This window comes from Mesocricetus auratus, unplaced genomic scaffold (genome assembly GCF_017639785.1).
Source record: "Mesocricetus auratus isolate SY011 unplaced genomic scaffold, BCM_Maur_2.0 Super-Scaffold_100004, whole genome shotgun sequence".
Taxonomy (NCBI): Eukaryota; Metazoa; Chordata; class Mammalia; order Rodentia; family Cricetidae; genus Mesocricetus; species Mesocricetus auratus.
In genome coordinates this window covers 9,750,543-9,894,721 of record NW_024429189.1, presented here as the reverse complement: position 1 = coordinate 9,894,721, position 144,179 = coordinate 9,750,543, and positions in this window count along the sequence as shown.

Here is a 144,179-nt window from a genome sequence, read left to right as displayed (position 1 = left end):
GCAAACTAAATAATCCAACTAAAAATGAGGCACAGGTATAAACCCAGTATTCTCAACACAGGAATTTCAAATTCCTGAGAAGCACTTCAAGAAATGTTCAACATCCTTAGTCATCAGGGAAAAGCAAATCAAAACTACTCTGAGATTCCATCTTACACCTGTCAGAATGGCTAACATCAAAACAAAAGTGACAGCTCATGTTGTAGAGGATGTGGATCAAAGAAAACACTGATCAATTGCGGTGGGAGTGCAAACTTGTATATTCACTTTGGAAATCAATATTACACTTTCTCAGAAAATTTGGAATTGTTCTATCTCAATACCCAGCTATAACACTCCTGGGCATATACCTAAAGGACTCTCAATCCTTCCACAAGGACACTTGCTCAACTATGTTTATAGCAACTTCATTTATAATAGCCAGAAGTAAGAAACAATCTAGTTGTCCATTAAACGAAGAATTGTTAAAGAAAAAGCACTTTACACAATGGAGCATTATTCAGCTTTTAAAATAAACAACATCATGAAATTTTCAAGCAAATGGATGGAAAAAATCATCCCAAGTAAGGTAACCCAGATCCAGAATGACAAACATAGTATGCATTCATTCATCCCTGAAAATTAGAAGCAAAGTAAAAGATGATCATGCTACAATCCTTATATCTGGAGGTGCTTCGTAGGCATGAGGCTCAAGGCAGGGGATGGGGTGGATTGGGGTGTTGGGGGTTGTATGCATGCATCTCACTGGGAAGAGGAACTATAATAGATATAACAGGTGAACTTTTCGTGCATGGGGACAGAAATAGGAGGTGTCAGGTAAAGGAGAGATGAAGGGAGAGAATACTAGAATGGAAAACAGTTGGGGGGCATCTCATGGGTGAGGGAGAAACCAAATACAATGGAAAATCCCAGGAATCTATGAGGGTTTCTAAGACACTTTGTAAGGGGGATATGGAACCTGAGCTGGTTATCTCCTGTAGCCAGGCAAGGCTTCAAGTGAATGTATTGAGATACCAACCCAGGTTCAAAGCCTCCAACCTACAATACTGCGTGCAAGGTGTGCTGTGGTAAAGGTGGTGCAGAAATTGAAAGAGTGGTCCACCAAATACCAGTGCAACTTGAGATCCATTTCCTGAACAGGAGCCCACCCCTGATACTGCCTGGAATACTAGGAACCAGAGGCTGATTGCCCAGATACTTAGGATAGAACCAAATATAGCCAGCAATGATAACAACAAAAAGTCAATAAAATGAGTCTTAAAGATATTATTTTATATTCATAGACAGGATCCTAGCTTAAAGTTGATATATGCTTTTTCCAGCAACTTATGGAAACATATTTATAAACTACAAGTATATTAGCTAAGGAATCCTGTTGAAGAGTGAGAGGAAGGAGTATAGGAGCCAGAGAAGATAAGAACCCCACAAGGAAACACACAGAATCAATGACCCTTGCCCCACGTGGACTCACAGAGACTGTACTAAACCTTCAACGGGCTCTACTTGTCCAGCCTTAATGTAAGGAGATGTGCCTAGTCTTATTGCATCGTGATATGCCATATTTGATTAGTATCCATCAGAGGCCTGCTCTTTCATGAAGAGAAATGGAGAAAGAGTGAATGGGGAGAGGGGGTTGTGGGAAGGACAGAAAGGAGGATACATTGCTGTTGAGATGTATTATACAAATAAACTAAAAATCATTTCATTAAATTACTGATTAATAATAAAATGTTTATAATTATGTAATATGAGATGTGCCATGTTATATGGTAGTAGTTTCTATGCCCTATGTATTTATCCTCCAGGTGCTGTCTCCATATAACTGGCAGATTTAACACCTAACTAGTTTAAAATGCAGGTATTTAAGGTAACTCTGTAGCATATTAATCATAATATCCATATAGTACTATTGTGTCAGCCAGCCCTCCAGGTGATGCAATGATTGTCAAATATTGCAAATATACCCTTAAAAGAATGTGTGACAACAAAGCAGATTGATATTACACAAATGAAAAGAAAAATACAAGCACAAGCAGGAGGAGTATAGAATGGTGCAGCTTACTTACATGATATATGCACCAGAGCAGAGTTTGAGATGTGAAAGCACTTTCTTCAAATTATACATTAAATTGAGAACAGGTTTACCAGACAGATTTGGGTACCCACTCAAAATTTATGAAACATTTCATAAGAGCTTTATACTATAGGCATTTTACAGTTTCAAGGAAGTTACAGATTGTCACATAAGTTTTATACAGCTTAATGACATAATTACATATATATTCATGCAGAACATACATGCATAAAGAAAAGCCAGACATGGGGAAAGAATAAAATGATTCACAGGTTATTTGAACTTTTCAAGTTAATTGGTAATTTTTCTCCTTTATGTGATAGGCAAACAGCACATGTGATTATTATACATAGAATGCATCATCTTTTTCACCTTTTTTATATTGGCTTTTGTCACAATTCCAAAGTCTTTGCTTAAGATCAAGCCATAACAATGTTTTGCAAAATAAACCATGACCTGGAAGTACCCAAGTACAACGCAAAGGCCTTTGAAGACAGCTTGGGAAACTCCTTCCATTGAGAAATCCCAGAATCACTGCTGTCACGATAGCCAAGCGATCTAAGAAGTCCCAGAAACATTGAGTACAACAGCCAGTGACTCTAAAATGTTTTGGAACATAGATAAGAATTCCTCATAAATTGTGACTGATGTTTGCAGTGTACATGTGCATTTTAAAGGATATTAGGCATACTTGAAAGTTGGTAAGCATGCACAGTAAGGAAATTTATTTCATGTATGATTTCTTTCATGCTTAACAGTCATAAAATGGCATACAACACAATTTTAAGTTTTATTCATATTTCAAAAATAACAACATTATGATTGATAATTAGGTAATGAGGTTGATCAATAAATATTTCTTAGTTACTGGGTTATTTATATTATTTCATGTCTCTAGTATAGTGAAGTCTATGCAAATATCCATATACTTTGTAACACTATCTCAAGGAAGATATGTAATATAAATGTAATTGAGACATTGATATTAAAATGAAATGTTTTGACTTCTGGTTTGCATAGTAGCAGTGATCTAATACAGAAAATGGAATAAAATCATTTAAAAAGAATTTCTGGAATTTTAAAAGTAGAAAGAAAAGGATTTCAAGGTCCTCTCATTTGAGCATCAAAGGGTTTACCCCTAAGATTTGCAGAACAGAATGCCAGCAAATGCCCACATTCTTTTTATCTTCAGAGACCACAGTTGCTTTCAGAACCGTTTTGAAGGTTGCTAGGTTTGCTCAGGTGCAACAGACCTTCATCCAGAAGCAAAGGTTTGCATCAAGGAGAAAACAACTTTTTAACTTTTCATAACAAATCAAAAGCTTTCATCACTAAGATAGAATATATAGACACAAAACAGATATTACTAATTATGGTGAGAATAAACACCTGCTTCCTCCTTAGTGGATATAAACTATGGCATTGGGGCTTTGCAAAATGAAACCAAAGCAAACAGGCAAACAAACAACTTTACTGTATAACCATAAAAAGGGACTAAAGCTACATGAAAACTTTCTGGGAAGGACCTGGGGAGAACTATCCTGCTAATTGCACAGTTAGGGGTTTACTTTAGATTTCTTTCATAGGAGCAGAAAGGGCCATGAAGCCTCTGTACAAGTAGCTTGTTTCTTTTTGAGGGAGACTTTTGATGTTGTCACAGGGGATTTGAACTTCTGACTTCAAAAAGTCATTTCCTGTATGAGAGCATTCTGCACACATTCAATGTTGAAAAGGTGGTTTCGATCCATCTTAGTAGTTTGAAGGCTATTCCTGAAGTAATACTTTGAGAACTCTGTCATGTAGGACATTTGTATCTATATCATAGTAGGTCTCTGCAAAGATATCATGAAGAAAAATCTGAGAAAGCATGTGTGAAATTGTTATTTTTTTCAATATTTTTATTTTAAATAGCTTGTTTTACATGTCAATCCCAGTTCCCTCTCCCTCCCCTCCTCCCCCATCCCCCTTTCCCCCCACCCTCCCACCCTATTGCCAAATCCTTCCACATAGGGGATATCAGAGTCTGTCATTTTACTCTGGGTAGGGTCCAGGCACTCCCCTAAGAGTCCAGGCTGAGAGAGCATCCCTCTTTGTGCTACAGGCACACGGAGACTGTTTGTATATCAGGGATAGACACTGATCCACAGCTCAGGGCCCCATAGGTTGCCCAGGCCTTCTCACTGACACTCACATTTGGGGGGTCCAGATCAGTCCCATACTGGCCTCCTCACTGTCAGTCTGGGATCCAAGAGCTCTCCCCTGTTCAGATCAGCTATCTCTGCTGGTTTTGCCAGCCCATTCTTTGCCAATTTGCTCATCACTCCTCTCTCTCTGTCACTGGGTTCCTTGGGTTCAGTTCAGTGATTAATTGTGTGTTTGCCTCTGCTTCCATCAGTCACAGGATGAAGGCTCCCGGATGGTTATAGACATCAAGTTCATTATCAGGAATGGGCATTTGAGGTGGTCTCTCCACTATTGCTTAGCTTGCCAATTGGTGTTATCCCTTTAGATCACTCCAGGTCGCTCTGGTGCCTGATCTGTATTGGATCCTATGATTCCCTCTTCCCCCTATTCTACCCCCACCCCCTCAACTTCCTTTTCGCCATGACCAACTCTCTTCCTTTTCACCCCTCTCTTCTTCCCAGGTCCCACTCCCCCCACTCCTCGCCGTGTTCCCCATCCATTCAGAGGATCTTGTCTCCATCCTCTTCTCTTGGGTACTATGCATATATGCATATCTTTTAGGTTCTTTCCTGTTTCCCAGACTCTCTATCAGTGGAAGTGCAAACTGGCACTATCCTGATCCATGTCTAAAATCCATATATGAGTGAGTACATACCATGTTTGTCTTTTTGCGACTGGGTTACCTCACTCAGGATGGTTTCTTCCAGTGCTATCCATTTCCCTGCGAATTTCAAGATTCCATTATTTTTTTCTGCTGAATAATACTCCATTGTGTAAATGTACCACATTTTCTCTATCCACTCTTCAGTTGAGGGGCATCTAGGTTGCTTCCAGGTTCTGGCTATTGCAAATAATGCTGCTATGAACATAGTGGAGCAGATGCCCTTGTTGTATGAACTTGCCTCATTTGGATATATGCCTAAGAGTGGAATTGGTGGGTCTTGTGGTAGATTAATTCCCATTTTCCTGAGGAATCTCCATACTGATTTCCAAAGAGGCTGTATGAGTCGGCACTCCCACCAGCAGTGGAGGAGTGTCCCTCTCTCTCCACATCTTCTCCAGCATAAATTGTCTTCGTTGTTTTTGATTCTAGCCATTCTGACAGGAGTAAGATGGTATCTCAGAGTTGTTTTGATTTGCATTTCCCTGATGGCTAAGGACGTTGAGCACTTTCTTAAGTGTCTCTTGGCCATTTTAGCCTCCTCTACTGAAAATTCTCTATTTAGATCTGTACCCCACCTTTTAATTGGATCCTTTGGTGTTTGGAGACTTGTTTCTTGAGTTCTTTGTAAATTTTGGAGATTAGCCCTCTGTCAGATGTAGGGTTAGTGAATATCTTTTCCCATTCTGTGGCCTGCCTTTTTGTTTTTTTTTGACTGTGTCCTTTGCCTTACAGAAGCTTTTTAGTTTCAGAACGTCCCATTTGTTAATTGTCGATCTCAGTGCCTGTGCCACTGGTGTTATGTTTAGGAAGTGGTCTCCTGTACCAACTCCTTGAGGAGTATCTCCCACTTTCTCTTCTAAAAGTTTCAGTGTGGCTGGATTTAGGTTGAGATCTTTGATCCATTTGGGCTTAAGTTTTGTACAAGGCGATAAACATGGATCTATCTGCAGTCTTCTGCATACCAGTACCCAGTTATGCCAGCACCATTTGTTGAAGATGCTTTCTTTTTTCCACTGTACAGTTTTAGCTTCTTGGTCAAAAATCAGGGTTTCATAGGTGTGTGGGTTAAAATTAGGGCTTTCGATTCGGTTCCATTGGTCTACCTGCCTATTTTTGTGCCTATACCAAGCTGTTTTCAGGACTATAGCTCTATAATAGAGCTTGAAGTCAGGTATGGTGATGCCTCCTGAAGTTCCTTTACTGTATAGGGATGTTTTAGCTATCCTGGGCCTTTTGTTTTCCCATATAAAGTTGATTAATGTTCTTTCCAGTTCCTTGAAGAATTGTGATGGAATTTTGATAGGGATTGCATTGAATCTGTAGACTGCTTTTGGCAAGATTGCCATTTTTATTATGTTGATCCTACCAATCCAAGAGCATGGGAGATCTTTCCATTTTCTGTTATCTTCTTTGATTTCTTTCTTTAAAGACACAAATTTCTTGATTTCCTTGGTTAACATTATCCCCAGATATTTGATGCTGTTTTTGGCTATTGTAAAGGGTGATGTTTCTCTGATTTCTTTCTCAGTCACTTCATCATCTGTATATAATAGAGCCACTGATGTTTTTGAGTTTACCTTGTATCCTGCCACATTGCTGAAGGTGTTTATCAGCTGCAAGAGTTCCCTGGTAGAGTTTTTTGGGTCAGTTATGTAAACTATCATATCATCTGCAAATAGTGAAAGTTTGACTTCTTCTTTTCCAATTTGTATTCCCTTTATCTCCTTTTGTTGTCTTATTGCTGTAGCTAGAACTTCAAGTACAATATTGAAGAGATATGGAGAGAGTGGACAGCCTTGTCTTGTTCCTGATTTTAGAGGAATTGCTTTGAGTTTCTCTCCATTTAGTTTGATGTTAGCTGTTGGTTTACTGTATATTGCTTTTATTATATTCAGGTACATTCCTGTTATCCCTGATCTCTCTAGGACCTTTATCATGAAGGGGTGCTGGATTTTGTCAAAGGATTTTTCAGCATCTAGTGAGATGATCATGTGGTTTTTCTTTCGCAGATTGTTAATATGGTGGATTACATTGATAGATTTTCTAATGTTGAACCATCCCTGCATTCCTGGGATGAAGCCGACTTGATCATGGTGGATGATTTTTCTGATGTGTTCTTGAATCCGGTTTGCGAGTATTTTATTGAGTATTTTTGCATCAATGTTCATGAGGGAAATTGGTCTATAGTTCTCTTTCTTAGTTGTGTCTTTGTGTGGCTTGGGTATCAAGGTAATTGTAGCCTCGTAGAAAGAGTTTGGCAGTGAGCCTCCTGCTTCTATTGTGTGGAATACTTTGAGGAGTATTGGAATTAGCTCTTCTTTGAATTTCTGGTAGAATTCTGCACTGAAGCCATCTGGGCCTGGGCTTTTTTTATTTGGGAGACTTTTGATGACTGCTTCTATTTCATTAGGGGTTATAGGTCTGTTTAGATTGTTTATCTGTTCTTGATTTAGTTTTGGCAAGTGATATCTATCCAGGAAATTGTCCATTTCCTTTAAATTTTCAAATTTTGTGGAGTACAGATTTTCAAAGTATGCCCTGATGATTGTCTGGATTTCCTCTGAGTCTGTTGTTATGTCCCCTTTTTCATCCCTGATTTTGTTAATTAGCATGCTCTCCCTCTGTCTTTTGGTTAGTTTGGACAGAGGTTTATCTATTTTGTTGATTTTCTCAAAGAACCAACTCTTTGTTTCATTGATTCTTCTCAGTGTTTGTCTGGTTTCTACTTGATTGATTTCAGCCCTCAATTTGATTATTTCCTGGCATCTGCTCCTCCTGGGGAGTTTGCTTCTTTTTGTTCTAGAACATTCAGCTGTGCTATTAATTCTCTAGTATGACTGTTCTCCAGTTTTTTCATGTGGGCACTTAGTGCTATAAACTTTCCTCTCAGCACTGCTTTCAAAGTGTCCCATAAGTTTGTGTATGTTGTGTCTTCATTCTCATTGAAGTCGAGGAAGTCTTTAATTTCTTTTTTTATTTGTTCCTTTACCCAGGGATGGTGCAATTGTGCATTGTTCAATCTCCATGAGTTTGTAGGGTTTCTGCGATTTGTGTTACTGTTGAATTCTAATGTTAATGCATGGTGGTCTGATAAGATACAGGGGGTTATTCCAATTTTTTTGTATCTGTGGAGATTTGCTATGTTTCCTATTATGTGGTCAATTTTAGAGAAGGTTCCATGTGGTGCCGAGAAGAAGGTATATCCCTTTGTATTTGGGTGGAATGTTCTATAGATGTCTGTTAAACCCAGTTGGGTCATAACTTCTATTAGTTCTTTTGTTTCTTTTTTAAGTTTCTGTCTGGAGGTCCTGTCTAGCGGTGAGAGCGTAGTGTTGAAGTCTCCTACTATTAGTGTGTGAGATTTTATGTGCATTTTGAGGTTTAGTAATGTTTCTTTCACGAATGTAGGTGCCTTTGTATTTGGGGCAAAGATGTTTAAAATTGAGACTTCGTCTTGATGTATTTTTCCTTCGATGAATATCAAGTGTCCTTCTTCATCTCTTTCGATTAATTTTAATTTGAAGTCTAATTTGTTAGATATTAGTATTGCTACACCCGCTTGTTTCTTGGGACCGTTTGATTGGAAGATCTTTTCCCAACCCTTTACTCTGAGATAACGTCTGTCTTTGATGTTGAGATGTGGTTTCTTGTATGCAGCAGAAGGAAGGGTTCTGTCTTCGTATCCATTCTGCTAGTCTGTGTCTTTTTATAGGCAAGTTAAGGCCGTTGATATTGAGGGATATTAATGACCATTGATTGGTGATCCTTGCTTGTACTTGATTTATTGTTAGTGAAGTTATTTTGTGTAGTTTCTCCTCCCTTTTTCTTTTGGTGTTTTGTACAGTGTCATTATATATTGCCTGTGTCTTTGTGAATGTAGTTATCTTCCTTGGATCTAGGTTTTCCTTCTAGCATTTTCTGTAGAGCTTGATTCATGGATACGTATTGTTTAAATCTGGCTTTGTCATGGAATATTTTGTTTTCTCCATATATGGTAATTGAGAGCTTTGCTGGATATAGTAGTCTGGCCTGGCATCCTTGTTCCCTTAGCGTTTGTAGGACATCTGTCCAGGATCATCTGGCTTTCATCGTTTCCATTGAGAAGTCAGGTGTAATTCGGATAGGTCTGCCTTTGTATGTTACTTGGCCTTTTTCTTTAGCTGCTCTTAATATTTTCTCTTTACTCTGTAGGTTTGATGTTTTGATTATTATATGGCGAGGTGACTTCTTTTTCTGGTCGAGCCTATTTGGTGTTCTGTAAGATTCTTGTACTTTCATAGGCATATCTTTCTTTAGGTTAGGGAAGTTTTCTTCTATGATTTTGTTGAATATGTTTTCTGTACCTTTAAGTTGAATTTCTTCACCTTCTTATATACCTATTATTCTCAGGTTTGGCTTCTTCACGGTGTCCCATATTTCCTGGATATTTTGTGTTAAGGATTTGTTGGTTTTGAGATTTTCTTTGGTTGACGACTCTATATCCTCTAATGAGTCTTCAACACCTGAGATTCTCTCTTCTATCTCTTGTATTCTGTTGGTGATACTTGCATCTGTAGTTCCTGATCATTTACCCAGCTTTTCTATTTCCAGCATCCCTTCATTCTGTGTTTTCTTTATCGTTTCTATTTCAGCTTTCAATCCTTCAACTGTTTGAGTTGTTTCCTTCATTTTTTTGGTTGTTCTTTCTTGGTGCTCTTTAGATTCTTTGAGAGATTTGTTTATTTCTTGAATTTTTCCCCCATTTCATTGATTTTTTGTTTGTTTTTTCTTCTATTTCTTTAAGGGATTTCCTCGTTTCTTCTTTGAGGGTCTCCATCATCTTCATGAAATAATTTTTAAGGTCTGTCTCCTCTTCTTCGTCTATGTAGTGCTTTTCGGATCTTGCTGGTGTTAGATCCCTGGATTCTGGTGGGGTCATGTTGGTGTTTCTATTGCTGAGTGATCTCTTATTCTGTCTTCTTCCCATCTCTTCTTTCAGTGGGTGCTGGTGGAGTCTTTCCTTCTCCACTGGTCTCCTTCCTTCCTGCAGCTGAAGCTGGGGATGCTGACACGGAGTTTGGGTCCTGGTAGGGCTGATGACTTTCCTGAAGCTGGTCTCACTGGGGTTGGGGTCTTGGAATTGTTGACTTCTTTGTGGGGTTGGGGTCTTGGAAGGGCTGATGTCTTTCCTGAAGCTGGACTCGCTGGGGTTGGGGTCTTGGAGGGGTTGATGTCTTTCCTGAAGCTGGACTCGCTGGGGTTGGGGTCCTGGAGCGGTTGATGTCTTTCCTGAAGCTGGACTCGCTGGGGTTGGGGTCTTGGAGGGGCTGATGTCTTTCCTGAAGCTGGACTCGCTGGGATTGGGGTCTTGGAGGGGTTGATGTCTTTCCTGAACCTGGACTCCCTGGGGTTGGGGTCTTGGAGGGGCTGATATCTTTCCTGAAGCTGGACTCACTGGGGTTGGGGTCTTGGAGGGGCTGATGTCTTTCCTGTGTGGGCGGGTCTTCTGGATGCAGGGTGGCCCCGAAGATCAAGGGGGATGGGGGAAGGGTGGGCAGTCCCCGCTGGAGACCCAATCTCACCTGAAGCTGGACTCGCTGGGTGAAATTGTTTTCATATTCTAGACTCCCCAAGAATAGGATTTATTAAAGAGTAATTTATACTACCTTCTACATAATTTACAAAGAAACATTGAATAAATTATTCCATTTCTTCAACAGCTCCTTAATCCATGGGAAGCATGTGGATAGAATATACACACAAGTTATTGAGGGGAAAACTGCATATAACTCATTCAGTATATACTGCGAGAAAAAGATAATCACACACACGTACACACACACACACACACACACAAACACACACACACACACACACCGAAGCTCACTTTTCATCTCAACAATAATAAAATGTAGTTTATTGTAGAACCAAGTATGAGTAAACATAGCCATGATATGCAAAGTTAGGTTACCCCAAATACCATGTTTCAGTGTGACAAAAATTTGATGGAGTTTTTACAAAATATAGGATAAAAACATTTAAAATGCAAAGTTTTCTCTGGTATTCAATGCAAATTCTTTAAAAAAATCTCTAAAAACTAAAAGTAAATCAAATACTTCCAACATGCAATTGCAGAAAATATGCACAACCATCTTAAGAGTGAGAACTGGGGATCTTACCGAGGAAAGCAAGACAAAAATCTGGCAGAGCAAAACTCCAAAAATCTGTTGTGTGTCTTTAGTTGAGTCAGTGTTCTAGTATGTGTGTATATACATATGCATGTGTATATATAATATATACATATGCATGTATATATGTAATGTATACATATGTATGAATGATAAATGTGGATGTCATACAATCGCTAATAATGTACAAGGTAATTCACATATTTGTTTTTCAACAGTATTTGTCAATACTATGTTTATATCCAGAGGTCATGCAGAATATGTCCACAATTGAACCACACTCTTGCTTCTCCTATATCTCATAATTTACTAGAAAATATGAATAAAGAAGAATTAAGAAAGTAATAATATGTAATAACAAAACCAACTAAAAGCAATTATTGCATAAAATAAAGAAAGACCTTAGAATAGCAATGTCTGACAAGAGATTAGATAGCCCATTCCAATTAGAGGGATTTTCTCTCAGACTGGACACATGGGGAAGAGCCTAAGTCCTGCCATGGATGAAATGACAGACTTGGGAGATGCCCCCAAGGAGAGCTTCACACTTCCTGGGAAATAATGTGGGGATGGGGTGGGGGTAGGTGGGGCTGGTGGGAGGTAGGATGGGAGAGGGAGCTGGGATTGACATGTGAAGAATTTATGTTTCTAATTTAAATAAAAACATATATTGGAAAAAAGTGAAAAAAACGACAAGAGATTAGAAAAGAAAAAAAAAAAAGAAAAGAAAGAAGAAACTATATTATGAATAATGTCTCATGAGGGCAAGTGAGATGCAATTTTTTGTTTATTTTTTAAAAGTTTTTATTTTTATTTTTAAATTTATATTAGAAATAAGGTTGCTTCACATGTGAATCCCAGCTCTCTCTCCTTACCCTCTTCCCTCACTCTCCCACCAAGGCTAGTCTCGCAACTAAAATTATAAGAGAAGAAATTTTTTTCACGAATTTAAATTGAAAGTTGTACATGGCACTCCAAGAACAATCACAGATTTAATGACGTTAGGGTACCAACTTGGAAAGTTTCCAAGACAGAGTCTGAGCATTGATTCTTGACAATAAACATCAGGTTATTTGTATTATAATATCTCTTTACATTTATTACATTTTTGTTGTGTGTCTTCGGGTTTCTATTGCTGTGAAGAGACACTATAACCACTTGCTAATAGTTTCATTCCTTTTTGGAGCCATTTTCTTACAAAACAACCACCACCTTTCATTCCCTGTTACTCAAAAGCTTGTAGCCACATCATGATGCATAAAAGGGAATTCAGCCCAACTTTGAGTGTTCAAACTCCTTTGTGAGATTCATGCAATCACTTAGCTTCAGTCCCCTGTAAAATTGAAATAAAAATACCCTCAAAATATGAATGGCAAAAGACATAAATTACTATTCTAAAATAGAGGTAATGGGGCATAGTAAGGAAATACTGGACCAAAGCAAGATGAAAAATCAAACTTTGCATCTCCATGTCTGATGGCCACTCTTTAGACCTCAAACTTTTTAGCTTAGTTGAGTGCATCATACATCTTTCTTTTGGGCTGCTTCCAGTCCCTGTTAGCAGCTATCCATGACAAGTATCCCATGTCTCTGGCATCTCCAACATCTTGAGGTTTCTAGGGCAGTCCAGGCTTCATCTTGAGAGCTTCACACAATGGACCCCTAGACTCAATTCAGGGAAACATCTGACACATATATGGCTTCAACAGTTTTCTTTAAGCTAAATCATGTTACTATAGCTGCCAAGTTCTCCTGCTTGTTGGTAATAGTACATGGACCCCTTGTTCAAATACATCTCCAGCAGCTTTCCATTTTCTATGGTTTACTTCACTACATAAGGTTGGCTATTCTGAAGCTTGCTCTGTATTCAAGGTTGGCCTCAAACTCTGAGATCCACCTATCACTGCCTATAAATTACTAGGATTAAAGGCATATACCACCACATATAACTAAGGTTTATATTTAATTATTTTCCACAAGTTGGAAATTTGACTGTGTGAGATTTTGCACTTAGGACACCACTTCTTTTATTCCATATTTTAATCGGTTTAGCTCTTTAAACATGGGAGTTAGCTCTATTCCATTTGCTAGTACTTCTTTTCTCTTCAAATTGTATATTTTATCATGTTTAGTTCACTCTTTTTCATTATAAATCCTTATTAGAGTTATCATTAATAACCACATATCAGAGTCAATACTAGGCTCTTTTTGAGATTTCCTCTGTTGAAGGAATTAATAAAGACGTTAACCTCAGTCAGACTTTTTGAAAAAGGGAAAAAGGAGCTATGGTCTTCCAAATATCACACAAATAATCTCTGAGCCACATATTAATATTCTTCTTTTATGAATCCTCTTGAGTCAGATCCCCACATTTAATCAAATCGCACTCAGCAAAAGTGTCTGCCATGCACCTACTAGTATGACTCATTAAGCAGCAATAAGAGGATTCAACTGCTTTTCTAGTATAAAATACCAAGGTCCACATTCTTTCAAAGCATGTTCAAGCCTATTAGAACAATACCCCATTTGTGGTACCAACTTCTGTCTTATTTAGGATTTCTATTGCTGTGAAGAGACATCATAGCTATAACAACTCTTATAAGCAAAAATATTTAATTTGGGTAGCTTACAGTTCAAAGGTTTAGTCTTTTATCATCATAACAGAGCATGGAAACATGCAGGCAGAGATGGTGCTTAAGAAGGAGCTGAGAATCCTGCATTTTGACACACAAGAACATGAAGTGTGATACTGGGTGTAGTTTGAGCATAAAAGAACTCAAAGCCCACCAACACAGTAGCAAACTTTCTCTAGTAACACAACATCTGCTCCAACAAGGCCATTTCCCCTAATAATGTCACTCCTTTTGCTTTCCATTGTCTTTTATACCACCATAGTGTTCATGTGTAAATAGGTAAATGTCAGGTTGTGAATAATGGAAAGTTCCAGGAAGCCAATGGGCAACTTATGGCAGTTGTTTTTCATTCTGACACATGGGTCCTGTGGATCAAACTAAGATCATCTCTTTTTTTCTTAGCATGCTAAGATCTTTGCAAGACAAGCCATCTTGTGCCATGTTATGTTTTATTTTTCATTGAAAATGTATGTCTAGCTTTGTGAATTAATACAAGCAATTATTTCAAGGTAGAAATTCCTGGCATCCTGGCCTTGAGTTGATCTCACTCTGTACTACAGGGAATACAGATATTTGCTGTCATCTTTCTCTGGAGCTGCTGTAAGTGATATCTCAGAACTAACTTGTAGTGCTTTAAAAATCACATTTAATATTTGCTTTCTGTTTTTCTTAGAGTATTTCTTATCTCAGGAATTTTAAGATGTTTTATTGTTCTGGACATATTTTGGTCAGCTGATAGCATATTTCTTACCACTTGATCTTCTGCTTTCAGAGAATACAATATTAGAGTTACAACGGACTCAGGCTTAAACAAAAGGGCCTCTTTTTGCTTAACAAGTAGTGCTTGCACTAGTCAATGTTCTCTAGAGGAAGAAAAATGATAGAATGACATATTAAAAGTACTCTTATTTGAACAACTTACGTGGTATTTTTGCATAATCCAACAATGGTATAGGAGAGACTCAGAACCTTGCAACTCCTTAGTCAATTAGTTACAATGAATCACCAGTTCTCAACTCTTTCTGAAGATCTGAGGGTTTCAAGGATAGCCATTCATATTCAGTCTATATTTCAAGTCCAAAATTACTTTGTTTGATTATCAATGAATGGGCATAGCAGCATAAGTGGTTGAAGATGCAATAGGCAGGTTAACTGCTAAACATGGAAGATAAACTTGATAACTTTGCGGATAAACCAGACAGTGAGACGTGAAGGTAACTGTGAAAAACAAAGTTTTGTGGGATGGGATTCCTTTTTAGAGAAAGACTGGCTGCCAAAGACACCACAAGGCAATAGGTTTGGGTCTCTTGTTTCACAAAGAAGATTTATTGTAGAAGAGAACATAAAAGTAAAGAAGCATTCAGAGTTCCCATTCAGCAGTGGGAGGCCAAGGATTGCTTACTACTGAAGGTTTTGGTCTAGAGTTAATAATAATTTGCTGTTCATAATAATGGGAGGTAGACTAATCAGTTCAGCTGGGTCAACTATTGATCCATCCAAATTGTAAATTCTATTCTCCATCCTAATTCCTGGACTGGAGTTCACAGCATGACTCTAAGGGCTGGTAAAGAAACTGACCATGCATAGCTCTAAGGCAGCAATGCTAATTAAGTTGCTATGTAAAACTAAAATACTAATAATGAAAAGCAAAAAATATGAACACATGCAATTAAACTTTTCTGACTTGTATGTTTCCCGCCTCGGGTTGAAGGGTTGATAGATCAAAGGATATTTTTGCTTCTATACAAGAGAGACCAAAACTAAAGTCCAAATGGATCAAAGACCACAACATAAAACCAGTTACACTGACCTTGATAGAAGAGAAAAAGGATTTGCCTTGAACTCACTGGTACAGAAGAAAACTTTCTGAAGAGAACAATGAAGCTCAGGCACTAGAGGACTAATGTCCAAAATATGCAAAGAATTCAAGAAACTAGACATTAAATACTAAATAATACAAATAAAAATGGGGTGCAGATCTAAACAGAGAATTTCAAACTGGAACAAAGGATTTTCAAACTGCTGGTAATCATTTAAACAAATACTCAACACCCATAGCAATTAAGGAAATGTAAATCAAATTATATCTTATACCTGTCAGAAATAAGAACACAAGTGACAGATCTAGTAAGATAATTGAATGAGGGAATCACTGATCCATTGCTGGTGGGAGTCTAAAGCTATATAGCCATTATAGAAACTAATAAAATAGTTCCTTAGAAAGTTAGGAAATGATCTACCTAAAGATCCAGCTGTACCACACTTGGACATATCCCAAAGGACACTCCATCCTACCATCAGGACACTTGATCAACCATGTTCATTGATGTTCTATTCAGAATACCTGGCTTTTATGTATCAAAGAATAAATACAGATTTCATTGATGATTTTTGGCAACCAAAAACTCCAAATGAAACGTATATATTGACCCTTTTGGAATTGGCTATCATGATGCAGATATTAAATTATGCTATTCTGAAGATTATCCATATGCATCTATGTCATGAGAAACCAATTTTGAATATTACTTAGTTGTCTAGACAGCGAAGATGTACCAGTGTTCAAAGCATATTTTTAATAATAAGTGATAAAATCTGTCTGTCTTATGAAGAGATCAATTGTGGTATCTCCCATTTTGACGTTGAGAAGTCTAGGTTAGTAAAAAAAAAAGAGAGAGAGTTATCACATTGCTCAGGGATCAGAAAAATAATTTTGGGTTACTATGGTAATTTTTGAACAAATCTGCTGATCATGGCAAGTCCTATGAAACCTCATCCTCTTTCTGTTCTATAAATAGTCAGAAAGGCTAAATGGAATATCTGGTAGAAAAGTAGGTCAGAACAATTTTGCACTGAAATAGAAATCTTAACCTTTTAATAATTATGGATCTCATTCATAATCTACTGAAAGAATTATATAACATCCTTGAAATAGTTATTCAGGCAAATTTACCAAATCTACCACATTATGCAATTTCAGAAGTAATTATTACTCATAATTTTTTCTCACAATGCTTCAAATATTATTAAAGGAAGAGGAAGCATCCATAAAGATGGCCCTGTGCACTAAAAATAAGAATGAACTTGTCCATGCAATGGGTGATTTCAATTATTTGTTATAGTAATACTTAGTGTTTATATTTTATAAATCTATAAATTCTTAAAATGCAATTCTTCACATTTATTTTATTACTTTCATGCTGTATTGAAGGTTAACATTATTATCTAAATCTTGTTTGTCAGGAAAATTTGTAAAGGACATTCAAATAAAAACAAAACAAACAAGAAAGTACCAACACCAACAAAAAATGGTTACTGCTATTTAGTCCAGAGTCTCATTCCAGGCTATTTTAGACTTTCATAGTGTTCAAAAAATGTGCACACTAAATTATGCCAAACTGAAAGCAATGTAAATTATTTTGGTAGCAAAGTAGTCACATCAATGTTTGTGTATTCAGATTTTTCTAATAAAATGCAGTTGGTCAACTGTATATATTGGCAAAATTTGCAATATTTAAAGTCATTCACTATTTATAATCTGTGCTTCTGTGTCTTCTTTTGAACAGTTTAATATACCACATCTACTAAGGTAAAACTCGGCTTATGATCCAGAAATGTATATCATGATGAAGCAGTGGTTTACTCATTTGTAATTGCTGTGAAAGTGTTCACTGACAGATGAAACATAAAAGAAGGTTTATTTTGCTCACAGATCTGGGACACAATCCATCACTGCAGAGAAATCACAGTGGCAGGAATTCAAAGAATCTTGCAATATTACATATTCAGCTGAGAAGATAGCAGTGACTTTATTAATGCTTGCTAGTGATCAAGCTTACTCTTTTATTTGGTTCAAGTCCAGTCCTGGAGTGTTGCTGCCCACATCCAAGTAGAGGCTTCCAACCTCAGCATAACAATGTGATCCTCCACAGACTTTCTCACAGGAAAATCTAGAGATCCCTTTTCTTTATGATTCCAGGTTACATCAAAGTAAAGATAAAAACTAACTATTACCATCAGTAAAAGTCAAAGTTGGAATTTTTAGCCAGCTTGCTGCCAAATAAAACCAGATATGTATCACTAAATATGAAAGATCTGTCTTAGCTTAGGTTTGTTCCATAAGCCCTAGTAACTTAAATTAACCTACATTTTTATTAATCTAAGTTCCACCATGTGTTTTTTTGTGTCTGACTCATTCCACTTCTAAATGGCACCTCTCTCACACTTAAATTCATTTCCTACTTCTTTGCTCTGCCAGGAAGTGGCCCCTATACCTCCTACCTAGATACTGGTTATTCATCTTTTTATTACACCAATCACAGCAAATATATCTTCACACAGTATAAAAATAAAATATCCCACCTTTCCCCATCTTGTCTAAACAAAAGAAAAGTTTTAACTCCAACATAGTAAAACTATATAAAATAAGAACAATTATCAAATAAGAAATACTTTCACAATCTCCATTACATTATTATTTGTCAAGTTCAAAGAAAATACTTCATTATCTGCCAAATGATAGAGTCAAAATTTATGTAACTAATTTACATTCTGTGAAAACTTTGGAAAAATGTAACTATACCTATTTTGTCTTCAACCCCATTGAAGACCAAAGAAAGATATATTGAGTAAACAGGAAATGCTAGCCTAACAACTTCCAAAGCTGTAGAAATGATAGAGAGAGCTGGAGGCCTAGACAAACATGCAAGGTTCCTCTGCAATTACAGTGCATCTGCCTATAACCTACAAAGCTTGAATAGTATTTTGAAGGAATGTCCTTACTACCTTATCTTGGCAAATTTTGGTGGCCTTATTCTCTTATATCATCCTTGTTGAATCTGGACAGCATATTGTCAGCAGTTGAAGCTAGGGCAGTTGTTTTTTTTTAACCCAGTGTATTATTTTTCCATGAAGAAAGCAAGCTTTATATTGTGGTTTGTCAATGGCCATTATCCTGTTTTGAAGTAAAGTGGTACAGAAGAAGTGTCTCACTGTCAGGGTGAGAATTATGTTATTAAAACATCTTTAATGATACGTTATATATGTATGCCTCTCAAGTGTTTTAAGACTACCTATTTATCTTGTTTAACCTTGAAAACTAATCTAATATGACTACAAGGTCATTGCTATCGATTATTAACTACTAACCTGTATTTCTTAATTATATCTTAAATTTTTAAATGAGCTGAAGAGGTATAATACCTTAAACAAGATCTGAAACATACATACAGTATAAAAAACAATTTAAGGTCTTCATCTTAGACCCAGTTTCCTCCTGCTCACCCTTTCTCAAATCCCCTGGTTTGGGGGCTGGAGCCAGGTCAATTCCGACCCCCCTTCAGATGGACGACCAAGAGACCAGGAGCCTGAGTGAGAGCTAGTCCACTTCTGTTTACATTCAGGGCAGAGGGCAGAGGACAGACATCAGAGGACAGAGAATATTGGATTTGCTTACACCCACTGAAAGGGAACCCTGGTCTCCTAAACACCAGGAAAGGAAAAGAGTCTTTCAACACCCCCCTGGAAGAAGTGATGGGGAAGAGGCAATATAAGAACACTCAGCAACAGAAAAGCAAATATGACACCCCCATTGCCTAGAGATTCTACACCAGTAAGACCTGAACACCCCAATGTAAAAACACATTCATGAAAGTGACAGAAGCCTTCAAAAAATCCCTTAAATAAATAGAGGAAAAAACTAACCAAAAATGCAAGAAATAGAAGAAAAAAACAAACCAAAAATTCCAACAAATGCAAGAAACGGAGGAAAACAAGAAACAAAAATTGCAAGAAACAATTCAAACAGTGCAAGGGTTGAGAGCTGACATCAAGACAATAAAAAAAATCTGAAGGAATGCTGGAAATAGAAAAACTGGGGAAATGGTCAAGTACTACAGATGCAAGCATAACCAACAGAATACAAGAGATGGAAGAGAGAATCTCAGGTGTTGAAGACACACTAGGAGAAATAGATTCATGATCAAAGAAAAATGAAGTCCAACAAATCCCTAACACAAAATATACACGAAATATGGGACACTGTGAAAAGACCAAACCTAAGAATTGTAGGTATAGAAGAAGGTGAAGAACCCAACTGAAAGGGACAGAAAATATATTCAACAACATCATAGAAGAAAAGTTTCCCAACCTAAAGAAAGACATGCTAATGAAGGTACAAAAAGCCTACAGAACACCAAATAGAGTGGATCACAAAAAAAGTCCCCTCGCCACATAATAATCAAGAAACCAAGCAAACAGAATAAAGAAATAATGCTTAGAGCAGCTAAGGAAAAAGGTCAAATAACATATAAAGGCAAACCTATCAGAATCACATGTGGCTTCTCCATGGAAACCCTGAAAGCCATAAGGTCTTTAATAGATAGATGTTTACCAACACTAAGAGACCATGGATGTCATCCCAGACTATTATACCCGGCAAAGTTCTCAATCAATATAGATGGATATATCAAGATATTCCATGAAAAAGAAACAGATTTAAGCAATACATATCCACTAACCCAGCCCTACAGAAAGTTCTGGAAGGAAAACTCCTGTCCAAGGAAGTTAACTACAACAAGAAAAACATAGGAAATAGATAATCTCACTTTACCAACACCCAAAAGAGGAAAGGTGTGGTAATCCACATACAATTCCACCAAGAACAACCATTCCAAAACAAACGAGAACGAGAAATCAAAGGTCAATAATATCCCCCAACGTTAATGGTCTTAACTCGCCCATAAAAAGGCACAGGCTGACAGAATGGATTCGAAGACAGAACCCATCCTTCTACTGCATACAAGAAACACACCTCAGCCTCAAAGACATACATTACCTCAGAGTTAAGGATTGGGAAAACCATCAAATGGTTCCAAGAAACAAGCAGGGGTTGCAATTCTAATATCTAAAAAATTGGACTTTAAACTGAAATCAATCAAAAGAAATGAAAGAGGTCATTTCATCTTCATCACAGGAAAAATCCCCTAAGATGAAGTCTCGATTCTTAACATCTATGCCCCAAATACAAAGGCATCCATGTTCATAAAAGAAACATTACTAAAACTCAAACCTGACATAAAACCTCATACACTTACAGTGGGAGACTTCGACACCCCACTGTCTCCACTAGACAGGACTACAAGACAGAAACAAAGGAAATATTAGCAGTTATGACGCAATTGGGTGTGACAGACATCTATAGAACATTCCATCCAAACACAAAAGAATATACCTTCTTATCAGTGCCACATGTATCTTTCTCAATAATTGACCTCATACTTGGAAACACAGAAAACCTCAAAAGGTACAAAAAAATGGAATAACACCATGTATCTTATCAGACCACCATGCTTCAAAGTTAGAGTTCAACAATAACATAAACTGCAGGAACCCTACAAACACATGTAAACTGAATAATGTGTTATTGCACCACTCCTGGGTCAAAGAAGAAATAAAAAGGAAATTAAAGACTTCCTAGAATACAAGAAGAATGAAGTCACAACATATCCAAACTTATGGGACACTTTGAAAGCAGTACTAAGTGGAAATTTCATAGCACTAAGTGCCCACATGAAGAAACTGGAGTTTAGTTATATTAGAGAATTAACAGCACAGCTGAAAGCCTAGAACACAAAGAAGCAAACTCACCCAGGAGGAGTAGATGCCAAGAAATAATCAAATTGAAGGCTGAAATCAATAAAGCCAAAACTAGGGAAACAATACAAAGAATCAATGTAACAAAGAGTTGGTTCATTGAGAAAATTAACAAGATAGAAAAACCTTTATCTAAACTCACCAAATGGCAGAATGTGAACATGCAAATTAACAAAATCAGAAATAAAAAGGGGTATAGAGAGAAGCCTTTTCCTTGCCAACTGCTTTGGTTTTTCCCCACCAGTCACCTGGGCTCTGCCACGTTGTAGTCCCCAAATACACACAAGATGCTGTATTGATTATGAAGCTGTTGGCCTTGCTTGTTTCTTACTTGCTTGCTCTGACTTAAGTATTTACCCCATAATTGTTAATCTAAGTATTTCTCTTACTGGAGAAAAGTTTCTGGACTTCTTACCCCTAAGGCAGCTACATGATGACTCCTTGTGTTTCTCCTTTCCAGAGTCCTCCTGGATTCCTAGTCCCACCTATCTTGCTTCCCTATTGGCCAACAGTGCTTTATTTACATATACATAGGATTTCCCCCATCAAAGGGAATATAACAATGGACACTGAGGAAATCCAGAGAATCATCAGGTAATATTTTGAGAACCTGTATTCCACAAAATTTGAAAATTTAAAGGAAATGGAAGACTTCCTGGATACATATCACCTGCCAAAATTAAATCAAGAACAGAAAAGCAATTTAAATAGTCCTATAACACCTAAGGAAATAGAAGCAGTCAACAAAACTCTCCCAACCAAAAAAAGCCCAGGGCCAGATGGCTTCAGTGAAGAATTTTAATTCAAAGAACAGCTTATACCAATTCTCCTAAAAGTATCCAATGCAATACAAGCAGAAGGGTCTTTGCCAAACATTTTATGAGGCTTCAATAGCATCGATACCCTAGCCACACAAAGACACAACTAAGAAAGAGAACTTCAGACCAATTTCCCTAATGAAAATTGATGCAAAAATACTCAATAACATACTGGCAAATCAGATCCAAGAACACATCAGAAAACTCATCCACCATGGTCAACTAGGCTTCATTCTAGGGATGCAGGGATGGTCCAACATATGAAAATCTATCAATGTAATCCACCATATAAACAAGCTGAAAAACAAAAATCACATGATCATCTCACTAGATGCTGAAAAGACTTTGACAAAATCCAACACCCCTTCATGGTAAAGGTCTTGGAGAGATCTGGGATAATAGGAACATACGTAAACATAATAAAAACTATATACAGCAAACCAACAGCCAACATCAAACTAAATAGACAGAAACTGAAGGCAATTCCACTAAAATCAGTAACAAGACAAGGCTGTCCCCTCTCCCTATACCTCTTCAACATTGTACTCAAATTTCTAGCTAGAGTTATAAGACAACAAAAGGAGATGAAGGGGATACAAATTGCAAACGAAGAGGTAAAACTTTCACTATTTGCAGATGATATGATAGTTTTACATAAGTGACCCAACAAACTCTACCAGGGAACCCTTACATCTGATTAACACCTTCAGTAAAGTGGCAGGATACAAGATCAACTCAAGAAAATCTTTAGCCCTACTATATACAGAGGATAAAAGGGCTGAAAAAGAAAAGAGACAAAATCACCCTTTACTATTGCCACACACAAGATAAAATACCTTGGGGTAATGCTAACCAAACAAGTATCCCAAGAACTTTAAGTCTTTAAAGAAAGTATAAATAAAAGAAGACAACATAAAATGGAAAGACCTCCCATGCGCTTGGATAGGTAGGATCAATGTGTAGGAACAATGTAGTAAAAATGGAAATCCTGCCAAAAGCAATCTACAGACTCAATGCAATCCCCATCAAAATTCTAGCACAATTCTTCACAGACCTTGAAAGAACAATTCTCAACATAATGTGGCAAGACAAAAGACCCAGGATAGCCAAAACAACCTTACTCAACAAAGCAACATTTGGAGGCATCACCATCCCTGACTTCAAGCTCTATTATAGAGCTGTAGTCCTGAAAACAGCTTGGAATTGGCACAAAAATAGACAGGTAGACCAATGTAATAGAATTGAACACTCTGAGATTAATCCACAAACCTATGAACAGCCGATTTTCGACAAAGAATCTAAAATTATACAAAGGAAAAAAAACAGTATCTTCAAAAAATGACACTGGCATAACAGGATATTGGCATGTAGAAGACTGCAGATAGATCCATGTGTATTGCCATGCACAAAACTTAAGTCCAAATGGATCAAAGACTGCAACATAAATCCAGCCACACTGAACCTGTTAGAAGAGAAAATGGGAGGTACCCTTGAACGAATTGTTACAGGAGACTGCTTCCTGAACATAACAACAGTAGCACAAAGACTGAGATCGACAATTAATAAATGGGACCTCCTGAAACTGAGTAGGTTCTGTAAGGCAAAGGACACAGTCAGCAATACAAAAAGGCACCACACAGGTTGGGAAAAGATATTCACCAACCCCAAATCTGAAGTTTGCTGATCTCCAAAATTTACAAAGAACTCAAAAGCTATTCTCCAAAACACCAAAGGAACCAATTAAAAAATGAGAGACTGCCAGTATCAGAGAGGGAGGACTGATGATCAAAGGGATTAAGACTGGGCTGGTTGAACCCCCAGAAACAGCTGACCAGACAAAGGTTAACTCTTGAATCCCAGGCATCAGCCTGGGAATCCAGCATGGGACTGATCAAGACCCCCTGAATCTGGGTGTCAGTGAGGAGGCCTAGGTAATCTATTGAGCCTTGGACAGCAGATCAGTACCCACCCCAAGTATACACACGGTCTCTGGACTCCCATAGAACAATGTGAGGTGCACTCTCACCCTGAACTCTTGGGGAAGGGTCTAGGCCCTGCCCTATATGAAATGACAGACTATGGACACCCCCATGGAGGGCCTCACCCTCCCTGGGGGAATGAGGGGATAACGGGGGGGATGGGGGGAGGGCACGGGAGGAGGGGAGGGAAAGGGAGAGGGACCTCGTACTGACTTGTGAAGCAACCTTGTTTCTTATCTAAATTTAAAATGGAAAATAAAAACAATATTAATTAAAAAAAATGAGAGACTGAACTAAATAGAGAATTCTCAATAGAGGAGACTAAAATTACAGAGAGACACTTGAGAAAGTGCTCAACATCCTTAGCCATTAGAGAAATGCAAATCAAAACCACCTTGAGATATCATCTTACTTCTGTCTGAATGTCTTAAATCAAAAACCACAATGACAGCTTATGCTGGATAGGATGTGGAGAAAGGGGAAATCATCCATTACTGGTGGGAGTACAATCTTGTACAGCCACTTTGAAAATCATTATGGAGATTCCTCAGGAAAATGTGAATCAGGCTACCACACAACCCAGCAATTCCACTCTTAGGCATATACCCAAAAGATGCCCAAGGATGTCTGTTCCACTATGTTCATAGCAGCATTTTTGTGATAGCTAGATCCTGGAAGCAACCTAGATGTCCCACAACTGTAGAGTGGACAGAGAAAATGTGGTAATTTACACATGGAATACAAGTCATCGAGAAAAAAGCAATGGAATTTTGAGATTTACCGGCAAATGGATGGCACTAGAAGAAACCATCCTGAGTGAGGCAACCCAGTCACAAAAATATAAGCATGATATGTACTCACTCATATATGGATTTTAGAGTTGGATCAGGGGAGTGTCAGCCTACAATACCCGGGCCAAGGAGTCTGGGAATCAGGGAGGTTCCCAAGAAATAAGCATTATACCACAGAGAAGTGGAAAGAAGCAAGAACTACTGAGCAGATTGGGAACATGGGAGGAGAGGAGCAGGAACCATGAAAAAGAGAGGGGGATAAGAGAAGGGTAGAAGAAGACATGGGGGAGCAGGAAGGTTGAGTTGGGGTAAGAATAGAGGAGAGCAGGATGAGATATACCATAACAGTTGGAGTCATTATAGCTTTGAGGAGAGAGCTAACACTAGTGAGATTTCCAAAGATTTCCAAGGAAAACACCAACTGGAAAATTAAGTAATAGCAGAGAGACTACAATAATAGCCCCTACCTGATGATAAGGTTGATGACTTCCTTAGATGACATCCTAGAACCTTCATTCAGTGACTGATGGAATCAGAGACAGGTACTCACAGCTGAACATTGAACTGACCTTCTGGAACCCAGTGACAGAGATGGAGGAGTGATGAACAAAGGTGTCAAGACCGTGCTGGTGAAATCCACAAATACAGCTGACTGGACAAGGCAGAGTTCTTGATCCCCAGACTAAAGAGAACTGATCCATATTCCATTAATGTAGTGTCAGTGAGGAGGCCTCAGAAGTCTCTGGGGCCTTTGGTAGTAGATTAGTGTTCACCATGGCATACAAACAAACTTTAGGAGCTCATTCCACATAGAGGGATGCTCTCTTAGCCTGGAAACATGGGGGAAGGGCCTAGGTACTGCCCTGGATGAAATGGCAGACTCTAGAAATCCCGCTAAGGAGGGCTTCACCCTCCCTGGGGAAAGATGTGGGGATTGGGCTGGAGGTTGGGGGATGGGAGTGGAACTGGGAGGGAGAAGGGGGAAAGCTGGGATTGACATTTGAAGCATGCTTGTTTCTAATTTAAATAAAAATATAAACACAAATGAAACAGACCATGTTCATGTACTCTGCACTACAGAGACTATCATCCAAAAAGATTCCTATGATTAAAAGACAGATTTCCTTCCAGTCACAAAAAACAACTTTAAATATGTATCAATATACAAAAATAACTTATATAAAGTTAGAAACATTTGTAGATATATTCTAACAAAATAATCTTAAACTTGCATCAATGTACAAAAATTTATACCAATGTAAAATATTTGAGATTGATAGTTGCATTTAGTAGGGAATAGTCACACTAGAGAATTATCTGCACAACATAAAGCTCTAGAAGATAAGGAAGCAAAATTCACCCTGGAGGAGTAGATGCCAGAAAATCAATGAAGTAGAAACTAGAAAAACAGTACGAAGAATCAATGTAACAGAGTTGATTCTTTGAAAAAAATCAATAAAAACAGACAAACCTTTATCCAAATTTACCAAACATCAGAGTGTGAAAATGCAAATTAACAATACCAGAAATGAAAAGGAGAACATAACTATGGACAGTGAGGAAATTCAGAGAACCATCACATCATATTTTGACAAACCTATACTCCACAAAATTTGAAAATTGAAAGGATATTGACAATTTTCAGGATACATACCATTTACCAAAATTAAATCAAGAACAAATAAGCAATTTAAATAGATCTACAACACCTAAGGAAATAGAAGCAGTCATCAAAAGTTTCCCAACCAAAAAAAAAAAAAACCCAAGTCCAGATGACCTCAATATAGAATTCTACCAGAAATTCATAAAACAACTTATACCAGTGTTCCTCAAAATATTCCATGCAATAGAAGCAGAAGTATCTTTGCCAACCTGTTCTTACAAAGCTTCATTAACCTTGATAAACACAAAGACACAACTAAGAAACAGAACTTCAGACCAATATCCCTCATGAATATTGATTCAAAAATACTCAAAAAAACTGGCAAATTGGATCCAGGAACACTTTAGAAAAATCATCTACTGACTAATGGAAGCAGAGGCAGATACCCACAGCTAAACACTGAACTGAACTCCTGGAAGTCAGTGACAGAGAGGGAGGAGTAATGAGGAAAGGGGTCAAGACTCTGCTGGTGGAACCCACAAAGACAGCTGACCTGACAATTGGGTGCTCTTGGAGCCCAAACTGATCGCTGAGAGGCCAGCATAGCACTGATACAAAGTCCCTGAATGTGGTGTCAGTGAGGCAGCCTTGGCAAACTCTGGGAGCCCATTCCACACAGAGGGGCGTTCTCTCAGTCTGGACAAATGGGGGAGGGCCTAGGCCCTGCCCTGGATGAAATGACAGATTCTGGAGACCTCCCATGGAGGGCCTCACCCTTCATGGGGAAGTGTGTGGGGATTTGTGGGGGGCTGGTGGAGGGGCAAGTGAGGTGGGGGGGGAGAGGGACCTGGGATTGCCATGTGAAGCAAGCTTTTTTCTAATTTATGTAATAAATTATATTAAAATATTCAAAAGTAACAAAGAGCCATATAAATTTAAACTCCCTGTATATTTTTCATCTTCACATGGCCTTTTCCTTTTATATTAATTTACTCTTTCTTTAAAGAATTTAAGTTATTATTTTTAAACTATTTTTTCCTATGGCTGTCCGCATTCATTTTCCTTTCTGTATCTGTTTAAATGTCTTCTCATTTTGGAATGTTTTATTTAGTGTCTGTAGCCTTTTCTAACAGCATGTGCCAAGCCTTAATGCCACCACAAAGTTCCACACATGGCCTGCAGGCAATATTGGGGGGGCCAAATCTCTGTATGCTTTGGCCTGAATAAGAGACTACAGGAATAGAGAGATGTACCTGGCTCTGTGTTGTAACTTTAAAAATTTTCCTGAGATCCTATGTGGAATTACATGTACCCACATTGGAAGCCATGTGTAGTTGAGTTTTTCTTTGGACTACCAGTTTGCTTCCAAGTAACAACATGGAGATTCATTATTAATTAGAAAAGCCTAACTTTAGCTTAGGCTTGTTCCACTAGCTCTTATAACCTAAATTAACCCCAGTTTTTATTAATCTAAGTTCTACCATATGACTTATACCTCTCTTCCATTTTGTGTGTTGGACTTGTTCCACTTCTTGATGCCATCTCTATCATATCTAGATTCATCTCCTAATTCCCCTATCTCTCTGGCTGAAAGTCTTGACTATACCCGCTGCCTAGATACTGGCCTTTCGCCTCTTTAATATACCAGTCATAGAAATAAATCTTAAAACAGTTTACAAATATCAACAGATATGTATTACAAAATAGTTATAATATAGACTTTTGTGGGGAGATAGGGGAGGGGGTCAGAGTTTATAGGGAAAACAGTAGATAACCAAGACATTGGTTCAGGTTTCTAAAGTTAAAGTCCAGGTTAAACTCTCATCATGAGTAGCCATATCTACAAATGTTATGGCTTCTATGCTGATTAGCACTAACTTGGCACAACATAGAATCATTGGTAACTGAGACTCAATGAGGGATTTTTTATATTTTGTTGGCCAGAGGGCATGTCTACCATAGATTGTATTAATTGTATTGATACGAGAAAAAGCATTCCATTTTAGTGGGCCCACATGTCACTATGACTTTCCCGCACTAATGGGATGTAACACGGATTTGTGAGCTAAGACAAACTTCTTTTCCTTCCTTTATTTGATTTTTTCAGAGTATTTTTTTACTAAAGAAATGAAACTAGACGTGATTTGAAAAAGTATTTATAAAGGATTTCTAGGTAACATTATTTTTGTGGTAAAATTAAATTAATGAGTGATTCTGGGAATGAATTAGTGTTATAGGCTAATAAGATGAAAGAGTCAGTTAAAAGTATGAAAGTAAACTTTGGTACAATAAATTATCAGGTCACAGTGGAGTCAAGACATATACTGCAAACAAAGTTAAGTTGATACAAAATCACAGTTATTCCCTCAAAGGGAGTGAGGATTAATTTCACCAGGAATCAAATAAAAGTGGCCATGTTTCAGTAACACAGATTCAGGTTACCCCAAATATAACATTCCAATATGACAACAGTTTCCTAATATTTCTACATTGACAGATAGAAAGGACATAAATCAAGGTACTTTAAAAACCAAGTGGCAGGGCTTGGAGCTTCTAGAAGGCAGCATGGTAGAATGATTAGAGTTCCTTTTGAAGAAGACTTGTTTCAGTTACCAAAAACAACAGCAGATGTCACTCAAGCATCTGTAACTTCCATTTCAGGAGATTGGAAACCCTCTCCCAGTCTCTGTGGACACTTGCACAAACAAGGCTCACATAGCCAGAGAAGTTGATACTGAGGACACAGGCATTAGCAAAAGGGAACTTTAAAATATGGTGATAAAAACATCAGATAGGAAGGATATAACAAAAAAGTACACTTAGTTAAAGACCTCAAATGCTATCTGGTAACATTCTAAGCCTTTTGATTTGTGAATAATGGGAGTCTATTCATACATTCAGAAAGTATTTGCCTATCACAGGTGTCCTGTCTGGGAGAAATGGCTATAACTAAAATAAGTAATTTTGTGGTTTGGTAGTTAGACTAATTTGATGCTCCAATAAAATAGAATTTTCATAGAAATCTTCTGGGGAAAGAAATGAGTAAAGCCCTGTAAGCATTTTGAGGAAGAGAGCAGTCAGAGCAAGAAGTAGCCTTCTAAAGAAGCAGCTTGTTTGGAAAAAAATCTACACCTTGTCACATGATAATCCTGAACCTTAGCCAAAGGTCTTAAGTTGGAGACAGTAGACAACAAGAGGCTACTTCTTGGCTGGACAGCTTAGTTAGACATATGTGAAAACAGGGTTCTGGAGAGGCATCACTAGAGACTACTTTACTACTCTTGCCAATCTGACCAAAATGCAAATGTCATTTTTTCTAAATTTTACTATTAATTTGGCCATTTTAATTGTCCTATGGAGCATGACTGGGTGAACCTGGTTTGTTGGAGGCACAATCTTTGTCTTTACAAGTCCAATGACAAGGTAACAAAAATGGTAGGTAAAAGATAAACGGTAAGCAATAAATGGGTATTTAGGTAACTGAAGACCCTAAACTATAAAACCTTCACCATTCCAATTCTCCACAAACATATAAATTTTAATCAGTTACTGGCCTTGAACAGTGAGTAATGCTGGTAAGGTGCTATTTTCTGGCAGTTTCAGTTCACATCTGTAATCTTATTCTTGAATTTTCTCCAAAAGTTACAAGCAAGAGTAGGAAGTGCATTTATCTTACCCATTTGGCAAAGCACATTATTATTTTAACATTCTTCATACACTTATTGGAAACATTTTGAAGATCTTCTGCACAGGCCACATTCACAGTTAATTATTTACCTTGTATCAAAATCTTGACTCTTAGGTAGCAAGTGCTATGGGAAACCCATGAGAAATGATCACACAGACAGTTTTTAGCCACTTAGAAGTCTTTATTTCAGTTAGCTGTGTCTACATTCAAGTAATTGGGGCCTAGGTAAAGTTCTGAGTATTTAGAATAAGAGTTTTTTAAAGGCAACAAAAACTCTCATCCTGGTATAATGCTTGATTGCTTAAAAAAAGGAAGTTTTGTTCAAGTGTGTAGTTTAACAGAAGGTAAGCTACTTTCAGTACTCTGACTTCATGTTCCTAGAGTAGAGTTGGATAATTTACCCAGGGCTTCTAATCAAGAAGTTTGAATTCTAGTTAAACTTAAAATGGACACAACAGGAAAGCAAGATGGAAGAACTTCTGCACTGTAATGTCCTGTCACACAGGTGCCATGAGCCAGATTGCAGAAAGAGGGACTCCTTTCCTGTGTGCCTTTTGTCCCTATAGTTTTCTTGATCTCCTAGGCTTCAGAATTCCTTTACTATGAATATTATTGGATAAATATATGAAAATATTTTATTCTATATTTTTCTAGATATCAGTAAGTAATTTAAGCTATATTCCAAGTTTAGGAAGAATTCAATTTTGAAATTCATAGTATTGCATAGACACAGAACTGGATTGTTGTGGTCCTTGTGCAAGATATTACTTAATATCTTCAAATAGCCATAAAGAATAAAAAACATTTAAAGATACTTGTGTACATGAGTCAACTGCATTGATCATCATTATTTTATTTACATTTAGAAAAATTCAATAACAAGTAGTGCCTTCTCAATTCAGTGTACAAGATATCTCTTGGCAAAAATGACTTGCACATTAGTTACCAGATATTATTACAGGTTAAAAGAATAGACGAAAAAGCTGTAGACATAGTATATATTCGACGAATAAAATATACACTTATATGATGCTTGTTTTATGTGCTGTCTTTAAGATTATATTAGCATTCTTTACAAAATTGAGAATTCTGAGTTTTTTGTTTAAAAGTCAAATGGCATGTCAATTTTATTGATTGATTTTTATAAAGTAACTGCTGCACTGGAAAAGGGGATTATGACAGAGAAGAAATTCACTTCTGTTCTTTCATGAAAATCAACCTTCATTAAAAAGCTAATGATCCAGGTGTGCTACTTCTCTTCAATATAAATATTCTCCCTTCAGCTATCAAGGTAGGGGTATAAAAAAACAGATGCTTCTTGTGTTTTTTTTCCTCTAAAGAAACTTCTAGAGAATATCTGCATGTACACTTTGTTCTATAATGGCAGACTTCCTGACACTGATTAATTGCAAACAAAACACATTTTCATGAGAATGGTAGTTGCTTGTAAATATCAGAGGTCTTCTAAAGAAGGCCTGAGATGACAGTCTACTTGTAAGACATATAATATTAATAAATGAATGCAATATACTAAGATAGCAAGACTTGAAAATAAAACATGATTTTCTCTGTAAAACTTGGTAAGGTGTCCAAGAGCTAAAGACAGAGCCCAAATCTCTGTCTTCTGTATGAATGGATAGTGGGTTGGAGTAGATTTCAGAAGGGAGAGAATGGAAACATCTTACAGACTGAATAGTGAAAAGAGGGAATATTAGTTTTAGGTAGCCCAGCAGACATTAGTTAGCTTTGTATGCAACTGATGATAAATTCTTCCTTAGGCTCAGCTTTGGAACTCATTTCTCATCTGTCTTATGCAAAAGTTAATGTGCTGGGCTTTGTTGGGGTCAATTAATTGAATGCTACTTCTTCATCAAAACAATGAAATATGAGTTCTATCAGTTGTCCTGGTGGAGGTTGGGAATCCTGATCTTTCCTAAAGATTAGACCATTTCATAATGTTTTCTCTTTCCTTAAAGTTAATTCAGGTGTGCCTGTAAACAAAGCACCTAAGAGACCATTCTTCAGAAAAGCCAATTCATCTAAAAGAAATCTAAGGATCCGGGAGGAATAATTATTCCCTTAATGAGATAATGTATTTATGCACCCTATGTGTCTCTTCCTCAGGAATGTTACTTGCTAATCCTCACTGATAAGCATGCTCACCTTTCTAAGTTCTAATTTAAAATGTATTTTTTTCATTTGTTCTGTTCTGTCTCATTATTGGGTATCAGCCAAAATTGTGTATGCTTTCTCGGACAGCCTATACTTTCTCATTGTTTTCTGTGAAGGTTCCCCTTCCCATTTCCTACAGCTGCTTTTATGGCTCCATTGATGATACGTTTAAAAGGTATCCTTTTCTTCCTCTTCTCAATTTCCCTCCTCCCAAAGATTTACAACTTGCCTTCCATGTTGCCATTTTCCCTCAAAATTGTCAATTAAATTCATTCTGAATTTATTTTTAAATTTTCAAGATTTGTATTCTATAAAATCAAATCATGATGTCCAAGTAACTGAAATTATTTTGTGCAAGTGAGCAGTCTCCATGTTACACTATGGGTCATTGATTTATTCTCAGTGGAGTTACCATATTCTGTGTAAAACATTTTATTATATGACATCAAAAGACCATTGTTTCCTTCACAGGATATTGCGAGTGAAGACCTGGTTTAGGAGTCCCAGTGAGCTTGATTCAACCATTCAATTTAATAGGACAACAACAATAATAACAACAACAAAAAGAGTTGTAGTGGTGATGTGTAGTGAAAAGGTCTTTAGTTAATAAAACATGCTAAAAAGAAAATAAAATATCCAATGAACTAAAATACATCTCTGAGTGGATAACAGGTACTTGTGTTTTAAAGGAAAAGGAACAAACACATAGTTTAGGGATTCAGAGCAAATAATCTCATTAAACATTAATCTAGCTGATCATTATCTCAGGATAGTCTCTTTGGACATTGTTAATAATAAGAAAGTTTCTGCTACTAAGTTGTGTTGGGAGGAGACGTTCTTGTCACAGTATGTTTATCCATCAGAGACCTGTCACTGGTGTCTGAGGAAATTTGGGAATACTGTAATGGGATAATTCAGAAAAGTAAGAAGGAATCAGATAGAAAACTGAGGTGTTGTGGTGACTGGGCACTCATTCAGTAAATTGAACTTGTCATTGCCTTCTTAAAATTCAATGTCAAAACATCCTTGAGTAGATTCCGCAGGCTGCTCAAAAGAAAACACAGAAATCGTTTTTTAAGGACATATCCAGTAATATTTATTTCCATTAAAGAAATACCATTACAACTCTAGTACCAAGTGGTATACAATATTCAAAATGTAAACTGTATACAGCTTTCAGAACAAGCAACTGAAAACATGCCATAGGAGTAGAGTTGAATATCACATAAAAACAGCAGACAGGAGAGAAATCTACTACTCTGTATGCAGAGTTTCTGTCCCAACAGGTTCCACAATACTTCAGCCCCAAATAAGCACATAGAGACTTCCATTAAGTATAAATTATTTGGTCAACGGCTCAAGCTTCTTATTGGCTTGCTACCTCTTAATTATTAACCCATTTCTACTAATCTAAGTATTTCCATGTAGTCTTATCTTACCAGAGAAGGGTCCAGACATGTTGCTCCTTCCTTGGCTACATGGCATCTCCTTGTAGCCTCACTCAGCATCCTCTCCCCATCTGGTAACCCCACCTATACTTCCTGCCTGGCTACTGGCCAATCAGTGTCCTATTCCTCAGCCAATAAGAGAAACATATATGAACAAGCACATCATTCATCATCTTTGTAGATGGAGTTTCTTTATGCCTGGTTCCATTGCCTTTCAGTCCCATATAAACACACAGAGTTTTATACCAATTAGAAACTGTATGACCATTGGCTCAGGATTCTTATTGGCTACCTGTCTCTTTACTATTGACTCATTTCTATTAAACTACTTATAAACACAAGGCTGGGCTTACCTGTAATGATCCACCATGTAACTCCTTTCAGCCACTACATGGCATCTCCCTCTTCTGGCTTCTCTCTGCCTCCTCCCTAGAATTCTCCTCATCTGGTAGCCCCACCTATACTTCCTGCCTGTATAACAATGAGACACAACAGCTCCTGGAAACACTAACTATATCAGGAAGAATTGAGTTTGCCTTAAATATGGGAAGGCTGGCTATTTGGGCAAGAAACTGATCTTGTCTGGATTGTTTGACCCCATGTTGTATAAACTGGGCATGTAGGACCCACAGGAAAGTGATAGTTAAACTTGGCAAAACAAATGGGACAGTCCTGCAAGTTTCCTGAGTCATTGAAGAGTCTGACAGACATTCTGCAGGACACAGAGAAAAATGACTGACAAATTGCCAATGCAGGAAGAAAGTTTAAAATGTTCCTGCTTCCCTGTGTCTGCCAGCCATACTATGGCCTATGGATTGAGGATGGATGCTTCAACATTACAGAATAACTTTGGGTGACTATCCAGGTAGCAAGATGTTTCTGGTAATTCTAGAGTTTATAAATTATCCTTCTGAGATCTTTGATGGAGTTGAAGACAGATAATTGTGGTTATGGTTTTCCTTAGTAATGATAATAGATAAGTTACATATAAAATTTACACTTATAAATATTTGATAGATAATAAAATATTTTCTTTAAATTTTGCCTAATATTAATGGACTAAATATTGTTAACTCTAGTTATTACTTGTTAACTGTTTCTTTATATATTTTATTATGTTAAAGTTAAAATCTTGATTTTCATTTAAACAGAACAGAGATTATGGGGGATATTCTACTGTATATATGTTTCTCTTATTGGTTGACACATAAAACACTTATTGTCTAATTACCAGGCAGGAAGTATAGAGAGGGCTACAAGATGAGGAGAATTCTGGGGAGAAAGAGGCAGAAAAATGCCATTAAAGAGATGCCATATAACTATTGGGATTATAGGATGTGAGAAGTTCTCCAGTAAGATAAAACCATGCAGTAATACATAGATTAATAATTATGGCTGAATAATTAAGGGAAAGGTAGCCAGTAAGAAGCATGAGTCATCGTCCCAAAAGTTTATAACTAATATAAGTCTCTGTGTGTTCATTTGGGGATAAACAAATGCAGGAACAGATGGGAAAGAAATTCCTTCCATACTACTTGCCCTTTTTAGCTAGAAAGCAGGACAAGCATTTCCCCTATCATATTTCCAGGAATTATACAACCAATATTTGTAGAGTGAAGTCTTCCCTCCAGCCTGATTCCAGAGCCACATCAATCCCAAATGAACACACAGGAGGCTATGTTAATTATGAAGCTGTTGCTTGTTTCTTCCTGGCTATCTCTGACTTAAGTATCTAACCCATAATTGTAAATCTAAGTATTTCTTTTACCAGAGAAAGGGTCCGGACCTCTTCCTCCTTTGGAGGCAACATGGTGTATCTGCCTGTGTCTCTCTTTCCCTGATTCCTCCTCACCTCCTATTCCTACCCATCTTGCTTCCCTATTGGCCAACAGTGCATTATTGACATATACACAGGATTTCACCATCAAATATTGATTGGAGTATCTCCATCTATAGTGAATATTTCATATAGTTTGATTTTTTAGAGTGAATTCTTGTTGTGGAGAGGTAGAATTATTAGCAAAATTTGAAAAGAAAGACCCCAGGTTTGAATGGTCCCAATGGACAGTGGTCAGTGATCTATGTTAATGTAACAATAAAAATCATCACAAGAAAGACTTCATCCAGGAACTGATGAGAGGAGATCCTGTGCAAGAAGAGGAGAATAGATTTTAGGAACCAGAATGACCACAGGTATCACAAAAAATAGCCCACAGAATCAACTAACCAGGGCTCTCAGGGACTCCCAGAGACTGAATCAATAATCAAGAAGCCTTTGTGGCTATAGTAGGTGCTCTGTATATGTTATGGTTGCAAAGCCTTATGGTTGTGTAGGACAACTGACAATGAGAATGGGGACAGTCTTGATGCTTTTGCCTGCATTTGGGACTCCATTCTTTCTTCTGAGATGTCTCATATAGACTTAATATGAGAGATATGGTTTGTCTTATTGCAACGTAATATCCCTAGGAGTTCTGCCATTTTCTTAAGGGAAGTGGAGGAGGAGTGGATATGCAGAGAGAGGAGTTGAGCAGAGGAGGAAAATAGAGGCAGGATATATAATGTCAGAATATAATGTATGAGATAAGAATAACTTTGAAAAGAAAAAGACAGCTAAATTTATAGAACAAATATATAATATTAAAAGCTAAAGGAAAAAATGAGCAAATAACATAAAGTCAGGTCTATTAGAATAATACCTGATTTCTCAGTGCAGAATTAGAAGATCCTGGTTGGATGCGTTACAGCTGTTAGCAAAACAGATATGCCAGCTATGATTACTATCACAGAAAAACTTTCAATCACAACAGCAAAGCAAAATACATTCCCTGATCAAACTAAATTTTCAGAAGTATTTATATGCAAATCTTCTTCTACAAAAGTAATAAAGGAAAATTTCTTTTTTTTTTCTGTTAGTATCATTTTTTTCCAGATGAAGAAATAGAGGTTCAGTGAGGTTTAGAAAGCTGGCCATAGTCACACAGCTGGTTGTGAGATTCTAGAGTTCCCTGGCTTTTCCCCCTTACTTTGTCACTTCTTATTTTTTTAACTTTAACTTTAAATTAGAAACAAGGTTGCTTCATATGTCAATCCCAGGTCCCTCTCCCTTTCCCTCCCCTCCTTCCATGGCCTTCCACCAAATCTCCCACTACTCTCTCATTTCCCCAAGGAGGTGAGGCCCTCCATGAAGTGTCCACAGTCTGTCATTTGATCCAGGGCAGTGCCTAGACTCACCCCCAAGAGTCCAGACTGAGAGAGCAACTCTCATTGTCAGATGGGCATGCAAAGTCCATTTGTGTGCCAGGGATAAATACTGATCTATTATCCAAGGCCCAACAGATTGCCTAGGCCTCCTCACTGACACCAATATACAGGGGGGTGTATCAGTCACTTGCTGGATTCCTAGCAATCAATCTGGGATTTGACATCTAACCCTTGAAAGGTCAGCTGTTTCTGGGTGTTAAAGCAGCCCAGTCTTAACCCCTTTGCTCATCAGTCCTCCCTCTCTTTCACTGGGTTCCTTGAGTTCAGCACAGTGTTAAGCTGTGGGATCCTGCCACTGCTTCAATCAGCCATTGAATGAAGGTCCTGTTTAACAGACTCTCTGACAATGGGCTTGTAGGCTGGCACTCCCCAGGTCTATGTCTAAAATCCACATATGAGAGAGTACATACCATGTTTGTCTTTTGTTGCCTGGGTTACATCACTAAGGATGGTTTCTTCTATTGCGATCCACTTGCCTGCAAATTTCAAGATTCCATTGTTTTGTTTTTCTGCTGAATAGTACTCTGTTGTGTAAATGTACCACATTTTCTCTATCCACTCTTCAGTTGTGGGGCATCTAGGTTGCTTCCAGGATCTAGCTATTACATATAATGCTGCTATGAACATAGTGGAACAGACATCCTTGTTGTGCTTATGGCCATCTTTTGGGTATATGCCTAAGAGTGGAATTGCTGGTTCATGTGGGAGACTGAGTCCCATTTTCCTGAGGAATCTCTGTACTGATTTCCATAGTGACTGTATGAGTTGGAATTCCCACAAGCAGTGGTGAAGTGTTCCCCTTCTCCACATCCTCTCCAGCACAAACTATCATTGGTGTTTTTGATTTTAGCCATTCTGACAGGAGTAAGATGATATCTCAGAGTTGCTTTAATTTGCATTTCACTAATGGCTAATGATTTTGAGCACTTTCTTAAATGTCTCTCTGCCATTTTATACTCCTCAATTGAGAATTCTGTATTTAGTTCAGTCCCCCACTTTTTTTGAAGACTTGCTTCTAGAATTCTTTGTAAATTTTGGAGATCAGCCCTTTGTCAGATATAGGGTAAGTGAATATCTTTTCCCAGTCTGTGGGGATACCTTTTTGTCTTGCTGACTGTGTCCTTTGACTTACAGAAGCTTCTCAGTTTCAGAAGGTCCCATTAATTAAGTGTCAGTCTCAGTGTTTGTGCTACTGTTGTTATGTTCAGGAAGCATTCTCCTATACCAGTTCATTCAAGGGTGCCTCCCAATTTCTCTTCTAACAGGATCAGTGTGGCTGGATTTGTGTTGAGGACTTTGATCCATTTATACTTAAGTTTTTTGCATGGCAATAGACATGGATCTATCTGCAGTCTTATACATGCCAATATCCAGTTATGCCAGCACCATTTGTTGAAGATGTTATCCATTGTATAATTTTAGCTTCTTTGTCGAAAATCAGCTGTTCATAGGCTTGTGAATTAATCTCAGGATTTTCAATTTGATTCCATTGGTCTACCTGTCTATTTTTGTGCCAGTACCAAGCTGTTTTCAGGACTACAGCTCTATAATAGAGATTGAAGTCAGGGATGGTGATGCTTCCAGACGTTTCTTTGTTGAGCAGGGTTGTCTTGGCTATCCTGGGTCTTTTGTTTTTGCATATAAAGTTGAGAATTGTTCTTTCAAGGTCTGTGAAGAATTGTGCTGGGATTTTGATGGGGACTGCATTGAGTTTGTAGATTGCATTTGGCAGGATAGCCATTTTTACTACATTGATTCTAACTATCCAAGAACATGGGAGATCTTTCCATTTCCTGATGTCTACTTTAATTTCTTTCTTTAAAGCCTAAAATTCTTGTGATACAGGTCTTTCACTTGTTTGGTTAGCATTACCACAAGGTATTTTGTGTTGTTTGTGGCAATTGTAAAGGGTGATGTTTCTGTGATTTCTTTCTCGGCCCTTTTATTGTCTGTATATAATAGGGCTACTGATTTTCTTGAGTTCATCTGGTATCCTGCCATATTGCTGATGTTGTGTATCAGCTGTACAAGTTCCCTGGTAGAATTTTTTGGGCCACTTTTGTAAACTATCATATCATTTTCAAATAGTGAAAGGTTTACCGCTTCCTTTCCAACATGTATCCCCTTGATCTCCTTTTGTTGTCTTACTGCTCTAGCTAGAACTTCCAGTACAATATTGACGAGGTATGCGGAGAGGGGACAGCCTTGCCTTGTTCCTGACCTTAGAGGAATTGCCTTGAATTTCACTCCATTCAGTTTGATGTTGGCTGTTGGATTGCTGTATATAGCTTTAATGATATTTAGGTATGCTCCTGCTACCCCGGATCTCTCCAAGACCTTTATCATGAAGGGGTATTGGATTTTATCATAGGCTTTTTCAGCATCTAGTGAGATGATCATGTGATTTTTTTCTCAGTCCGTTTATATGGTGGATTACATTGATGGATTTTTGTATGTTGAACCAACCCTGCATCCCTAGAATGAAGCCGACTTTATCATGGTGGAAAAGTTTTCTGATGAGTTACTGGATCCGATTTGCCAGTATTTTCTTGAGTATTTTTGCATCAATGTTCATGAGGGATATTGGTCTGAAGTTCTCTTTCTTAGTTGTGTCATTTTGTAGCTTAATATCAATGTTATTGAAGCCTCATAAAAAGAGTTTAGCAAATACCCTTCTGCTTCTATTGCATGGACTACTTTGAGGAGAATTGTTATAACCTGTTCTTTGACTTTCTGGTAAAATTGTGTGCTGAAGTCATCTGGCCATGGGCTTTTTTTGGTTGGGAGACTTTTGATGACTGCTTCTATTTTCTTAGGTTTTATAGGACTATTTAAGTTGTTTATATCTTCTTGATTTAAGTTTGATAAGTGTTATATATCCAGAAAATTGTCCATTTCCTTTAAAATTTCAAATTTTGTTGAGTACAGCTTTGCAAAATATGACATGACGAGTCTCTAGCTTTCCTCACTGTCTGTTGCTATATCTCCCTTTTCATTTCTGATTTTGTTAATTTGCATGTTCATACATTGCTGTTTAGTAAGTTTGGATAAAGATGTGTTTATCTTGTTAATTTTCTTAAAGAACCAAATCATTTTTACATTGATTCTTTGTAACTGTTTTCCTACTTTCTACTTTATTGTTTTCAGCCCTCAATTTAATTATTTCTTTGCATCTGCTCCTCTGTAATGAGTTTGATTCCTTTTGTTCTAGAGCTTTCAGTTGTGCTGAAAAGCTCAGTTCTTTTGTGTTGGGGTGTACCAGTCTTGTTGGTATAGGGTCTCTGGACTTTCATGGTGGTATATTGGTTTTTCTGTTGCTCCTTGTGTTTTTATATTGTCTCCTTCCCATCCGTTCTTGCAGTGGGTTCCAGAGGGTGCCTTTTCCTCTCCTGATGGTGTGGGACCAAGGTTCCCTTCTGGTGGGTGTAGGCAAGTCCACTCTTCTGGTAGCTCTCCACTTCCTGGTCTCATGGGTGGAGAATTGGACTCGGATGCTGGGTGCTTTTGATCCCACTGGGATGGATGAGAGTCCCAGTAGTATGAATAACCAAGGCACAGGTGTGTGGCCTGGAGACAGACCCTGTTTGCCTTAGTCACATGGGTGGAGCAGGGGACCAGGTTGCTGGGGTGAGTTTGCTCCTGTCTCTGGGATGGAATCTGCTGTGGCAGTTCCCAAGCACCAGCAGCCAATATAGTCCTAGTTCCTTAAGTAGAGCAGGAAAATATGGTACCTTGGCTGCTGCCACCTACACCAGGATGGAAGCCTCGGTGGAGAGCCCAGGCTCTGGCAGGCGGTCCAGAAATGGGACCTGGTTTACCTGGGCCCATGGGTGGAGCAGGAGACTATGGTGTTTTGGTTCCCACCTCTGGGATGGAAGATACAATGGTATACCCCAAGCACAGGCACCAGGCCTAGTCCCATGAGTGGAGCCAGAGATTAGGCTGCTGGGGTACCTTGCTTCCTGCCTCTGGGATGGAAGACACTGTTGCAGACCCCACACACTGGCAGGTTGCCCAGAAATGAGCCCTCGTTTACTTGGACCCGTGGGTGGGGCAGGAAAATAGGGAGTGTTGGCTCCCACCTCTGGGATGGAAGACGCAGCAGTAGACCCTAAGCACAGGCAGCCAGCCTAGTCCTAGTTTGGTCAATGGAGCAGAAAACTACGGTACCTTGTCTCCTGCCACCTCTGCTGGGAAAAGAAAATTTTCTATCTTAACTGCACCCAAGAAACCCCAAGAAATAAATAAACACAAGTCAATAATAGGGGGTGAAAAATTGATAATCCAAAACTAAAAAATAACAGAAGTTAATAAACAATGCTCACTGATAATTCCCAACATTAGTGTTCTCAATTGCACAATTAAAAAAATAGAGACTAACAGATTGGTTAGTAAAACAGGATCATATCTTTGCTGTATCTCAGAAACAAGCCTTGTCAATAAATATAGACATCATCTAAGGGTAAAATGTTCAAAAAGAATATTTTAAACAAATGGATCCAAGGAGCAAGCTGGTATAGCCATTTGATGAAATAGACTTCAAACTAAAACTAATCAGAAGATAGGGGTTCTAATGAAAACATTATATAATCTGAAAGATTGTCCATAGTGCAAGAATAGATATTTTAGTCAATTTCTCAAGCAGTATCAGAAAAGAAGATAGTTAATTTTTTTCTTGTCAGCATTATTTGCATTTTATATTTTAAGTGTCTCCATATCATATAACAAAAAGAGTCTGGCATTGTGTGAGTTCACTGTACCCTTTTTTTTGCTGGTAAAAAAATTTTCCCTCAATATATGTTTTTATTTAAATTAGAAACATAAGTGTTTTACATGTCAATCCTAGCTCCCTCTCAAACCCCTCCTCCCTTGTCCCTCTAACATTCCCCCAACCCCCACCCAATCCCCACACCATTCCCCATGGAGGGTGAGGCCCTCCTTGAGGGGATCTCCAAAGACTGTCATTTCATCCAGGGTAGGGCCTAGGCCCTTCCCCATGTTTCCAGGCTGACAGAGCATCCCACTATTTTGAATGGACTCCCAAAGGTCATTCATATACCATGACCAGGTAGTTTATTTGAAAGTCAAGAATTTATTATTCTTTCTACAAGAAGAAAAGTTCATTGAGGGCAGAAGTTTAAAAGGGAGGCTGAACTGACTGCTCTTCTAGAGGACCTGAGTTTGGTTTCCAGCTGCCAAATGGCAGCTCACTAATGTCGTTAACACTAGTTCCAGGATTTTTTACACCCTTTTCTATCCTGTGTTGGCACTGCATTCAAATGGTAGATAGGCATGCCATACAGGCAAAACAGTGACAAATAATTTTTCAAAGAAGAAAATAAAAATAGATAAGGATAGAGGTCTTGATCCATAATCATTGCAAATCTCTGTTTTCTTGATGTCTTCTTTTGTAGTCTGGATTTGGATACTTGGACCAAGGCTGTTAGAGCCTACTTGTTTTAATTACTAAAACAAGATAAACAAAAAGTCTATCATAAACAATGTTGACTCATCAGTCAGAATACTTGCTATGTCTTAAGATCAATAAAGTATATGAATAAGATTTCATTCTTGCAAGTGGGAACACCTGGATAATACCACCGTATCTGGTGAATAAAATAACCTGGGTGAGTTGTTGTGGAAGCTCAGAATCATCCATTCCTCCATGAATATCTTTTGGAGGACATTCCCTCATTTGTGTCAAAAGTAGACAACAATTTTTTACTGTATTCTGTATTAGAGCAATAGTGTGATTAAGTCCTGTGATTTGATATCACAAGTGGCCACTTAGAATGCCACCAAAGTTTCAACTCCAGAAGCTCTTCACATAACTCTCCTGGGGCAATTATTCTAGTAGCAATCCTGCCACTCATACAATTCTAGAATCATTTGTAGTTATAATTTTATTATTCTTGTTTATATTTTATATTTTCCATCTCTTGGAAAAATTGGTGAATGTTAAAATACAGTAGTTCCAAATAATTTATGATGCAAAAATTTCAGTCAATTCCTCTTATGGAGGTCATGGTGACACTCTTCTACAAGCATATACAACAATTTACTTATTAGCATGGAAGAAGTTATAGAAGATTGATCATTGTCGTTCAGTTTCCTCAAATGTTTCTGGGAACACAGCTGTCAGATGAGAGTTATGACAAGAAAGTAGATTCAAAAGAGATACCGAAGTTGTCACATAGAATAAATTAGCAAATAAGAAGACTGGAAATTCCTTTGAACATGTGCAAAACCCAAAGCAAACTAGCAAAAAATAATCCATTCTGTGAAAATTATTTCAAAGTCTACAATAAGAAAAAAAGAAAATACTAGGGTGTGAAACTACAATTCCTTCTGCAGCATTTGCTTATGGGTCTCATGCTTTTATTCCAGGTATGGACAGTTTACACTCTCAGAAGTATCATTTACTCTCAGTAAACCCCTTTTATATCTACCACTATCTATTTGTTATAAATTCCTTGTTCTGTGATACAAAATGCAGAAATGTAAGTCAGTGTCCATTGGGCTCAAATATCTGCTGATAACAAAGCATGTGAGATATATCTGTACCAATTTTAATGGTAAAATAGATTTGCAGACTCAGAGCATTCCTTAAGTCTAACACATTACAAACTTCAGAAGCCTGATAATCTGGAGTTGGGCCCTACTGTTCTTGTAGACATTCTGGACACTTGAAAATAAACTTAAGCAATCTTTAGTTAAGGGGACTCCTTTGTTGTTAAGAGAAGCTTTATCTTGCTAGCCGCTTTGGTTTATCACCCGCCAGCTGCCAGGGCTCTGCCGCATTGTAGTCCCCAAATAAACACACAGGAGGCTATAATAATTATGAAGCTGTTGGCCTTGCTTGTTTCTTACTTGCTAGCTCTGACTTAAGTAATTACCCCATAATTATTAATCTAAGTATTTCTCTTACCGGAAAATAGTTCCGGACTTCTTACCCCATGGCGGTTACATCTCGAACTCTCCTGTGTTTCTCCTTCCCAGAATCCTCCTGGATTCCTAGCCCCACCTATCTAGATTCCTATTGGCCAGACAGTGCTTTATTGACATATACACAGGGCTCCCCCAACATCTCCTCTTTTCTGTTTAAACAAAAAGAAAGGTCTTAACTTTAACATAGTCAAATTGTATATGACAGAACAGTTATCAAGAACACAGTTACAACATTTTGTCTATTAACATTTAGCAAGATCTAAAGAAAATATCATCCATCCCATCCTTGTGAGTCCAAAGTCCTATATGTAGCTTATCTTTTATCATAACTAAGGAAAACTATAATTATAACTATCTGTCTTCAACTCCATCAAAGACCACAGAAGGATAATTTATAAACACTAGGATTGACAGAGGTATCTTACTGCCTGGACAGTCACCCGAAGTTCCTCTGTAACGTTGGGGCATCCATCTTCAGCCCATAGGCCACAATGTGTCTGGAACACTTCTCAGCAAAGCAGGAAATTTCAAAATGCCCATCTGCGCTGGCAGTCTGTCAGTCATTTTTCTTTGTCCTGTAGAAAGTCTCTTAGACTCTTTCATGAAGCAGGAACCCTGTAAGACTGAGTTCAGCAGTCACTTTCCTGTGGGTCCTGCGTTTCCAGTTTATACAGCAACAGTCAAGCAGTACAGGCAAGAGCAGTTTCTTGCCCAAATGGCTAATCTTGCCATGTTGAAAGCAAACTCCATAACAAGTTTCTTTGATGCCCATCTTCTTCTCAGACATAATTGGTGCTGCCAGAAGCAGACATTTCTCATTGTCAAGAAAAACCCTAAACCATTTTAAATGCCATTTTCTGAAGGTCTTTGAAAGGTTTGAAGACTATCTATCCATTGTAAAATAAATGAGGCAGAAAAATCTCAATTTTATACATTTTAAAAGATTAATATTGTCCATCAATTAAGTAGCCTTTCTTTTCTAGACTAACATTATAGGACTAACATTAGAAGACTAGTATAATTGGAAAGTGGAATGTACTTAGATTATTTTAATTTTTAAAAATGTTTATTTATTCTAGTTACAATGAACACTTTCTTACTTTGACATAGCTGTTTGTCTATGTGTGTGTTTGTGTGATGAAGGCATGTTCAAGTGCATGTGTATGTGGAGGCCTGGTAAATGTTGGGTAGTTTTCTATCTGCTTTTTTATTGAGACAGAATTTCTTTGTACTACTTTGGTGGTTGTCCTGGAACCCACTCTGTAGGCCAGGCTGGCCTCAAACTCACAGAAATCTGCCTTCCTCCACCTTCTGAGTGCTGGGATTAAAAGTGTCAGTCACCAACACCCAGGTTCTATCTTAATTTTTGATACAAGGTATTTCAATAAATCTGGAAATCATCAATTGTTAAACACAGGTAATCAAAAAGTCCCAGCAATATTTTTGTCTCTACCTCATCAATATCACACACAACATTTTATGTAAGTTCCTGGTATTCTGGCTAGTTTTATATCAACTTGACACAAGCTAGAGTCATCTGAGATAAGGAAACCTCAATTGAGAAAATGCCTCCATAAATTTGGGCTGTAGGAAACTTCTAGAGGATTTTCTTAATTACTGATTAATATGGGAAGGACCAGACCATTTTAGGTGGTACAACTACTGGGCTGGTAGATTTTGGTTCTTTACATGAGTCACCCTCTATCAAAAAATAAAAAATAAAAATAAATAAATAAAAAATTTTTAGGTAGTACTGGGTGTGTGTATGTGTGTGGGGTGTGTGTGTTTAGGATTTCTTCAATCCCATTGTCATAATGTTTGGAAATAAACACTTCACATTTTTTGTTGAAAAAAAAAGAATATATATCACAGAATTTTAAATAATAGTAAAAATAAAATAGGTACGGGAATTCCCAAGAAAAGAAATATACACAAAGATATAGAAGAGTCAGTAAGTATCTCAGAAGCAAGAGTACTTTTTGGGCTTCACTGTAAGGAGGAACACAAGACATCAAAATGTAAATGACGTCAGAGACCCTCCAAAGCTGAGCTAAATGAAATGAAATTCTCCAAAGTAGAGTAGTTATCTTTAAGTTTGGTTGGTTGGTTGTTGGTTGGTTGGTTGGGTGGGTGGGTGTGTAGTGGGTTTTGTTTTGTTGAGACAGAGGCTTACTGTGTAGATTTAGCTAGTCTGGAACTTCCTGTGTAGGCCAGCCTGACCTTGAACTCAGAGATCTACATGCCTTAGTGCAAAGAATAAAGGTATGTGCCTCCATGCTCAGCTTATTTGGAGTTTTTAAGTTGGTTGTGGGAGGAATCTTTACCTTAAGAAATGCAGTATTTTAGGTGGAAGTTAAGATAAAGGGACAACATAGATCTTGTGCATACATAAGTGATCACAGAGTCACAGAAAAGCTTATATCTAGAGAAAAGACAGAAATGCTCAAGACTAAGAGTCTAGGAAAGAAAACAGAAAGAGTGAGAGGGGCAGGAAACTGGCATCAATGAACAGGAGAGCTCAGAGTCCCAGAACTCAAGATGTGAAATTATTTCCCAAAAGTGGAAGATGTCATTCACAGTGAAGCAAAAGGAATAAGAACTAAATTTGTGTTCATGAAATCATTAGGAAAAATGCAGCTTCTGGGAGAACAAGGACCATGCAGGAGCTCCCTACCTATGGAAATTTTGGGGCTGGGGTGTAACTAATTAACCAAAGGTGTTCAAAAATACAAAACATGGGGGACTGAGAGAGACTCTTGGAATCTCTAAAATCAAGGCCAAGGTGATTGATCAGACTGATCATCAACACTTGGCTAGCATTTCCAAAGCCATGTGTTCAATCCCACACATGGGCTTTAACACATACACACACATACTTTTATCGATACTGTACAACTACAAATAAAATGAAAGACAAGAAACAGTCTCTCAAAACTGAGAATTTGCCTTTTCTCATGTTTCCTCTGAAAAAAAAAAAAGAAAGGAAGCTAAGGAAGCAATAAGGAACAAGACAGCAATTAACACCACTCCATGACCTCTGTATCAGCTCCTGCCTCCAGAATTCGTGTTAGAGTTCCTGCCCTGACTTCTGTCAATGATTTACTACAATATGGAAATATAAGTCTAATAAACCCTTTCTATTCCAACTTGCTTTTGGTCATAGTGTTCATCAAAGCAATACCAGTCCTAACATTTGAAATCAGGACTAAGGAATTCACACTTGCACAATGATCATGTCTTACCCTCCACTGACCAAATAATCTTTCCACCCCTCTCTTTGCATACTCCTCAATACATTATCTACTTTATGGGATCTTCTCTGTAATAACCATTAATTTCATATTGGTATGTGGGAAGTATTATAAATTTCAGAGGATAAGTAAGTATGAATCCTCTGTAATTTAGATGATAACATGTGATGGGGGAAGTCCTGTGCATATTTCAATAAAGCACTGTTGGCCAATAGGGAAGCAAGATAGGTGGGACTAGGAGTCCACGAGGACTCTGGGAAGGAGAAACATAGGCAGTCATGATATAACCGCCATAGGGTTAAGAAGCCCAGACCCATTTCTCCAATAAGAAAAATACTTAGATTGGCAATTATGGGATAAATAATTAAGTCAGAGCAAGCCAGTAAGAAACAAGCAAGGCCAACAGCTTCCTAATTAATACAGCGTGTTGTGTGTTATTTGGGGACTACAACACAGCAGAGTCCAGGTGACTGGTGGGGAAAAAACCAAAGCTGCTGACAAGAAAAAGGCTTCTCTCTCTATGTCTGCTTTATATATTATATTTTTATATTATCTAAATCTAAAATGTATAGACAATGGGGCAAGTCCATTTAATTTATCTTCTTCATTAAAGAGGAAGAAATTTTCCTTGCAAAGTGGCCTAACTATTTGCAAAGATTGCCCTCTAACTCCTAGACTGGAAATAGCATGGAGATGTGTTTCCAAAGAATTTTTTTGAAAAATTGTATATAACAAATTTCCTGATTTTCTCTCAGTTACTAAATCTTAAAATGTAAAATGAGCTACAAAGTTAAACTATTTTCTTTTATCTGTGAAAACTTTTATACATATATAGTTGTTAACATAAAATATAACTTGTATGCTCTGTCATTTGATATTAACCTGACTTTGATAGTTGAGTTCATGTCATGAAGAAGGATCAAAGAGGAAATATGAAGGTTTTCCTTCCCTATGTTTCTAAGCAACTGAATCATTTATAAATGTGTTTTACCCTATATTAATGATTTCTAGGAGTGTATCTGAAAAACTGTAATTCATTTTGAGGATGATGTAATCATAGGGGTGATTTGGCCTGACTGAAGCAGTGCTCACAACACTGAGGGATAGTTACTACATGCATATGAATTAGAACATTACACACTCCTAGAATTTGGTTTTAATTGTATTTCCTGTAATTTCTAGCCTAGAGCTCAATCATTCCCTTAGCAATAAACTTTAAGTATTTACTTGTTTTAATAAAATTAACTGTCCATATACTATTTGTCCCTAAGAGTTTTAAGAACCAAAAAAATGATTATAACAGAAATGTTCTCTGTCTTTAAGTAGGATAAATAAGCATTTACATTAACTTGGTAATATGGTTTATATTGGATACTGTTCAGGGAATATGTAAAAGCTTAACATTTATGTTAATAACATGGAAATAGACCAAGTGAAACTTCAAGTAATTTATTGCCTAATAATTATTTGTGTTCTTATCTGTTTCTAAGACATATAAGTACATACTGTTAAAACCTACTGGTATACATTTATTTTACTAGGCCCTAGGGAAACATTGCCTTGACAGGCAATACTCATTGAATCATAGCAAAGTCAGTGCTGGCACAAATTTAATCTGCTTTTATGCTCAAGAATGAAAGTATGTCTGCAGGAATATTTTCTCCTCCATGGCTATGAACCTCCAGATGAAGGTATCATTTATATGAAACTTTAATAACTCATAAAGTACCAAATGTTATGCATATTCCCCAACTTGTAAGGTCTGGAATATTCTCTACTTTGAAGTGCTGCAACAACAAACCAAATATAATTATCAAAGAGCATAAAAAACAAAAAGATGCTCAAATTATGTCACCTGAATTTGGGGTTTGGTTGTGTGTGAAGGTAAGAAGTCAGACTTTATAATAGAAATGCACAATTTTCAAGAGATTTGAACTATGTTACACTTAATAGTATTTTTTTAGTTCTTTTTCTGCAAGACATTGAAAGTAGGATAGAAGGTAAAGAAGAATAAACCTAGTGTAATAAAAACCTTAATGTAACATGAAAATTCAGAGACCATTTATTAAAAACTTGCCAAGAATTTCAAAAGTAAGTAAGTTGGTATTATATCTATGATGAGGTGTTAGACTCTTGTGCAGTTGTATGTCTATGGTACTTCCCACTAAAATGATACTTGTGGTTGCTAGACTGAGATTCAGAGACACAAAACAAGGGAGTAAGTAAACTATAAGTTACTATTTCTATTCTTTATTTCAAAATACAGCATTCTGGTACTCTGTAGGCGTTAAGAAACTCTGATGACAGGGTAATATTTTCCTAATGTACACTTTACATGTATATGTAAGGATACATGTGGGTACTCTATTCATTGTTTCACTCCAGCCAGCTGGTCACCTGAGAGATACTACCCAGGGTGAGCTCGGTCAGTCCAAGCAAGACCTTAGCAAGCAAGAAGGACTGAAGAGGATACCATTATTAAGGCCTCTGTGGAATCTCCGTAGAGAAAGAACACAGTATGAGTGGAGGAGAGGATATCAAATATGGCCTTCCTGGCACTTCGTTACTCAAGAGATGCCAAGAATCCAGTACTGAATTGACTTGTCATTACAGAATAGTCATTTTTATTATTATTATTATTTTAATCTTAAATAGGTTGTTTTACATGTCAATCCCAGTTCCCTCTCCCTCCCCTCCTCCTGCACCCCTCCACTATCCCCCCCCCAGCTTCCCACCCTATTGTCAATTCCTTCCACATAGGCGATATCTACAGTCTGTCATTTCACTCAGGGTAGGGTCCAGGCACTCCCCTAAGAGTCCAGACTGAGAGAGCATCCCTCTTTGTGTTATAGACACATGGTGTCTGTTTGTATTCCAGGGATAAAACTGATCCACTGCTCAGGGCCACATAGGTTGCCCAGGCCTCCTCACTGACACTCACATTCGGGGGTCTGGATCAGTCCCATGTTGGCCTCCCAACTGTTGGTCTGGGGTCCACGAGCTCTACCCTGTTCAGATCAGCTGTCTGTGCTGGTTTTACCAGCCCATTCTTTGCCAATTTGCTCATCGCTCCTCTCTCTCTGTCACTGGGATCCTTGGGTTCAGTTCAGTGTTTAACTGTAGGTGTTTGCCTATGCTTCCATCAGCCACTGGATAAAGGCTCCAGGTGTACATAGATATCAAGTTTCATTATCAGGAATGGGCATTTGAGGTGGTCTATCCACTATTGCTTAGCTTGCCAATTGGTGTCATCCCTTAAGATCACTAGATGTCCCACTGGTGCCTGATTTGTCTTCTAACCTATGATTTCCTCTTCCTCCTATTCTACCCCCCCCACTCAACCTTCCTGTTCCCCCATGACCTACTCTTTCTTCCTCTTCTCTCCCTCTCTTCTTCCCAGCTCCCACTCCCCCCCCCCACCACTCGCCATGTTCCCCATCTGTTCAGAGGATCTTGCCTCTCATTCTTCTTCTCTTGGGTACCATGCATATCTTTTAGGTTCTTTCCTGTTTCCCAGACTCTCTGTCAGTGGAAGTGCAGACTGGCACAATCCTGATCCATGTGTAAAATCCATATATGAATGAGTACATACCATGTTTGTTTTCTTGTGACTGCGCTACCTCACTCAGGATGTTTTCTTCCAGTGCTACCCATTTACCTGCGAATTTCAAGATTCCATTGTTATTTCTGCTGAGTAATACTCCATTGTGTAAATGTACAACATTTTCTCTATCCACTCTTCAGTTGATGGGCATCTAGGTTGCTTCCAGGTTCTGGCTATTACAAATAATGCTGCTATGAACATAATGGAGCAGATGCCCTTGTTGTATGAATTTGCCTCTTTGGATATATTCCTAAGAGTGGAATTGCTGTGTCTTGTGGTATTTTGATTCCTATTTTCCTGAGGAATCTCCATACTGATTTCTAAAGTGGCTGTACGAGTTAGCACTACCACCAGCAGTGGAGGAGTGTTCCCCACTCTCCACATCCTTTCCAGCATAAATAGTCTTAGGTGTTTTTGATTTTAGCCATTCTGACAGGAGTAAGATGGTATCTCAAAGTTGTTTTGATTTGCATTTCCCTGATGGCTAAGGATGTTGAGCACTTTCTTAAGTGTCTCTTGGCCATTTTAGCCTCCTCTACTGAGAATTCTCTATTTAGTACTGTACTCCACCTTTTAATTGGATCCTTTGGTGTTTTGGGGACTTGCTTATTGAGTTCTTTGTATATTTTGGAGATTAGCCCTCTGTCAGATGTGGGGTTAGTGAATATCTTTTCCCATTCTGTGGCCTGCCTTTTTGTCTTGTTGACTGTGTCCTTTACCTTGCAGAAGCTTTTCAGTTTCAGGAGGTCCCATTTGTTAATTGTAGTGAAAGACCCCAAAAGGGATACTTTCATGGAAGGGAGACCCGTACCCAAGGAACAGCGAGACTACGAACTTGGATGCAACAGCAAGAGGCTTTTATTGGTAACACGCGGGTACCCGGGCATCTCAGTCTCGGGGAACTGAGAGCGCCCCAAGCTGGGGACTCAGCGGTTTTTATAGCAAAAAGCGCAGGACAGAAGCGAGAAGCTTAGTAACAGGACCCTGATTGGACAATTCAAATGAGGCTAGGGTTCAGAGCGCAGGCAATTGAGGTTTTTCTTGGAACTCAAGTCTTGGCCCTGTCTGAGGAACAATCGGTTTCTGTGTTTGCTCAACCTTGCTGAGCTGGCCATCTGGCCGCCCGCAGATATCTCTGTGTTTGTTTAACCTTGCTGAGCTGGCCATCCGGCCACCCCGCAGATCTCTTGTTTGGCACCAGGCAGCCTGTGTCCTTGGGCTGAGCTTCCTTCTGAAAGGCAATGATTATGCAGCTGTGGAGGGGCGGAATTTTCCATAAGCCTCAGCTGCCTGTTAGACTGGGCCAGGGTCTTTCATTCCCCCATTGCTCTTGTAACTGAATGGAATCTTTCATTCAGGAGTTTCTGCCATCTCAAGATCCCTTTGTTTTAGCTGCTGGTACTGTTGGGTTAAGACCAGGGATTGTACAACCGACAACCTTTCTTTTATGAATTGGGTCAGTCTGTTTAAGATGCATGGCCCAAACATCAGAATCAAAAGTATAATGATCAGGGGTCCCATAATGGTGGATATGAGGGTCGAATACCAAGGGGACCTGTTATACCAGTTCTGAAACCATCCCTGTTGGGACTCAATTAGTTGTTGGTACTTTTGACGTCTTTCTTTTATCTTGACCAGATTGTCTCTTACCACCCCGGTATGGTCAGCATAAAAACAGCATTCTTCTTTAAGGGCAGCACAAATTCCTCCCTGCTGTAAAAATAAGAGGTCTAGTCCCCTTCTATTTTGGAGGGCTACTTCTGCCAGGGAGGACAGGGACTTCTCCAGGGCAGCGACTGACTCTTCTAAAGACTGAATATCTGCACGCATTACTTGTTGTAGGAGTTGGAACTGTCTAGTTTCCTGCAGTGCGACAGTACCAGTTCCTATTCCTGCCGCTAGGCCCCCCATGGTTAATCCCCCTAGCAAAATGGCAGTAGTAATGGAGATAGGTTCCCTTTATCCGCGGCCTGTTTCTATTAGGTCATAATCAGACGGGTGGTAAATTACCCTAGGCCAGAGTTCTATCAGAACACAGTAATCAATGGTGGCATTTAGGACCGCGGTGGAAATACAAGGGGTTAATCCGGTGCTGCATGCCCAATATGTTCCATTGGGGGCTATCAGATAGCGGCTACTCTGGGGTAAAGGCTCGGTAACGTTGCAAAGTCCTTGATGCGTGGCAGGGACCCTACCTATGCACAGCCCCTTCCCGGATACTTCTGAGATAGTCAGTTTATGTTGTATGGCTGCCCCACAGAGAGCCTCAGCCGAACTCTGATTTGTATAGTTGTCCAGAACTGCTAGGCCTTCGTAATAGGGAGTTTGCAGAGTCAAACAAAGCCAACACGCCTTAGTTGCATCTGGGCGAGTTAAATTCAGAGTGGCATATGTCCCTTGGATCAAGGCTAATATTCTGTCCCCTGTACCTTCGAGGGGAGGAGGAGGTGCCTAGGTAGGGGGAACTGAGGAGGGGTGGGGAGGGCTTTTCAGAGAAGTATTGTATGTGGGAGCAGCCGTGGTCCTAGGCAGGGTAATGGGCTTGGGATCGGCTATGGGCAGGCTGGGCCGCTTTTGATCGGCGAGGACCCGGTTAGGGCCTAAGGCCTGCGAATCGATAGGAGTTACCCGGCGGAAGATTGAAAATAAGGCGACTGGGTCCCACCCGGATCGATGCAGCCGAAGACCCCAGATTTTGGGATTCTCCCAATTATCGGCTTTTCGTCCAGCGTCCGTACAAGTTAGCAGTAAGGGATTACATCTGCCTCCTGGGGTTGCTCCCTGGAGGTTTCTTACCGACTGGTCACAACAGGGGCCGCAATCCCAGCCTCCACACGTCCAGGGACCGGATCCAGTATATCCAGGGGTCGTCCCTCGTTTGAGGGTAATCAGATCCCAGGTCGAGGAAGGTTTCCAGTAAGCATCCCCCATGGTTTCACAGCCCCATTCAGCGCAGTAACCATCCTTAGGACCGCCGCATGACTTGGTGGGCTTATGGCCGGGGCAGACGTAAAAATCCTTAGCTCGGATTCCCATCCTTCCTCCCGGATGGTGGCATCCGTATCCAGGGAAGGGTTCCTGGTCAGAGGGGTCCCAATCCTCCCCCACCAGATCACATAGATCAAAATACAGGGTGGGGAAGGTGTCTGTCAGAGCCCCAAGTTGGGAACTCAGGTTTGCAGTATGTCCCGTCCCCAGATTGGTTATCACCCAAGTAATATTGAATACTCGGTGAGGACTTCCCTCAATAAGGGGAAAGATAAGCATGAAGCATAAGAAGGCAATCAAACAACTCGGGAGAGTCTTATCTTTAGAGGATTTTGAGTGCGTTGGGCCTTCCATCCTGGGTCTGAATCCTCAGGGGAGGCAGCTTTCACATGCGAGGCGTGTATCCAAGCAGCAATCCCGTCCACCTTGAGAGCAGTAGGGGTGGTCAACAGGACAGTGTATGGTCCCTTCCAGCGGGGTTCAAGGTTCTTAGCCTGGTGACGTCGGACCCAAACGCTGTCTCCCACGTGATAGGAGTGGGGGACGATAGGGCGTCTCCTCTGGTCTCGGTAGGCTTGGGCCAGGGGCTTCCAGACTTCCTGCTGGACCAGCTGGAGTGCCTGCAGGTGAGCTTGAAGAGAGGGGGAATTGGCATGGTCAGAAATATCTTGGTCAAAGAACTGAAGAAAGGGAATGGTGGTTCCATATAAAATTTCAAAAGGAGTGAGGCCACAGTGGCCCGGTGTATTTCGGGCACGATAGAGGGCAAGGGGGAGCAAGAGGACCCAGTCTTTAGTGCCAGTTGCAAGCGATAATTTAGTTAAGGTCTCCTTAATGGTTCTATTCATTCGCTCTACCTGTCCTGAGCTTTGGGGCCGGTAAGTGCAATGTAATTTCCAATCAATCCCCAATAAGGTGGCCACAGACTGACTTACCTGAGAAACAAAGGCGGGCCCATTGTCTGTCCCCAATACCTGTGGCATTCCGTAATGGGGGAAGATTTCTTCAAGAAGTTTCTTGGTGACCACCTTGGCCGTCTCATGCTTGGTAGGGTAAGCCTCAGTCCATCCCGAAAAGGTGTCAACAAAAACCAGGAGGTACTTGTACCCATATTTTCCTGGTTTAATTTCTGTGAAATCTATTTCCCAATGTACTCCAGGCTGGTGCCCACGAGTTCGAGTCCCGGTGGGGAGTTTCAGTCTGGTTGTATTTACGCAGGCACAGGCATCACATTGCTCGGTCACTTGTTTCGGTATTTCTTCTGTTCCCAAAAGATGGCGGGTATTTTCCTCCCGGGCTAATAGTTCTCGCATTTTCCTGGAGCTCAAATGAGTGAGTTTGTGTAGGCTGCTAATCAGATATCTAGTCATTAGGCGGGGAAGGACAGTTTTTCCTTGATAGGTCCAGAGACCATCATGTACTCGGGTCGCCCCCAGTCTTTTCATGGCCTTGATGTCCTCTATCTCATAGTCCCATGACGGAGAGGTCTCCTTGGAAGCCTCATTTGTTACAGGGACTACAGCTGCCTGAAGGAGGTGACTGCTGTTTCCCATGGCCAGGGCAGCCTCCCAGGCGGCCAGGTCTGCCCTCCGATTGCCCCGGGCGACTGGGTTGTCGCCTTTCTGATGCCCTGGGCAATGTATGATACTGAGGGCGGTTGGCAGGTGCAGAGCTCCCAAGAGGGCCAGGATTTCCTTTTTGTTTTTGATGTCTCTGCCCTCTGAGGTCAATAGCCCCCTTCACCTATAAATTTCACCATGGATGTGAGCTGTGGCGAAGGCGTAGTGGCTGTCTGTGTAGACAGTAAGTTTCTTACCTTCTGCTAGTCTCAGGGCCTGTGTTAAGGCGATCAGCTCTGCTCGTTGGGCCGATGTTCCCGGCGGCAGGGCCTTGGCCCAAATTATTTCCGACTCAGTTGTCACTGCAGCGCCCGCTTTCCGCTCCCCTTGATGTAAAAAGCTACTTCCGTCCGTGAACCAGACGTGGTCGGGGTTGGGAAGGGGTTGATCTGTGAGGTCAGCTCTCGTCCCATGGACCTCGGCCAGGACCTGCAAGCAGTCATGAGTCTCTGCTTCCCCAGGAAGGGGAAGTAGCGAGGCGGGGTTTAGGCTCACCGGAGCCCCGAAGTGAATTCGGTCCTTGTCCAGCAACAGAGTCTGGTAATGGGTCATCCTGGCATTGGTGAGCCAGCGGCCCGGTGGCTGCCTGATGACTGCCTCTATAGCGTGGGGGGCATAGATGGTTAAAGGCTCCCACAGAGTCAGTTTGTGAGAGTCTTTTATAAGGACCGCGGTGGCAGCGATCATGCGGAGACATGGTGGCCACCCGACGCTACAGGGTCTAATTTCTTGGACAGGTAGGCGACTGGCCGTCTCCAGCGTCCAAGTTTCTGGGTTAGGACCCCTTTATCGTAGCCCTCCTGCTCGGCCACGAATAGGTCAAAGGGTTTGGTCAGGTCAGGTAGCCCCAAAGCTGGGGAGCTAAGCAGAGCCTTCTTGATGTTCACGAAGGCTTTCTCCTGGCTCGCCCCCCAGTCAAAGGCAGCCCCCGTCTTGGTGAGGGGGTACAGGGGTGCTGCCATTTCTGCGAACCCGGGGATCCATAGCCTACAGAAACCTGCCGTTCCCAAGAATTCCCGCAGTTTTCGGGGGGTCTTGGGAGGAGGGATGTCAAGGATGGCCTGTTTGCGGGCTTCTGTTAGCCAACGTTTTCCATCCTGAATTCTGTACCCCAAGTAGGTGACCTGGGTCCGGCAGATTTGGGCCTTCTTGGCAGAGGCCCTATACCCCAAGTCTCCGAAAGTTTTTAAGAGAGCTTCTGTCCCCCTAAGGCATTCCTCCTCTGTTTTGGTGGCTATCAGGATGTCATCCACATATTGTAGGAGGATGACCTCAGGGTGGTGGACTCTAAATCCGGCCAGGTCCTGGTGTAAGGCCTCGTCAAAGAGGGTAGGGCTATTTTTGAATCCTTGGGGCAACCTAGTCCATGTGAGTTGTCCTGAAATTCCCAGGTCCGCATCCTGCCACTCAAAGGCAAACAATGGCTGACTGTCTTTGTGTAATCGCAGGCAGAAGAAGGCATCCTTTAAATCCAGGACTGTGTACCAAACATAGTCAGGTGGCAATCCACTCAGGAGGTTATAGGGATTGGTGACCGTGGGGTGTATGTCCTCAACCCGCTTATTGACCTCCCGGAGGTCCTGGACCGGCCTATAGTCATTTGTTCCTGGTTTCTTGACTGGCAACAGGGGAGTGTTCCAGGGGGACCGGCAGGGGGTTAGAATGCCCTGCTTCAGTAGCCTCCTGATGTGAGGTTTGATCCCTTCATGGGCCTCCCGGGACATGGGATATTGTTTAATTGAGGCCGGGAGAGCAGATGCCTTTAAATGGACTATGATGGAAGCCTGTTGGAGGGCTAGTCCCATTCCTCCAGTCTCTGCCCAGGACTGGGGAAAGTCAGTCAGCCATCGGTCTTTAACCTTAAAAGAGTCATCCTTGGGCTCATGTATTCTATATTCTTCTTCTAAGGCTATGGTCAGTACCATGAGTGGGGCCCCTTGTGGCCCCGTGACTCTTATGTTGGCTTTCTCGAAGTGTACCTGAGCCTTTAACTTCGTTAGGAGGTCTCGACCGAGGAGGGGGTATGGACAGTCAGGAACATGTAGAAAGGAGTGCATCACCTTACTGGTCGCTAGGTGGAGCCAGCGGTCCGTGGTCCATCAATATTGTTTCCCGCCGGTGGCCCCTTGTACCCAGGTGGTTCGGCGGCTCAGGGGGCCGGGTGACCGGTTTAGAACAGAGTGTTGGGCCCCCGTGTCGACCAGGAAGGTGACTGGACGCCCCCCTACTGGTATGGTTATCCGGGGCTCGGGGGGGGGCTCCTGGCCCTGACCTCCCTAATCTTCGAGGCTCAGGAGGTCGGAGGTCTGAGAACGGGGTTTGGGTCTTTGAAAGGTCCTTCGTTGTTTCTTGGGTCACTCCCGTGCCCAATGTCCTTTTTCCTTGCAGTATGCACATTGGTCTCTTTCTAGGCGAGGCCTCCTTTGTCCCTCTCTGTGCCTATCCTGTCTCTGCTCTGCGACTACTGTGGCCAACAGTTTAGTCATTTCTCTGTTACGCTTCTTGTCCCTCGCTATCTCCCTCTCTTCAGTTTCCTGTCTCTGACGTTCTGCCCTCTCTTGATCCTCTTTTCTCCATCTCTCTTCCCTCTCTTCCTGGGTTTCTCTCTTGTTAAAGATACGCTCCGCCTCTCTTAATACATCTGGTAGAGTATAACCCTGTAAATTTTCCAGCCACTGTAATTTGTTTCTGATGTCGGCGGCCGACTGCCAGATGAAAGACATGGTCAGGCCAGTGGCTTGCCCGGGGTCCTCAGGGTCATATGGGGTATACATTCTGTAAGCTTCCTTAAGTCTTTCTAAAAATGCGGCTGGCGATTCCTCTGCCTTCTGAACTATCTGTCTTACCTGGGCCAAATTTGTAGGGCGCCTACCCGCCCCTCGGAGACCCGCTACAAGCAACTGGCGATAAAGACATAGATGGGTCCTACCTGCCTCAGTGGTGAAGTCCCAGGCTGGATGGTCAAGGGGGAAAGCAGCATCAATTTCATTTGGAAGCTGCGTAGGTTGTCCATTTGCCCCAGGAACATTCTTCCGGGCTTCAAGAAGGACCCGCTGTTTTTCCCCCGAAGTTAGGAGGACCTGCAAAAGCTGTTGGCAATCGACCCAGGTGGGCTGATGGGTAGTGAGAACCGACTCTAATAGATCAGTCAGTCTCACGGGGTCTGCTGAAAAGGAGGGGTTATTATTTTTCCAGTTATAAAGATCGGAGGCAGAAAACGGCCAGTATTGTAATTGGCCATCGTGGCCCGTCCGGAGGGGCAGGGCGGTGGAATCCGGAGTGGGCTGCTCCCTGCGGCCTCGCAGTCTGAAGGCCATAGGTGAGGGCTCCGGGTCAGTAGGAGGCAAAGGTTGGGCCTCGGCTGCTGCCGCTGCCGGTTGACCTGCCAGAGGAGCCTGGTACGGTGGGGGTTCCTCCGTCAGAAGATCCAACAGGAGACCATCTTCCAGAGGGAGGACCTTGGGGTCTCCTCTTTTCTCTTTCTGCTTAGTTACGGTGGGGTAAAGGCCAGAATGGGAGGACTGAGGATGTGGGGAGGGGGTCAAAGGGGGCAGAAGGGGGGTGCGGATGGGTTGGAATTGGTGGGGGTTAGGGAAGAGGAGGAGGAGGGACCTCCTGGGTGCACAAAGGGGCGCACCCAGGGAGGAGGGTCATAAACTAACGCTTCCCAGGTGACTATGTAGGGTACTTGGTCCGGATGGCCGTGGGGCCCAGGATCCATGACTTTCTCTTTCACCTGGAAGATAATTTGAGGGTTAAAGGTGCCGTCTCGTGGCCAGCCAACATTAAAAGTTGGCCATTCGGAAGAGCAAATGGTGATCCATTTCTTCTTGCGCACATCGACAGACTGGTTATGAGCGTACTCCTGAACCTGTTGCCAATGTGAAAGGGTCAGACTGAGTGGAGTGGTAACTGTCTGGCCCATTTTTTCGAGAGCGATGACAAACGACACTAAGATGGACGAACAGATAAGAAACAAAAACAAACAGATTTTCGCTGTGTGGCTTTGACGTAAAGTCAAAAGCAAAAATTCAGATGGGCTCGGGGACGGGCGCCTCGTGCTCCCGTCCTCGTCCCCTACAAGGATGGAAAATCCCTTGGTCAGCGGGACTTCCCCAAACAGACGGGGCAGATTCCTAGACATCTACCCCTAACCCAGATGAGTCCTTAAGGACTCCAGACGCTACCAGGACGCCTCCTGGAGCTGCGGTCAGGAGTATGAACTCGTCAGTTCCTCCTCGGTGCCGCCAGATACAGATGCATACAACTGTATACTACAGACGCAGGCGCGAGAAAATAACAGGCAAAGACAGACAGCAGACAACAGAAATTGAGTCCGGACAATTCTTACCTCCCAGAAGTGGGTCGGTGGTCCCTGGGTGGGGGTCTCAAATCCCGGACGAGCCCCCACATGAAAGACCCCAAAAGGGATACTTTCACGGAAGGGAGACCCGTACCCAAGGAACAGCAAGACCACGAACTTGGATGCAACAGCAAGAGGCTTTTATTGGTAACACGCGGGTACCCGGGCGTCTCAGTCTCGGGGAACTGAGAGCGCCCCGAGCTGGGGACTCAGGGGTTTTTATAGCAAAAAGCGCAGGACAGAAGCGAGAAGCTTAGTAACAGGACCCTGATTGGACAATTCAAATGAGGCTAGGGTTCAGAGCGCGGGCAATTGAGGTTTTTCTTGGAACTCAAGTCTTGGCCCTGTCTGAGGAACAATCGGTTTCTGTGTTTGTTTAACCTTGCTGAGTTGGCCATCCGGCCGCCCCGCAGATCTCTTGTTTGGCACCAGGCAGCCTGTGTCCTTGGGCTGAGCTTCCTTCTGAAAGGCAATGATTATGCAGCTGTGGAGGAGCGGAATTTTCCATAAGCCTCAGCTGCCTGTTAGACTGGGCCAGGGTCTTTCAGTAGATCTCAATGTCTCTGCCACTGGTGTTATGTTCAGGAAGTGGTCTCCTGTACCAACTCGTTGAAGAGTCTCTCCCACTTTCTCTTCTAAAAGTTTCAGTGTGGCTGGATTTATGTTGAGATCTTTGATCCATAGTCATAAGGAACTAGGTCAAAAGTCCTGTTTAATCATTTTTGTCTAACACAAATACTTAACTTACTCCTTGTCTCACAATAAATAACATATTAGAAAAAGAGACAAAATCCTTTCAAGAACTTTGTAATGCTTATAACTTTTGAATCATACTTTTTTAACTTTTATGGATGAATAACTTCACCATTAATTTTGTCAGCCACTAGCTCTACAAAGATACAATAATAGTTTACTGACCAAGTAAGGCCAAGTTTGGTAACTTACTTTACAAAGGGGAGTTTCACTTAAAAAATGCATTCCTGTAAGGAAGCAAGACTGAGTGATATTTATACAGTGTCATGCTTCTGAACATTAAGGAAGGATTAGTACCTGGATATGATTGGAAGAGAACAAATCTATGAAAAAATTAAGTGGAAGGTGTTAGAAAAAGCTTTCATGAGTTATTTTAAGAGAAGTAATCTCTTTACTTTTGAATAATTATCTACAAAAACAAATTTATTTCACTTTCCCTAGAGGGAATGGTTTATCAATTGGAACAATTAGCTTATTTACACATTAATATTCATTTTCTGGAAAGATTTTTCTGCAATGAATAATAAAGTTAAGTTCAGCTCAGTGCCCATCTGGGGGTGTCTGCTTCTGTTTCCATCAGTTGCTGAATGAAGACTCATATTTGTCTTTTATTACTGGGTTTCCTCACTCCGGATGGTTTCTCCTAGTTCAATCCATTTGCCTACGAATTTAAAGATTCCATTGTTACTTTTTTTCCTGCTGAGTAGTCAATGTATCACATTTTCTTTATTCATACTTCAGTTGAGGGGCATCTAGGTTGCTTACAGGTTCTGGCTATTACCAGCAATGCTGGTATGAACATAGTTGAACAGATGTCCTTATTATATAAATGTGTATCTTTTGGTAGATGCCTAATAGTGGAAGTGCTGGATCTTGTATTAGTCTTATTCACACATTCCTGAGGAACCTCCATACTGATTTCCAAAGTAGCTGTACAACTTTGCACTCCCACCAGCAGTGGAGGAGTGTTCCCCTTTCTCCACAACCTTACCAGCATAAACTGTCAGTGATGTTTTGGATTTTTGCCATTTTGGCAGGAGCAAGATGGTATCTCAGAATTGTTCTGATTTGCATTGCCCTGATAGCTAAGGATGTTGAGCACTTTATTTAAGGTACTGTTAGATATGACTCTATTACCCACCTCAGTCACTCATCCTAGCCTGGCTTATCCCATTTGGACTTAGACTCCTGATTTTGATTCACGGTCCCCTTAATTCTTACTTGTCACAAATGCAAGTCACCTCTTCTTAACTTATCTCCATGTACTGTGACTGAATATTAACACATAGAATTGCTCTGGATTAGGATCTCACAGTATCCACCCTTGTATGGGACACAGGTTGTTGGGAGCGCCTCAGGTACCTTGATCTTTTGGAGCCAAACCTGTACTTTCTAAAGTCTAAAGATGTATGTAATTGGCCTTTAGTCTTAACAAAGGAGCCTTCTGAGGGTACTCAGAAGAGAAACAACATAGGTAGAACATAGAAATACCATGACCCACAAAGCTTGTCCAAACTCAGCCAGCCCTAACCATCACCTAGACAATGGCCATTAGCCCACCCATTCTTCTCCCTCATGAACTTTTTACCTTGCCAATATTCTGTTCTATGTGCTTAAACAACACCCTGCTATGTGCACACCTGCTACACAAAACAACCCTCTCACCCCCTCACCCCATCCCATTTTCCTGCTCTACCAAGTATATTAGCTGCCCTGAGAAATAAATAAAATTGCCACATGGTCAGCTGCTTGTTGTGTGGTCATTCCTTCATGTCTTCGTGTCCCCATCCCTGGTCATTAAGTCTCTTGCTCCAGGTTGATGTCCTGCAGGTTGGGACAACAGGTAAGTGACCTACATTCTCTTTCCCCGTCTCCATTTTCATTTGTTTAGAGTACCATTAGTCTGGTCAAAAGTGGCGTGTTTCCAACCCACATCCATACTTGTCTCTATTTCCATAGGATGTGCCCAAAACAAACTACTTCAAGTTTTGCCTCAGTTGTTTTTTAGAGCTAGAATCAGTATTGAAATTATTAAGAGTTTAAAATTGATTCACTATTTGATCCAGCCATACCATTCTTGGATATGTACTCAAAGGACTCTTTATTCTACTACTAAGATATTTCCTCATCCATGTTCATTTCTGATTTACTCAAAATAATTGCAAATTGGAAATAGCCTAGCTACCCATAAATTGATGGATGAACAGTGAAAATGTGGTACATTTACATAATGGAATATTATTCAGCTATTAAGAAAATTAAAATTTGCCAATAAGTGGATGGTGATAGGGATAATCATTCTGTGTTAGATAACCCAAACCTAACAACAAGAACAGCATATTTTCTCCTATTTGTGGATTTTAGTTTTTAACTTTTAGATAAGTGTTTTCTTTGAGAATGTCTATAGAGGTTAAAAGGCCCTTAAAGTCCAGGGTTAGCAGAGGGGAGGGGATCTTCCAAGGGAGATGAACTGGAATATAGTGTTATAAATGGATAAATGGGGAACTCAAGTAGTTGGATTAAAGGGCATTAGAGATGATCAAACAGCATACAAAAAAGAATTGAGGAGAGATAACTAATACTAAAATATTTTTTGAAAATCTCCATGAAAACCTACTGTTCTAGAAGCTCCTTAAATTACCAGCATACATAACATGAATTTAAATGGAGTGGATACATATTGGAGAAAATGCCTCAACTGTGCTACCAAGTAAAACATCCAATGTAGGTAAACATTACATCTTGTTGAGTCATTGGCCAAATTGGTCCCATATCACCACCCAAACTTTTCAGGGTTTTGTCAATGTGATTGATTATCCTAAGGCCCTATTGATTTAAAAAACATACTTTTTTTCTGTACACATGAAAAAATTAATGTGGTGCCCAGTTAGCATCTTCACTCATATTGACTAGCATTCATTGTGTTGGAAGATATTATACACAATAAAAGAAGACAAATTTCATCATCAGTATTACCTAGTTACGACACATGAGATCTGCGATAGCAACATACCTGCAAGATATAGAAGCACAAATGTTATGAGAGTAACTGAACATTTCATAAGACATAATTCACACCTGATAGTGTCATTTAGTCCAACAAAGAATAGATGGGTCATGGACCCTAATCGAAAATTGACTACTACTACTCTGCTAAAGGAAAATAACAATAAAATGATTCCTAATTACCTACATCTATAGAAATAAATCAGTGATCTACTCAACCCACATCAGTGAAGTTTTTTGAGGTACATAACAATTAACATAAAAACCTAAAAACTGCTCATTGTGCAGACAATGAGACACCGTGTAGAACTCAGTCTTTATCAAACCTTTTTCAGGCTTAGGGATACATGTGAAAGGGGAGGCAAAAAGATTGTAGAAGCTAGAGGAGATGAATACCTCCAAGGAAACAATATCTTTCAGACACAACAGGCCTGAAGCACACATGAATTCAGAGATAATACAACAGTATGCATAAGCCCAGCAGAAGTTCAAGACAGAAAAAAATTCCACGCCAGGAGAATTGTAACCAGGCACAACAAAGTCTCATTCCTACACAAGAAGATTTTGTAATTAGCAACTTCAGGGAGGACAAACAGAAGTTTTCTCCAATGGGGTGAAAGTAGGTATATTATTCACACTTGAGTACAGGACTCACAAGACACAAAAGCTTCAATGGTTTTATTAACATTTTCTAATTTTCCTTTTCTGCTATTTTTATAGGTTGTTGGCTATGTCTTTTGTTTTGTTTTGAAAGACAAAGGAACATAAAGTTTGGAAGTGAGGGAGACAGAGAATATATGAGAAGATCTTGGGAAGGAAAAGGATTTTGTTCAAATATCTTGCATGAAAAATGTAAAAATAATTTTAGTGTAATAAAAGTAAGCAGGATGGAATCAAGTAGGTCAATTCTTCTGGCCTCCACCTGCACCTACTTGTGTATAACTGCAAGCACACATATACAAATTCTACACATGCATCCCAATACACACACACACACACAAACACACACACACACACACATACACACACACACACACACCAGAGAGAGACAGAGAGTGAGAGAGAGGGGGGTGGGGAAATAAACAGATAATCAGAGACAGAGAGAGGGACAGACAGAGAGAGGCTGAGGCAGAGATAACCTCCTGTTGCCCAGAAAGATCACCAGAGAGAGAATTTAATTCTTCCTTGCTATCAGGGCAAGTTCCAGGATGCATTTTACAGAAGATAATCTTCTAGCACTTTAGGGGAAAATCTTTCTAACTTTATTCTTCTCCAACATTTAGGAATCTACCTGTTATATTGTCCTTACCCTCAAACTGTTAGATTCTTCTTCCCCCAGGATTTTTGAAAGAAGTAGTTAACATATTGTTTCAAAAGGCATTTAAGGGAAATATATACATACATATCTACTTGTCACCACTATATGTTCTATGAAATAAACTAACAGAATCTGTATCTTTGGAAAGGACGAACCACGTAGAAAAACGATATATGTTTTTAAAAAATATATATTAACTATACTGAGCACTAAATTCCTTCAGTATTTTTAAGATTAGTTTTTGTTCCTTCAGTTTCAGTAGACTTAATGAGACCTTTCAGAAGAAGGTGGATTTGATTACTATCACTGTCAACATTCTCCTATCTGTAGCTATTATGTAAAATGTAGTGAAAACATTGTTCTGATTCTAAATGACTGTGAAACTACATATATCACCCAATTATCTTGAATTATAGCTTATTTATTCTTCAACTGAAGGACTAACCTATAGGACATCAATTCTACTTTGTTGTGGATAGACTTAAGACTTTACAGACATTCTACTTAATGTTCTCTCTGTTTCTTGAGACTTTAAGAGGTAATCTATTAGCTTTCTGCTTGTGGTGTCACACCTACTGCCTGCTTCCATGCTTCGCCATTTTGATGGGCTTTTACTTTTTTAGAACTTTAAGCATAAATAAGCTCTTTTTTCTGTAAGTTTCCTTTTTGATGGTATTTTATTGCAGGGGCAAAAAAATGGTATTTGTGCAGAAGTAGTAGGATAATGTTAGTTGCCAGGAAGAACTTGCAGAAGAGTTTGGAAATTTGAAAGAGAAAAGTACTTATAACCTTTATGTATGGTGTAATGGGCCATTCTAGTTGAAGGCTAGAAGATAATAGTTTTAAGCATAAGCAAATGGTAAAAGCCTAGCTATGTGTGTCAGCCACGTATGATACTAGCTATTGTGCCTCCCTATCATAATAAACGACTTTTGCCCTGGAACCATTATTTCATATAAACTCTTCTTTGTGGAAGTTACCTTACCCTAGTATTTTAGCATAGCAATGATGAGTAACTGATACAATTGGTTACACAAGAAATGATTATTTTCCTATATCTACTTGCCAGTTCCCACTAATAGGTTTGAAATCTTATTTAACATATAATATAAAATTGAAACATTTATTTTAATATTCTCCTCTAAAGCATCTATAACAAACATTTTAGAAATGTTTGTGAGTTCAGAGAACACCTAAAAAATAAATTTGTTTGACAATATTGCATTATCAGAATTACTAAGACAGCAAAAACATTGTTTAAGAGGTGAAACAAACTGTTGACTGACTAATCAGATTATCTATTATTGGCTTTCAACTCCTTGTCATGCTTTACTTCTGAAAGAAGAATATCATTTTAATTTTCAGTAGATAAAGGTCATATTATCCATATTGTTATGCTGATTTTCAGATTTCGGTCAGTAAGAATAGCATTATAATGATTACAAATACGTTTTTAGTAAATTGGGGCCACAAATATTTAAATGGGCCAGATTTCTCTCTTTTCCAGTATTATACATAATGGCAAAATAGTTTAAAATACATTGCTAAATACAAAATATAATTAAACTTTATATTTTTTCTATTATACAATGTTTGAGACTTGAAGTAGAAATATGGGAGAGTTTTTTCTTGGCCATGACTTTATACTTCTAGGCCACATTATTTTTTGTTTTATCAACTTTTGTCTTATTTTCTGTGTTTGGAGACAAGGAATTAAGCAGAATTGAACTCCTTCAATGAAAGACGTGCAAACTTATTATTTCAATAGAGGTAAATTCAGAGTTTTTGTGCCAGACACATTTAAATAAAAATATTTCACGTCATAAATGTCTAAATTAAGTATTTTTATTGTACGAGACCGGGATTCTCTGTATTGTTTTGGAGGCTGTCGGTCTAGCCTGGCCTCGAACTCACAGAGATCCGCCTGCCTCTGCCTGCCAAGTGCTGGGATTAAAGGCGTGCGCCACCACCGCCCGGCTAAATTAAGTTTTTGTATAAATAAAAAGATGGATATCAATGTGAAGTGGTCATGGTACCTCATGTTCTGTGTCTTCCCAGTAAAATGGAATTGCTTTTTGGCAGCAATAATTTCATATACAGCTTCATTCATAAAGGCATACGCTAGCAGTTTTGCTTCCAGTGTAACAGTAATAACAGTAGGCATATCCTTTAACAGGAGGGGCCTAAATTGATACTATAAGGAAGATTACACTTGAGAGAATGGACATGTTACTAGATATTGAGAGGATTCAAGATCGTGTACAGATTTGGCTTCATCTGTTTATGTTGACCTGAACTTCTTGCATGAGGCTACAATAATGCTCTTCACCGAAATCCAGTCAAATGCCACAACTACACTACAGACTGTGAAACACAAATATCTCTATGTAAAATAAGTAATCCAGCCTCATATTTTTATAGTAGCACACTATATGCATACACAATAGCTTTAAGATATTTTTGAATAATCATTTTTTCATAAATTCTACATCAGGTTTTGTAGACATGGAAGAATTTTCTGCAACTTGTGAGTTGATTAGTTTTGTATCTCTGGTTTTATATTGGGATTTGAGATTCATTGCTATTTAAACTAAATAATCTGTGAATACAAGGTCTTTTATGACACGCGTTTATTCTACCATTTTGCAAGCATGGTGATCTACTAGACAAACAATGCAATCAGAAATAATTTTAAGAGAAAGCCGTATTTTCTAACATTGCTATAAAACATGAATGCAATTGCCAGTTTATTCAACACTGCTTTTGTAAGCTACCTTGAAGAACAAATTTAGTTCAGAGTATTGTTACAATGAATAGAGAAGGTATGGCTTAGGATTTTATGGCATACAGTACTCATAACAGGCAAGTTCTCTTGAATTCATCAGTGATGCAGTATAGACAGATATTTTCATATTATTAAAAGGATGGTGATGCAGAACCTTCATTATTTTCTACAATCTACTTCTCTGTCCTAATAGCCATTTATACAAACAATTATATTGAAAGGCAATCATGTTACCTCCAAAGTGTGAAAAGGCATTTTTAACAGAACGAGTCTCCATTACTAATTTTCCAACGGTCTTCCACAGCAACACTGATACCCCGTTTTTTCCTGACTATGTACACTAATCTTAAATCCCTGAAGTTCATTTAATAACCTATATTTATATAAAATTATTTCTTATTTTAGAATAATGTACTGTATATATCTTTCTTTTTTCAAATATTGTACATATTGGTTTAATGCAGAATGCACCATAATTTACTTAAAATCAACATAAATACATGTAATATTTTACCCAGTTTTATCACTTATACTCAAGGACCTCATTAAATACTGGTTATGTAAGATTGTAACTAAACTATAAATTCTCTAACCCCAATTAGTAACAGACACAGTCAGGTTTTGGACTTTTTTCATGAATATTAGCAGTCATATTAGGAAGAACAAACATATCATATGCCAGTATGGAAAACCATCACATGGAATTAAGAGTACATGACACTCAAATGATATAGTGAATGAGATTTTTCTGTTTTATAATTGGAATATGTTCCATTCTTATCATTTTAGAGTATTTTAATGAGAATTGTAGGAGTCTGCATTGCTACAACAAAAGCTTCATTCTTTTTGTTTTACCTGGTGACGGTCTAAAGAGGCCAGTTCAGCTGAATGTATGTTTTATTAGGTCTGTGTTACACCAAAACATTGATACAAAGATAAAATTCATCTAATGATACATTTGTCATAACACATTTCTACTATTTAGGCAATAAATTATGAAAGTAAAGGTTTCAGGAACCAATCAAATTCCAAAAAAAAAGTAAGGAGTAAGTAGAAATGATTTATTTTTGTTGTCATTGTCCAACACACACACACCAATCATTGGTGGAAGCTCCCAAGAAATGTCAAGATTTAATGCAGCTCATAAACTAAGTCAAAACAGAATTCAAGTATTAGAAACCTATTTTGAAATTAATGCTAAAGCACAATAATGCTGTAAAGAATTTACAACTGCATGCAAAATGTATTAATATTTTAGGTGGCAATAAACACTAGCATTTATAACTACTTCCTGCCTTATAAAAATAATTTGTTTTTATTTTTATTTTAATTTCACTGGCATTTTTTAAAATTTAAATTAGAAACAAGCTTGCTTCACTTATCAATCCCAGTTCCCTCTCCTTCCCATCCTCTCCTGACCCCTTCAACACTCTCCGAACCCCTCAACCAATCCCCACTCCACTCTCCAAGGAGGGTGAGGCCCTTCGTGGGGGATATCGAAAGTCTGTCATATCATTTGAGGCAGGGCCTAGGCCCTACCCCATGTGTCCAAGCAGAGGCAGCATCGCTCCACGTGGTATGGGCTCCCAAAGTCCATCTGGATAAATGCTGATCTATTGCCCAAGGCCCCAAAGAATGCTGAGACCTCTTCAGTGACACCTGAGTTCAGTGGGTCTTGGATCAGTCCCATGCTGGCCTCTCAGCTATAATTTGCTCTACTATTGAATAAAAATTAGCTATATTTCTTTCATTCAGGAAGCTTTTTTTTCTAGTATTAAATATTTGAGAGTGGTTCAAGTTTGTAATCACACAGGATTTGATTCATTATGAAAAAATTTTGTGGATTTATTTCTTCATCTTATGTATGTGGATTTTGATGTATACATGTATGTATACTCTGTGTGGGATTCATGTACATGAAGGCCAGAAGAGGACATAGGATGCCCTTATTTTGAAGTTTCCTGTGCTTGTGAACTCCCATGTGAATGCTGGAAAATGAACACAGTTCCCCTGCAGACATCTAAAGTGCTTTCAACTGCTGAGCCAAGTGTTCAGCTCTCAAGAGTTTCCTCTTGAAATCTGTGGAAAACAAGAGGAGTTGATGGTTTCTACATCTTGTTTCTTGGCCTGGATTTCTGGAGGGCATGAGTACAAAGGTGTCTTCTCTCAGGTGCAGAGGCAGTACTCAGACTCACTGGTGAAGTAGCAGCTGCCCTCTTCATATGCATAGCTTTATGGTTTCAACAATAAAGTTAATGCTATTGTGACGTTTGTTATTTATCCACATCCATATTGTTAAGAGAAGCTTTTTCTTTGCTAGCCGCTTTGGTTTATCCCCTGCCAGTCACCTGGGCTCTGCCGCGCCAGCCTGGTTCTAGATCCGCATGAGTCCCAAATAAACACACAGGAGGCTATATTAATTATGAAGCTGTTGGCCTTGCTTGTCTCTTACTGGCTAGCTCTGCTTTAAGTAATTACCCCATAATTGTTAATCTAAGTATGTCTCTTACCGGAGAATAGTTCCAGGCTTCCTACCCCAATGGCGGTTACATCTCGACTCTCTTGTCTTTCTCCTTCCCAGAGTTCTCCTGGACTCCTAGTCCCTCCTATCTAGGTTTCCTATAGGCTCAACAGTACTTTATTAGCATAAGACTTCCCCAACACATATAACTCGGGGCCTTTAAACTTCGTAAACAAGAAACACAGTCTTATGGTTTCAATCGCTGTGAAAAGACACCATGACAACAGCAACTTTTACGAGGGGAAACATTCAGTTTGGGTGCCTTACATTTTCAAAGATTTAGTTAATTATCTTCATGCTGGGAAACATGGTGGCATACAGATAGTCATGGTGCTAGAGAAGGAGCTAAGATTTCTACGTTTTCAACCGCAAGCAACAGGAAGTGAACTGTGACAATGGGTATAACATGAGCAAAGGAGACCTCAAAGTTCAGCCCCAAAATGATGCACTTCTTCCAGGAGGGCCACATCTACTTCAACAAGATCATACTTCCTAATAGTGCCACTCATTTTGTGAGCCATTTTCTTTAGAACCAACACACATGCTATCTATCTTACTGGGTGTAATTAATCTTACATACTCTAAAATTATGAACATAAGTTTTGACATGGAAATTGGATTTTAGTGTTTAATGAAGTAACTGGGAACATTTATTTAGAACATAATATTAACATCATTAAATGTGTAAATATGATGTTTTAGTGTCACTTGTGATTAAGGTAATTACTAAGGAAAGTATTGATAACAAGTGTATTTTAATGATATAAGTCTCAGCATAGGGTTCAAAATAACTATCAGAGAAAATAAAGCCAAAAATAGCACTTGCTATAAAATATAATTCAAAATATAAGAAAAAGAATTTTATTATTTTGTATGCTTTTGAGCCTTCGTAATTTTGTTTTTAAAATATCATTTATTTATAAAGAATGAAATAAAGGTAAGAAAAAGAAATTAAATGCTTGAAAATGATTACATAAAAGGTTTCTAGTTCTCCAGAGATTAGAATTGTATTGATACCATATTCAGTAACATTCAAGTATATCATTTATGCCTCATTAGAAGTCAAAATTTGCTGTTCTGTATCAATCATGATATAGAAGAACATCACAGTGTGTACAAAGGTCTAAAGCCAGTGAGATGGGAGATAAAAGATAGAACTAATCAGATGCTTGGAGGGTCCAGAAACCAAAGCATGAATTTAGGATGAAAGCACTCAGCTATTTCAGACACAGCAAATAGAAAAGAGCATGACCTTCAGCTGGGGAGAGGATGCACCAGTTCCAAAACTTCTGAAAGGTCAGGGATTATAAATGAAGGCATGCTGATAAAAATACAGAGAGGAGTAAATTGCCTTAAAGCCTGGTGACCTGAGAGACATATTTGCCCCACTATTCTTTCTTGCATAAGAGAGAATATCTTTTATATGAGCTGCCAAAAGCATTGACATATTTTATCCTACAGTTTTCATCCACCTTTTATAATTTTAATATAACCAAAATTCATTCCTCCCTTTATATGAAAAGTTCTTTATATATCAGCAGCAATTTTTTACTTTCCTTTTTAACCCTTTCAGGAATTGAAAAGGAACTTGGGTACATACCATCTTATATGTGAGGAGTGAACAGTGGAATAAAGAAAGCCACAAGGGCAAGGACCAAGTAACGTATAAAAGTAGAAATATTAGCATAACAACTGAGTTTTTGATGAAGACTCTAAAATCCATAAGGGCATACACAGATATTCTATAAATTCTAAGAGACCAAAGATGCTATCCCAGACTATCATACTCAGCAAAAGTTGCAATCACGGAGATTGAGAAAGAAAGACATTGCATGATAAAACCAAATTTAGGAAATATCATTTGATACATCCAGCTCAACAGAAGGCATTTGAAGGAAAAGCACAACTGGAAGAGGCTAACAACATTTTAGAAAATACCAGGAATAATATTAGCAATTCATACGAAAAATACAAAGGATAATAATTGATCAGCAATTTATAAGAAAAAGAAAACATAAAATCCAACACACACACACACACACATACACACACACACAAGAAAAAAACAACAAAAACACTGCTCATTGATAACTTTCAACATTAATAGTCACAATTGTCCAGTGATAGGATACAGACTAAGAGATGGATTGCAAAATAGGTTCCCACTTTTCTGTTGCATCCAAGAAGCACACCTTAACATCAAAGACAGATATCACCTTAGGGCAAAAGAATAAAGAAATACATTCCAAGCAAATGCAGGTAAGAAGCAAACTGGTGAAGCCATTTTAATATCTGATATCTGAAAAATAGACTTCAAACTAAAACTATTTCACAGAGATAAGGAAGGACACTACATAGTGATCACAGGGAATATTTGCCAAGAGTGTATTATAAATCTCAGCATCTATGCATCAAGCACAAGGGTACCTAATTCATAAAATAAACTCTAGTAAAACTCAAATCACATATGAGCCCTCACACTATGACAGCAGTGAGTTTGATTCACTGCTCTTACCAATGGACAGGTCATCCAGAGAAAAACTAAGGTGAAAATTACTGAAACTTAAAGACATCATAAACCAAATGGACCTAGCAGGTATTTCCAGAACATTTCACAGACACCCAAACTTCCTTCATTGCCAGAGTCCAGCCTCAGCTCAGGTTCACTTTCTGAGACAGGGAAGGGTTTCAGCACAGGAAAATTCTGAACACCATTTGGATTGCACTCTAGTGGCCCCAAATATCTTAATCTATCATTATTTAGACAGTAACAGATTTTTTCTACCAGGTTTACATGAACAGTTTTATTATTGACTAATTTTTGCTTTTAAGAAATACATATTTTAAGATAAACATCCTAATCATTATAAAAATACCCATGGTTCCTCATATTTCCCTAAATATACATTACCATTTTACCATTCCCCATCTGACATTCTGACCTTATTCTAGATAAAGACTTCAACAGTTTTCAGGCTTATATAAATACTGAGCCAGACACACCCTGCTCTTGCAGCTTTTATGTCAGCTTACAGCTGCCTGTGGTTACAAAACTTTAAAGTAATGGACATGGGTACAATGATTGAAGGACAACAATATTCAAACCCCAACAAATCTTTCATGTCTGGAAGATATCATTTTAGACAAGAGGGTCCCATATCTCAATATTTTTATAAAAGGCAGACCTTGATAAGCTACTCTTGTCCAGTTTCATTATACCATAGTTCTTCTACCAATATTAGCTCCTGTGTATGACAAGATGGATCTCACTATCCCATATTTTACATTGCATTTGTCCATTGAATCATACTAGATTCCATCATTGATTCTATGTTTGGTGTCCAGGGAGCTTATTCCCACTAGTTGGCACTGTATGTATTTCTGAAGTATTTTTTCCTGTTCGGTGTATGTTTGCCTTACTTTCCTTCCCAGAACTGTGAGGCATAGTTAATGTTTCAATTGTTGTCTCCTCATATTTACCTAACTATCTCTATTGGATCACAAAACTTCCTAGGATTAGGAGATATAGTTAGTAATTACAAATAAGAAATTTGAGAAACATGAGCCTCTAGGTGAATTTTAGAGAACATTCAAGAAGCAATAGAATTTCCAGAAAATAACAGTGGTTGCATGTGTTTCCGAAAAACTAAATTTAAAAACTGCCCAAAGAAGCTGGGCAGTAGAGGTGCACACTTTAATCCCAGCACTCGGGAGGCAGAGGCAGGTGGATCTCTGTGAGTTGGAGACCAGCCTGCTTTACAAAGCTTATTCCAGGATAGATAGCCTTCAAAGTCACAGAGAAACCCTGTCTTGAAAAACAAAACAAACAAACAAACAAACAAAACAAACAAAAACCTGCCCAAAAGAGCCTGAAAGCGGCATGAATTCACTCAAGTTCTGCTCTACTCCAAGGTCCATGGTCCTTGACAAGTAAGAGACTGTCTTCCATGATTTTCTGCCTCACAGAGACCTGTTGAGGGGCATTCATACACTGATCTGCGGTTAGGCTACACAGCTCCACTCACTTCACAACAGCTCATGGAAAGTTACTCCAAAGTGGACCACATACTCAGACAAAAGACAAATCTTAACAGATACAAATAAACTGAAAAAGCTCCCTGTATCAGATCAGAGCACCACGGGTTAAAGCTGGGTATTATCAACAACAGAAATCTAATAGGTCATTGGTCATGGAAACTGAAGAACTTACTACTAGTAAACCGAGAGTCCAGAGAGAAATTAAGAAAGAAATTTAAAACATCCTTAGCTTTAAGTGCTACATAATAAAGTGGACATCTAAACCTATGTCTGACAACTTAATAAGGAGATGCTAAGTCTAAATAAATAAGGGAGGACTGCCTTAAACAATATGGTGATTGTGCAATAAACTTTCCATTTGCGGTTGTTAATCTTGGTTGTCAACTTGAGCCCTTTTAGACTCCACTAAAGTTCATGCATCTGGGCACAACTATGAGTGGTTTTGCTTGGATCATTTGATGTGGAATGACCACTATAAACCTAAGCCATATCTTATGGTGGCATATATAAAAAGATGTGGAAGACGGAAGCTTTTGCTTTCTGCCTGCTTGCCTCCACTCTCTCTGGAAAGTTTATCTATACTGGTGCAGAGAACTGACTTTTTCAATATTCTAACAAAGAGTAATGAACAGCTGAGACATCCAGACTTATGTAGTGAGCAACTGTTGGATTAATGGCCTTTCGATCAGGAGACAGTCATTGTTGATGTACCCATAACAGTCTGTAATACAATCAACAAATCCACTTTTATTCTGCATAGGTTGACCCATATCAGCTCTGGTCCAAAATCTGCTTCTGAAAATTCTGTTGTGATAAGTAAATTATAGCTCAGCTATTAATTTGTCTAAAAATTAAGTTTACTCATAATCAAGAATATTATAAATATATAATTAATACATTCAGTATCACTTTTGAATTTTTCAAATGAATTAACTATTTTATAACATACTGACTGTTCTCTGACTAGTATTTAATTTTATATTACCTCTACATTTGTAGATGAGCGTATTGTTTAATAGTTGACTTATGTAAATAATTTCAGATGACAATATCTCAAATATGGTATTCTGATTGGAATACCCATCATAACACTTCAATATAAGTTTCATAATAGTCAGAAGAAAAAATCTTGAGGAGTCTTGTTCTTCAGTTAATATTGTTCAAGACGAGGGCCAGTACTAAAACAAACAGAGGGATGGAAGGGAGAGCAAACATGTGAATAGGAGGACAGACAGACATTTAGTAGTCCAGAGGAAAGAGAGATGACTTAGAATGTAATAATTATTGCTGCTTGATGAATAAATGGGCTTCATGAGGGATCACTAACAGGATTATGGGGAAGAGGTTATTTACAAAGGCAGAAGTGACACAAAAGTTCTTGCACCATAGAAAAGCTCACCTAACAAGGGTGAAAGTCAGAAAAGCTGTATCATCTTGCTTAATTAGGAGGCAACTCCATAAGTCTAAGAAATCTCTCCACAGCACTGTTGGTCAGAATCTCCTTCTAAATCAGTTGTTTACTGTTTTTGTAGAGCTAAAGATCACCCTTCAATAATCTTTTAAGTTTGAGCCTACAAATGTTGATTTAAAACCAAGGCTCTCGTGTAAAAGATATAGTTTATTCTAGAACCACCTAGAATCACCATGGCCTAGGAACATGGTTTCAGGTCATACCAAATTCCACGATCATTACTGTTTTACAAAACAAAGAAAGTATAAACCAATGCAAAATTAAAATATATTGTTAGTAACATCAGAGAAGAAGTTAATCCTGGGAATCGTCTCTTCATGTCCAAGATGCTATCTGATGATGTTTATATGTTGAACAAGTAGAAGCTAGTGATCTAATAAGTTAATCCATTTAAAAAGCTTTGATCTGTTGTCCCAACATGTTTATTGAGTCACAGAAGTGGGCAATGAATATCTGTTCCAGAAGGCTAAGACTAGCCCAGAATAAGGAAATTAACCTCTAGATCAGGAACATTCCTATCTCTCCAGAGAAATGAATTTGTAATCATCCAAGCAGTATTTGCAGACACAGTTTCTTTCCAGGAATCTTTCATTGCAGCAGACAAGTAGTTTTTGTTTACATCCCTATTCTCCTGAACATATCCTTCCTGCCTTTAAAGTCAGAGAAAGTTATTATGGAACATCAGTACCCACATTGGCTTGTTAACAACTCTCTGCAACTTTAGCTCCAGGGAGATTAAAAGCATGTCACACTGAAAATCAGATGGCAAAGCAAAAAGAGGAGTATTGCTTTCCTAATATTATCAGATTAGAAGTCACATTCCCTTCTCCAAACAAAGAGATTTGATGGCCTTCCTCTATAAACTAAGAAGGAGAACTCATTTCATAGTGAATTGTAAAACAATGGAGATTTATTTAAAATGACCACATTAGAGAAGGCTCTTTCGTAGAGTAAATAGGTGATAAGAGGTAGGTATTATTAAGAAGTCCTGTCAATGTTGTACTCCCCATACCCTTATTTCACCTTATGGCTTTTGTAAAAGATTTCCTGACAAATTGAAAATATTGCTCCTAGAGATCTTCTATAGCTCACTCCAGAGCTTGATAGTATTTTTTTAGCAGAAGGAAATTCTTGTGGAAAGTCTAATTTTTTGGAGATCATTTTTATTTCAGTAGTCTTACAGCTGAAGGTAGGGAGTAGAGATTCTTTGTGTAGCCTATTAAAAACCTTTAATATAGCACTTATAATCCAGGCCCAAGTTCAGTGCCTAGTATCCAGAGTAAGGGAAATTTAATGGCAGTAGTCCCATCCTCGTTTCTAACTTAGCATCTACAGAGGGAGGATTTGAGCAAACCAGCAGTTTAAAATGAGCTAAGACAAGCAGTTCACTGGTGGTGATTCTGCACAAGCAGGTAGTTTAAATGAAGCTAAGTTAGCTCAGGTATCTCGACCTTGAGTTCCTAGAATCAAGTTGGGTAATTTTCTGCATGATTGTCTGTCAGGAAGATCAAATTCTACTTAAATCAAAAATAAAATACCCTGGGGTAACACTAACCAAACAAGTAAAAGACCTGTATCACAAGCACTTTGACTCTTTAAAGAAAGAAATTAAAAAAGATACCAGAAAATAAAAAGGTCTGCCATGCTCTTAGATAAGTAGGATCAATGTAGTAAAAAATGGCAATCCTGCCAAAAGCAATCTGCAGACTCAATGCAATCCCCATCAAAGTTCCACCACAATTCTTCAAAGACCTTGAAAGAACAATTCTCAACTTTATATGGCAAAACAAAAGACCCAGGATAGCCAAAACAACCTTACTCAACAAAGCAACATCTGGAGGCATCACCATCACTGAACTCAACTCTATTATAGAGCTGTAATCCTGAAAACAGCTTGATATTGGCATAAAAATAGACAGATAGACCAATGGAATCGAATTGAACACTCTGAGATTAATCCACAAACATTTGAACAGCTGATTTTTGACAAAGAAGCTAAAATTATACAATGGAAAAAAGATAGTATCTTCAAGAAATGGTGCTGGCATAACTGGATATTGGCATGTAGAAGACTGCAGATAGATCCATGTGCATTGCCATGCACAAAACTTAAGTCCAAATGGATCAAAGACCTCAGCATAAATCCAGCCACACTAAACCTACTAGAAGAGAAAATGGGTGATACCCTTGAATGAATTGGTACAGGAGAATGCTTCCTGAACATAACACCAGTAGCATAAATACTGAGATCGACAATTAATAAATGGAACTTCCTCAAACTGAGTAGCTTCTGTAAGACAAAGACACAGTCAGCAAAAGAAAAAGGCACCCCACAGATTGGGAAAAGATATTCACTAACCTCACATCTGACAGAGGGGTGATCTCCAAAATTTACAAAGAACTCAAGATGTTATTCTCCAAAACACCAAAGGACCCAATTAAAAGGTGGGGGACTGAACTAAATAGAGAATTCTCAATAGAGAAGTATAAAATGGCTGAGAGACACTTGAGAAAGTGCTCAACATCCTTAGCCATTAGGGAAATGCAAATCAAAACAACCCTGAGATATCATCTTACACCTCTCAGAATGGCTAAAATAAAAAATACCAGTGACAGCTTATGCTGGAGAGGATGTGGAGAAGGGAACACTCGTCCATTGCTGGTGGGAGTGCAAACTTGTACAGTCACTTTGGAAATAAGTATGGAGATTGCTCAGGAAAATGGGAATCAGTCTACCACAAGAACCAGCAATTCCACTCTTAGGCATATACCCAAAAGATGCACATTTATACAACAAGGATGTCTGTTCCACTATGTTCTTAGCAGCATTATTGTAATAGCTAGATCCTGGAAGCAACTTAGATGCCCCACAACTGAAGAGTGGATAGAGAAAATGTGGTACATTTACACAGTGAAGTACTACAAGAGGAAAAAACAATGGAATCTTGAAATTTGCAGGCAAATGGATGGCAATAGAAGAAACCATCCTGAGTGAGGTAACCCAGTTACAAAAAGACAAACATGGTATGTACTCACTCATATATGGATTTTAGACATGGACCAGGGGAGTGTCAGCCTACAATCTCAGTGCCAGTGAGTCTGGGAAACAGGGAGGTTCCCAAGAGATATGCATTATACTCCAGAGAAGTGGAAAGAGCTAAGATCACCTGAGCAGATTGGGAACAAGTTGTGAGGGGAGATGGAACCAGGGAAAATTTAGGTGAATAAGAGGACGGTAGAAGAAAACATGGGGAAGCAGGAAGGTTCAGTTGGGATAAGAATAGAGACCAGGATGAGAGATACCATAATAGTAAGAGTCATTATAACTTTGAGGAGAGAGCTGACACTAGTGAGATTTCCAGATGTCTACAAAGATAAGACCAACTGGAAAACTAAGTAATAGTGGAGAGACAACATTAATGGCCCCTACCTAAGTATAAGGTTGATGACTTCCTTATATGACATCCTAGAACCTGCATTCAGTGACTGATAGAATCAGAGACAGATACTCACAGCTAAACACTGAACTTACCCACTGGAACCCAGTGACAGAGATGGAGGAGTGATGAGCAAAGGTGTCAAGACCGTGCTGATGAAACCCACAAAGACTGGACAAGGGGGAGCTCTTGAACCCCAGACTGATGACAAAGAGGCCAACAGAGGACTGATCCAAACTCCATGAATGTAGTGTCATTGAGGAGGCCGTAAAATCTCTGGGGCCTTGGGTAGTAGATTACTGTTCACCATGACATACAAATGAACTTTAGGAGACCATTCCACATGGAGGGATGCTCTCTCAGCCTGGACACATGAGGAAGGTCCAAGGTTCTGCCCTGGATGAAATGACAGACTCTGGAGATCCCCCAGGGAGGGCCTCACCCTCCCTGGGGAAAGATGTTGGGATTGGGCTGGGTTGGGGGGTGGGGGCGAGTCTGGGAGGGAGAAGGGGCCAGCTGGGATTGACACTTGAAGCATGCATGTTTCTAAATTAAATAAAAAAGAATGGCCTAAGAACATAGTGTAATGGTAAAAATAGCATAGAGAACTTTTATCATGGAAGTTAGAAGGTGGGTCACCTAGTAATGTGGAATGCAGTTAAAAAAAGATAGAGTTGGGGCATGCACCCCCAAGTTTGTTGTAACAATCTACTGAAAAGTGAAAGAAAAATTTAAAATAAAAAATTTTCCAGGCCCCCCCAAAATGGCTTCACCAAGACTGCAAGGTGGTAGATCCTTGTATTCCCCTGCCCTGTCACAAATTTACTCTGAGAAATGCATAGGATAACAAACTTTCTACTAGCAGGAAGAAGTCATTTACCACTTTGTCCTGCATGAACCCTGTGGAATAAATGTTTTTATTTGTTCTACCAAGGCCCATACTCATTCTCCATTATGATAATGAAATCTCTCAGGGAGAAGGCACAGTTGGGATGGAGTGGGGAACACTATGGAGTCACTTGACAGAGTACAGCCTGACCTAAACTGGGTAATAATGCCTGGGCTTCCTGTAGATGTGATTATGTAAGACTGCCTTGCTCTAGCTGTTAAGGGTTGACAATTGCTCCATTATCCCTAGCATAGACATAGCTACCCTGCATTATTCTGCTGAATTAATCACCATAGCCACAATAAAAAAGGAATTATGGTGTTTTCAGAAGAGGCAAAGCAGAAGAGGTAGAGCAGCAATTTTATAGGGGAAGATATTCTGTGCCTTTCACTGGATTCTCTAGTTTACAGTCATACATACAAAAGACTAAATACTGTATTTCATAGGTAGTAGGAACTGGGAAATGCAAGATCCTCACTGTTTCAAATGGTGACACATTTGCTGTGTTGTAAACTTTTTTAAGGACTCCTATTATGCATATACCTTTTCTAACTAGGATACCCACCTTCAGTTCCACTAAACATATTCTATTTTGGAATATATATTAGTTTTTCCACATGGCTTTTCCCTAATATCCCTTATACCTTAGTTTGTTCTCCATAGGCTCTCAATCAATACCTTGATCACATTTAATTTTCAATTTTATGCTGAAATTCTAACCTTTGCAGACACAGCTCTTTATTTCTGAAGCATATGCTCCTCTTGTCTTTGTTTGAAATAAAATTATAGATTTGCAGGAAATAAATGCAGTAAATTACCCTTCAGAAAATTTTATCAGAAGATGAGGCTCTTAGGAGGAAGTACAGTCTTTCAGGTTGTAAGAAGCGCTTCATTACGAGAGATAACCACCATGTACAGCATGGTGGTAATCCTAAAGTAAGAATCTTCAAATTCCTCAAAAAGGGGATCCTTACTCTTGTTATGTAGGGCATAACAGGCAGTTTCACTTATGTGACTTCTCTTTACCTAGCCTCCTTGCTAAAGAGTCATATAGCAAGGATCATGAAGGCAGGAAATATGTAGGACCATAAACGCATCCTTCTAAGCTAGTTTTTCTCATGTAGACCTGAGTGCTCTGTCTCACAAGGTGTCTGATAGGTTTTTTCCTAAGGGAGATATTGCACGGGGTGTGACTTGACTTATGAGGAGTATGGGAGGCAATGTTCTAGTAGTCTTGAAGTGAATAGATCCACATGTATGTATATTAAGACTTTTCTCTAGTTACATTCACTCAGGTCCCTGGGTAAATTTCTATTAATGTTTAGGCATATGAAGCAACATTAAAATGATTTTTTTCATATTAAATTACCAAATTACAGGGACGGGAGGTGGTGGCGCACGCCTTTAATCCCAGCACTCGGGAGGCAGAGGCAGGCGGATCTCTGTGAGTTCGAGGCCGTGCTGGACCGACAGTCTCCAAAAAACAATACAGAGAAACCCTGTCTCGTAAAAAAAAAACCAATAAAATAAAATAAAATAAACAAATTACCAAATTACCTGGGTCCATTCATGCTTAGTACTGTATTAACTTCAGTAAGTTGACAGCCTCATACCATAATTAACAACTTCTAGAGAACCTAGGCCTTCTAAACAAAGTACAGTGGTAGCAAAGCAGGAAGACTCCCACTGTCTCTTCTACCCATTTCTTGTGCACTGACTCCTTAATAACTTTAAATTTGGTGAAGAAATCTAGGAGAAAGATTCCAGAAAGAATCAGCATATAGGAAGCTTTCCTGCTCTTGCCTTTGTGTCCTCTAAATCTATTTCTATAGTTTTTATTGTTTAGCCCAAAGACTAAGAAACAAGCTGAGGATTGCCTCGGAGATGAAGGAAGACATGTCCCTACTCTTCCCACCAAGCATTCCCCACGAAAGCTTCTGTTCTGTCCTTTAAAGCATTTCCCATCTCTCATCTGCCAGGGCATATTGTCATCCTCACAACTTTGATTTGTCACCTAAATTTTCCCAGATATTCATGAGGCCCCTTACACATTCAGCTGGCTATGAACTGGAAGTCCCACTACTTAGGTTGTCATGATTGACAGTTCTCTGATTCAAACAATTACAATATTGAGGAGTTCAGTAGTGCCTACCTTCCTCCCTTGCAAAATAGCTTCCCAGCTGAGAGTGTTGATGGTGCATATTAGCTCATAGAGAGGAGGTTAAGCATAACCCTCACTTGGCTATCAACTACTGCCAACTACTGACCAATGCTACATGTGTAGCCTGGGTCTAGGTGATGGTATTTTATTTAGAGGGTAGAGAGGACTCCATCTATAGAGGTGGTATGTTTATCTAAGTGACCACTGGAGAAACCCTAATTTCTGTTGGGTAAGGCTTTCTAGCTGGGAAGAGAAGTGCCTATTACTCTTTCACTATTTACCTACCCCACTCAGACAACCCAATAAATTTGTTGGTTTCCCACTGTATACCATTGCATTATTGTTATTGGACCCTTGAGAGGAAGGGTACATACTGCTTTATGTGTCCTTCATTGAGAAATTTTAGTGCTGCTAAGGGGAGAAGTGCCCAGCGGGTCAGATAGAATGGGGAGGAAGTGTGGAGTAGGTGAACTACTGGACAGATATACAGACACACAGGAACTTTATCTGAGCGCCAAAACTTAATTTTTTATTTTATCATTTTCTTCTGGTATTCTTGCTCTGTTCTTTTTCTGTTCTGTATTTTTACCATGGTGTTTTCTTTTTTCTCTTTCCAGCCATTCTCCTTCTGTTTCTATCCTGATGTTATCCAGGATTTCTTCCTTTCTAGTTCTTTACTGATTTTTTTTCTTCTACTTCTTTCCAATACATATTTCCTTTTTTTTCAAGTATCTCTTTTTTCTCATTCCTTTCCTGTCTCCTAAGAAAAGACTACCTCATAACTACAAGTTACATGTTTTTAAAAAACTGTATAGCATCTTTTTAAAACTATTTAATTTAAATTAGAAACAAGCTTGCTTCACATGTCAATCTGAGCTCCCTCCCCTAGTCCTCTGTTACTCCCAACCCCCCCCAACTGCCCACCTAATCCCAAGTCCATTATCCAGAGAGAGTGAGGCCCTTCAAGGGGGATCTCCAATGTCTTTTATGTGGTCCTGGAGCAGGGCCTAGGCCCTCCCCCTGTATACAGGCTGACAGAGCATCCCTCTATGTGGTAATAGCATCTTTACAAGAGAAGAAGTCATATTAAGATCACAAGTTACATGTTTTCCTTGGAAGGCCATGAGTAATTAAACATTCTTCTGTGTATTAATTTTCTCACCATAACATCTTTATCCCAAAGAAATTATTCTTCATGCTGATTAATAAGGGTTTAAACAAGCTAAGTAGATTTCACCAAGTTCCTTTTCTAGTGTCAGACAGCTCTTTGTGGTTTAAATGCAACAAATTTCTATTCTTAATTCTACTCTAGAGAAACTTTAAAGGAGTGGTCAGCTAACCATCTATTTTTCATTACACACAATAGGGTCATTTAATTTCCTACTACAACTTAGCTTTTACAAGGTGTATACAGGAGCCTGTGATTAATTCTGGAGGTTACATGACCAAGGAACTCAGGCATAACCTTGGGTATAGGGACATAATTACTTTCTTTGATCATCAGATTTTTCTTCCACAGGCAGAAATCATGGGTATACAATGCAGGAAACTTCCCTGTTCTTATTTTTTATACTCCAGAAATCTCATATTTAATGAAAGGCAAGGCAATTTCTAGTCTATTTTTGCCCTTTTTTCTGTTTCTTTTTGGAGCAATTGGCAGAAAAACCTAAACTATTTCCCTAATCACCTTTAGTGTCTCAACCAACTGTAACTTTTAGGTTAATTCAGAAAGTCCAATTAAATCACAGATCTAACTCATCATCATTACTTAGAAAAGTCATCTTCATTGTGATCTTCAGCTAACCCAGTAAAGAGTGCAATTTTCCAAAGAAACAAAATACACGATACTAGATACAGTGGGATGACATCACACAATGATCAAACATGCCAAATACAACAGGAACACAACAGCATCAACAAGGATGAAGTACAGGGCATGCTTCAGACAAATCCCTTGCTCCTCTTTGCTTTGCTTCTCCAGGGTTTACATTTGCTGGTTAGTGAAGTAGACTCCACAAGCTCTATTGCTGATTGTGGCTCTTCTGACTAGGCAACTGCTATTTTAGCATGTAGGTCAAGGTCCTTTTCAGGCTTTTAGCCAGACCTGCAAAAAACTCTTGGTGCATGGCTTGATTTAATTTTACCACCTTGTCTTTATTACTCTTCAAAAAGAGCTTGAAGGACAGAAAGATGCTTATTTCCTTCTTTCTCTAGTCCACCCAATTTGATTTGTCAGACTCCTTTCAATACAAATACCACACCTCTTATTTTATGGAGGGAATAAGAAATCATTTTCTCTGGAGCCATTTTGAGTGGCAATGACCCAAGAACACAGATTAAATTAGCCCAACGTTCCATGTTCCATGGTGGAAGAAGTATCATGAAGTGTTTCATAGATTTACAGAACAAGAAGGTAATAAGTCAAAGCAATAATAAAATGCATTGGGGTTCCATCATAGAGGAGAGTATCAAGATTGGGGGAGAGGAGCTTTTCTATAGGCCCAAATATTATCTGATGACATTCATAAATTTTTGGGTTAGCAGTAGTTAGTGACCTGTTAATAGACTCCAAAATGATTTTTATGTATTGTCAGAAGACATTGTTTCTGACATAGAGGAGGGCAATAAATGGCTGTTTTGAAAGGCTATTACTTAGGCTATGATAATGTAATTAGCCTGTGGACTTACATTCCAATAACTCTATAGTAGTGAAGTTCTAATCATTCAATCATTCTTTACATAAACAGACACATTTCATGAATTTTCCATCATAGCCTTGAAGGATTCAGTCTTCAACACTCCTTCATTCAATGTTCCACTGCCCATTTTCTATGAAGTAACTAATAAAAACATGCTTACCTTTGATCCTCCTATGTTTCTTTGTGTACTTTGCAGGGTAAGGGGCTACTTTTCTTCCTTCTTTAAAAGATACTCTTACACTAAGAAATCTGTCCCCAACACTTTCCAGTGCCTTGCTTGGAGCCTCTGAGGCCTGGGGACTGCCCACAGGAATGAGGGGGGACCATCTCAGCCAACCAGGTGATACAGAGTCTAACAATATCATAGTGCTAGTCTAGCCTTCACTCAGGGGAAGAGGACAAACATCAGAAAATTGGACCTGCTTACACTCACCAGAAGAGAAACCTGGACCCACCAGAAGAGAGAGAGAGACCCTACTGGCACCCACTGAATAAGGGATGGGATGACAATAGTGTAAGAACATATTCAACAACAGAAAATCCAATATGATGACACCATAGTCTAGGCACTACATTACCATCAAGTACTGACCATCCCAACACAGATGAAGCAGAAGAGAACAACCCTAAAAACAACTTTAGGAAGATGACAGAGACTCTCAAAGAGGAAATGAGAAAATCCCCTAAAGAACTGGAAGAAAAAAACAAACAAAAATTCAAGAATTGGAGGAAAAGACAAACCAAGAATTTCAAAAAAATTAAAAAAAATCTTAAAGAACACAAGGAAAGCCAAGGAAAACAACCAAACAAGTGAAGGAAACAATTCAAACAGTGCAAGGCTTGAAAACTGAAATAGAGACAATGAAAAAACAAACAAACAAACCACATTCTGAGGGAATGCTGGAAATAGGAAATCTGGGTAAATGATCCGGAACTACAGATGCAAATATAACCAACAGAATACAAGAAATGGAAGAGAAAAATCTCAGGAATTGAAGATACACTAGGAGAAATACATTCATCGACAGAAGAAAATCTTAAGACCAACAAATACCTAATACAAAATATCCAGGAAATATGGAACACCATGAAAATGCCAAGCCTAAAAATAATAGGTATAGAAAAAGGTGAAGAAAACCAGTTCAAAGGAGCAGAAAATACATTCAACAAAATCATTGAAGAAAACTTACTCAACCTAAAGTAAGACATGCCAATAAAAGTACTGTATGTTTACAGAACACCATAGGGTAGACCACAAAAAGTCCCCTCATCAAGTAATAAACAAAACCCCATACATACAGAATAAACAAATAATATTAAGAGCAGCAAAGGAAAAAAGCCAAGTAAAATATAAAGGCAAACCTATCAGAATTACACCTGATTTCTACATGGAATCTCTGAAAGCCAGAAGGTCCTGGATAGATATTCTACCAACACAAAGAGATGCCAGCCCAGACTACTATACCCAGAAAAGTTTTCAATCACGATAGATCGAGAAAACAAGGTATTATATGACAAAACACGATATTATATGACAAAACAAGATTTTAAATATACACCTCCACTAATTTAGTCCTTCAGACTTGAAGGAAAACTCCTACACAAGGAAGTTAATAACATACAAAAGAACATAGGCAGTAGGTAATCCCACTCTACCAACAGCTAAAAGAAAAAACGGCAGGGGGGGAACATAAACTATACCATCACTACCAATAAATCCAAAACAAACAAGAACATTGTAGGAACCTGAATATCTAACAAATTAGACTTCAAACTAAAATTAATCCATGGCAAATCCATCAAGATGAAGTCTCAATTCTGAACATGTACATCTATCTATCCCCCAAATACAAAGGCACCCACATTCATAAAGAAACATTACTAAAACTCATACACACATAAAACCTCACACAGATATAGTTGGAGATTTCAACACCCCATTGTCACCACTAGGCAGGGACACCTGACAGAAACTTAACAAAGAAACAAAGCAACTAACAGAAGTTATTACCCAGTGATTTTCACAGACATCTATGGAACATTCCATCCAAACACAAAAGAATACACCTTCTTCTCAGAACCACATGGAACCTTCTCTAGAATCAATCACATGCTTGGCAACATAGCAAACCTTAACAGATGAAAAGAATTTAAAAAAACCCTTTGTATCTTATGGAAACACCAGACCCTAGGGATTCTACACCAACAAGACTTGAACATCTAAACACAGATGAAGCAGAAAAGAATGACCTAAAAACAAGTTTGTGAAGATTATAGAAACCATCAAATAGAAAATTTGTTAAAGAAATAAGCAAATTGGCAAAGAATGGGCTGGCAAAACCAGCAGAGACAGCTGATTTGAACAAGGGGGAGCTCTTGGACCCCAGACCGATAGCTGGGAGGCCAGCATGGGACTGATACAGAATGCCTGAGTGTGAGAGTCAGTGGGGAAGCCTGGGCAACCTATGGGACCCTGGGCAGTAGATCAGTGTTTATCCCTGGCATACAAATTGACTTCGTGTGTCCGTAACACAAAGAGGGATGCTCTCTCAGACTGGACTCTTAGAGGAGTGCCTGGACTCTGCCCTGTGTGAAATCACAGACTCTAGATAATCCCCTATGTGGAAAGAAGTGGGGATAGGGTGGGAGGCTGGGGGAGATGATGGGGGGATTGCAGGAGTAGGAGAGGGAGAGGGAACTGGGATTGACATGTGAAGCAAGATATTTAAAATTAAGTAACAAAAAAAGAAAAGAAATGGAAGAAAAGACAAAACCAAAAACAAGTAGAAGAAATAAAATCTCTTAAAGAAAACAAGGACAGGCAAGAAAAAAGGCAATAAAACAGAAGAAGGAAACAATTCAAACAGATCAAGACCTGAAAAATGAAATAGAGAAAATAAAGAAAACACAAACTGAGGGAATGCTGGAAATAGAGAATCTGGGCAAATGATCAGAACTAAAGATCCAAGCATGACCAACACAATAAAATTGATGGAAGACATAATCTCAATTGTTGAAGATACACTAGAGGAAATAGATTCATCCACCAAAGAAAATGTTAAATTCAACAAATCCTTAAAAGAAAGTTGTACTACAAACACTAAGAGAAAATGACTACCAGCCAACACTACTATACCCAGCAAAGTTTTCAATAACTATAGATGGAGTAAACAAGATATAGTATGACAAAACTAGACTTGAACAATGTATACCCACAAATTCAGGCCTACAGAAAGTACTGGAAGGAAAACTCCAGCTCAAGGAAGTCAACTACACTCACAAAATATATGTAATAGATAAGCTCACTTTACCAAAAGATAGAAAAAAGTGGGAAAATCACATAATACCACCACCAAAAAGAGATCAAAAACAAGATTCAATAATCAATGGTCATAAATATCCCTCAATATCAATAATCTTAACTCACCTATAAAAAGACAGAGGTTAATAGCATGGATACAAAAACAGATTCTATCCTTCTGCTGCATACAAGAAATACAACTCAGATTCAAAGACAGACATTATCTCTGAGTAAATGGTGGGGAAAATTTTTCCAATCAAATGTACCTAAGAAACAAGCTGCTGTAGCTATCCTAATATCAGACAATTTAGACTTCAATCTAAAATTTATCAAAGAAGATGAAGAAGTTCATTTAATACTCATCCAAGGAAAATCCATCAAGATGAAGTCTCAATTCTGAACATCTATGCCCCAAACACAAAGGCACCCACATTCATAAAAGAAATTTTACCAAAACTTAAATCACACATAAAATCACGCACACCCCACTCTCACCACTGGACAGGACTACTGGACAGACACTTAACAGAGAAACAAAAGAAATAACAAAAGTTATGAAACAATTCCAGTTAACAGATATCTATAGAACATTCCCTCCAAACACAAAAGGACATACCTACTTCAAAGAGACACATGGAAACTTCTTTAAATCAACCACATACTCAGCAACAAAGCAAACCTCAACAGATACAAAATAATTGGAATAACCCCCTGTATCTTATCAGATCACCATGGTTTAAGGTTAGACTTCACAACAACACAAATTGCAGAAACTGCACAACTCATGGAAATTGAACAATGCTCAATTGCATCGCTCCTGGATCAAGGAAGAAATAAAGAAATTAAAGATTTCTGAGAATACAATGAAAATGAAGGCACAATATATGCAAAGTTATGAGACACTTTGAGAGCAGTGCTAAGAGGAAATTTCATAGTACTAAGTACCCACATGAAAAAACTGGAAAATAGTCATACTACAGAATTAACAGTACAACTGAAAGCTCTAGAACCAAAAGAAGCAAACTCACCCTGGAGGAGTAGACATGAGGAAATACTGAATTTGAGAGCTGAAATCAATAAAGATAAAAGAAAACAATACAAAGGGTCAATGAAGGACTGGAGAGATGACTCAGCCATTAAAGGATAGGCTAACAAACAAAAATAAAAATAAATAAAACAAAGAGTTGGTTCTTTGAGAAAATCAGAAGCATGGACAAACTGTTATAAAAAACTAACCGAAAGCTTGAGAGACAACATGCAAATAACCAAAATCAGAAATGAAAAGGGGACATAACGATGGACACTGAGGAAATCCAGAGAACCTTCAGGTCATACTTTGAAAACCTGTAGTACACAAAATTCAAAAATCTAAATAAATGTACAATTTTCTGGATATATATTAGTTACCAAAATCACATCAAGAACAGATAAGCAATTTAAATAGACCTATAACCCTTAATGAAATAGAAGCAGTCACCAAAATTTTCCCAACCCCCCCCCAAAAAAACCCAAGACCAGATGGTTTCAGTGCAGAATTCTACCAGAAATTCAAAGCAATACCAACACTCCTCAAACTGTTGCACACAATATAACCAAAAGGGTTATTGCCAAACTCTTTTTATGAGGCTCCAATCACCTTGGTACTGAAGCCACACAAAGATACAACTAAGAAAAAGAACTACAGACCAAATGTCCTTCATGAACATTGATGCAAAAATACTCAATAAAATACTAGCAAATTGAATCCTAGAACACACCAGAAAAATCATCAACCATGATCAAGTAGGCTTCAACACAGGGATGCAGAGACGGTTCAACATACAAAATAAATCTATCAATGTAATTCACCATATAAACAAACTGAAAAAAACATGATTATTTCACTAGATGCTGAAGAAGACTTTGACTAAATGCAACACACTGTCATGATAAAGCTTTTGGAAAGAATGGGATAACAGGATCATACCTAAACATAATAAAAGCTATATACAGCAAACCAACAGCCAACATTAAAATAAATAGAGAGAAACTCAAAGTGATTACTCTAAAATCTGAAACAAGACAAGGCTATCCAAGCTGTACATATCTCTTCCATATTGTACTTGAAATTCTAGCTAGAGCAATAAGACAATAAAATGAGATCAAGGTGATATAAATTGGAAAGGAAAAAGTCAAATTCACTTTTTACAGGTGATATGCTAGTTTACATAAGTGCCCTGAAAAACTCTACCAGTGAACCCCTACAGCTGATAAATACCTTCGGCAAGGTGTCAGGTACAAGATTAACTCCAAAAATCACTAGCCCTACTATATACAGATGATAAATATGTTGAGAATGAAATCACAGAAACATCACCCTTTACAATAGCCACAAACAACATAAAATATCTTCGGGTAAGGCTAGACAAACCAGTGAAAGAGATATACTTCAATAACTTTGAATCAAAAATGAAAGAAATTAAAGTAGATACCAGATAATGGAAAGATCTTCCATGCTCTTGGATAGGTAGGATCATAATAGTCAAAATGTTCATCTTGCCAAATGCAATCTACAGATTCAATGCAATTCCCATCAAAATACTGGTATAATTCTTCACAGATCATGAAAGAACAATATTCAACTATATATGGAAAAACAAAAGACCTATAATAGCAAAAACAATGTACAATGTGCAATAAAGGAACTTCAGAAGCATCACCATCCCTGTATTCAAGATCTATTTTAGAGCAATAGTCCTGAAAACAGCTTGGTATTCGCTTAAATATTGACAGGTAGACCAAAGGAATAGAATTTCAAACCCTGATATTAACCCACACACCTACAAATACTTGATTTTTGACAAAGAAGCTAAAATTCATACAATGGAAAAAAGAAAGCATCTTCATCAAATGTTTGTACCAAAACTGGATGTTGGCATGGAGAAGACTGCAAATAGATCCATATCTATTAGCATGCACAAAACTTAACTTCAAGTATCAAAGAACTCAACATGAATCCAGTTACACTGTACATCTTAAAAGAGAAAATGGGAGATACCCTTGAAGGAATTGATGCAGGAGACTGCTTCCTGAATGTAACACCAATAGCACAGACACTGTGACTGACAATAAATGGAACCTGCTGAAACTGAGATGCTTTTGTAAGGCAAAGAACATAGGCCACAAGACAAAAAGGCAGCCTACAGAATGGGAATAGATATTCACTAACCCCATATCTGACAGAGGGCTGATCTCCAAAATATACAAAGAATTCTAGAAGCTAGTAATCAAAATACCAAGCAAACCCATTAAAAAAATTAGGGTATGTAACTAAATAGAGAAATCTCAATAGAGGAATACAAAAAGTCTCACAGACACTTAAGAAAATGCTCAACATCCTTACTTATCAGGAAAATACAAATCAAAACAACTCTGAGATACAATCTTGCACCTGTCAGAATGGCTGAAGTCTAAAACACCAAGGACAGTTTATGCTGGAGAGGATTTGGAGAAAGGGGAATATTCCTCCACTTCTGGTAGGAGTGTGACGTTGTACAGCCACTTTGGAAATAGTATTGCAGTTTCTCCAGAAAATGGAAACTTTTCTGCCTCAAGAGCCAGCAATTTCACTTCTAGGCATATACGCAAAGGATGTGTATTCATATAACAAGGACATTTGTTCAACTATGTTCAAAGCAGCATTATTTGTAATATCCAGAACCTGGGAAGTAACCTATATGCCCCTCAACCTAACAATGGATACAGAAAATGTGGTACATTTACACAATGGAGTACTATTAAGTGGAAAAAATGGAATCTTGAAATTCATAGGCAAATGGAACTAGAAGAAACAATCCTACGTGAGGTAACCCAGTCACAGAAAGAGAAAAAAAGGTATGTACTAACTCATATATGAATATTATGCATAGAGAAAAGGATTACTAACCTACAGTCTACACTTCCAGAGAAGCTAGGAAACAAGGAGGTCCGTTAGAGGGATATACATGGTCCCCCAGTGAAGTGGAAATGCATAAGCGTTTCTGAATAAATTGGAACATGGAGGTAGGTGGGAGGGAGGTAGGAGAAAGAGGAGGGTGAAGAGGAGGGGGCAGAAGAACCTGTAGGATCAAGAAGAATGTGTTGAGGGGAGGAATAGAAAAAGAGCAAGAAGACAGACACATCAATAGGAGCCACTATAGGTTTAATGAGAAATCTGGCACTAGGGTTTTTACAGACGTCTACAATGATGACCCCAACTTTAAACCTAAGCAATGAGGGTACCTTAAATGCTCTTCCCCAATAATGAGAATGATGATAACCTTAAATGCCATTCTAGAGACTTCATCCAGTAGCTGATGGAAGCAGAAGCAGAGATTCACAGCTAACTACTGAGCCAAAATCCTGGAATCCACTATCAGAGAGGATTGAGTGAACAACACAGGGGTCAAGGCCATGCTATGGAAACTCACAGAAACAGATGATCTGAGCATCTGGGGAACCAACATAGGACCAAATCAGGCTCCTTGAAAGTGGGTGTCAGCTAGGAGCACTGGGCAGTCTATGCGGTCGTTGGCAGTGGAACCAGAATGCAACCCTAGTGCACGAATGGAGACCCCATTTCCCTTGGAGGGATACTCTCTCAGCCTACATACACAGGGAAGGGCCTAGGCCCTGCCCCAAATTACTTGACAGACTTTGATGATCCCTCATGGAAGGCCTCACCCTCCCTGGAGAGTGGCTGGGGAACAGGATGGCAGATTAGTGGGGGACATAGGAGGATGTGAGGGAGAGAGAACTGGTATTGATATGTAAAATAAGATTTTTCAACTTTAAGTAAAACTTATAAAAACAAAAAACAACAAAATGATCCAGCAATTCCACTCTTTGGCATATACCCAAAGGATGTACGTTTTTATAACAAGGATATCTGTTCAACTATGCTCATAGCAGCATAATTTGTAATAGTCAGAACCTGGAAACAACCTAGATGCCCCTTAACTGGAGAATGGGTAAAGAAAATATGGTGCATTTACACAATGGATTATTATTGAGTAGGGAAAAAACAATGGAATTTTGAAATTCACAGACAAATGGATCTAACTAGAAGAAACCTTCCTGAGTGAGGTAACCCAGTCACAAAAAGACAAATGTGTTATTCTAACTCATTTATGGATATTAGACATAGAACAAAGTATATCCAGCCTTCAATTTACACCTCCAAAGAAGCTAGGAAACAAAGAAGACTCTAAGAGAGACATAAATGGCCCTCTAGAGAAGGGGAATGGGACAGTATCTCCTCAGCAAATTGGGAGCATGGGGGCAGGGGAAAAGGAGTTAGTAGAAACAGAAGAGGATAATTGGGGGGTGGAAACATGAGGGAACAGGAAGATTGAGTTGGGAGAGGAATAGAGGAGAGCAAGCAAAGAGATACCTTAATAGAAGTAGCCTTTATAGGTTTAAAGAGAAATATGGCACTAGGAAAATGTACAGAACTATACTTCATTAGGATGACCCCAACTAAGAATCAAAGCAATAGAGGAGAGGCTATCTTAAATGCCCTTATCCTATAATGAGATTGTTGACTACCTTATATCCCATCCTAGAGCTTTCATTCAGTAGCTGATGGATGCAGATGCAGAGACCCACAACTAAACACTGAGACAAATTCCTGGAATCCAGTTGTAGAGAGGGAGGAGTGATGAGCAAAGGGTTCAAAACCAGGCTGGAGAAACCCACAGAAACAGCTCACCTGAACAAAGGGGAACTCATGAACCCAAGTCCGACAGCTTGCAAACCATCATAGGACCCTCTGGATTTGTGGCAGTTGGGATGCCTGGGCAGTGTATGGGGCTCCTAGCAATGTAACAGCATTTATATCTAGTGTATTAATGAACATTGGGAGCCCATTCTCCATAGAGGGAAATTCTCAGCCTAGATGCACAGGGGAGGGCATAAGCCCTGTCTCAAACGATGTGACAGACTTCAATGAATCTGCACAGAAGGCTTCACCCTTTCTATGGAGCAGAAGGGGGATGGGATGGAGGTTGGTGGGGTCGTGTGAGAATGGGAGGGAGATGTAAATGTGATTGGTATATAAAATAAGATTGTTTCTCATTTAAATGAAAATAAAAAGAAATCTGTCCTCATTCCCTTCTCTCAGTTCTTTTATCGTGGTCTGCCTCCAGCCTCTCACCACAGGTTGCTGTTGTTCTTAATGCAGCATGAAGGTGGGAGGGAGCCAATTGTGACTGAGAGTGCTTATACCTACCTACTCTTTTCTTTCTTTATCCTGGCCAGACTTCCTGATTTGAGAAATCCACAGGCACACAAGCTTACAATTTCTCCAGAAGTTTGTTTCTCTCTCCCTCACAGCTTATTCATGACCCACTTCAGCTTGTGAGCCTTTCTAACTTATTTCCAAGATACACTCTATTAATCAATTTAAGTTGTATAAGCAGGCACCCAAAAATGACTTCTCTGAAGCATCCACGAGTTGAGATCAGAATTTAGCTGTGGGTATCTGTCTCTGCTTCCATCAACCCCTGGATGACGGTTCTAGGATGGCATATAGGATAGTCATCAACCCTATCATCAAAGAGGAGCTATTAGTGTAGCCTCTCCAGTATTGTTTAGTTTGCCATTTGGTGTTATCCTTGTAGATTTCTGGAAATCTCACTAGAGTCAGCTTACTCCTCAAGCCTATAATGACTCGATCTATTATGATATCTCTCATCCTGCTCTCCTCTATTCGTACCTTGACTCAACCTTCCTGTTCCCCCATGCCTTCTTCTCCCCTCCTCTTCTCCCCCTATGTTTTTCTTGGTTCCTTCTCCCCTCCCCTGATGTTCCCAATGTGCTCAGGAGATCTTGCCTCATTTCAATTCTCTGGGGTATCATGCATCTCTCTTGGGAACCTCTTTTCCCAGACTCACTGGCACTGGGATTGTAGGCTGACACTCCCCTAAACCATATCTAAAATGTTTATATGAGTGAGTACATACCATGTTTGTCTTTTTGTGTCTAGGTGACCTCGCTCAGGATGGTTTTCTCTATTGTCATCCATTTGCCTGCAAATTTCAAGATTTCATTGGTTTACTCCACTGAGTAGTACTTCACTGTGTAAATGTACCACATTTTCTCTATCCACTCTGCAGTTTTAGGGTATCTAGGTTGCTTCCAGGATCTATCACATATAATGCTGCTATGAACATAGAGGAGCAGACATCCTTGTTGTGTGAATGGGAATCTTTTGGTTATATGCCTAAGAGTGGAATTGTTGGGTCTTGTGGTAGACTCAGACCCATTTTCCTGAGGAATTTCCATACTGATTTCCATAATAGCTGTACTAGTTGGCACTCCCACCAGCAGTAGAAGAGTGTTCCTCTTTCTCCACATCCTCTCCAGCACAAATTATCATTGGTGTTTTTGATTTTCACCATTCTGACAGGAGTAAGATGATATCTCAGAGTTGTTTTGATTTGCATTTCCCTAATCGCTAGTGATGTTGAGCACTTTCTCAAGTGTCTCTCAGCCATTTTATACTCCTCAATTGAGAATTCTCTATTTAGTTCAGTCCCCCACTTTTTAATTGGATCCTTTGGTGTTTTGGAGACTTGCTTCTTGAGCTCTTTGTAAATTTTGGAGATCAGTCCTCTGTCAGATGTGAGGTTAGTGAATATCTTTTCCCAATCTGTGGTGTGCCTTTTTGTCTTGCTGGCTGTATCCTTTGCCTTACAGAAGCTTCTCAGTTTCAGGAGGTCCCATTTATTAATTGTTGATCTCAGTGTTTGTGCTACTGGTGTTATGTTCAGAAGCAGTCTCCTGTACCAATTCATTCAATGGTACCTCCCACTTTCTCTTCTAAGAGGTTCAGTGTGGTCTCACCCTCCCTGGGGAATGATCTGGGGATTGGGTGTGGGGTTGGAGACTGGTGGAGGGACAATGGAGGAGTTGTGGGAGAGAGAGCTGGGACTCATATATGAAATATTCAAGTTTCTAATTTAAATAAAAACATATATTGAAAAAAATGAAATTGCTCAAGTAAAAGAATAGTATAAAACCCACTCCTTATACCAAAAAATGTCTTAATTGGCATATGTATGTAACAATACTATTCTTTCTCTTCATATCACCTGCTCTATACAGTAGAGATCACTAAAAACACTCAAAACTTCTTCATAGTGACACCCAACCCCCTTGCACATTTACTTGGATGATGCATATGGAAAATTACAATAATAAACATTAAAATAATGTTTTCTTTTCATAATTCCGTTCTAGTAATATCTTCTTTGCCCATTAATTCTAAGTATACAAGACTGACTGCACTTTCAAACATTTGCCCTTAGTAGGCTCCCACTCCACGATTAAATTAGGCTGTATACTTTGAGGTCACAATCTTCAACCTGGAATGTATTAAGAAAATGATATGATTAAATGTAATATTTATGTATATTCTTTGAGCTTCTGGTTAAAATATTGACAATTACTTAATGTAGCTGTTCATGAGGCATCTATTTTTCTGCTATTGAACTATTATATGTGCTTATGGATATTAGTTTTATATATTTGCCTTATATATGATTTTTATGTCCTAAGAAAAGACTAACAAAACCGGTAGCCACCTTACTTACTAAAATTTATTAATTGCTTCTCTATGTATGTGGCTAAGTTAAAGATGTATGCATATATGGGTCTACCTTTGCACTTAGTAACAGGATTATAGGGTGCTCATTTTTGTCTAAACATAATAAGATACAGCTTAAATAACCAAGTTGAAAAAAAAAGTCATTTAAAAATCTGCTTTGCCTGCTTCAAAACACACAAAGAATCTTAAGCTTTATAGATGATCCTATTGTGTTGCATTGAAGCATAGAGGCAATTTTCATTTTACAACATATTAGGATGAAAAATTCATGCTTCACAGGTTTTCCCCATATTTTTGAGTGTTGTACAGGACAATCCTCTTAACCAAATTGTCACCACCTTCAGAAGTTCTGCTGTGCCTATTCCCCAAAAACACATCAACTGGTCTTGTTGATTGCTTTACTTTCCCTAATGTAAGAAGGAGAGAGGAGGGCCTTCACTTGAGGATACAACCATCCTTCCCAATCAGTTGTATGCAATTCTGTCCTAACTGCACAGGGTCATGGGTCTCTGGGAGGGCTAGAGTATATAAACAGAGAATGATGAAAGGTGGCAGTTCCTTTTACACAGCCACAGGGAATTAATCTTTGTTGAATACTAACCTTTGTAGTACTTGTCCATAAGCCCACACTCATTATAAAGTAAGTAAGACTAATTAACTCTGGATGCCATGGTAAACATTTGTGAATTTAAACTTAGGGTTGTCATTGGGACATAGCAGGGGTTGGAGTGTGTGTGTGTGTGTGTGTGTGTGTGTGTGTGTGTGTGTGTGTGTGTGTGTTGGATCCTATACATTATGCATCAGGACAAATACTCCCTCAACACTGATGTAAATACATGTGAGTGGGTTCTCAAATTTCAATATGTTTTCCAAAGTTTTAGTTTAAAATGCAATGTGAGTGCTGGGGAGATGGTTGAGTAAAGCACTGGCCAAGTGAGCATGAACACGTGAATCCCCTGAATCCACGTTGAACCAGATGTGGTAGATTACCCACAACCACACGGCTCCTGTGGAAAGATAGAAAAAGGATATAGGATATTCCCCAGAAATGAACAAATAAGCTACCCTGGCATACACTGAAATAAACAGATAGAGACCATCTCTCTTATGAAGTGGAGAGGAGAACCAATCCAAGGTTTTCTTTTAGCTCCACTTGTGTGCTGGGGCACTCATGTGCCTTCATGCACACAAATAAACATACTGACACCCATTAAACATTTAAAAACTAAAACATAGTCTTTTTTGACAAAAAGTTGTTTTTAGGAATTGCTAAACAAAGACATAATGAAAGCAAACATCAGAAGAGAAAGTTAGGACTATAAAATATATTTTGATAAGCAAAATTAAGCAGGAATTTCCTTTGGGTAAAAGAATTTTTAATCTGATAAAATGCGTTTTTTGTTCTAACATAAATGAGTATTATAAAAATAGACAAGAAGACTATAGTAAAAAGTTAAATTACATTTTAAAGGGTATAAGAATTGAAACTTAATAACTGCATAAATATACCTCTTAGTTGACTATAATTAAATATTAAAAATATTAGGCAAAATGCAATAATCCGAAACAAAACTAGTACCAAAATAATAGTTTTGTTTTGTTAAAATGCCTTTTCCAACATATGTTACATTTATCTTTAGAGCATTCTATATTTTTTGAATATTGTTATTTCTTTTTATCTTGTGTGAATGGATGTTTTTTCTGCATGCAGCATATGTACCATATGTCTGTAGCACCTATGTAGACCTAAATAGGACATCAGATTCCCTGGAATTAGAATTGCATTGGTTGTGAGGTGGCAAGTTGTTGGTTGGAACTGAACTGATATCCTCTGCAAAAGCAACAAGTCTTCTTATTCTCTAAACCATCTCTCCAACCTTCATATGGTGTTCTTATTATTTTAAGTGTATGTACAATTCTTGTATCTTATATCACATACAAACATGATGTGAGAAATGTAGGCTAAAGCAAAACAAACTAAAATGAGGCCTGGACCACGATGATCAATACATTTAATATGACCTAAAAGTTCATTCTCAAGGAAATTGCCAATTATTTCTCTCTACAGAAGACTCCCATCCTGTTCACTCACCTCCACCTGCATTAAATCCTGGAAATAGATATTCCTTGTATCTTTGTAGAATATTTGATCCAGTCATGCATTAAATGTGTTTGACCCCCAAGGGAACCTGTAAAAGTTACACCGTTGTTAGACATTGATGAATGAGTGAAACTTCAGCACTTGTTGACAGTTGGAACGTTATAGTTCCAGAAACAAATTGTCCTCTGTGTCTTATCTTTTTAAACACCCAGCTTATTACCCAACTCTATGCATGATCTAAAATTACTGAGACATGAAACTTGTGTCTGCAGAGTTCAACAGCGTGCATCAGACAATATAGTTCTGTGAATGAATTAAAGATCTGAAATCATTTTCAAAACCCATCCCAACCAAAAGGAGATCTCATATTTTGGTGGGATACCCTGAGACACTCCCTGATTTGAGTCATGAGTCTGAAGTCAAATGATATTATATTGAGTATGTTCATAAGAGAATACTAACTGCTCTGAGGATAGAACCAATCTTTTGAATGTGTGTGTGCACCACAGTTGAGCCTTCTTTTCTTGAAAATTTAAAGACGCTAAATATGTTCTTTTGTGTTTCTGTGCTCTCCCATGTCATAACTATGAAAAAATGCTTCCTATTAACTAGCCAAACTGCTTGTTTGTATAACATTTTTAGATTTTTAAAATTAATTTTTACTGTGATATATGTGAACAATATGGATACTGTATTTAATCATTTCCTCTCAGCCTTCCCTTTACCTAAGCATTTCCATATACCCCTACTGACTCTCAAATTCATGGCCACTTTTTCTTTATTTTTATATGCACATATACATACATGTACACATGCTCACATACATATGTGAATAGACAAACATTCATCCTGCAGCGCCCAAGTTGTGTTGTTCATAAGTACATTTTTACAAGACTGTGAGCTTCATAATGAACAGCCAATTATGGAGATCACCCCCAAAGAAGACTGACTCTCACTCTCTGCACTCATTAATTGCCTTTTAGCTCTTTCTATCTGGGTAGTGTGTTGTGAAATATCCCCCGATTCACAGTGGTGTGACATATGATGCCATTATTCAGCTGTTATTTAGACCACTATACTGGTTTTTTTTTTTTTTTTGGTTTTTTACGAGACAAGGTTTCTCTATATTGTTTTGGAGGCTATCGGTCCAGCCTGGCCTTGAACTCACAGAGATCTGCCTGCCTCTGCCTCCCGAGTGCTGGGATTAAAGGTGTGCACCACCACTGCCCGGCAAGACCGCTATGCTGTTGAGATGCATGACTAAAACTTTCCTGTAATTTATAGATGATGTAATTCCCAAACTAATGTTCTGGACCTATGGCTCTTACAATTTTTCTATCACCTCTTCTGAAATGTTCCCTGAGCCTTAATATAGAATTCACATTATAGATTTACCAACTGAAGCTGGACACACCATTCATTGGCAGTTTGTGTAATTCTGTAATGACCCATTCGCTGCAAAAAAAAAAGAACCTATTTTGATTCGGCATGAGAACTAATCTATAGATATAATGATAAGTATTTCAAATTCCATTGGAAATTATACTGGTTTGGGAAAGTGGCTGGATTTGGTGTTCCTCTAGATTCTATGATTTAGTCCACCATGGGTACTTGACTTGGTTTACAATATCAACTAAGATTTCCCTCATTTGCTCCTATTGAGTAGGCCTTATGTCAAATTAAAGAGCTTTCAGTTATTACCATGAGGCTTGGCCTTAAGAATGGTTTGTAGGGACCAGTGGAAGACAACCACAGGCCCACTTATGGTCAGTTGACCTGGATGTGTAGAACAGCCATGGGCGACCTGGCAACACTAGGTACATGTGGTTGGAGGACACTTATAGCCCAGATGGTACCTCTTGAATTGAGATAGAAGACAACCACAGTCCCACCTATTATTATAGTGTCCTGTGTGTTATTTGGGGATTCAGACATCTTGGCAGGGCCCAGGTGGCTGGCAGGGTAAAAATACATGTTATATCTACCCAATGATCATGTGCCATTACTGTGATTGAATATATAGTGGGGAAATTGGAGTAAAAGAGAGAACCATGTGCTGTTGAGAGGCAAAGTTGGTAAGGATCAGGCTGATGTGGGTAGCCTCCTTACTTCCTGAGGCCATGTTCATATCTGAGGGCCATACAGATCTGAGTTGCCTATATTTCACCAGGGGACATAGTGATATCTGAGCCTGAACTGCGACTGACAGCCATGTCTGAGTTCATGGTCCTGCTGTAGATGAAATATCAGTTGATGTCCTTTGTCCATATTAACATACGCACATATGTCTATCATGAATGTTGAAGTCTCAGGGCCATGCTGATCCAGTCCTTCACTGTCTCTGGGAGAGCTGGTCCCACCTCTCACAAGAGGTCTGGCCTATCCCTTACCACCCATTGGAGAGATGACTTGAATGATTGATGACCCTGGAACAGGAGACCTGGCTGACTCTTCATAGGAGAGCTAGCCCCAACACTTGGGTAAGATAGTCCCATACTTCTACATGGGCAAGGAGGGCTGACTCCACCCATCCTCTAATGAGGGTGGTTCAAGAAGTCCAGACTAGCCAACTCAGCTACCACTCATACACACATCCATGTCTTTGAATTGACACATGCCAAAGTCTACATCATCTATGACTGGCTATAGAGCATGTGAATTTACCTGTCCTTTAGAACCATATCCTCATGATCCTCATGATTTGGGACAACAGCAGTATATCCAAAAAGAGTTTTCATAAGGTTCCAGTTTTAATGGCCTACACAAAGCCAGAGACATTGAAGCTGATCAATAACTCATTATACAAAGAATACTTGCCTTTGCAAATAAAGTTATTTGATCTACTGTATAACTCACTGCAGCTCCCAAAGCCACCAAGGATGAAGTGGTAATGGAGAAACTGGAAAAATGGATTAAGGATATATTCTTGCTGGTTTTTACTTTACTTTTTTGTTTTGTTTTGTGGAGGAGTTGTTCTTTTAATTATTTTTATTTCTTCTTAAATTTTTTTCTTATGCGGGATGCTACAAGGGTGGAGGGTGGATATTGGGGGACTGGGAAATAAGTAGGGTTGAAATGCATGATTTGAAATTCCCAAATAATAAATAATTTTTTCAAAGAGGGGGGTTTATATCTGGTGTGAATCTGTTGGAGACAATTCACATTTTGTTTATGATCAATTATCAATTATTGGAAATAGTTTATGGGTTAGAGAGGTGGGCTTGTGTACATTTATCATCTCAGTGCTGGGACCCTATCTTGTCAAGATCTGTGCAGGTCCTATGAATGTTGCCACAGTCTCTGTGAGTTCATATATTCACTGGTCCAGCTCTGTTTAGAATGCCTTGTTTCCATGTTGTCCCCTAACCTGTATGGACATAATCTTTGGGTTTCTATTTCTTTAGAGTATTTTGAGCCCTGTGAAGAAAGATTTGTTGGTGACATCCCATTTAGAACTGAATGTTCTAAAATTTCTCACTCTGGTTGCCTCATCTAGCTGTGTGCCTCTGTATTTATTACCATATACTTAGGAAGAATCTTTTACTCCTAGGTACTTGACCTGTCTAGTCAGATTCTTGGCAACCCAAGCAGTTTCTGGGATAAGTAACATCTCATGGAGAGGTCCGTAAATCCACTCAGATATTGTTTGGTTAGTTCTAGAGGCTTTGTGCCACTGTGGTACCAAGTTCAACTTGCTGGCTTGTCATCTCTATAGATTGAATGATTTGTAAATGTGTTGGTGTTTACCTCTCTCTGTGGGTCATATGCAGTGTACATCCTTGTAGGCACACAGTGGTCAATAAGGACAAAGGCTCTCTGTGTGTGCCAGCTCAACTTCCCTACATTTGATTGTTGTAAAGGTGTTGTTTTCAGCATCAGGGGCTTAACATCCATTTTGGGAGAGCAACCAATAATTTTATCTGTAGCCTGTATTGTTTGTGTTTATTGGGAAGCCTTTGGACATTAATTCAATTAGATGTAATACTTTCCTGGAACTGGAATCTTCATTTGCTGATGAGAGACATACAGTTGATATCTGCATTATTTGTCAATTCCACTTAGATAATCTTCATATATGTATATATCTTAGGAAGAGTCTCCTATATTATGTTTGCATACAACCCTACAACTGGACCTTAGTTTTAGCTGTCCCTTCTTATAGTCCCTCCTTCACCACCTTCCTTTTCTGTTGAATCCTCCAGTTCTTGTCATCCCCATCCCTCCATTATTATGTATTGTATTTCTGTCTTCTAGGTTTATCTAAACCTCTCCACAGTTCCTTACTTTATACTTAACCTCTGTAGATCTCAAGATTGGAGCCCACTTTTGAAGACTTAACACATAAGTGAATACTTACTAAACTTGTCTTTTGGGGCCTCACTAGGATAATTTTTCTAGAATTGTCTATTTGCTTGTGAATTTCATTTCAAATTTTCAAAAGCTTAACAATATTCCATTTTGTATATTTATCACTCTTTCTTTATTTTTTCATTTACTGACACATATGTAGGCTGTTTTCAATTTCTGACACTTACGAATAGAGGAGCAAGGAACAATATTCAGTTGCACAATTTTCCTTGAAGTAGTATGTCAAGATATATATATATATATATATATATATATATATATATATATATATATGCCCAAAAGTGGTTTTGCTGGATATTGAGGTAGATATGGTCCCAGTCTCCTAAGGTACCACCAATATTTCAATAATGGCTACATGTTTAGTCTGGATATTATTTCTTTGTCAGATGTAAAGTTGGAAAAGACTTCCTCCCAGTACATGGTCTTCCTTTTCACTCAATTTATAGTTTCTTTTGCTATACAGAGGTTTTTAATTTTATGATGTTTCACTTCTCAAATGTTGGCCAGATTCCTGAGCAAACGGAGTTTCATTTAAGTCCATTACTATAATTATATTATAAAGTTGGGTGTAATGACTACATATTTTTGTCTGTTGAAGCATTTTAAGTCTCATATAGAAGTCTTTCATCCATTTGCTATTGGTTGTTCCATATAGTAATAAATATGTGCCTCATTTCATTCTTCTACATATAGACATACAGTATGTTCAGAATCATTCCTTGAAATTGCTCTCTTTTTCCCAATATATGTTCTTATCATCTGCAGTTTGTATTGAATGACAGTAGTTATGTGCAATTATCTTTGAGTCTTTCTCTTTTCATATTGTTCAATAATTTTTTGAGAAATCACTAAGCTATTTTATAACTCCATTTCTGTCATATCTGGAAGTCTAAAATGGTATTTCATTAAGCATTATTCATTTTATCAAAATACAACTGGTGCTATCCATATTTTTTGTTCTTTCATCCAAATTTGACAATGTTTCCTCCTGTAAGAATGTTGTGGGGATTTTGATTGGAGTCTCATTGAATTTTATATTCCCTAGATAGGAATTCTAATTTTTATAAAATTATTTAAACGAATCTGTGTGCATCAGATATTTTCCATATTCTAGAGCCTTTCTCAATGTCTTTCTTTAGAAATTTAAACATTTTACTTAGAAATCTTCCTTGGTCAAGTTTACTTCTAGAGATTTGATTTTCTTTGAGGTTATTGCAAATGAAAGTATAGCCATCATTTATTACTCAGGTTTTGTTGTTCGTGTACAGAAATACTTCAGATTTTGTATACTATCATGTTTCTGAAATAGTTGCTCATTTATGGAATCTTGCTTGTTGAATTTTAAGATCTTTCATGCATCTTTTTCTTGTTTGCATCCCTTTAATTTTATTCTCTTGTTTCTCCAGGTAGTGTTTAAGCAATGTGTTGGAAACGATGGGAAATAATTAATGGAGCTGTCCTATTTCTGATTTCAGTGGGATATCTTTGATTTTTTTCATTTAAGTAAATGTAGGATATGATTTTGTTATGTATAGTTTTCTTATATTGAGCATTGTTCATTCTATTCCTACTTTCTGTAGGACTTGTGTGTTATGTCAAATGCTTTCTCTTTGACATGTTAAGATGATCACGTGACATTTTAAGATAAGACCATGGGACATTTTATATTTTTTCTTACACATATTGAATCATTTCTATATTTCTTGGGGAAATGCAATCTTGATTATCATGGATGATCTTTGTGATATATGCCTCTCTTTTATTTGCAAGAATTTATTCAGGATTTTTACAATTACATTTCCTTTTTAATTGAACACAGATTCTTCTCTTATACAACATATCCCAAACACAGTTTTTCCTCCCTCCACTCATCCCAGCTCCTTCCTACCTCTCATTTCACCTAGATCTATTCCACCTCCAGCTCCCTTCATAAGGGAGTAGACCTCCAAGGGGCAACATCCAAACATGACAAGGCAAAAGCCCTCACACTAAGCCTCAACAAGGCAATCCAACCAAAGGAAAAGAGTCCCCAGAGTAGGCAAAGGAGTGAAAACCCACCCTGTCCCACAGTCAAGCATTCCACAAAAACACTAAACTAACAACCACAACATTAACACAGAAGAACTGATGCAGACCCATGAACGTCCTGTGATTGCTGCATCAGTTTTGGTGAGCCTGTATGCACTTTGTTGACTCTGTGGGTCATGTTTTCCCTGTGTCTTCAATCTCCTCTGACTCCTACAATCTTCTGAGTCATTTCACTAGCTCTGAAGGGAGAGATCCAATGAAGACATCCAATTTCGGCTCTCTATAAATAATGTCTAACTATGGGCCTCTACATGTCTACATCTGCTATTGGAAGAAGCATCTCAGATGACAACTAGACAATGTGCTGATCTATGTGTATAGCAGTATATTATAGGAGTCATTTCATTATGCGTTTATTTTTTTTCTTTTATTTTGTTTTATACTAATTGGCTTGTTTTCACCTTAGGACTCTGGATTCTCTATCTCTATTACAGGTTATGTAAGCAGTGTTGGACCCTCCCTCTTATGGGGATAGGACCCAAGTTAAATCAAATATTTGCTGGCCACTTCCACAAGTTGTGTGCCAACATTGCCCCAGCACATCATGACAGCAGGACACATTGTAGGTTAAATATTTTATAGGTGAGTTGGTGTCTACATATTCTCTTTGGTTAGCCTTCAGAGTGGCTTCCTTCACCAAAGAGACTAGAAAGTAGGAGTTAAAATATCAAGCAAAGGGTATTGAACATTTTGTGTTTCTTGGCTATTTGAATTTCCTCTATTGAGAATTTTCTGTTATTATATCTGTTCTCCATTTATTAACTGGATCATTTAGCTTATTGATATCTAATTTCTGGGTTCTTTGTATATTTTAGAAATTAGTCATCTATCAGAGGTGGTGTTGGCAAAAATCTTTTCTCATTCTGTAGCCTCTCTCTTTATCCAATTGTCTTTAAAAACATGGGACTGCAAATATAGGAAAAAACACTGGAAGCTATGACATATGCACCCAAAATTTCAAGTAAGTTAGCTTGAATCATCTTAATTGTGATACAGATGCCATCATTTTTAATAGATAACAAAGTAAAAAACAGAATTAATATGGGTTCAGCGTGAAGAAAGAAGAGGAAACTTTGGGCTAGATATTTTTGTTACAAATGTGAGCAGAGTGACATGAAAGCACCTGACAAAGAACTTGGAGTTTTATTCCTTTGTTTGTTTGCCTTTTTTATAATAATTTTTATTTAACATTTCACATATGTTACTCCCAGCTCCCTCTCCCTCCCCTCCATCCCTGCCCTGCAATACCCCCAACCCCTCACTCCACCTCCTCTCTCCTCCCCAGGGAGGGTGAGGCCCTCCATGGAGGATCTTCAAAGTCCATCATATCATCCTGGGCAGGGCAAAGGCCCTCCCCCATGTGTCCAGTTGAGAGCATCCCTCCATGTGGAATGGGCTCCCAAAATCCATTTGTATGCCATGGATAAATACTGATATACTATCCAAAATTCCATAGATTGCCGAGGACCCCTATCTGACACCCATGTTCAGGGGCCGGGGGGTCTAGATCAATCCCATGCTGGCCTCTCAGTCGTTAGTCTTGGTTCCTTGCATTCCCCCTTGTTTAGGTCAGCTGCTTCTGTGGGTTTCATCAGAAGGGTCATGATTCCTTTGCTCATCACTCCTCTTTGAAACTAGCTTCCAGGAGTTCATTTCACTGTTTAGCTGTGGGTGTCTGTTTCTGCTTCTGTCAGCCATTGGGTAAGGGTTCTAGGATGGCATATAATGTAATCATCAATCCCATTATCAGAGAATGGCATTTAAGGTAGTCTTAATGCCAGATGGTATCATTCTTGTAGATCTCTGTAAATCTCACTAGTGTCAGATCTAGATCTCTCCTTGAACCTGTAAGGCAGAGGAAAGCAGTCACCATCATCGACCACCACTCTGGTCTTGCCCCTCCACCTTCTGCTAGAAAGAGAGAGAGAGGGGGGTGGGGGAGGGATGGAGGAGAGGATAGAGTATTGAACCCATACCCACCAGAAGGAGAGACTCCACCTATACCTACTGGAAGAAGAGATGGGAGGAAGACAGTATAAGAAAATATCCAGCAACAGAAAACTTATATAACACCACCAGAGTCTCAGGACTCTACACCAGCAAGAGCTGACTATCCCAGCACAAATGAAACAGAAGAGAATGACCTTAAAAACAACCTCATGAAAATGATAGAGGCCTTCAAAGAGGATATGAGAAAATCCTTTAAAGAAATGAAACAAAAAACAAACCAAAAATGCAAGAAATCATTTATTTCTTAAAGATGAAAATGTATAAACAAGCCAATAGAAATGAATAACAAATAAGAAAACTTATTGTTCGAGAGAAAGGACAAGTATTTCTGTAGCAATGATCTACAGTTTATTAAAATAAGGTATTATGTCATGCATGAGCAAAAAGACCATCATTAGATGAAATATAGTAATACAGTAAAAGAAACAAAATATTGAATTTCTATATTCAGAAAAGATAAGATACATATAAAGTATTATTTCTCATACAGTGTTTGTACCTAAATGAAGGCCAAGATTCATCATGTGATTGATCACTAAATACAAGCAGTTATTTAAATTCATATATTTGAATACAGCAACTTCAAAAGTTATGATCATATTTTCCAAACCATCATATTTGTTGGAGATAAAAGAACATTTGAATCTGGGAAGACCAATTGCATCTGCTATGATTTTAATTTTAGCTATTTAAAGAGACTATTTTTACTTTCTAATGAACTTGGGGACAGACATACCTAAGAATTCAGTAATTCTTCTGCTAGAGAAATATTCACACTGGTAAAGTAAGACATGCTTAAACATACTTATTACTGTGGTATGATGGGAAACATATAACCAAAACACCAACAGTGGAGGAAGTAAATAACCTATGCTCAAGACAGTTATTTTTTGTATCTATTAAAATGAGATTCCTTTTGGAGACAAACAGTATTTAAAATATTACTGTATTCAGTGAATTCAAACTGTATCTTCCATTTCTTCTCTTGTAAGTGAAGAGTAAAAATGATGCTAATCTCATGTTTTTCTTATGAAAATAAGTGTTTAGTCTTCAAATTTTAATCAAACACACAATATGCATATAATAATTATAAACTATTATAATATTGGTTTAGGTATAATAGTAGGCCATGCAGTGCATAAAATAAATGAAGTGGATCTGTGGTTGTCAAATTGAAATAATTTAAAGAAATTACATTTTACATTTTAAAGGATGTATGGAGTATGATAGTATGCATTGTAATATACAAAAAGTTTACAACTGGGTAAGACTGAAGTTTGAAATTTGAATTTATGATTAAAAATAGAGAAGCTATAAAATATGGAGGGTAGATAGTGGAGGTGTATATGGACGGATCTAGGCTTGAGAAATGAATATGATTAAAATGTCATTATATAAAATTTACAAAGAACTAATAAAAATGATTTCTAAAAAGTTGATCTTTTGTTTAGAATATTCATCAAGAAATAAAGCAAATATATAAGGCAAAGACAAGTTCTATGAAAATAGAATATCTTTTCTCAAGAGTAGTGATAGTTATTCCATTCAAAATATTTTCCATTCTAATAATTTAATATTTTTGTTCTTTTAATTTTTTCATGAATCCTAACTAAGAACTTTGTTCTATTCAGTGATGGTCACCAGGTGGTCATTTTATGAGCTAAACTGGCAGGGAATTCCAACTGTTTAGGAAATCTCATGACAGCAGGTTGCATGAATAGACAAGTCAAGAATCCTTATTCTATTTTACCATTTTCTTCTATTTAATTCTCTTTACTATGTAGCTCATACCTTCTTGAAAAACTTCCAAATTATTGCCCTTTTCACTTAGTTTGAATGAAAAAGAAACTATTTCAATACATTCTGGTAAGTCAAATAGTCCTATAAAGATTCTTGGAAGCTCTGGAGATAATTTAATAATGAACAGAAAAGAACTTTGAGCAGAGACCATCCATAGGAGCCTCCAGAGGCCAATGAAGGACCATAGTTACCCGACACACTTTTTCTTTTTACACTTCTTATTTTCCAATAAGAATATTGCTATTCATTATTCCATGAACTTTGCTAGTATTATGCCTTTGTATAACTTGAAGAGTACTTCTTTTGTGAGTTCAATAGTTTAATTCTGAAGAGCCATACTAGTTGAGATGGAGAATAATATGAAAATAAAAACTTTTAAATCTCATTTGAGATAATGACTTCTGCTATAGTGAGTGATCTTGCTACTAACTAATCAGTGTAGAGATGAAACCCCTAAGCAACAATTTAATGCCACCTATCTTTCATCTTATTCTAAATTGTTGTATTGTATGACAAACTCCTTGCAGAGTATTGCTAATAGAATATTCTATTATTCTCATTCTTGTACTCTACCTCACACTATAGTGATTTCATTTATATTACCTATAGCATATCCACATGCATGAGATAACATCTATGTTTCTTTCATTAGAAAGAAACTTTCATTAGAAAATGTAGTGAAAATTCCACCTTTCATAAGGATAGTACAAAATTTTAGAGAGAAAAAATTAAATGTATCTGTGAGTAGACAGAAATATAACATACACATGGAGCAGCAGTTGATATATTTAAGATTTTGTTTTTGTTTTGTTGTCTTAGGGATGAAACCCAAGACCTAGCAGGTCCCAAGGAAACATATTGTATCATATGCTTGCAATGCTTTCAATAATAACAAATGTCACTGTGCTATGCTGTATCACTTAAACAGGTTGGAATAAGTGTCTTTGTAGAAAACTGTTCTTTATGAGTGAAGTAATTTTCTTCATTACAGTAAATATGTTATTTTGTTACAGATTTTAAAATAGGTGTTCAAAATTCAGGCCCACTTGAATATATGCCTTTCTTCCCTTATATTCATATGAATTAACAGATAAGCTATTTACTTTCTGTTCTCATTCTATACTATCCCTTTGTTTTAGCCACTTTAGTAGCTTCTAGTTTAATGTTGGGCCTAGTATCTCTTGGACATTGAAAGTAGGCTTTACACATCTTTCTCAATATTTTTTAATTCTCTGTATGATCTCATTGTTTCAGGCCTTGAATATTTTGTGCAACCTTTGAGTTCCCTATTTGACACCATGGTCTTAATTAGTGAATCAAAGAATCATTACTCTTTATAATTAGCTCTCACCAAGATTGTTTAAAATTCTAGAAAAGATAAAAATAAAGACAAGGAACCAAACTCTCATTAGTTCTAGGCAATGTTTTGAACTTTTTTATTTAATATTTTTCTTAGAATTATTGTTATGTTAAGTTATTTTCTGAATTTAAAACAGTCAGATGAGAGTTTCTATGAGCTCCAAACAAGAATCTAAAAGTTATGCATGGTACCCAAGAGAAATGAGACAAGATCCTCTGAAAGGATGGGGAATACGGCGAGGGGGAGGGGGAGGGGGAGCTGGGAAATAGAGAGGGGGAGAAGAGGAAGAGAGAGTAGGTCATGGGAGAACAGGAAAGTTGAATGAGGGGGGTAGAATAGGGGGAAGAGGGAATCATAGGTTAGAAGACAGATCAGGCACCATTGTGACCTCTATTGATCTAGAGGGATGACACCAATTGGCAAGCTAAGCAATAGTGTAGAGACCACCTCGAATGCCCATTCCTGATAATGAACTTGATGTCTATAACCATCCTGGAGCCTTCATCCAGAGACTGATGGAAGCAGAGGCAAACACCCACAGTTAAATACTGAACTGAACACAAGGAACCCAGCGACAGAGAGAGAGGAGCGATGAGCAAATAGGCAAAGAACGGGCTGGCAAAACCAGCAGAGACAGCTGATCCAAACAGGGGAGATCTCTTGGACCACAGATCAACAGCTGGGAGGCTAGCATGGGACTGATCCAGAGCCCCTGAATGTGAAAGTCTGTGAAGAGGCCTGGGCAACCTATGGGGTCCTGAGCAAGTGGATCAGTGTTTATCCCTCGAATACTAACAGACATCGTGTGTCCATAAAACAAAGAGGGATACTCTCTCAGCCTGGACTCTTAGGGGAGCGCCTGGACCCTACCCTGAGTGAAATGACAGACTCTAGATATCCCCTATGTGGAAGGAATTGTCAATAGGGTGGGAGGATGGGGGGTATGGTGGGGGAGGGTGGGGGAGGAGAGGAGCGAGAGGGAACTGGGATTGACATGTAAATCAAGCTATTTAAAATTAAAATAATAAATTTTTTTTAAAAAGGCAGGGGAGGGGATGGACCAGCACCAGAAAAAAAAAAGAATTTTTGTTTTAATTATACAATGTATAGAAAATAAAAGGAATAAGCAATCAAATATACAGTGTTGTGACATACGGCATTCATGAGACTTTACTCTGGAAATTTTAAGTTTCTAAAGATTTAACCAATATTTCATGAAATAAGAATTTTATGTCACTTTGTTTGAGGCACATCAAAAGGGTTTATCATCAAGCAGTTTGAAAGACATTTAGATAATAGGTTTGAAAACAATTTTGACAACTTTTATATAAGAAATTACAATAACTCATAAGGAATAAGCAAAAATAAAAATGATTTCTTCATGCACTAATGTACAAAAATATTTTCACTTCATTTTTATTATATTTTCTAAAAATTTTTCAGTGCAGAAGTTTGAATCACTGCCTCAAGTATACTAAGCATTTCTTCTACCAAAGACTTTTATAAGTTTTTTTTTTTTTTTTGGTTTTACAAGACAGGGTTTCTCTGTTTGGGAGGCTGTCAGTCAAGCCTGGCCTCGAACTCACAGAGATCCGCCTGCCTCTGCCTCCCGAGTGCTGGGATTAAAGGCATGCATCACCAACGCCCGGCGACTTTTGTAAGTTTAAATTTAAAAGAAATATTTTAAGATGTTAATGTAAAATAATACATGTATATGTATATATATATAAACTGTTCATTATTTAATTTTTCCATTCAAAATTAAATGAAAACTTAGTCTCTATAAATACTTTGTCTTAACAGTCCAACAATATTTGGGAAGTACTCTTTCTGTTCGTACTTATAGATACAGCATCACAATTTTTCAAACAGTGGTAACACATAGTCATTTTAATTTTAAATGTAGGTGTGTGTATTATTTTATTTTCCTTTACCCCTTAATTATTAGAGGAAGATTTTTTTAATGGAGTGATGACAGATATCAGACTATTGTTTAGAACATGTGCTACAAGTATCTTTTCTATAATTCGATTTTTTTCTTTGAGGATTCCTATTTGAATATTTTAATATAAGCAATATTTTATTTAATTTTCTCTTAAAACTTTTATAGCTCTGTAATTTTGACAGCTTTTGATAGGTCTTAAAATTTTATGGTCTATGACAGAAGTTGGAAAACTATAGTCATGGGTCATATACTATTCAGAGCAAGCCAAACCCAACCAGTCTAGCTGGGTTATCTATTATGCAAAGGTTTTTCACACAGCATTGGCAGTGTTATACAGAACGACAGCCCTGTAAAACTGAAACTATCTGCCTTACTTTTCCTTTTACAGGAAACAGTTTTCTCACGCCTGCAATGCATTATTAAGGAGATAAGCATTCTTGAATGTCTCCTGTGACTCAGTGGTTGAAAAGTTACCTTTGTTACTTACTAAAACTGTAAAAGCATTTAAAAAAGGTAGTAGAAACAGTTTAAGATGGAAGCAGAACATTCATCAGAGCACTAAACAGATACATTGAATTCAGTCAGTTGCATAATGATAAAGTTTTTCCTTCCTGGGAAGGGTTCTGCTCTAAACTCCAAGAAGAAACCATAAAATTATTTCCATCAGGCCAGCAGACCTCTAATGCTGGAACTGAAGTCATAGCTTCTTTCTTCTTTGCTCAGTTATGTACCAGTAGTAGAGGACTAAGTGTCTGCAGTTTGGATACATAGTTGGATCTCCATATAGAGTTTAATGCCCATCTTCAGAACCTCGACTTCATGCTGAGGGAGAAGATGAAATCACTCTGATAAGCACTGACACAATCTTACTGAAATGAACAAAAATCTCTTAAAATGCCAAATTATTTCTCCTCTTGACATTCAATCCTGAAATGTAGACGTGTGAATTTGGAAATCATCAATCTTTTTTTCTGGGTAGCCGAAGCTTTACCAGTGCAATACAGATTTCATCAGTCACTTCAGGAAAATGGGGTAAAATAATATACATATCAAAACAAAACTTGCAATAAATGAATATAAACATGTGGAAAGCAAATTTGTTTCTGTTCCCATTTGCAAGTGATTTGTATGCCTGGAGAGCCTTTAATTAGTAAACATGCTTAGAACCATCCTTATGTAGGTTTACCCTTGTTTCAAATATCTGTCCTTAAATTTCCTATCAGCATCATCATCAAATCAATCAAAATTAATATCCCGATATGATACAACCCACACCTTTGCCAAGGGAAGACAACACATGTCAGTATTTGAAAAATTCTCTGCTCTGTAAATCTATCATAAATTGTCTAAAATATGTAGATATAATATTTAGATTTGTTTATGGAAAACAACTCCTCAGCACCAGAAGAAATAAATGCAGTCTGTCCAATACCCACTAACTGTCCAAGATGGGAAAGAGGGAAATTGGTAAATTACTTCCGTTATTGGGCGTAGAAAGTAGACTGAGTGAGTCAAGTGCAGTTCAGTCCTTTAAAGGCGCAGTTAAACCTCTGCAGTTCACACCTAGCAAGTATTAAATGGCCACTTATTGTGCGGGAAGTCATTTTGAGTTCGTTTGAAAGGCAAAGCATCTAAAGGTTTGGTGGCCTTTCCAACCCATAGGAACTTTGATTGGGACCCGACTGCGTAGGAGAATGCAGAGTGCATGGAGTCACCAGCACAGCTTCTATAGCACCCCAGGATCCTTTGGAAATGCCACTCTCCCAACCTCAGTCTCGGAAAGGTGAGAGCAGTTACTACTCAAGGCAGGGGTCTCAGATAAACGACCCCCCGAGTCGTGCTCTGCCTTATGGATCTTTGATTTTGAACTGGGGAAGTGCAAGCCGACTTTAACTAGGTCATTCGAAGAGCTCACATCCTGGCACGCGGTTGGTCTTCACAGATAATACGGTGCAAAAGAAAACCGGGAGAAGTAAGTCAAAGACCCAGAGAGAAATCTTTCTACATCCATTCTTATTTTCTAGAAGGTTCTTTGGCACTCTTCCTTCTCTAGGAAGCCATGAGTAATAGCAATGATTATCACGAAACTAAAATTGCAGTTGACCCTTCATGTCACCCGTGTTTACAAGGTAATCGGAGTATTTGCTGGGTGATTCGGCTATGTCTGTAATTGATGACGTTAAGCTCATTCAAGATGACCTCACCTGATGAGTCAATATCATATTTTATATCTTTGGACTTTAAATGCTAGAACTTATCACTGGAAATGTACTTACTGACGCCCTGCTTGCCTGGGGCTGATTTGTGTTTCACTTCCTTCTGACCCTCTGAGATTTCTATCTACAATATAGAGGAAAAGTCAAATGTTCTGCAAGAAACTGATATGGTCTCCACTGGGCATGATACTTCTTCAGAAACAGACATAATTTTACAAATTCTTAAAAATGTAGCAACATGCTTTTGTGACTAATAATTTCAATGTTTCAGATACACTTACATTGTGAGGCCAAATATCCAGGAAATCACCTGTGAGTGATAGGAAGCCCTAGTTGATGACTGAGGGGAAAGCAACAAGGTCCTTAGAAATAAGTGTCTCAGTGAAGCCAAGGGATGAAGAGACCTATCATAATAACTCCGGAGGACTCGGCTGTCTCTGATGAGGAACATTTATAAAAAGAATGTGTTTCGTGCTTTTATGTTGAAAGAAACTTGTGTTGGTAAAATAACTCATTAAAAATAAAGAAAAATGACCTCACAATGTAAGTGTTATCTGAGAGGGAATCAGAGAATCTTTCTTCTTGTGAAGCTGTTGTAACGCTTAGGATACAATAAGCCAAATTCACATAAGTCAGGAAGCATGTTAATGACTCATTTAAAATTGTCTTGTGAAAAAATTTGAAGCATAAGAAACATGAAACTTACTTCCTTATGATTCATTTTAATAATGGATGAAGCTTTATGGCTTTGCCATATTTCTCATTTTATGTAATATACTTAGCAATAGCAAGGTTAGTTTTACAGTTTGCTATCAACCATTGAGTTAAAGTTATATAAAGTTATATTATAATTCCTTCTAATACCTGTAGCATTAATTATGGGAAACCATAGTGCCCTTATTTTACTATAGTGGAAAATGGAAATTGAAGAAGATTGTCTCCCAAAGAAAAACAGCCTATAGACCCATTTAGAACACTTCAGTAAGGAACACAGTCAACAACTCTTGAGAAACATGAATCCATTTAAATGATTAGGTGTTTTAAATGCCTTTGTATTTTCTTTTATGTAAAATTTTTGAAATTGGCAAATTTCAAATATAAATTCAATAACTCAAGTGGAAGTTATCTTAATCTGTAAAAAAAGATATTTGTTCACTTGAATAAAACAGTAGAAATCCATCCAAAATTTATTTCTAATTTTTAGAGGTTTTGGTACATACACATGACTCTGACTTGCCATTTCTGTAATAACGAATGTACTCAAGAAATGACATTTTATCCTAGAATCAAAAGTTTAAATATCTAAGAGGAATCAGCACACAGGTATGGAAACTAACAAATGAAAGTCAAGATCATTCTCTTATTACAAAACTAAAAATGTAGTAGTATGTTCCAGCATTTGAATATTCAAAGTGAACCTTACTTTTGCATAAACAGAACATTTAATAAATGGCAAAAAGTCAACACTGAGGATTTGTGGTAAGCCACTGTCACAAATAAGCTGTAGGAATTAAATTTTAATTAATGGCTCACAGTAAGAAGAACCCTTATCAGTTAGCAATTATACAAGGGAAAAGCAATGACTCTTAGGGTGTGTAAGAGAAAAATTGAACAAAGTGTTCACAAAATACTTTAAGTGTATTTTTGCAACCAGAGGATGATGTCAGGAACACCTTTAATTCCAGCACTTAAGAGGTAGTGGCAGATGGATCTCTGTGAGTTTGTGGCCAGGCTGGTCTACAGAGTGAGTTCCAGAAGAGGTTCCAAACCTACACACAAAAAAACCTATCTCAAAAACTAAAACCATAAAGAAAATGGATTATGTATTTTTTCTTTAAAGCACCTTAAATTTCTGAAAGGGAGAGATGTGTATATGGGAACATTGTATTTCCCCCAAAATGAACCACTTGCAGAAAGTTACTTCCTACAGGATACATAAGTTCAATGTAAGTGTTTTAAAGTGGACTTGTGCCACGCCTTCTGGCTCAGTAGGTTAAAATGGTGAGTAATTTACACTCACCTCAGTGGACATGACTGAGGTTGATATCAATGAAAATTAGTGTCACACACATATCACTCAAACGTCCAGTGGATGGTTTTCTGATAAGTAAATATCCAAAGCCTCTCAATATGGGTACCACTGTATTTGACATAAGCTCTAAGGAGAGACAGCACTCACTGTCCTCTGAACCATGCTGGCTTATCAGATGTATTAGATGGTACTTCTTTAACTGACATAAACTTGAAAATGAGTATCACAGTGAAAGACAAATACTTTTCTGCCATGATAGACATGAAATATTTGGAGAAAGGATATATATTATTAGCTAGCCTTCACAGAGTTTTCTAAGAAACTTTTGCTGTTTCTATGAATTCAAAATCACAGTTAAGACCAATGAATGAGTCAAGAGTAGTGGTGTATGTAGAAGAGAGGCAGAGAAAAATACATTCAATATGTTAGTCTCATTGACTCCACAAATCTGGGAAAGTGAGCTTGTTGTTATGTTGTGGTGAGATTCCAATTGTAATAGGAGACCTAAATACTTTTCAGGCCTAAAAGCAAGAAGAATCATTCTTAAAAGCATGTAAATGATGCTAGAATTCACCATTCTTAAATAAACTCTGAATGTCTTTGAAATATATTAATTAATTTAAACAATGTGTTGAGAAATCATGCTCTCAATAAATGAAACGATAGAAATTACTTCACATAGAAATGTATGCCCCAGGGCTAAACAATAAAATCAAATCATTAATTCTGTTGCTGCCTAGGAAAACAACTCTTGAAGATACCTGCTTAGTTGAAATTACTGGTGAGAATTCCTTTTGCCATTTCCCCTCATTTTTAGAAAACTGATAGAGTAGAATCAATATTGACATTTCAGTTTAAACAATGTACCAAAGGTATTATAAGCCATTATCATATTTTCCTTTTTTCCATGACAAAGATGTATCATTGAGTCTGTTCTAAAATGCTGAACAAATTGCCAACAGTCACTGTGTAAAATACATTTATACAATTTAGAAATACCTTTTTGATATAACAATGAAAGAAATGGATGAAATTTGAAATTCTTCTGCGTGTTGTTTTATTAAAAATGACTTATTGAATTCTGATTCTTCACCATTAAAGAATTTATTTATGTTCTTCACTTCTCTTCCCTCCAGCTACTTTTGCTACATAATCCTGATATTGCACCCATGAATCTCTTGAGTCTCTGTCTCAGTCCGCTTGCCCCCATCTCTCTTGTTAAGGAAAAACTTCTAAAACTTATCTCACATTTTGACCCTCACACACTGAAAGTGAGAGATATACATACCCCACTATCACAAATAGAGAGGGCATCAGAGAAAAAAATTAAACATATAACTGTAGGAGCTAACTTAGTTTATAAACTAAATGAACCATAACAGATATTTCTACCTCATAACAAATGAATATACTTTTGGTGTTAGGGTTTCTATTCCTGTAAAGACACATCATGACTATGGCAAATCTTATGAAAAAAATATTTAATTGGAGTTGTCTTAAAAGGCTTAGTTCATTATCATCATGGTAGCATACAGGTGGACATGGTATTGTAGAATTACAGGAAGAAGTAACTGTGTGCCACAGTGGGTGCAGCCACAGTGGGTGCAGCTTGAACATAGGAAAGCACAGTCCTCAACAACACTGATACACTTCCTCCAACAAGGCTACACCTACTAGAACAAAGCCATACCGCCTAATAGTGCCATTCCCTGTAAGGACCATAGTTGTGGAACAATCATTACACATACGATATGTATTACTCTCACTAGTTAATAAAGAGCTAAATGGCCTGTACCTTGGCAAGAAAAGCCTGGGTGGGAGAGCAAGACTTGAGGACTCTGGAAAGAAGAAGGATAGACTTAGAACAGATGCCATAAGATACAGCAAGCAGGATAGGAAGTATGTACATGGGGTAAATGATCTTTGGGTCACTATATAAATTGATAGAAATTAGTGCATTTAAGTTATAAGAACTAGCTAAAATCTAGTCTAAGCTATCATCTGAGCATTCATAATTAACATTAAGTCTCTATGTGATTATTTGAGGAGCAGTGGTTGAACAGAAAAGTTTTCCTTCAGACCATTTTAATGCTACTCCAATATATATTCTCACCACCTCAGGGTACTTTCTCCAAAACTGACCACACACTCAGAAACAAAGTGAGTCTCAATAAATAAAAGTAAACTGAAATAACACATTGCAAGTTATTTGATCACTATGACTTAAATATGGATATCCTAACAAACAAAAAGCTGACAAACTCATGACAGTTCACTATTGAATGAAATATTTTTCAAGACAAAAATAAATAAAGAAAATATAGAAGTATAAGAATTGGATGAAAATTAATACACAGCATACCTTTTTATGAGGAGCAATGAAAGTCATTCTAAGAGGCAAGTTCAATGCACTAATTGCATGCAAAATATTGTACAGATCTCACACTGAAAACTTAAAGGTGTACCTGAAACCTGTAGAAGAAAACAAACCCAAAATGAGTAGATAACAATAAATGATGAAGCTCAGGACTAAAATCAATAGAAAGAGAAAAGCATCATAAAGAATCAAAGTAAAAAATAATTGATTCTTTTAAAATATCAGTAAGTTTGTAAAATCCTTAGCTACATTAACTTCAAGGAGGAGAGAGAGTATCCAAAGTAAAAAAAAGAAAGAAAGAAATTAAAAGGCATACATAATGACAACTAAGGAAAAGCCTCATTCTTATAAAAAAATTAAAAAAACTGTTTTTGTCCAAATTGGAAAATCTAAAAGAAATGGATAATTTTCTTGATACATACCACTTATCAAAGTTAAATAAATATCAATTAAGCAATTTAAATGTTACTTATAGATATGTAACTCATAGTGAAATAGAAGTGGTCATTGAAAGTCTCCCAATCAAAAAGTACCTAGTGCCAGACAGTTTTAGAACAGAATTATCTGAGAAATCAAAAGAAGGGTTAATATCAATGTTTCTCAAATTATTAAAAAAATAGAAAGAGAAGGAACACTACACAATTTCTTTCAGGAGGCCAAAGTTACTTGATACCCAAAACAGCATAGCAACCCAGCAAAGAGAAAGAGTTACAGACCAATGTTTCCTGTCAACACTGATGAAAAAATATTCAATAAAATTTTTGGAAAATGAATGGAAGTATACATAAAGAAGAGTACTCTCACCCTGAAATCTTGAGGGAGGGTCTTGGCCCTGCCCTGGATGAAATGACAGACTATGGATACCTCCATGGAGGGCCTCACCCTCCCTGGGGAAATGAGGGGACATTGGGGGCATTTATGGGAGGACACAGGAGGAGGGGAGATAAATGGAGAGGGACCTGGAATTGACATGTGAAGCAACCTTGTTTCTAATTTAAATATTTATGTATATATATATATATATAAAGAATATTATCAAGAATAAAGTGGACTTCATCCCAAAGATGAGGTGATTGTCCACCATACATTAATTAATAAGTATGTTACATCATACAAACAGATGGAAAGACAAAATTCCACATAATCATTTCATTATATGTAGAAAAGACCTTGCCAAAATCAAACACCCCTTCATTACAAAAGTCCTAAAGAGATTGTAGATACAATGGACTTACCTTAAGAAAGTAGAGACAATTTACAGAAATTCCAAAGTCAATATCAAATTAAATGGAAAGAAACTCAAAAACAATTCCACTAAAGTCATGAACAAGACAGGTTGTCCACTCTATGTATACTCATTCAATAGTGTAATTGAAAGTCTTGAAAAAGCAATAAGAAACCTAAATGAAGTTAAGGAGTTACAAATTGCAAGGGAAAGAAATCAAAGTATCTTTATTTGTAGATGATATGATTGTATACATAAGTAATCATATATTTCCATCTGAAAACTCCTACAACTGATAAACCCTTTCAGCAAAGTAGGTGATAGAAAATAAACTCACAAAAATTAGTAACCCTCCTATAGGTAAAAAATAAATGCTTTGATGAAGAAATCAAGAAAAAAGAACAAGAATACTTATAATAGCATCAAATAATACAAACTATTTGGGTATTATTTACAAAACAAGTTAAAGACTTATTGTAAAAACTTCAGATAACTGAAGAAAGAAAATGAAGAAGATATCAGAATATGGAAAGATCTCACATGCTCATGGATTGGTAGGATTAACATAGTATAAATTGACATCAACTCCCCCCCAAAAAACAATATACAGATTCAGTACAATCCCCCTGAAACTTTCAATGAAATCCTTCACAGATATTGAAAGGACAATTATCAACTTCTTATGGAAACACAATAAAACCAAGGATGACTAAAACAATTCTGAATAATAAAAAGTACTTGATTAATCACCATCCCCAATATCAAGTTGTACTATAAAGCTACAGTAATAAAAACACGGTTGACAAATGAACAGACCTGTTGATCAATAGAGTAGAATTGAAGACTCAGACATAAATCCAGACACCTCATTTTTGAAAAGGATGCGAGAAGTACACACAGAAGATTAACATCTTCAACAATTAATTGGGGCTGATCAATTACCCTGCATGAAACTCAACTCCAAATAATCAAAGACAATGACATAAAACTAGGTACACCACACCTGATAGAAAAGAAAGTGGGAAATAGCCTTTAACTCATTAACATAGGAGAAAACTTCCCAAACAGCATAGGCAGTAAGATCTATAATTAATAAATGGGACCTTATGAAACTGAAAGTCTTCTAGAAGGCAAAGGACACCATAATTTGGACATAGTAATAGCCTGTATATTGAAAAGATTTTACCAATTCCACTGATGGGAGATGTTCTTCTGTATATATGTTTCTCTTATTGGTTGAGGAATAAGACACTGCTTGGCCAGTAGAGGCATGAAGATAGGTGGTGTTAGGAGACAAGGAAGATGCTGAGGAGAGAGTTGAAGAGGCGCTGCAGAGAGATGCCATGCAGCCACAAAAGGAGTAACAGTTCCGGGCATTCTTCAGTAAGCCAAGACCATGTGAAAATAGTTATCTTAATAGAAATAGGTTAATAATTAAAGGAGAGCTATCCAACAAGAAGCCCAAGCCAGCAGACAACAGTTTAGTAATTAATGTAAGTCTTTATGTGCTTCTTAGGGATGAAAAGCAGCTACGGTTCCTGGCAGGACAAGAAACACCACCAGCAACCCTCCATATGTTACAGAGGACTAATATTCAAGAAACTAGATACGAAAAAACAAGGAGAAATCCCCAATTAAGAATGGGGTTAAGATCTAAACAAAGAATTCTCAATAAAGACAGCTAAGAAACAAAGAAATGTCCAATATGCTTACCTATCAGAGAAATGCAAATAAAACTAACTTGAGATCTCATCTAATATCTGTCAGAATTGCTAAGAAAAATAGAAGAGAAAAATATAGTAGAAATTCATGAGTACATGGGAGGGCTGGAATAGGTGGATCAAGTGGCGATGAGAAAGTAAGAGGAAGTAACGGGAAGGAGGATGGTGTGAGACAGATAAAATTAAGTGGCATTTGAGGGCTAAAAAAGAAATTTAAAGTTTTGGAAACCTCCTAAAATATATAGATATATGAAGGCAATCTAAATGAAATTGCCAAATAATGGTGGAAACACAGATCCAACTGGCTATGTCTTATCACCAAAAGCAGGTTTGTGTTACATCTAATTGAGTTATTGGCCAAGTGGGTACAATGCAAAACAATCCCAGCTCTTGACAATACTGTCAACTTCTTTCTACAGACTGACTGTAAGATGTCTTTACTAAAGACAACACTTTCACAACCATTGAATATGGAGATATCAAGCTGGTGCCTACATAGAGCTTTCAATTCTACGTTCCAATTCCTTTGTCGTAGCATGTTACTCTGCATGTTATCAGAAAGATGAACACCAAGCCAACCCGAAACACTTTATGTACAATGGTGTACTACCTGTCAGATATGCTTGGACAGTAGGTGCACAAAGCTTGTGAGAGTAACCAAGAAATAAGTGATCTGACTTAAGGCTCACTTTTTGATATGGAACTCATACATGATACTGCTTGTGTGATCTAGAAGCAGAGACTAGATTGGTAAGGTACCTAAAGAAAAACCAAATAATATTTGCCTGAAAATAAATAAAAGAAGAGAAAGAAGTAACAAAAAAAGAAGGAAAATATAAATGAGTCCTAATTATCTTTGTTTTTCTCACAGACAAGTATCGTGTTCAACCATCACCAGAGACATGTGCTCCTACAGAAGATATGAACAAATATAGAGACCTAGGAGTATTTATCCATAAATGGGATCTCTCTATCAAATCATCAAAATTCAGGGAAGTCCTCAAAATAGGAGGTGGAAAGAATATAAGAGACAGAGGGGATGAAGAACTCTAAGAAAACATGGCACTCTCTATTAACATCTGTATTAACAAGGACAAAGCTCATATGAACTCACAGCGACTGAATCTGTGTGCACAGGGCCTATTCAGTTATGTACCAGGTCCTCTGCACTTACAATATGGCTTCCAGTGTAGTGTTTTATAGGATGCCTTAGCACACAAATGAGTGGGTCTCTGACTCTTGTGTCCTCTTTTTGCCTTTTTTACCTTTTGTTGGTCTTTCCTCCATGACATTGATGTGATTTTTTTCTTTATCCTATTATATTTTATTTTGTTATATTTAAGAAATGAATAAATAATGAACATAAACCTAGCCAGTAGTGTAAATGTTAACAAAAGTACTGACATTTGTAACTGCTGGTAGAGGAAAAGTCAGTTTTCTTCAGTGGAATGACAGTAGGTACATCAAACACATCAGGGCATATTTTATGTTCAGGAACTGTTGACTATCAAATAATAGACTTCATTTCAGCACTTCTTTAATGAGCACAGTGAGATCGGTATCTTTTTTTTCAGAAAACTAATAGGCAAATAAGGCATGAGCAGTCTTGTCCACAAGTTAAACACATAGGATCTAGGAATGTTAACTTTATTTAAAATACAAATTACATATTTTCTCAGATGATCTTTAAGACAACAATATTATTATTGAGTTGGGTTAAGTGAGAATTAAATCACCTAATAGGGGAGAAATTAGAATAGTAGTTATTACCATGCAGTGATACTATTATTAGTAACAGTAATTTTGTGGTTGGGCAAACCTCTTTGATTTCTGCATAATCCATGCTTTCTCTATAACAAGAGGAGAGCATTGGTCGCCTATTTACAAGTTTGTTAATGAAAATAAAGTTAAACAATGTGTACAGAGAACTTAGCAAATTGCATGATGTTTATAATTAATAAACATACTTTATTATTGATTCACTTTTCATCACTAAGGTCCTGGTTTTGTTTTTGTGGTCGTCTCTGCTGCTTATTGCTTTTAAGGGAAAACCATTTTCACAGTAGTACAATTCAGTATAAGTACAATTTCAGATGTATAAAAATGACTAAGATGCCTTCTTTTTTCTTTTTTTAAATTTAAATTGGAAATAATCTTGTTTTACATGTCAACCTCAGGTTCCTCTCCCTCTCCTCCTCCCCTGTCACTCACCAACCTTCTATCTCATCCCCTTTCTCCTCCTCAGGGAGGGTGAAAACCCATGTGGGATTTCAAAGTCTTTCATATCATTTTGAGCAGAGCCTAGACCCTCCAACATATGTCTAGGCTGATAGAGTATCTCTATGTGGAGTGGGCTCCCAAAATCCATTTGTGTACTAGGGATAAATAATGATGCACTACTAGAGGATCCAAAGATTAACCAGACCTCCAAACTGATATCCATGTTCACGGGGTTAGGAAAAATTCTATGCTGGTTTCCCAGCTATCAGTCTGAGCTCTGAGAGCTCCCCCTTGCTCAGGTCAGCTGTTTCTATGGGTTTCTCCAGCCTGGTCTTGACCCCTTTGCTCATCACTCCTCCCTCTCTGCAACTGAATTCCAGGAGTTCAGCCCAGTGTTTAGCTGTGGGTGTCTAATTCTGCCTCCATCAGCTACTGCATGAAGGCTCTAGGATGGCATATAAGGTAGCCATCAATCTCATTATCGGAGAAGGGCATTTAAAGTAGCCTCTCCACTATTGCTTAGATTGTTAGTTGGGCTCACCTCTACCATGTGACTGATTAACTCAACATCTCTAGAGGCATCTGCACATTCTCAGACAGCATATATACACCTGGATTCTACAGCCTCCTATTTTATGCATAATCTACTGCAAATTGTTGCTATTTGGCTCATGTTCAAGATAAACATTCTTATTTACCGATTCAAAAGGTTTGTGTTATTTGACGATAAAAATGTTTCTGGATTTAGATGTGTCATTTCATTGTTACAAATTACCCTCAGAAACTCACCTCATCTATTGGTTTTTGAATTTTCACCTCTTTCCCTTCTAAGTCAGTAATTGCTTGTGATCTATATGTGGTCATTGGTAGACCAGATACTTATTTGTCTTAGGGATTTTATTGCTACAATGAAACACCATGACTAAAAAACAAGTTTGGGAGGAAAGTGTTTATTCAATTTAAACTTTCACATTGTAGTTCATCACCAAATATAGTTAGGACAGGAACCTGGAGTCAGGAGCTTATGCAAAGTCCCTGGAGGGGTGCTGCTTACTGGCTTTTCAAAGCTTGCTTACCCTGCTTTTTTGAAGCCAGGATCAACTGGCAAGCGATGGTACCTCCCACACTGGCCTGGACCCTCCTCCATTAATCACTAATTAAGAAATTTTGCTCTAGACTTACTTACAGTCTGATCTTATAGAGTCATTTTCTTAATTGTGGTTCATTCCCCCTTGTCAGATGACTTTAGCTTGTGTCAAATTAAGATAAAACTGTGCAGCACAATATCCTAAATATGTCTCTTCCTGCTTTGTGAGAATTTTCTCACATGCTCTTACCTTCCAGGGTTTGCTACTCTGTTTTTCTTTATGTGGGGGATGAAAGACTTTAACATTTGATCTATATCTCTATACTTACACTTTTTTAATCCTTGTAGTTGAGGTTTTTTTGTTTGTTTTTTTTTTATTTTTTACTCTGTTTTTGATACTAGCTCCCACATCCAGTGTTTCTACTGACCTCTCTTTCCTTTTGTTTGACTCTACTGGCTTACCAAACACACACTTATACTGGACTAGGCTTTTTCTTTCTACCATTTTCTTTTAGATTAATTACTTTGTATTTGCATGCCATTATCTTATTGGTCTTAGATTAAATGTGGTTATCTTAAAGATGTCTTCTTAAAATCTTGGTCTCTAGCTTCTAAGTCATGCGTTATTTTCCTCCATAGAAGCTGTCACCAATGAAAATTCATTGTCTGTTTCTGTAATAGAATATATGACCTGGAGGCCTGCTGATGCTCACTGTTGTATTCCATACTTAAACAGGGTTGATGTGAATTCACAGTCTTTGGAACAATATTGAGTCTTACATACCATATAAAACTTCAGAAATCTTTGAAGGAAATTAATAAATCACTGTAATCAAATAAACCCAAATGAAAGAAGATTTTACTATAATTGAAGAGTCTTACTGGAGTCAAGAACTTTTATTTCAAGATAGTCTCTACTTAACCTGTTATTACTTGTGTATACTCAGTGTTTTTAACAGAAAGGTGATTTTTTGCAAATTTCTATATTACCTGTCAATCCATCCAGAAATTGCATATGTTTCTACCTATATGTAAGTGAAATTAGCACCTAACTTTTCAATAACATGCTCTTAATTCCTTGAAAAGATCATTTACCTACCAAAGAGCTTCCATGTATCTTTTTGGATAAACAGAATCCCACACTGTATTTTACACTGATTCACACAATTCACCTTTGCTGTCTTCCACATTCCAAAGTTCACCTAAGGTTTTAGACCAGGAAAAGTTCCTTTAATAAAGAGCTTTAGTGGTTGAATGGAAGGTCCCTAAAAGCTGATCTTTTGAAGCCTGTAAATCTGACTTATTTGAGAGAAAATGTCACAGAAGATATAACACGGGATTTCAAGTTGAGGTGGCATTGTAGAACCTAAACACAAAGACAAGGAACTATATAAAGTGGACGGTGCACAGAAGACAGTCAATGCAAAGTCCAGAAGTTAACATAAATCAAGTATGACAAGAACCATGAGGTTTCTGGAAGAAGCATAACTCTGATGATTTGTGACTTCTATTCTCACAATAACAGACTGAATCTCTTATGTTTAAGACTTTTATTTTAATTTCACTTATAGCAGCCTCCAGAAACTAATACAAAGTTTTATTAGCAAATATTTTAAGCTTTATTAATCACAACGTCTCTACAGCAACTGTTGGTTTCTATGTTATTGAGAGAAAATTGTTTGAGGCATCATATAAAGAAATGATCTCATAAAACTACATCATTAGATATTTAAATATTTTATGTGACAATATTTTCTTCTTCTTGGGATATGTTTTGAACCCTGAAAGTCATAACCTTTGCTGGCTCTACGGGTCACATAAAAATAGACAGTAAGCCAGGTTTAATCTGCTGGTTATTATGTCTATATTCCTGTTTTAGAGAAAAACAAGGAACTGGACATCAATGTATACAGCGTTAATATTGTAGATATTACTCACATTGGTTAGTCCTTGACTGGCCAATTTGATTCCTGAGTAGACATGCCTCAGATATTCAACCACTAGCTCATGGTTTTGCAAAATCTGTACATTGATATTGTTAAAAGTTTTTATATTATCTGATAGTAGATACCTAAGCCAATATTCATTGAACTGTTGTTCCAGAATCCAATCCCTATCTGCTCATTTTAAATTGCTACTATGTCTCCGGTAAAGTCTAGAAATTTGTTTCCTAGGTCTTATATCTTCATTAAAAGCAAGACATCTCACATCAAATCCTCCCAAATGCCTCCCTCTCAAGAAGACAGCCTCCTTACTTTTGATTGTATGTTGCTGTGTGTATGTGTGTACATACAAATATATATAAAGAAACTCTTCAGAGTCTGTTTTTGTTCTTTGCGTGTATATAGATAGGTGTAATTGGAAGAGGATAATTCCTCTTCTCTCAACAAACAGTATTTGCCTATAATTCCTTCTTTAGAAGTGGGACCCAGAACAAATTTTCTTCCATCCACATAAGCATGTATTTTTATTATAACCTTATTTATACTGACATTTCTTGTGAAGATTGACTCATAATACACTTTCTGGCATTCTAGCTCTCACAATGTTTATGTTCTCTTCTCTGAGATGTTCCTTGGGCCATACATGCAAGGACTACAATTTAGAAGTATCCCCAGTGCAGGGTTCCTGAAAGTCTGTTTGCCTCTGTATTGTAGTATGTTATGGTTCTTTGTGATGGTCTCTTTTGCTATACAGAGTGACTTCTTTAGGTGGTAGCTACATTTACCTCTGTGTAAGACTGTTTTTTCAGAAGACTTCCTGGAATTTTGACTCTGAGAAAGATAAGATTTAGAATGTGGTACAAATTGATGCTGGCCTTGCAAATTGGTAACAATAGATTATTTTTTAAGGTCTATGACTCCATTAGCCCTGAGAAGCTGGATAGGTTTTCAGTAGCAGGTATGGTTTCCCTCCTTTTGAGTGGGTCTGGAGTTCACTTAGTCAGCTGTTGGTTGCCATTGACATGTGAGTGACATGCTCTGTACCTTTATGCGTATCTTGCTATGCTGATAATTGTGGTTTATATGTATTGCATCTAGGAAGAACTATTTGTTTGTTCACTCCCTTGAAATTTTTATAGCATTTTCTGGAATCTTGGAATCTAGCCTACAGAAAAGAATTCAATTCTGATCAAGCTTGAATTATCTGAATCATACTTCCTAAATGTATGGAGTTTTTGGCAATATGGGCTCACCCTCAAGACCTGGTAACAACCAAGAACATATGGACTACATAATAATAAATCTGGCATATGAACCAGATGTACCCTGGCTAGGCCATATTGTAGATTTATTATTCACCCATTGCCATATACCCAAATGACTTACAATCCTAATCCACAGATGTGTGTTCATCCATGTCCACAGCTTCTCAGTTTACAACTGACAGAAAACAAAAACAACATACATGTCCTTCAACACAGGAACGGTTAATAAAAAATATTGTAGATATACACATTGGAATGCTATTCAGCTGTAAAGGTGAATAAAATCATGATTTTTTTCAGGTAATTGGTAGACATAGAAAATATAATATTGAGTAAGGTAACCTAGTCTGAGAAAGACACATTCTGAATATTCTCTTTCATCTGAGGTTCCTAGCTTCAAATCCTTTATTGTGAGTATAACCAAAATCACAAGAAAGTATAAAGGGATCATAGCTGTAGGAAGGCACTTGCCTCAAAAGTAACTGGATGAAATAAAAAGGTTTGTTCTGCAAAATATGGGTCAAATAATGAAAAGATGATTGAGAGACTAAGACGAAATACTCACAAAACACATATCTGCTATAAAACTACTAGCCAAAAGTCACAAAGAAATCTTAAGTCTGATGAATAAATGCTTGGGGAGTTATACATCATCAGGAAATGTCCTACTTAGTATATTGTCATCTTGGCATAGGCTAGAGTAATCTTGGAAGAGGAAACTCAACTGACAAAATGTCTCCAGTAGATTGCCTATAGGCAAGTCTGTTTATCATTTCTTGAAAAGTGATTGATGTAGGAGAGCCACACTCAGTATAGGTATGACCACCTGTCAACATGTTGTCCTGAATGTTATCAAAATGAAGAATCATCAAGATATTGGTTGAAAGTAAGCAAATATCATTCCTATGTGGATTCTGGTACATTTTTGTCTTCAGGCTCCTGCTCTGAGTTCTTGCTCAGACACACTTTCGGAAACAGACTGTTGAATGTGAGGATACATAAATTCTTTCCTGCACTTGGATCATGATGTGTTATCATGGCAAAAGAAAAAAGACAGGAGTTAACACCAGGCTTGTGATACATTGTGATAACAAATCTGATCACATTTTGTAGAGGACTGTGGAAGGATTCTGGTAATTTGGACTAGAAAAGCCATTGAGTGTTCATAGTACAATGAGCTATTGAAGGAAGCTAGAAAAATACATTGAGTGTTTCTAGAGTCCTTGTTTGTGAGATTTCAGAGAGGAGTTTTGGGAGTAATTTAAAGACTTTATGGAGACCCACAGATATTTTTAATTTATGGTCTGTAATCACTTTGAGGATAAAGAATCAGTTGTTATTAATGAGATATGAGAACCAAAAAAGAAAACCTCTGTTTTGCTGGGAAAATAAGTGCTGATCAGGTGGGACCGAAGAAAGAGATGTGAGTAAGAAGAAACCAGAATCACCGAGGCAAAAACTCGTGAGAAGTGTTTATTCATCATCAGAATGTGGAATCTGTGGTCCAGAGGCTGCCAAACCTAGCATAACATATGATAGCAGCTTAAATTTAAATGAGTAATCATTTTCCAGGTGGTACTTGTTTTGAAGGCATGAAGGGGTGACGGAAAGCAGCAGAGGCTTGGTACTGTGAGGGACCAGGAGAGGTTATGGGTGAAGGCACAGACCAGTTGCAAAGGAGATCCCAGAACTTGCATGTGCCAGTATCTGGGACAACCAACAATGATAGCAGCAGCTGTGCAGGACACTTAGCATGTACCAAGGGAAATGTATGTCTGCTGTGGATGGCAAAGCCAGAGAGATATAGCTTCCCCAGTAATAAGTAACTCAGAAGAAGATGAATATCAGAGGTCAGGCACTGAGTTTTACACATTAGAACTTGGGCTTTGCTTGGATTTGAATAAAACTGTGCCCTGGCTCCTCTTTCTTAAAATAAGAAAGTACTTAATTTACATTTTCAGGTTTTACTGGAACTCATAGTTGAAAGCCTTCAGATAGGTTAGAGACTGGCTAATTTAGAGAGATTGTACATATTCTGGAGAAATTAGAACTTTGGCATATACTTTGGGTATTTTAAAAAGAATGAATTTTTGCATAGTTTGAAACTTTAAAGACTGTGGGAAGTTTTAAAGTTTGTCACATTCATAGCAACGCTATTTTTCTCAAATGGAGTATTACTGGGGATATGTATCACTCTTCAGGACATGGTCCATCCTCAGAAATAAATGACCAAAAAAATGAACTAACTGACTTTTTGGTGTAATTTTTTGTGTCATAATATTTTTTCAGGGCATTTTTATTTTTATGGTTACATTTCCTTTACATATATTATGACTACTGGTTTTGTTTTTATGGGACTCCTGTGTGTATGAATACGTCTCCATATTTGTGTGTTTCGCGTGCTTTTTATTTTGTCCTTTTTTCTTTTCATATTTTCCTTTCCTGGCTTACTTTTGTTTTGTTGTATTCTTTATTCTTTAGATATCTATTTGTTTTTATATAGAGACAGAAGACATTTGGATTTAGATGGGAGACAGTAGGGAGGAAATCATAATCATAACATATTACAAAAATTATTTTGACTAAAATAAAATTAAAGAATAAACAATGAAGTAACAACAGACTCATTCAGATAATCCTCACTGATATAGAAGCACTCTGATAGTACCAACTAGCAGAAATGAAGAAATAACTGGAAATTTCATTCATTCTTGCTTTTAGAAATATAACACAGAATATCCACTAACAGTAATAGGCATTTTCATACAAAGTTAAACATCAGTTTCCTATATAATCTAAAAACCAAACTCTTAGATATTTACTTATCTCAGTATAGAATTTTATCCACAACAAAACATTCAAATAATGTTTTATTCACTGTTGCTACAAACTGTAATATACCACTATGTTCTTCAAACTGGCAATGAATGAACTTTCCATAGGATATACATTTGTCATTCCAGCACTGAAGAGGCTGAAGCAAGATAACCTAGAAGTCAAGGGGAAAATTCTGCCCAAAATAAAATATAAAAACTAATCAGCTCTCTCCACCACCAAACAACAGCAATAAAAGAGATAAATGAGTAAAGAAACTATATTACATCTGTAAATTGGTGTATTAGTAGGTGGTAAAAGTCAATGAGCTTTTAACCCATAATTGAACATGCAAGAATGCCAATTATAAATTGTTCAGTGCAAGTCCCCAAAATCCATATACCACATGATTTCTATTACAGTATATTCTGAGGTAAAATTGTTGAAGTGATTAATACTTCAGTGATTCAGAGGATTCAGTGGAGGCCAACAGAGATGAGTAAGTGAAGTTGAGAAAGTTTCTAGTGTGATGACCAGTTTGACACTATGATAATTGGTGGGTTCATGACACTGTACGTTTCTAAAACTGTGTATCACAGAGAAGAGAAGAGGTTCATATGGGGTTTAACGATGCAATAATATTCATTCACTTATTAAATGCACTGTACTAATGTGCACTGATTATTAATGTTGATGAGATGATATTTAAACCAGATAAAATAATGAGAAATGACAGAGGAGTGATATGAATTTTATATTCTTTGCAGAGAATTACAATAAAATAATATTTTAATTTAAAAATATAAAAAGAACACTAATAGATATTGGGCTCCACCAAACTTCCCCAAATTAAAATGTTCTAGTGTCAAGCCTTCTGGAAACTCAACTTCATCATGGCTTTCAATTGCCGTTTTTAATTCTTAGTCCAAGGGTTCCCTCATCAGAATAGTACTGCTGTAATATGGAGTTGGTAATTCAGTCAGTAGAGTATGTAATAAATCTGACAAAAAGACAATACTCTAATGTTTTTTTATTTTCTGTTTGAGTACTTTGAATTTAAAATGAAAATATTTACAATCTATTTTCAATTCTATTCTAGCTTGAAATTAAAACTATTTGTAGCTTGACTGATTCAAAACAAACTAAGTCCTATCTGTAGACATAAAATGAATCATAATATTGTTTCCCTCTGTTGGAAAGACACAAGAACTCTCAATATTGGCGATGCTGTGTGCATCTTTTAGTATTTTCATGAGGGCATTCCCCATCATTCTGATGAAACTTAATTAGAAGAAGAGAGTGTAAATCTTCAAGCAGAACGTTCCCAAATTATCTCTTTCCTTAAAGTGCTTTTTCTCTTCTTTTTGAAGATATACTTCTCGGAAAGACAGTGATGATGTAGTACAAGCCAAGCATGATGCTCTTTTCCCCTTACCCCTTTTCCCTTTTTCTCTTTTAAATTTCATCTATGAGACAGCAGATCAACTGCCAAGTAAGTGGTTCTGCCACAAACCCTTGAATGACATAAATGAGACAGATCAGATTTCCTTTTGTTTCACTCTTGAGTCACAACATGTTACCCAGCAAACAGCAGCTTCTAGAGATGACTTGTGAGATATGCACTATGAATTTACCCAAATATCATTATTATGAGCCACAATGTAAAAGGAGCCAAAGTTTAACTGCTTAATCATTTGACCTTTTCCTAACTCATAATTTATAAATCATGATCTGTCCAGTGATGTATAAGTTTGGGGAGAAATAGCACTAGATAAAACACTGTATACACAGCTTTACAGGAATTGTATGCAGAAGAGATAACATTTGACTTCTTTGTTATTTTAAATCTATAGTAAAGTAGATCTATTAATACTTTCCGAAGAGAACAAAAATATCTACCTTGAGAAAATATTTTATTTTCATATAGATTTGTACAGTTATCTGCGGTTGTGAACTTGACTCTATCAGGAACTAAACCCAAAACTAGAGGGAATACCTGTGAGGGATTTTTGCTTCATCTGGAGTAGGATGATCCACTTCTAATCTGGATCTTTGAAGTAGGCACACTTGATGTTAAACCAGATCAGTCATGCTGACAAAGGATATGCCTTTATTCTGATTCTTCAGGTCTTCTGGTGGAAAGACACATATCTTTAATCCTAATCCCGAGGTGTGACAACAGGAGCCTTCCTGGGTCACACCCTCTGCTGGACATATAAGAAATTCTTTGCCTTCCCTCAGCTTGCTAGCAAGTCCAATCCTTCACTGGCATTAGAGTTTAGTTCTTCTTGGTTGCATCATTACTGAAGTCCAACTGAGACATACAATTTTGTGGACTAACCAACTACTGGATCCTTGAACTTTTCATTCATAGCTATCCATTGTTGGATTAGATGGATTACAGCCTGTAATTCATTGTAATAAATAATATATGTACATATATATTTAGTATTGAAATATACATATATTTCATTATCTTCACAGAAAATGAAAGTAAAAATTTCCACAAGGAGTTTCTTGAATTCAATATTAGCCACAGTTCTCTTAATTTCTCTTACAGAACTTATGAATGAAAAGGTTTCAAGCAACTTCTTGTGGGAAATTTTTATTGGCATTTTATTTGAAGATAGTGATGATCAGATAGATGAGTGAAATAACAGGAGAAGAAATTTTTAAAAATTGAGTAAAAATCTCAAAAAGCATGTATGGAAGTCCAAATCTTGTGTTATTTTAATAAACCAACACCCCTTCAATATCTAATGGCTCTCTCCTTGTATTTTGCTACCTAAATGAATTTATTCATCATTAGCTTCTTTCTTAGAAGTCATTCCTCTTACACCCACATTCTCCAGTCTTTTACTCATCCTTAGTGGACTTAACCCTTAAGAAGTTGATCCACATTTTCTCACCCTTTGCCACCTTACCTTCCAGGCCAGCTTGTTAGTGGTCTTCAGGAAGGAAAGCTTTATCTTAGGGATATTCTTAGTGAAAACTGGTCTGTCTTTTTACCTTCAGTAACTGTTACATAACATCTATAAGGGATGGTTCCCAGAAAATACTGTGTGTTCTGCCCATTCCAGAAGATGATTTCTACTATCTGCACAATTCTGAACCCTCATTTAAGACCCCAGAAATACAGTTCAAGAAGTGAAGGATAACCTGGGTCTGCCTTTGAAATTCCAATTTTCTTCTACTTTATGTTTGCCTCGTGGTAGCTAATAGTCTATAATGTCTTAGTAAAGCTAAATATAGACAATCTACATATATATGTACCTGTCTTGTCAAACATCCAGAGAAAAAATGGTTTAAGGACAGTAAATGACACTGTGTATGTTTATGTATGCATTGATAAAGTATGTTTGGGAAGGTTTGGACTAGGAATTCTCAGCAGAGGACTGCTGAAGAATTTAGAGTGTTTATGTGTGACTGGTATGCCTGTGTCTGTTTCTGAATCATCATGTTATAATAAGAATTTAATTCTGAAAATATTTTTTCAGTTCTGGAAACTGGCAATCACTTTACCTTCTGCCAGCTGGCAGCCCAGTAGGTTACTAGCATTTTTAATAAACATGTGGTAGTAGAACATGAATACGTGGAATTAAAGTCCAGGGGAGCTTCCATGAGGTGAGTTACAGTTATTCAATTATAGTGTTGTAGAATTGGACTCTGCAACAAAATAATGTTAGTAGATGCTCTCTATCACCTTTAGCTAACCATGTCTGAAGATCTAGCCCTTGTATCTGTTGCGGGACGTTTTCAAATTTCTAAGCCCAAATAATAAAAAAGTCAAAGGAAATATCTGGATTATCCTGCCCAAACTGGCTTGGATGTGGCTTTTGTAGAATATTTTCTATTTTACAGTGTTTTAGACTAGTTTTAAAACAGTCCTGTAATTTTGGTTCTGTCATGCACAGCACTAAGGAAGCATAGCAATAACTATAATTTCTTATGCTATTTTGATTTTCTAAGGAAGGAAGAATCAACTAAGTAAAATTGTATTTGCAATATATTTTTGAGGTAAGGCACTAGTGAAATACAAGAGCCTTTTAATGAAGGTTTACTGTACTGGCTATTTTATGTGTCAACACAAGAGATCACTAAAGAGGAAGGAGCACTTTCAGACTTAATGATCAATGTGGGAGGATCCAGCACATGGAGAGTGGTAACATCCCTGAGTTTGTGGTCCTAGGCTCTATAAGAAAGCAGGCTAAGAAAACCATATGAATCAAGCCAATAATCAGCCCAGCTAATTACCTCTGTGATAAATTCTGCCTCCAAAATCTTGCTGGGTTTGAATTACTGTCCTAAATTCTTTCAGTAATGAACTTTTCTCCCCTAATTCACACATCTAAATTTCTCTTTTTTATGCATTCTAAGACCCACAGCTAGGGAGTAGTGTTACAAATCAAAATGACTTTATCTTTCTAACTAAATAATCAAAGAATGATAAAACTGGGCTGGAGAGATGACTAAGAGGTTAAGAGTACTAGCTGCTCTTCCAGAGCTCCTGAGTTCAATTCCCAGCAACTACATGGTGGCCCACAACTATCTACAATGAGATTTGGTGTTCTCATGTATATGTAATAAAGAAATAAAAAGTTCAAAGGCATTGCTAAATGGTAAATTGACTAAGACAATCAACGAGACTTTTTCTTTGGTAATTATTGATCCTGTCACATTCACAATACCCTTAAATATATGAATACAGCAGAGTGTAGATGAAAAATACCACTTATAGAATATATTTTACATTCTATGTGTGTATTTATCTTTATATAAATAAACATTAACTTTTACATTATGTTACAAAATAAGTTTATTGACCTGCTTAAGGCATTTTCTGCCCCTCTGTTTTAAATTTCTTGGATTTTTGAAGACCTATACAGTATAACCATGTATAGTAGAATAAGGGCTGGGAAGCATTTAAAGGCAATTGCTTAGAACTTAATAATTGTTACAGGGAATCTGCCATTTGTATGTGAATCAATTAAAAGTAGCATTTTATAATCACAGAGGTGGGTTTTACATTAGAGTGCACAGATCAGTAGCAGAATCAGGGCAAGAATGAGAACAGAGCCCTTTCAAGCCTGAAAGCAAGCATTTGTGGTGTGTTTTGAGATCACTTGGTTTCAGCTCAGCTTTTGTTTTCTTCTTTAATATTTGTGCATGGGACTTGCTTATTCATAAACGATAAAAGAAATTATTTTCAAATAAACTCAGTATTTAAAATTAAGTTTTCATTTAAATTTTTAAAATCCCATTTTTACCTCTGAATCTTAGTTCCCTTTCCCTCCTGTCCTCCCATACTCCCCACCATCTCCCCATCTCACCCTCATCCACTCCTCAGAGAGGGTGAGACCTCCCATGGATAAGCATCAAAGGCTGACATATCATTGGGGCAGGACCTAGGCCCTCCTCCTTGTATCTAAGCTGAGAGTATCTATCCCTACAAAGTGAATGGGCATTAGACACACATATGAACATATAACACACAGACGTAAATGCAGACAAAAAACCTACATACATAAAATGAAATAAATAAATGTAGTGTGGAGCCTTTTCCTTGCCAGCCTCTTTGGTTTTTCCCCACCAGTCGCTTGGGCTCTGCTGCACTGTAGTCCCCAAATAACACACAAGACACTATACTAATTATGAAGCTGTTGGCAGTTTGCTTGGTTTCTTACTGCCTATCACTGACATAAGTATTTACTCCATAATTGTTAATCTAATATTTCTCTTACCGGAGAAAGTGTCCTGACTTCTTATCCCTATGGTGACTACATCAGGACTTCCTGTGTTTCTCATTCCCAGAGTCCTCCTCGATCCCAGTCCCACCTATCTTGCTTCCTTATTGGCCAACAGTGCTTTTTTCAACAACCAATAAGAGACAGATTTCAGAATTCATCTCCCATAAATAAATACTGAAAAAAATTCAAGAATTAAATACAAATGAAGAGAAATTAAACAATCTGTCTTTACAGGATAATTCTGAAATAACCCTTTTGCAGTAATTCTACTGCTTTAGTAGATTACATATGCAATATAACTCTTATATTGAATGTCAGATTTTTTCCCATCAACTCATAGACACATATAATCCTATGAGCAGATATTCACAAACACACATACACACACACACACACACACACACCAACTTGTTTTTATCTTTTAGGTGTGTACATTGCACTTATTCTTGATATTACATGAAAAGTATGTATTTGATATATATATGTATATATTAACAGAATTCATTTCTTTTACTCCAGTTGGTTGAGAAAAGTGGTGTAAATCTAAGCAGTCAAGAAACTTACACCAATTCAGTTGTTTTGTTTTAATTCTGTATGTTAATGTAGGAGTGATCCTTTTTACAAAATATATGAATTTTGGTAAAGCATCAGCCCACAGATACAGACTGTTGCTTTTGTTCGTTTTCTGTAACTGTTTGATTTTTACTATTACTGTGATCTCTTTGAGTGTATAATATTGGTGTTAATAAGTTAATTTCACATAACAACCTACCTAAGTTTGTGATTTAATTAAAGGAGACTGGATATGGTATTTTCTTTCTATAATTTTTCTTTACCATTCAGACATAGTTTAGTTGTATACAATCTTTACAGAGCTGTTTTAGTTGTGATTTTTTAAAGCTTTGAGAGACAATAGGCTAATATGTTGACTATATAAAAGCAGCGGCAACATCCCAGTTTAGTGTCTCATTCAACTTTTCTCAAAGTTAAAGCCCAACTATGACTAATATTTCAAAACTATTTCTTTGATTTTTAGAACAATATTTTTTCCTTTTTTAGTTTAGAAACAATATTATTTTACATATCAATCCCCCATTTCCCTTGTCCTCCCATCCTCCATCCATGCCCACCACTGATCCCCACCATCCCACCCCCAACTCACTCCCCAAGGATAGTGTGGCCCTCCACGGGGGACCATCAAAGTCCATCACATCATTTGGGGGAGGGTCTAGGCCCTCTTTCATGTATCTGGGCTGCAATAATATCCCTCCATAGGGAATGGACTCCCAAGGTCCACTTGTACACTACTGATAAACACTGGCTCCACTGTTAGAGCCACAGACTTCTCAGGCCTCCTAGCTGGCACCCACATTCAGAGGACTTGCAGAATCATGGACCCACAGCTACACACGGAGCTATAGTCATGGAATACAGTTAAGGAGAGGGAGGAGGGATGAGCAAAGGAGCAAGACCATGTAGAACAAACCTACAAAAACAGTTGACCTGACCTAGTGAGAGCACAGAGACCCTAGTCATAAAGCTGGGGAACCAACATTGGATAGAACAATAAATTTTTAAATGATAAGAGTTTCTCAAGAGACTAAAAGCAAAGCATATAACAATTGAAAACTATAATTCCTAATAATACTATTATAGGCTATGGTAAATCTGCTAAGAATTCATAGAGGCTTATGAATTATTAAATTTTGTATATATTTTTAAAATAAGCCTTTTGATTCACAACTACAGAAACCATATTTTACTAGAAGGAGGGATACAATATTTCTTATCAATGAAACTGTTTAGTTACATTATGCTTTATCTTGTTAAAGCAAATTGACTTCAGCCTGTGCTCTGTAATTATCTGTCAATTCCATTATTATCATTTATTATTGTGATATAAAATCCTACAGAACACAGAGTCACAGTGTAGGATTTGCTGTCATAGAAGCAGTTGAATCCAAGAGCATACAGAGGAATTTGAAGCTAGCTTCTTAAGGAGAAAAAGAACCATCCTTACATACAGTAAAGAATTTGGCACTCACTGACCTTCCTCACAATTAGATTGCAGCTATATTATTACTGCTTAAAATGAACTGTGGGATGAACTGTTCTTGGCAGTTGTAGATAGGAAGCTCCTGGTCTTTTCTATTCTTTCCCTAATAAGTAACCTTGAACTCTAGCTTAAATAGGAAAGTTGAAAGATGGAGAAGGCCTGAGTAACCTCCATTAGAGTTATTTTATACCATAAGAGAATTATTTTGTATCATTAAATACAAATTTGAACTACCACATATTACCTTGTAAGTCTTGCATTTGTAGCTCTTAATTAATTGATATATAAATAAAGGTGAAAGTTATCATATTTAAAGAAGGATCAGCCAAAGAATAATTTTGCTAGAAAAGCACAACATGGCAAGATGAACTCTTTTTCAAAATTTCTTTTCACAAACACACAGCCTGTCAAAAATTACCATTAATTATTTTGCCTAAGAAACCTTATATTTTATTATTTGTCTCAGGATACCAAGTTCAGGACTTTGCATACAAAACATTTCTAATAACTTTTCCCCACCATAGAAAAGGTTCTAAGCATCTAAATGTAAACAAGCCCTAATAAACACTTTCTTTTACAAGAGTTGCTGTGGTCATTGGGCCTCTTCACAGCAATAGAGCACTGACTAAGATGGATATATTAAATTTGCAAAGTCCAAAACAAACATTAACTTTTCATCCCTGATTTCCCCTTTCCTTCTTCTTAATAATTAGATCCTCTATTTATTAAGAACAAAATTTACTTTTCTTTTTCCTATATATAAGGAAAGAAACCAAAAGTTTATCTCAACTCCATGCAAAACACATAGTCTTAATACTTTCCATCAGTTCTGCTCCTACTTAAGTACAAAACATTGGTAGGTTTCATGCATTTATTTCAATTGTATTAGAGTTGTCTTGCTTTGACTTATATCCTCATATTATTTATTTTCCAAAGAGAAATCAGAACAGCATTTGAAAACATTACACCAGGCCACCATACAAAGGACATTTTAGACTCCTTTATTTTCCATATTAAAGTTGTGGCTATTATCATATCCTAGAGAATGAAGTGTCTGGGGCTTTGTTAACTTTAGCCTCTATCTTCTTTCCATATTCAGTGAAGTCATTCTTATATCTCCTGATTATGGAAGTTTCATAGTGTCATTTACTGTATTAAGCATTATCCACATTCAGAATTCCTCAACTCAAATGCTGTCTTCTCAGTGCAACTTTCCAAGATATCAACAAACCAATCCCATCCAAACTTTTGCTGTCCTCAACCATCCAAAATCATGCTTCAACAGGCTTCTTATCACCATATGTGCTACTACATATCTACTTCTCTGATGACTTATTATTCTCTGATTCCTCTAATGCATATTCCCATCTACTTTTTAATTGATTTGTTCCTGGTTTGTTGAGTAGTGTTAGGGACATCTTTTCATAAAATATTCACTGAAAGGAGAAAGAAAAAGAAGCAAGATGTTACTTATTTTTTCATATGTATAGATTTCTGGAGATTTGCTTAATTTGAAGGTGAGAATCTCTACAACAGATGTCACAAAGAAGTGGGTACATGGAGGAGGAGTAGCAGGAGAAAAAAAGGAGAAAGATGAATAGAGGGAGGTGAAGAAGTCAAACAAAGAAAGAGAGTAAAATATTGTAAAAAAGCCTCAAAACTTATCTACTATAACATTTGGAAAAATTTAAGCATTGAACATACACTTAGTAGTCTGCCAACATGTTTTATTGATTCTGTAATGCATAAACTACCAGATGAAAGTTTTATGCACAATAAATTACCTGCGAAGTATGTTATGATTTTCATGTATTTAGAAACATGAGGACATACAGCATTTTCTGTCTGGAGATAACTTTGTAGATCCTCATGAAGATTATGTATCTCATGAGTAGTAATCAACACTAATCCAATTATTATCAGATTCCTTCACATAAAAGCAACTTTTAAATATATCATGGGTGGTGTAAAACACTAGATAGGAATGCTTTATCATCCATAAACCAAAAGGAGGTTACTTATTAAACGCTTAGAATATTATAGGCAATTTACAAATATTACCTCTGTTCTATTTTGCCACATGGTGGCACACAAAGACAATCAGCAGTGAATATTCAATCCATTATCTTTCTGAGTTTTGGTCTCTGAATTCTCTTGGACAAGCTTCCTTATTTAAGGTCTTGTCTGTAGCATCCATTTAAATCCGATTAAATAATTCATTATGTTGTGAAGAAGTCAACCAGATATCATATTAAAGAACATAATGTATTATGAATAACTAAAAATTTGCTATGTTCATTTGCAACACTTCTAATGAGATATCCCTATGAAGCCTTCAGGTTAGAGGGAATTCAGTCTTCTTTCAAAGAGACAGGCAAGCAACACTTTCATTCTGCAAGATGTCAGATTATGCAAATGGGTTACAAATTACCTCTTTGATTCAAGAATCAACTTCTGAAGAGATACCGGATAAGAGTAAACATTGCATAACACTTACTAATCTTTAGGGTTATTGCAGCCATTAATTTCTGTCAATTCACAAGTCTTTTCTTTACAAGAGTCTTAAACTACATAAAATTTCTGGTTATGGTTCATGTGTGTTACAATGTGGTCTTTTTATTCCATCTGGCATGGATGTGGTTTTCTCTGTGCCAAGTATTTGACAGTATTTATGTAGTAGAATTTTTTTATTCAACATGGTTATATTTTGATCCTTTCAATGTGACAGATTTTTCCTGTTGGGTACTAATAAGTGTCTCTTTTCAAACTGACATACATTGTTCTTCATTTAACATTAACTGTTGATGCTATAAGTCATACCTTATGTGTACTTTCCATTTCCTAAGCTACCCAGGATGTACACTGCATAGAGCATCCACCAGTGTATCAAGCATTATGAGCACTGTCTTCCAGATAGTAATGTACACACAACCTCACAATACAGAGGAAGATGCAGGAAGCCCTGAAGAATTTCAGCCTCCTCCAGGAGAACAGTCACAGGAAGGATCCATGTCCAGACTCACTGTTCCAGTGATTGCGCTAGATGTATGCCCACTTGCTCTTCTGGATTCTGGGCTTCTTTTTAATATATCAAAATTAGGTAATGCCAACTTCATTTCATCTACAATTTTTTAAAGATGAAAGTTAAATTAAAACATTTTTCTTAACAAATAAAAGTTGTTTTTCAATAATGAGGCATTTGCCATCACATTAAAAGCCTAGCCATGCTGATTAAGCTGCTTATATTAGCCAGTAGAAGAAGTCTATGTGCCTTTGCCTAGGACTATCATTTTTAATTTAAATAGAAACATGCTTCTTTTACAAATCAATCCTAGTTCTCTCTCCCTCCCCACCTCTGCTCCTCCACTGCCCCCCACCAATCCCTTATCCCATCCCCTTACTGCTCCCCAGGGAGGGTGAGGATTTCCATAGGGGATCTTCAAAGTCTGTCATAGCATTGAGAGCAGAACCTAGACCCTCCCCCATATGTCTAGACTGAGAGAGTATCCCTCTACATGGAGTGGGCTCCCAAAGTTCATTTGTATACTAGGGATAAATACTGATAGACAACTAGAAATCCCATAGATTAACCAGACCTCCACACTGACATCCATGTTCAGGGGGTCTGGGAAAGTCGTATGCTGATTTCCCAGCTATCAGTCTGGGGTCCATGAGCTCCCCTTTGTTCAGGTTAGCTGTTCCTATGGTTTTCTCCAGCCTGGTCTTCACATCTGTTCAACCATGTTCATAGAAACATTATTTGTAATAACCAGAACCTGGAAGCAACCTAGGTGCCCTTCAGCTGAAGAGTGGATGGAGAAAATATGGTACATTTACAAAATGGAGTACTACCCAGTGGAATAAAAACAATGGAATCTTAAAATTCACAAGCAAATGAATGGAACTGGAAGAAACTATCCTGAGTGAGGTAATCCAGTCACAAAAAGACAAAAATGAGCCTTCAACCAGTAGCTGATGGAAGCAGAAGCAGACACCCACAGATAAACACTGAGCTGAACTCTGGAATTCAGTTGCCTAGGACTTTCTTTTTCCTGGAAGTTTTGAGGAGTGGCATCTAGATTGTGATCATATCTGCCAAATAAAAGTTCTTATTTTTAAACCTTGTTTCATGATAATAAGCCTCTGTTACAAAATAATGTCAAATATTGCAGTTTGCAAAAGTAAATTTTTAGCATAGTAGAAAGAAGCATAAACTCGAAAGAAGAATGTGAATAAGGTCAATTTAGTTCACTAACACTAGCTAGTTTTGTAATTTGAAACCAAGTGTGAGAACTTTGTACATTACTCACTGTGTCTTTCTTGGGTCAAGCATGGGGACAGTCATGAAAAAAAACAAAGTACTAAAGTAGTATCTATGAACATGACTGCACCATAAGAAATTCAGACATTAATCAATGCAAATAAGTTATGATTCATCTATAAATGTTATCCAATAAATTTAAAGTCACAGGTTGATGATTAATGAATTATATATACTCATGGGTCTATCAAAGTTCACTGTTTTTTGTATGACTGCAAAACTTTGCTTCTCCTCTTGGAATTCTTTCCAGTTGTTTTCCATAAGAAAACAACTGCCTACATTTCATCATTGTCAGGCACTCATATAGTATGTGTTCTCCTTCATTCAGCTGACTAATTTGAGATGTATTCATACTGTTTTATGTGCCAGGTTCTAAGTGATTAGTAGAATTTTCTCACATAGCACTCAGCAAGTTACACTTCACTGAGCTTTTCAATGGATATTCACTACTTGGTGAAGTGTGTCCAGGCATTAGCTATCCCAAATAAAATGTAAAGGAGTTAAATTATTAAGGTATTACAATTTCAAAAGTTTCTGTTTAATCTTTTTGTTCTTACCAAGAATTAT